Below are 144,179 nucleotides of genomic sequence, written 5' to 3'. Positions count from 1 at the left end.
CACACTCAAATACTGTGCCATGATTAAAACATATTACTTCAAAATTCAATGAGGACATCTAACGAGACAATAACACAATATAAAGGTTTGAACTTGTCAAACAGACATAATGCAACATAACAGAAATTGCGTTTCAATATTTATTTTTTTCATTAAAAAAACAATGAACATCCAAACTGTTAGGTGTAGGCTGAAGCAGATTAGAAGTTGAGGCAACTGGAACTTTGAGGGGAGGAGAGGACTCAGCAGTGCTCTGCAAGGTCAAGTCGTCAGTGCAACATCAAATATATTAAATCCAAACATAAATGGTAAGAGTCTCAACATGTCCGTGGGTGTGAGGGTGGTGTGTGTGTGTGTGTGTGCGCGTTGCTGTCTCACTAGTTAGGAAGCCACAGTTACAGAGCCAGTGTGAGAGCGCAGGTGACAACAGAAGTACAACACAAAGCTGCTTTCAGAGACGCATGTTATTGATCAACCAAATGTTTAGTTTATCACCAGAATATATCACCAGAAAAAAACCGTTTGGGTAAAACAAGCAATCAAATACACAAGTTGTGACTGTGGTGTGGATCAAAGTGTTGAGTCGATTGGGTGGTTTAAATCACTGACGTTGACATTAATAATAGTGGTAGTATAGAGTTACACATGTAGGCTTTTTACAACAGCAGAAGCTGATATGCACAATGGTACTGAACTACATGTCTTACTTAACAACATACACGTTGAATCTTTTGAGCCAAAACAACGTCTCTAAATGTGTAACTTCTGAAATGTAACCAGCGTTACTGTCTAAATGCTTGTTGTGGACAGAGTGGGTTTGGTTTCGTTTGGGGAAAAGAAAAGGTTGAGAAATTGACCGCACATACAGAGTATAATCTCACCCTACGTCTTACTCTAAGAGATGAAAGGAGACATCAGAAAGCAGAATCATTGTTATCCTTCATCCATGCCGCCACAGGGAACACCAATCTCTTCAGATGGCGTTTCCCAGTTTCTTCTTTTCAGAGTGACAGTTCAACTAGAGACCTGGAAGCTGTCTTTGAGTGGTGCTTAAATGTGTCTGTGTGTGTGTGTTTGTGTGTGTGTGTGTGTGTGTGTGCCTGGTGGGTCAGGAAGTAAGCACAGTACTTTTCCACCAACAGAGGGAGGTAGAGCGGTAACCGATCATCTCGACAGCCTCTCTCTCTCTCTCTTCCTCTCTGCTCATAGGCCCCGTCGCATCATCTTTAAGGACAACCCATCAAATTAAAGTGTTAACAAAAGTAATCATATTAAAAATTGTAAAAAGAATCAAATGCGAGATCCGTCCAATGTGGCGCCTGGCGATAGGCTGTCCCTCCCAAGATGGTTTGGCCAGAGGTCTAACACTTGTGCTTCATGGCCAGCTGAGGAAAGAGAGAACAGAGAGACAGAGGGAGACAGAAAGAGGGTCAACCCCAAAAAGGGGAAAGACAAAGAGGGAGAGAGCAGAAGAGGAAGGAAAGAAAAATTGAGTTATCGCACTATGGATGCTTTTACAAAACGGTGCAAGGTCCATTTTTAGGTAAATGCCCTTTGTCGGTATTTTGAAAACCATCAACAAGCAAAAAAAGTGTGTGTGTGTGTGAGAAAGATGGAGAGTGAGAGAGAGCAAGAGACAGACAAGACAGCTAAACAATCCTTCTGCCCTGAGCCCACCAGATGAGGGGCCACACATCTCACAGGCAGAGTAATGCAGAGCCTCTCTGGGTACAGTCCTCTCTGTCCGAGAGGAAGAGAAGCTATTAGGGTCTCCTCAGTCCTCTGGCAATGGTAAGACGCCTGGCCCTTGTTTTTTATTCAGGCGGTGACTTGGGCACCCGGTGACTTCATTAATCTAATTAACAAGGGTTTTAACGGGCCTGACAGTTAGCTCATTAGGGAAAAGGCCAGGGCCACCAATCTAATTCACTAGAGCGGGACTATTAACTAGAGCGGACACACACACACACACACACACACAAACCCCACATACACACAAAGCAATTACAAATGTGCATGTGCTGTACACTCAAGTGCATATAAGCTCACACATGCTAAATTATATACTATATACAGGGCTTTATATGTTCATTTTAAAGAGAAACAATCTGCAGAAATTCCAGGTGGGGGCAGCAGAGTAGCACAGGAGGTTGTACATTTGGAATCAGCAAGGCTCCAAATGTGCAGATGTCAGCCAGACAGGCTGATGTATTTAGGTTTGTTTACGTACGTTTAAAAATGGCAGAGCACGCAACCAGAAGACCACAAGAGGAAGCACGGCTATGACATGTTCATATGTCATATGAGACAGTGCATGTTTGTCCTGGTGGGGCATCCTGTCAAATCTGTCAGACTGAACAATAGCACTGTAAGTGCAGTACTGTCACCTGGTCTATATGACAGGCTGTGCTCCTGTACAAAGGCTAAAAGAACGAAACGCTTGTGTGAATCTTGACACAAAAAGCAACCAAACCAATTAGTTAAACAGGCCACAAAATGAGGCACTTAACGTCTAGGATTTTACGGGGAAGGGAGTAAAAAACGACTGAGTTCCACAGACGTTCTCTCGCTGGGTGAGAGACATAGGCGAGCACTGTCATTTCCTAAATTGTTCCCGCACTGCTGCATTCTTCCAATTTGGCACCGCTGGAGTTTTATCTGAGAGAAGTCATAGGGCGAGACAGAACTTTTCGAAAGGCTTTCGATTAGACAACCGTTATCGTTATGGCCATGCATTATTCATATTTCATCACTCGAGCCATTCTCTTCATGACGACGGCTTCATTTCGAATTACTTTGCCTCCGCGGCCGGACACCAGTGGAAGTGACACTGAGTACGCCATTAAAAAGTTAGGAATAATCAGGATGGCGGGCATGCATACTAGAAGCATGAATGGCTTCCATTTTTACACTGGATTCCATTTTTCAGCTAAATGAAATAATGTCAATGTCGTCGTTAAGCATCGTGCAATTTGACATCCCGACATGGAAGGGGCAGGGATGAACGGATCAGAAGGGAGAAGGAGAGAGAACCACATGCAGTGAAGAGTGGATGAAGAGAAAATAGGCAGAGGAAGAAATCCTGACATACATAAATGAGCTTGCCAGTAAAGGCCCTAGGCAGTACAACATTACCTCAGGACTAAACAACATTGTTGGATCTTTTTGCTGAGTGTATCATTTTAGTACCGAGAGCTTACATTTCCAAGAAAGTAAATTAAAAAGTTGTATTACTGACTAAGGAGAATGTATGTCCTGGTACATGGGGCTCTGGAGTTGTATGTTAGTATTTTGGACGGCGTGCGCCCTCACCTTGTGAGCCGTGACTGAGAACTGCTCGGCGCTGTTCTTCATCTCACCGGTCTTCTCCTCTGCCCGGCCCAACCTCTCGCCGCGCTCGTTGAGAGCCTGGCTGGCCTTCTGCACAGCGCTGGTCACGCTGCCCGCCGCAGTGTGGAGTATACTGTTACCTGGAGGAGGGAGTGGAGGGGAGGGTAAGGAGAGAGAAGGGAGTGTTGGAAAAGATGGAGGGATGAAGGGTGAGGAAAGGGATAGTGAGGGAGGGAGATTGGGAGAGGAAGGGAGATTGAGAAAGAGGGAGGGAGGGTGAAGACAGAAGGAATGAGAAGGACAGAGAATAAAAAGGTTAAAAAAAGAAAACAAACGCTCTATACACCTTACAAAGGTGTAAAGTTGAAGCCTCATTATTGATACTCATCACTGTTAATGAATAACTTTTAGAAGCCACCTGTTCCCTTACCTTGCAGTTATCCCTTCAGGCCCCCTCTGTCAGAGAGGAGTGAAAGTGCTATAGAGAAAAGAGGTGTACACACCACACTGCGTGTTGAGACCAGGGGAGTCATGGGAAGCCGGCTAATGAATTTCTCTCAAAGACTGATATCCTGAGAGGTGCGAGCCAACGTAATTAACCTCTGTCAGAAACCCAGTGGGCACCAACCCCCCCTCATCAGTCTACGACAGCACTCGGTTTTCTGCCATTTGAATCTCTTTTTTGAACGTCCTTCCATTGCTGGCCCCACAGTGAGCTGAGAGGACACCACTCCTAGTTTACACCACTCTTAACCATCCCCAGGTGCTCAATAAGGGCCTCTCATCCTCCTCCCCAAATCCAATATGCCAGTTTCCCAGTTGCCCCCCTCGGCTCAGATCAGATTGATGAAGGTGGAGTGTGTGCTGGGGGCTGGCTGTGTGTATAAAGAAGCCATAACCCACCCCGGCGCTGAGGAGGAACTTTCTGACCAGCCATTTGTCTTTGGCAGCACGGCTGGTGCCCTGACGCTTTCCCTCCTAGCATCACGCTAGGCTAACCCGGTTGAGGCACTCCAAACTAACTCCAACGCTTTTCCCATTCAAAGCTTTCTCTCTGGCACGGTGCCCTGCATCTCGCTGGATCCTGACCAGCGTGTCATTTCCTGAGGACACCTTCCGCATTGTGCGTTTGAAGCCGCTTCCATCGCCGGCGAGGCTCGTCCGCTTCGGTTGTCCCGGGAGACAAAGAGGATGTTCTGATCAATGTACCAAGGTTCAGAACAGAACCATTCTTCAATGGAACAAAAGGACTGGTACCCAAATTTATTTTCTTTGTTTCGTTTGGTTTTGTGGTAAGAACAAAGGACCAAGAGATAAACACGCCCGAAACAGACTGGTCCGACAATGTGCGTCTCTCAGCAGCCTGGCAATGGAGGGACAATGGAGCCCAATGTAACTGACGCCATCAGCGCCATGCGACAGGAACATCAGCGTGGCTTGCTTTCAGAGGTTTTTAAAAACGACCACAAACACAGTGTGTTCACTAAGACTCGCTTCCCAGTCTCCACTTTGACTGATGAGGTGACTCATTGTCATCGGATGGGCCAGGTCTATGCAGGGTCGGTAACAGTCCAACAGCAGATGGAGAGGCCAGCTGGCATTCTTTCAAAAGAAGTTAACTTTGTTTAAAGTCCAAATTGTTCACACCATCTCTCTTTCTTCCTACACACACACAAACAAACCCTTTCCTTCAAGCAAGTTTCCCAGACCGAATAAATCGATTAGAGATAACAGTATGCCCTTCCCTCAAGGCTCTGTGTTTGATTACCTTTTGGGCAAAGTGAAGGTTTCCTCCGTTGATCTACTATACAGCGACAGGAGTAAACATCCCCCAGCAAATAAATGTACTTGTAATGCCAATCAGCACTTTCTCCTTATTGACAATAGAGTAGTTCCTACTAATTAGAATCTGCATCCTATCTTAGAAACTGTTCATCACAACCTGTTAGAAAGTGATTAGAAACTCATACTATTGTATGACAGCTGTTTCTGAAACACATGCACACTCCCACACATGTCCAGCAGGCTGTCTACTGTGCTGTACAAACACACACGCACACTCACACACCTCCAAGCAGCAGAGGGAGAGAGAGAGTAAGACCTCTTCACCTTCACACAGATCCCTCCTAATCCCCTCCTCCTCCCCGGGAGCCCAGAGACTGACACTCCTCTCAACCTGACACTCCTCTCAACCTGACACTCCTCTCAACCTGACACTCCTCTCAACCTGACACTCCTCTCAACCTGACACTCCTCTCAACCTCCATCCTACACACACACACACACGCACGCGATCACTCTTTTCAACCCTAGCTGTGGTGCGGGCTGCCCCTAAAGTGAATGTCATTTAAAAACTGGAAGGGTTAGAGTGCTGCTCGACTATCATGTGTGCCTTTCCTCTGCAGAGCTGATTAGGGGGCTGAGAGACATGAAGATACTAGAAACAGAGGATGGAGGAGGAGGAGGTGTTTGGCCTCCTCATGTCTAAGACGGTCCACAGAGGAGGTGGGAGAGCCAGGGATTTTGCTTTTCAAACAACAGCTACTGTGTCCTTTTTCAAACAAACTGAACAAAAGTCTATTCCGAACAGCAGTCACTAGTGAGGAAAACGAAGGTTGTAGACAATGATTTTTGGCAACAACACCATTAGCCCACGTTCTATCTGGTTAATCTCAGATAACAGACATAACAGTATGTCCTGTTAAAGAAATCTGACCGTCTTCATTGTTGGCTACATCCTACTGTAGCGTACGTCCAGGACGCTCCTTCTAGCCACGCAGGAAGAATGTGTTCTCTCTACGCCCACGTGATACCAAGGGTGGGACTGTCAAAAACAGCAGACAGAACAAAAGACAAGACCTTGTATTGTGACACGTCCTGAGACGTGAAATAATAATAAATAAATAAAAAGTTGAACAAAACCCATAGGGAGGAGGGGCTGTACAGTACATAACATGGCCCCTGTCCAGCCTCTCAGCCTCTAATCACGAGATGAGGCCACAAGGCTGCAGTGACGAGAGAAGGGCCTGATGGTAATCAACGTGGGCCTGTCAGGACCACTGAAGGCGAAGGGGGGTGGCTGTCAGTCTACATTTTCCTCACGCATCCGGTTGGGAGTGCTTCCAAAACAAACACAGTTAGACAGCCTTGTATACAAGAGACACACACGCGCACACACATCAGATCCCATTATCTGAAGGCGTGAATTATCATATTGATCCCATGCCAGGATGGTGCTCAGGGGCGTGCTTTACGGGGGTGTATAAAGAGAGGGAGATTATCTGCTCTATGGGCAGTTGCAGCACTGCCTGCTAATCTAACTTTAAACACATCTCATCAGACAGTTTTCATATCAGCTGGCGAGTCAACTGCCATTTTTGTTTCGGACCTGGAAGTGGAGTGTGTCATGCAAGAACAGAGGGAGAGCGAGGCGTGAGGGAAAGAGAGAGGAAGATTTTTGTGTGATGCATTTGTAACTGTATCAGGGCTCCACCGACAAATGTTTGTCATTCATACACAGGAGCAATTACCGAGATATTGAACAACTCTGTCAGCCAGACGTCCTCAACACCACACATCAATGTATCCACTACAGTCAAATCACACACAAGTGACCACTTGGGCAGATCAATAAATCAAGAGCAATAAATATAACAATAGGAGACAAGCTGTTGCTTGTGGTGGCCAACTCAAGATTGGTATTCCAAGTAATAGATAGTTCATTGTAAACTCTCCAACACGCTACCCTTCTCCAACAGAGGGGCATCATGCTGACACACATTGCTGTGAGAACTTCTCCCCAGCTGGCATGGAGGACAGCACTTTTTCTCTTCTTTACAGATTAACCGTCAAATCCAATCCAGAAGTAGTAGATGTTCCCTAAAACAACCTCCCCCCTCCCAGCCCTTCTTCTACTTCATTAACCCAAAGCTTGACATTACTGTATTGACATTAACCCGGCCTGGCCCTCACAGGATATGTGCGTACTGTTACTTTATATATTTGAGCTCCCAGATATGTTCTATTCCAAAATGAAAGGGCTTGTTTGAACTAACAGCATCCTCCAACACTGGAGGTCATTAGGGGGAAGAAAGGGAAAGGTTTCCTCTGAAACACTGTTTCCACACCCAGATTCTGTGGCTACCGAGCTGCCCTTTAGTGAAGTCACTGTTATGCTAGCTCAGAGGACGCAGTGAGAGACCAAAGATGCTAATGTGAACAAACACAGAACACTCTGTCCTCAATGTAAGACAGTGAGATACGCGCCCCTGACAGCTAAATTGCTAAGAGTTATTCACGTCCACTGCTTTTTTTTATTTTAAAGTGCTTATCCTTAAATACATGTCCAGAAAAATACATATTTAACATTGCACATCATACTTTAACACTTGGAATCTTATGCATCACATCATTGTAAACAATCAAACTGACATGACATAATGTATATGGAACATAATATGGAGAAAGTTCTTCTGTTTATTGTGTCATTGTACCATCCCAGTGTTTGAACAAGCCGTGAACCCATCACAGTGGGATCCCTGTTTGAGCTGGAAAGTTGTAAATAAGATGATGTGAATCAACGTAACTCAACAGAACTATACTTGTCAAGACCTCTTTACCGAAGCAATGACAGCACGGCTTATGAATATCATAAGTATGATATTGTTTGTATCATAAGCATGATAAAAATATGAACAGAAACCGGATAAAATAAATCATAAACACTGATATACTGACATTTGAAGGAAGTAAACTTAATGAAAGGATAACTGCTGTTTAGGTTTGAGTGACATAACAGACTCAATTTTCCACAAACTTACCTCGTCTCAGTAGATGACCTTGGCTTGCAACCATCTCTTTCCTCATTCTGTTTAAAAAGACCTTGCATCTGAAAATAACTGAATTTGAGGGCTGCTCTTCGGCTACAAGAAAACATCAGAAAGGGATGTTTAAAATATGTAATTTGTGCCCATTTTATATATTTTTATGTATTAGTTTTGAGTTATTACTGCATCAAAAACAGTATAATTGGACCTCTGTGTTAATGAGGTCAAAGAGTTAACTAGTTTCACGAGGGGGAGTGGGAGTTTATTAGAAAACATAGCAGTCAGTTACAAGTTTAAAATGAACTGTGGAGAGCTGGCCTACACTACCACAGGAAAAAAATGTCAACATTGTAGACATACTTTGTTCTTAGTTAAACAAAAAAGCAGAGGGGAGTCAGTGGAAGTGGGGCTATGCTGTGTACCAAGGACTGAACCGATAACGAAGCAATTACAAAGTTCAGCTAGGCGGCTTTTACTTCAGGTCCAATTACACAGACCATCAGGCATTGAAACACGTGCTGTTATGCCTCCTCCGCAGGGTCCTGAAAGGCCTATACCTCCTCCACGAGAGAAGCTTTCTAAAGTCCAATATCACTCTTGTAGGATTTGTTACACAAAACAAGACTGTTAATGACTGGTGAGAAAAAAATACCCAAAGTTTAAGTTCTGTCATGTAAAAAAACAGATGAGACTTTGTCAACCTGCTGAGGGTAGCCCATTATCGTTCAGAACACATCTTCCAGAGAAGCTGCCCCATGTGGAGACCTAATGTGCTTTTCGAGGTGAATGATGAAGAACAAGATTCTGTGTGTGCTCATCTCACACAAGGAGACTTCAACCATTCTCCTCCTGTCCACTTATGAAGTATACACATTGTGCAAGGACACCAGTCCTCAAGACTGTCCAATTAAAACCATTCTCCCTCATTCTTCTCCCAGAGAGACAAGTCATTACTTTGCTTGCTCACGACCAACAAAGAGACAAAAGAAGGAACAGGATCTACTGTAGAATAGATAATTGCCTGTCCAGATGATCAGGTAGCTCTGTCCATGTTTGTCTCTGTTAAAGCCAATCAAATAAAACTAGAGGAGCTGCAGTCCAGAACGACAATGTGTCAGCACAGCTTGTCCTCTTGCTAGCCTCTTAGTGTGAAGCGTGTGACGGAAGGTTCCTCCGTCGCGCTCACATGACCTGCCCAGCCATCACCGAACCATAGCACTGATCTTGTCAACCCCCGAGAGAGTAGCAAGGCAAGGTTACAGTACGTCTTACCCTATTGTCTCGTTTTAGACTGTTCTTTCTCCAACAGCCATTCCTAAGTGCTATTTCGAAGGATTCACTGAAGTGATATTCATTACCAACCTTTACGGAACATCTACAGGAACATTAAGCTACATAATTATACAACGTTGTGAAGATTTAAGAACTACTTCTTCTGGGTCTTCTTCTGTGGTCTCGGTGGAGGAGAAGTTGTCCCGTACGGTTATGGTCCCACACCTGAGCAGCGTCATGTGATTTGTTTTGCACTGGTGTGAGACTTAAACCGGAGGGGACATTGTTCGGCAGCCCGCTGGCATCGCCCTCCTCTGCTCCAGTCACTGGAAACCCGGCCTTGGGCAGGCGGGTCTGTCAGCTCTGCTTGGCGCCAACCATGCAGCAGGCTGAGGGAGATCAAGCTCCTCGTCAGATCGCTGGCTACGCTGTGGATGGTCGGGTTGGCCTTGCTTATTTGATCTTAGGGTTTTTAGCACTGATAGCATTTGAGAAACCGTCATTCTTCCCGAAACTATTTAATGCTGACGATTAATCTGGCAGCCACTATAATATTCCTGAAGGATATCTTACAGTGTTGAAACGTGGTTCATTATCCAGGTATCGCCTGCGCAACATTTGAGGCAGGCTATTGCAAAGACATCCCTTGCAGCCATACTGTACGAGGACCTCAGAAGCGTACATCCTCCTCCTGTTAAAATACAGGGGCCCACGTAGTTGTGTGAAGATGGCTAACTGCCTTGAGGCGTGTGACTGAACGGTAACATCTGTGCCCCATCATCCTCCTCCCCTCTTCAACCACAGAGTCCTGGGTCCACTGGCCTGCCTGACTCTTCTACCCACTCCTACCATCAGCCCAGCCGACTACACCACCGCACGAAGCAGGGTCACTGAGGGAGTGATCGGGAAGTCAATGGTAGTTGAGGGTGTGGGAGGGAGTCAGGGCAAAGGCAGAATAGTCTTGAGGGCCAGGGGAGAGCTTCTGGATACGCTTCGAAGGGCAAATGTTTTTGTTTTACTTAGACACAGAGGAAATGGAAACTATGAATATGTAGGTTCTCAGTGAAATGTGATTCATTTGGCAAAACCAAGCTCACAAATTGTATTATATCATGCAGACTCTGAATTCTTTTGCGCCTGCTTAAACCTGTCCTCCCCATCTGAGGTCTCAGGTCCGCCTGTACAGAATCAGGAGGCGGGTCAGGGGGATATGGCGGCTCCATAAATAACAGTATGAATAATACAAACTGGCTATGTGGTGTTCACAGATGGGGAGGCTGGATTGTAAACAGATCGATAGCTGATTAAGTCGCTCAGAAGGAGGGTGAGGACCCTCACCCCGGTCCCACCCGGCCCCCTGGGGCTGAGCGCTTGGAAACGTCTCTACATACAGTAGACCTGGCTGGATGAACTCTACTGAGGTTATCCTAGTACTGGCAGTGTTGTTATTTTTCTTTTTTAATTAGTCTTTAACATCCTGTTCGTATTTACTGGACAGTTAAATTTCCTTTGAGGAAGAAGGGTTTGAATAGCTCCCAATAGACCGATTCTTATATCCTCTGAGTTCCAAAAATAGCATCTAACGACAATTACTAGGGCATACAGGGATAGTTTAAGATCAATAAAAGGTTCTCAATGCAGCCAAGAATGGCAATTTCAAAGGCCAAGAGGATAATAAATGATAGTAATAAACCATGGTGTTGTTAAGCATGGCAAGCATAATCTACATTCATAAAACACTGTGTCTTTTGAGCATACAAATTATTGTACAAGTAAAAAAAAAAATCCCATTAACCTTTCAGTGGGGGTACTGAGAGCTTTCAGAGTGTTGGCCTTTCTCGGGCAAAGCCGTTTAACAAAAAAGGCGCTTTCACCAGGTGTTGGGTGGCATTATTAATTATGAATACACCATCAAACAGTCGGTCAGCTGGGAGGTTTAATTTAGCATCATTTAGCCAGGTTTTTAGTTGTTAAAAACAGGGGGACAGTTAAGGTTTAGGACTAGCGTTGTGTAACTGTTAGCATTATCGGGGCTCTGCTTACCCCCCAGTAGTTTGGACTGGCAGTTGATAAACTCGGGCTTCCTCTGGGAGCTATAGCGCTGACAGGTATGGTGGAGGATCTGGACGAAGATGCACTTCTCTCCAGCAGAGCCGGCTACCCACTGGTCGAAGGCATTGTCGAACATGAGGTCAAACTCTGGACAGTCCTGAAGAAAAACACGAAAAGGAGAAAGAGAGAGACAGATGATGCAGGAATTAAAAGAGAGCTCCATAGAGGGAGATATGAGAGAGAGCCAGACTGGGAAAAGGGGATAATTACATACATGCACACAAGCAAATACACACACACACACACACACAGGCATGCATGCATGTGCGTGGCGCCCACTCACTTTGTTGGGGTCGATGCCGTTGATCTGTTGCAGCTGATCGATGGTCCACTGTGATCTCTTCACAAACGCTGACGAGCCTTGGAACTGCTTCACCTTAGTGATGGACACATGCGTTGGCTTCTTATTCGTTACTGTGGAAACACAATCCCCCCCAAAAAAGAATGATTTTCATCAAATTGCCTTCAAACCACTTGCACGAAGGACTGCCATAAATGTTGTGTTATGTGGATTTCTCAATTGATGGGACATTTTGGAACACAGGACGCGCATCACCCATATCAAGTCTATTACAGTCTACACAGGCCGTGAGATTGACAAGCTTCCTCGATAGCAGCTGTGTTGGAGCAGAAAATAAAGGTTGTTCTTGAACAATAGAATTCTCACTGCCGAGGCCAAAAACAACACAAGTTCTTTGGTACAGGAAGACTAGCCCAGTGACTCAAAGTCAACATTATTATATTCAGTCCCATTGTTTTCACTAATCTGGTTTTTACAACGCTCACTGTGAAGAGTCTTCTCCAGGAACTATAGAAGAACTATCTTGCTGACTGATGGGGTTGGGCATAACCAGAGGAAAATAAAAGCTTGTCTTCATTGGTCTTGTCAGAGCTCAGGGTTATAGATGGCTGGGTCTTTTTACACATCACTAGATGCAACCCACACAAGAAAAGCGACACAATTTTTCTTGATAAAAGTAATGCACTAACTGTATTGCTTCCAGTCGAGCAAAACTAAATGGATATCAGAAACAACTCAAGCTTTGTGTTCCATTACTCTTTGAACGGTTTACAGGGGAAAAGCGGAAAGTATCATGGAGCACGTGTCGCAAGGTCAACAGGAACTCGCACTTTAGCCAGTGCTCTGGCTCTACGCCAAGCTATCCAGCATCCACTTCCTGGCCCATGACATCATCAACATGTCCTGGTCCGGCCTCCACACCCTCACCTCCCAGCATTCCAGAGCCGACTCAGAGCGAGCATGGGTCGGTCACTTGAGCTGAAAAGGACAGCACGTGCCCCCATGTTGTTTTTACAGGACCCGATTTCCTCTCCCTCTTTCTCTTCTCCATCTGCCGTTGTGTCATCTTGGAGGGATAGAAGCACTGATGTCACTGCCGTTCTCGTCTGTTCTGGTGCCGGTTTCTAGTGCTAACAAAAGAAAAACACAATCCCATCTGGATGGCTGTTATCACCCTCTCTCCTTGTTGTTTTGGAGGTCTGTTTGTGGAACAGGGCAAACCCAACCCTCCTCCTGCCATGCGTTCAGACATCGTAGGCAGGGCTGGGCCTCTGACTGTACAGTGAGTAGCATCATCCTGTCTGTTGTGATAGCTGGCTCCCTGGAGAGAGGGGATGTTTAGATATGTTATGTACATCTATGTAGACAGCTGGATCCGATTGCTATGGTACAGTTTGGGCTTTTGATCTCTGGGTGTAACAGACAGGAGATGAGACTAGTGCCGGACATCACCGCTGTTTTGTCCCCTCGGCTAGGCCTAGGTCAGATACGCTTCTACGGTTCTTTGTTCTATGTACAAAGAGAATTGGTGAGCCAGACTGCAGCAAGCTATAAGAAAAAGTAGGAGCGAATCTGATCATATAATGAGGGTTGCACAGACCGACGGAAGATTCCAATCTGAAGATTTCAAAAAGGCTCAGGAGAGAGAGAGGGGACCGAAGGCAGCAATAGACCACTTTATTAAAGGTTCAAGTTTCATGACCAAGGTCAGCAAATACAAGTGATAATCCCACTCCGGCAACACTCAAGCGCTCCACATTCAGTCCAGACCGCAGGCACAATCCCTCCCTAACTGATTAAACAGCAGAGTGGTTTTACTGCACCACTTGATAAGTGGAGGGGGGCAGTGATGGGGGGAGGGGGAGTTTTGAACAAAAGATTCAATCATAGCATGTGAGCAAGTAGTGAGAGCAGACTAGTCTCTGCTGAGGTGATAACATTGCTACTGCCATCAACCTCCCTCCACGTACCCCTTGGATGCTTGGCCCCAGGCCAGATAGAAAGTGTGACCTGCCTGCCGATATGGAGACAAAAGCTAACTGTACGCTGAAACGAGGAAGAAATATTCGAATCTGAAAGTACCCAGCTCTATGGTGAAGAGTGCTGAGAGAATGACTTTTGCAAGTTCCTGTTGTCTGCTGTGTCTGGTAAAATAGAGGGAATTTTGGGGGTTTTAACTACTGAAGTATTGTTAGAACTGTGCACACCTGTTGTGATGACTTATTTTTTTATATATTTAGTTTGCATTACGGGACATATGGAAGTTTGGTGAAATAGTATGCCGTTAGGTCATCACAAAAATGTTATATACTGTAACAAAAATACATGTTTTTGCCTTACTGTATGATTCTTCCCTTAGGGACTGCAGAGCCTTAACTGACAGTTCCCTCATTAGCATAAACCTTGCTTCACCCGGCAAGTCACAGGCTTTGTAGCAAACAGGCTTTCAACACTATCGGAGCAACAGCAGGATGAGAATAGTGCTTCCGTAACTCGAGAAACATCACGTTATGGGAGAGACGCATCTTGAAGGATCCGTTGCGAAGGACATGGATGAAACAACAGTCTAGGGTACATTCGTTGAGTACCCTAACTCATGTTCTGTTCATCCGTATCTTTCAGTTTGAAGTAACATGATTTTCTCTTGACACCTTGCCATTAGTATACACCAGTGAAGGAGCTCTGAGATCTCAAGGCGGTCTCCTCTTCTTTTTCATGAGGTCTGAATTAAACAGTCAGGCGCCTCTGAGCCTCTCCATTCACTTTCTTACAGCTCTCTGTTGTTGACTCACACCTTGACTGAGAGAGTCTCTTTGCTGATCAGGCAATTACAGCACGTCAGCAGAGACCTTGGCTCTCTTGTAAGAGCAAACAAAGAGAACGAAGCTTATGAAAAACTTGGCGGCCCTGCCTCCCACATGGAGGGTCAGGTTGCTTTCATAACGATCTTGTTAAGGATTTGAGATTAGAATTTAATGCTGGGTTTATTAATGACATTTTAGGACACACTCTCAGAGAGTTCCCCAAGATCATAAGCTCTTAAAAGAATGTTTAATGTTGTTGTGGTTTTTATAGTTGTAAAATGTGCAAGTTGTAATAGAGGTTGTTCCCAAAGAATGTCAATAAAACAAATAGCCTACAAAATATCAAACAGTCAGACAATGTCCATATTTTCTGATCAGATCTGAAAACACAGGATTGGTTCGAGTCACATTACAAACTCCTGACCCATCACACTACAGCAGTTTGTGAAAGTAGACAAGGGAACAAAGACCAGACTATAAAGATCCCTCTTTATTTTTCTTTCCTTGTGGTTTGGATGTGGGATGAAAGGCCATGTAGCTGTCCATGTCCTGTCACATGCTCTGCTGGTGACATTCATGTTCTCATGAGGACCAGGCTCATGTTATGATTGGCTGAATTAACGGCGTGTGGCTGGAAATAACCCAATCGAGAGGATCCCGAAGGGATCCGTTCCCAGAACAAGCTAACGGAAATATTGTCATAGTTGTGGTTGTTAACGTAGCAGTGCCAGCGACGTAGAGGATGCCAGCAAAAACTATTGTTGTCAGGAGGTGCAAATAATCATGTGAGAAGTGTGCAGGTTGCATGCTGTGAAAATGGAATGCAGACATTCTGAATATGATAACAGCAGGGCTAAAAGGAATTTCTTACAATCAAAACAAACACGATACACAAAGCATAAGCCAAGCTGCTAGCAATTAAATGCTTGCAGACTTATCTGAGCTACACGATTGGCAAAATAGAGACTTAATGAATTTGAAGAGAGACCACCCACATGGGTATTACATTTTAGCTGAGAAAAGAAAAACTTAGAAGTTGATGTCAAATCAACTTCTTTGATGTCAAAGCCAAGAATTTCTATCTATAGACTCCTATCGATCCCCTATCGATCTACACTGTACACAAAGAAATGTCGGGAGTCAGTCAGCCGTGGGCTAGAATATTGAGTCAAAGACTGGTCACTGTGGCAGACATGCACAGTAACACAATGTGCAAAGAGGTCAGGCACAGTTCATCCCTCTCCAGCACGCTAAAAAAGCTACAGCCTAGTTGAAATTGGACCCCAAGTTGACATATCAACCCCCCGCCACATACACACACACTTTCTCCCTTCTGAAGTAGATCCAGAAATCAGCCAACCTGCAATTAATAGCGTTGAACACACCTTGGAGCACTCGACTAGTTCACCGTTCTCTCCGGGGACCTTGTTCACAGTAAGTGAAATTGTTAGTCAGGCCTGGGGAAGATGAAAGAGCTTTTGGATTTGCATGCTATGGCTTTCTTTTCCTCTCCCCTCTTCTCACCCTCACAGGGCCTTTCACAGCCCCTCTCTAACCCAGGTGGGCTGAAGATCTCTTGAGAAATCAGACTCTCCAGTCCCCCGGTCAACCCCTCACCCTAAACCAGACAGTTCCCATGGCAATCTCATCTGCATAGGCACAAAGAGCACCTGCTTAGAATTGTCAGGCCAGGACTGCAACTTCTGGGGACAGACGACTCAAGAAGTTTGGAATAAAAAAGCTTTGGGTTAAATAACCGTCAGCCATTTGTCTTTCTTGTGTAGAGTCCTGGACAGTGTCCACTCTGTGAAACAGTGACTGCATCTAATGGACTGTCCTCATCCTAGACTGGAGGACTCTGTTTCTCTGTCTGCACTGTGAAGAAGTGACAGGGAAGCAATATCCAAAAGAAAAGCAGGTTCATATGTATGCACATTCTAAGTGGGCCGAGACCCACTTCAGCGGGATAAGGTTAGCCTTGGAATACAACCACTGATAACCCCAGGGACCCACACAGAGCAGAGTTCACCGAGATACCAATGTTAAATTACCGCCCCCATGGTCTCAATCCACAGCTCTGGAATCAAACTGTCACTTTATGTTCAGACATCCGAGCTGTTGAAATCCCTATGTAGTTTGTGTTCATTTACAGTGAATGGAAAATATGGTTACATTACAGGAACATTTTTAAGGAAATACTTGATGGAAAATAATACTTCAGTGGTCCTTCAAGAAAAGGGAATCTTGTAACAATAGGCCAGGGTTTGTTGCTTGTCCCTCCTCTTTGGGCTACCAAAGACAAAATCTATCTAAAAAATGTTTTGTTGAGAAGCACTTTTTTGCAATATTTGCCAAAATAAACCTCATATCTTGATAGCAACCAATACATTTAAAGGTAATATGAAATAAAACTGACATCTGTGGGCATCGCAGGACTGTAATAAACAAAACAAATCATTAAGACCTTTCCGAGACTAATGATTGGATGGGCTGTCTGTCTGTCTGTCTGTCTACCTACCTCCAAACTCTCTCGTGGACGAACTAGACTAGTCTTCCGGTAGTTCTGTAGTCAGGCAGCGCGTTCATGTGTTTTGTGGGAGTGGCTTTGAAGTGAGGGAGTGGGATATAATGGTTTGGAATAGAAGCTAAAATAGCTAGCTTCGCAAAACTTGCCTACCCCACCTTTAAGGGCCACAAGTGAACAATGAAGAAGACGTGTTATTACGGTGTTCTCAGCCTGGCCCTATCATTATGCCTCCATTTGAAACCCTCCCTGCTCTGTCTGTGATGGAACACACTGTTACCCCCAGCAAAAAGCCTGTCACTGTAGCACACTCTCCAAACACTGGCCAGCCCATCACCCACCCAGAGCCATGACAATCCCCTCTACAGTCTATTCATGGGCTCCAAGACAAGGCTCACTGTGTCCAAAGCAGGATGGCTGCAATGCAGTAGTAGGGCACCAGTGGTGGAGAGGAGGGGGTACCCTATGGTACATAATAGCTTTGAGATAGACTGGCCTCGTTCAATGCTATGCAGTAGTAGACCATATAAATCACTCATTGAACAGATACAGACACCATTGGCACGTGATGGAGACCCAATGACATTAACCATATGCACTTTTGAATGAAGACTCCAAGAATGGAGTCTTTGTCCGAAAAAATAAGAAGTGGTTGGTAGACATAGTTTTTGTAAAGCTTGTGGCCCCCCAGGTTGGAATACATGCTTGGGTCTAAAGGCTAATTCACAAATTTACTTCATGTATTTGAATGACCTTGAGACAAAGTTATCCATGGTATCCACTATATCTCCTCCTATTCATATTTTCAGGGGCTATTTTTACTATATGAAAGGGTGTTTGCACAAGAAAGGGAACAATCAGATGTGTTAAAACTGGATCTGACTGAAGCTGACCAAAATTCTCTTTTCATCTCCAGACAGTGACATTCCCTTTGTTATTAAAATGAGGGGCATATCCTGCCCGGATTCAAGCAGTTCGGGAGCTCTGAAAAGAGAGGAAATAATTCTGTCTCAACATTTGATCATCCCAACTGTCAAACTGGACAGGTACAGAACCCTTTGAAACCTGACTACAGAAATAAAAGTTCTTCATATCAATTCCATAGAGAAACCATGTCTTTGTACAGTTGATAGTCAAGTGTTTTATAGATTTTTCCACGTCAGTATTTTAAATTAAACGGCTCATTACCCACAGCTCAACATCAAAATAGGAAGCAGAGCAAATGACTGTGAGAGTTGGCATCCAGCATACGCATGGGGGAACACTAACAATCATTATGATGACAACAACAGCACACGATTAGAATGGATTGACACGACATGATTACAAAGTAGTAGCTAAACTTATGTGGTTAGTATCGGTTGCAAAATAAGCACTTCACACATTGGGGGAGGGGGGGGAAGGAACTGATCTGGCAATTCTGTGTGAAGTTTATTAAACACTGGCAACTTATGGGTAAAGGAACAAGTCAGATTGTCTACTAAAGATCTTAAACCAGAGAACTCTCCTGTGGACTTGCTCATGGTTATTGTGACTTTTAGACATACACCCTAAATTAGTTTGTTTCCCACCAATCCTCCCCCATCTCCTCAAGTCCGTTTTGCAATACATGCAACAGAACATCAAAGCAATTTTAAAAAGCTGGAGAAATCATGTGTCAGCCATTTCAAAACGAAGGGGAAGTTTCTGAGTGGAAGCAGAGGGGATGTTGTAATAAAACAAGATTGTTTGGCTCCACAGGAGTACAGACGCTGACACGAGTTGGGGGTCTGATGTGATTCCTGTCGACAGGTTGTGCTGCCGTAAGGGAGACGATCCTGATGAGTGGCTAATGAGATATGAAGTGATAGGGAGTCAGTTCTCCCCACACACACACACTCACACTCACACACTCACACACTCACACACTCACACACTCACACACTCACACACGAGGAGTTGAGTGGAGTGACTCTGATCTGGGAACAGCCTGGAGAGGTTCTAACAAGGGATGTTTTCGCTAAGCTATCAGAATCGTGAACAAAGTTGGGAGATTAAAGAGCACAACCTAATTCATGAGGGAGGAAAAAAGACGAATAGAAGATGAGATGGAGGAGAATTGCTACCATTAAATTGTCTTTGAGAATCATTTCCACAGAATAACAAGGAAAGCAATTTCCTCGACAAGACAGATTCCAAAGCTCACAGGCTTAATGTGGCTTGCCTGACAAGGATCTGGGGGAATGTTTTTCTAAATCTAGTTTAGTCAGATAAACCTATAATATGGAAGGTATTTAATGTACATAAGGCCAACATCATTATCGTAAATTAGAAGCATTTTAGAGATGGCAAAATATTGTATTGTGACCTGAAAATGTCTGATTTGGAGATTTGAGATTAGGACAATGTCCTTGATGTTGAACAGTGAGAGATCAACTCGACTTGCCAGTCATCTTCCTTTCAACTGAAGCTCCCGGGAGTAGAGGAATAAATGGCGTAGAAAGTTGTATCTGTTCAGTTGAATGCGGGCAGTGTACAAAGGAATCACAAGAATCAGGGTTGCAATTTCAAAGCTGTAGAGTAGGGACAAGGACACATATTTTAAAAGATTCAACTTCAAAAACACCCAAAGCAATGACAAAGACACAAGCTACTGTACTATGACTACAAAAAAAGAGTTCAGGACCAGATTGCATTCTGTATCAGGGGAGGGTTCTCTATGCTGTAGGGATGTTAACCTAAGGAAACGGGCCAGCTCCATCACTAAACACGAGAATAAAGAAAACAGTCCTTGCTTCCCCAGTGGAAAGGTCATCCATCTCTTCAACCACACACTTTCTCCTGCCATCCTCATCTCTTCTCCTCCTCCTCCTCATCATTCCTCCTGCTCCTCTTCACCTCCTCTCATCCTCCCCTCACCCTCCTTCCTCGCCATCTCATTCCCTCAGTTCGTCCAGGGAGAGCGGAGGCTGCCTTGCGAGGCCGGGCTTCCGCACTGTGGCCCCTTCGCTCGTTCATCACACGGGACTCCATGGAGCACTTAATAACCCAGCCATTCAGCTAAGACCCCTGTTCACATTCCCAGCATTCCTCTAGAGCCGGGGCCTGGAGAATGGGGAGGGGAGGCAGAGAAGCATTTAATTACACTGGGACACAGCCCCTGGGCTTCTGTTCCACCCCCCCACCCTCCTGTGTAAGAGACCTGCTTGTTACTCACTCCCCCCCGTTGTTGTTGAATCAATAACATCATGGACTAGTTCTAGCACTGTAAGCAAACGAAATATAAACACTGTAGAACCACTGGGTCATCTAGGGGGATTAAAATAGGTAGAGATAAAATATGACATGGATATACACGTAAATATGACACGTAGGGTTAACATGAGTTGATTCCTCTCTGTGGAAGACGATAAAACATGAAACATGAGCAACTTAACTTAGCAAATAAACTGAATGAATGGCTCAGGTTACAGTATGCATATGTATCCGCTCTGGACAACATCAGGCACTGCTTTCCTCAGAGATCTCAAACAGTTAAAGGAAGCATTCCTGACCACCTACCTCTCCTAGATGACTTAACCTCACGGAAATGGCTGCAGTACAGCTTTTTACACATCCGAAACCAGAATGCAAACCTTTAGCAACCTTTGAATTGAAAAAATTAGAGGTCTCTATGGAGGATTTGTCTACAGGTCAGTCATTCTTGGTCAAGTTCAGAACTGAAGCCTTCATGGATCAAGAAAAATCAACCGAATGTCAAAACAGAGGTATTCAATTACAGACCTTCGTGGTTTCGTTCAACTGATATAATTCCATGTCCATCTGTTCTGATTTAGATTGTGTTAAACATATTTAAAGCATTAAAGGACACTGACCATGTCCAATTTTGGAGGAGAACTGAGATAAGATAATACAAGTCTGTTTAAACTTCCAGGAATAAAGATTGTTCATACGCTGTTATCCATTCAGACACCATCTGTCTCTTAGAGAATAACAGCATGATCCAACTGCCAGAAAATGCTTTGTGATGTATAACTTCAGAGAAAGAGGTCTCCAAAACAGACGAAAACATGAAGACTCTTGACAACAAAAGTAAACAATATTTTCCCATTAGTATGCTGTGAAAGACCATCATGTCTAGGGTGGAAAGTGTGTCTTCAAAAGATAAAAAAGACTTGACAAGATTATATAATTGGCAATTATGTACAATTTGTGCTGTTTTCTCTGAGGTGGGTGGTTTGCAGTTCTATCACAACCCTCAAATCATCAATTACACTTTGTAAGTAAGCATGCCACCACTCCGAGGCACACAAGCTAAGAGCCTCATCTGAAATATCTTTCCAAGATTAAACACAGGAGAGGGGGAAGCCTTTCAGGCTAGGAGGAACAAGGAGAAAAAACTCGACAGGGTTCTTGGCAAGTGGAACATTGTGTCAAACCAACAGGTTGGTTTGACACCTCAAGACCTCAAAAGGACTCTGTTCAAGTTGGCGGCATCGCAGAACTTAGAAGTTCAAGTCGTAGGTCAGTCGGTCAAAACTATGGGATGTGATAGGGATGAGTCTGATGGCCCTGTCAGCCACAAGCCGGCAGTATCTCAGTCTTGATAGCATCACAGTTATTAGTCATTCTTCCATTCTTGTCATATCGACATTGGAATGTCTCTCCCCATGGGTGATAGCTCTGCATCTTAAATGTCAACCTCTGACCACATTTCACCACCTCCAGAGTAAGTGATTGATGCAGCCTCTTCCAAGATGCACAGGTCCATCAGTCTATCTTCCTCTCAGCAGTCACACCCAGTTCTAGTCAAGACACCTCCACCGGAACCTCTTTCTGCAGTCTTGACACCACAACCGGCCACAGAAAAACCCAAATATCCTTCTAAATGTGCCATTGTGACAAACACAAGGCTTCAAATGTACTTAAATACTTAAATGGTCTTTATGTTTTTAAGGGACAAAGATTTCACCCAGGTGTTGTAGAAAAAGCATTTTGAATAACAATGCAATGGATTTGTCTTGCGCAGTAGCAATACGGCTGACTGTGGTAGCAGCTGCAGAGCTATCATGTCATCATAGCTGCTAAATTAAATCCTTTATCATCTCCATCATCAAAGCAGCTCTTTCAGTAACATCTAGTTCTTGCAACTTAGTGGGTCTCTAGATATTACATAATGCTTCAAATGATGTAGCCTGTGCTGTAGCATAATGCAAATCTATTGATTGTGCAATTCACTCAACTAAAGGGATGTCAAGAACAAAACTCATGTACTACAACTCAAATGTTACAATCATTGGAAATGAATTAAGAAACTAATGGCATGTTGTCACACTCTTAATGCAGAGGCGGTTCTCTAGCTCTTAAACATGACATCTCACAGACCCAGCAGGATATGCATCTCCTCATTCATTAATGCTGCCGCTGTCTCTCCATCCATCCATCCCTCCCTCCTGTCCTCCTCTGGAACATCTGGCCGAGGCCACGCTTTCCTCCAAGGATGGGAGGATCGTAGGATGAATAATTCAGGTTTCTCATTACCGAGGGAGTCTGGGATGCATGTTGACAGGGGTGGAGAGGGCCATGTGGTCTCGTAAACAAAGCAGAATTTGTTCTCCTTGTGTTTCTGAAGTGATACATTAAATTGGTGGAGCAGTTGTGGCATGTGACACCCTGTCAGGATCCCATACCTGACACACAAACTTTATGACCACAGTCCAAGCAGGCCCAGCTGATAAATGAAGGCAAACGTGACCACAAAGAGTTACAGCTATACCATCAAAGTAGAACCAAGTACATTACAAAGAAAAGATTTTCCTCAGTCGACTACATTACGGTTGCACTTAATGTTATTTGACGTTGCTATTTAACATAAATGCACAAAAGGAACTAAAGAAGATTAACTTGAAAAGAAAGTAGTTTGGTTGGATGGAGGGAGAGAGCTGTGTTGGGTGAAGAGTGTCAGGAAGTGCCGCCAACGGAGTACTGAAACATCAGCAAAGTTCAGTCATGCAAACACTGACAAACCCAAAACCAAATCAATACTCCTTTCAAGTATCCAATTAGACCTGCCAGATCCCTCACAGGGTCTTTACCTTGCCTTTTAAGTCCCTCCTAAGGCGACATGAGCCATCCAACCCTCACAAACGTGAGGGTGTGTGCGTGTGTGCGTGTGTGGAAGGTGCTGGGTTGACAAGAGCTTTAAAAGTTAAGTCTCACATCAATACCAAGGTCAGAGCTTACAAGGGAGAGTGGTCACTCAAAAAATACGAGCACTCTCCCCACACACACACACAGCTTGGCAATCCCACCTGCAGGAACCACACGAGCAGAAAAGAGCACATACAGCGTAATTTTACTTTCCTCTACCCGTCGGTTTAATCAGACCTCCAGAGTCCTCTAGTCCGGCCCAGCCCGGCTCACCCTGGCTCCAGTGGGTCAGATGGAGTTACAGGCTAACGATTAGGGAGCGAGAGCCAGAGGGGTAACCCGGAGGTACCGACCAGGCACAGATAGCTAATATGTCCCTGGTGGAACTCCATGAATTTACACGCACACACACACTCTCTGCCCTTGACTAGAGGTTGGAGGTCTGTTCTGACAGGAAAGATGGTAACGGAGAAGAAAAAGTTTCCTTTCCCCTCTAGACGAGGTTCCATCTGGCTTTCATTGAAAGGATGCTCCATCTAGGAGGAGAGAAGCAGGGGGTTATGAGAATGATATGAAGCAATCCCTTCTTCCTGCCTTGGATTAAAGGGGAGCGTCACAGAGGAGAACATCCATTTGTCTTCATTTCTCCTCCTCAGTTTATTCTGAATGGCTGGTAATACCATTCAGGAGACAAATAGATGGGGACACCGTGTAGAAATTCCTCCCCAAAATGATCTTAAAGACGCAGAACATATTTTCTGGTCGATCCGTTTGGCACGCCGTGACCTACGTGGGAAGAATGTGCTTGTGCGGCCGTGTGTGCGTGCCACTGTGCGTCTGTGTTTTTCCGGGGGGGGGGGGGTTAGGGGGCATACAATCCTGCCCTTAGTGAAATACCAGCAAGGAACCCACCCGGGGCCAGGAGAGGAGCGCCTGCAGGGAGACAGAAGACGCCCTGTGGCCTGCTGTCACCTAGCTGGCTCAGACAACAGGCTGCCCAGGGAGAGGGAGATGCCAATATGCCAGTCCTCATCCTGTCTGACCTTTCCAGATCATCTACCACCCACCAGCCACTATGCCAGTGTACCAGCAACCCCTCCCATCCCCCTGCTCCCAGCAGCCTTCTCCTACCCACCACAACTGGTCAGAGTCTGCGCCTTGAACCTTGGTATATTGCAAAAGCCATAGGCATCATGTCAATATGTTAGGGGAGGTTGGTTGAGGTTGCAGCTTTTGATGGAGATGAGCACACACACATCCTGTGGAATACTTCCACGCCAAAGTCAGTGTGGCCTGCTGTTTCACAATAGACCCAAATACAGTACACACCTCTGCATGGATGAGAGAAGGACAGAGAGAGAGAAAGGTCTTTGTTCTCATAGCGGTGAGCGATAAAAGACTCCTTGTTAGAATATTGATGATGCAGGGAGTGAAGAAACAAGGCGATCCATTTAGAGGTGAATAAATAATATGTTTTCCTCATGGCAAGAAAATGCCAGAAATACTTATTTTGTCCTACATCAATGACAACCAACTCTCCCTGAACCTCCAAGGTCTATCAGGGGAGCTATCCAGAGGCAGCTCCATGAGAGGTGTTAGTTGGTGGGTGGAGAGCATATGGCGTTTTCAGGCTCCTGGTGAGTCTCTTGCCAGGCCCCAGTTATCCCACTGGGACTGTTGTAGGGACAGAAAGCATCTCCAGCTGCTCACCAGAATGACCTTCATTAACACAATTAACATGAACGTCAGTCAGAGAACTGCTAAGCTGGGCATGGGCCTGATGCTGGAGTGTCAGAGCTAAAGAGGGGCAGAGCTGAGCAGGAAGGGTATGGCACTCTGGGACAGACTGTGCCAAACTAATTACACTTGGGCAGGGGACTTGAATCCTCAATCATTTACTGAGGGATGACCCTTCATCAGAGCTCATGGGGCGATTGTGTCATGTGGAAGTAAGACATACTGTCGGCTAATCATTGCTCTACTGATTATTTTCTGGCATAGAAAGTGTCAGAAGTGATAAATGTAGACATGAGTGTCACCTACACAGTTACAGACCATAGTGAACCAATTCTCTCAAGTTCAAAAACTAACTTTTAGAGGGTACTTCTTCAGTGTGGGCTATCGTGAAGGTTCAATACATCCTCAACTAACTGTGCCGCCCAAAGAAATGTCCCCGCCTTTTTATGGAGTTTTGAGATCAATGTATGTCATTAGAGTGTTATGTAAAGTGTGCAGTGGTGGAAGGACAGCAGGGAGCACCCATCATGTTAGAACAGCATTAGTCAACTTTCACATCAATCCGAGAGATGAATGGACATTCAGTAGAGCTGACCAATAGGATTAAAGATTCATGTTGCATTGATTGCACAGGAATCTAGAAAGTATGTGAGCAGGATAAATGATGGGAAAATAAACTTAAATTAGCCTCGATATTTTACCAAAAGTTTCATAGATTATTTTGAATTATAAAGGGGCAAAACATTATGATTTACTGATTAATGAATAGTTGGTATGTGAACCAAATTGGACAACGCTTCCCCGACCTATAGCTAACCCAGTACTTCAGTGAGAATATTGTCCTAGCTATGGTAATAGGTCAGCAACTAACTAGGCTTACTTGTGAACATGAACCACCAACTGAAATCTGTCACCATCGTTCATTTCCAAACAGAACTTGGAGCTGAACATCTCACAGCATTCACTCTACTCTTGCAACAGCAAACAGTCAGAAAGCAATCACGCACACATTACATTACCACTAATGAGCTTTTAAAAAGTGGCCCTTGTGTTAGAGATTAGCACAGAGCTAATCGACCTGAGGACACCACAACCAGGCTAAGTGAACAAGGCTGGAGACCATTAACTCATTTTCCTCACAGTGAGAGTGTCATTTGTGTCTAAACAGGATCCTCGGTGAGTGAGAGAAATTAAGAATTGCATGGCTGCCCAAATGGGAGGTGAATCATAATCATAATCATAATGGGATTTATTCGCCATGAAAGTTTGCACAGACAAGGAATTTGCTTTGGCAGGAAGGTGCATACAATAAACATATACCTAAAATTTAAATATGTGGACTATCTATACTAAGGGTACATAAACTAGCAGTACTAAGTGGGATTAGAATAGAATTAAATATACAATAAAATAAAATATAAGTTGCCGTAAATTACAATATAAAAATACAAAAATACAAATATTACAAAAAATACAAATGTACAAGATACCATTTTGTAATGCAGTGCAAAGCATTGTGTTTTAAGCAAGAAGTCATTAGAGTCAGTGTGGTCCCTTGGCCTTGTTGAAGAGGCCAACAGCGGAAGGGAAGAAACTGTTTTTGTGGCGTGAGGTATTGGTCCTGATGGACCGCAGCCTTCTGCCGGAGGGGAGTGACTGAACAGGAGTGAACAGGCCTGATTAACGAGGAAAAACACTGGAAAGGTACTGAGCTGAGCAGGGCAGATCTGGATTTGTTGTCGGACCAGGAACAGATAAAATCACCCCACGCTGCTCATTGATCTGCCAGTCATGAACAGAGATTACCAAGAAGAGGCTAATGAGACAGCGAGATGTCTACTGCTGTGGTCAAAAGGTATGAGGAAAGAGTCGGTCGACTTAGCCTCAAGGTCTGAGAGTGGGATAGAAAGGAAAGATAATCAGTTCCTGGTAAAAACCTGGACTATTATGTTGGCTAATGAATAATTGATTCTGTAAAATCCCATTTATTGGTCAAGTAATTTCAAAGCTGAATATTACAGTCCAATTTCCATATCCATTTTCCTGTCACATAAATATTATCCTGTAGTTTGCATGTAGTAAACTCTAGACTAATGTAATTCAAATCATTTGCATACAAAATGTAACTATTTTATTTAGCTATTGGAAATAACAATACACATCAGGTTTCTGCTCAACAATTTGTGCCAAGCTTAGAAAGCGAGACATAATAGTTTGCAAAAGCTTATGTAAATGTCCATGGATTCTTCTCTGAAGTACATTATTCAAATGATGTGTGACCCAAGGTGAGGTGAAACACTGTCCCTCGCAAAGTGTTTGTTCATCTTTCCTTGGCCAATGTCTTCGCAAAGGTTTTATCGACATGCCATTGGCTGTGAAGCCCATAAAGGGAAGTTCAGGACTTCTGCTGCGATGGAGAACCTAGACTCCCGCCAAGTAGAGCACTTCAAAGCCTTAAGTGGAGGCTTGAATCTGCCTTGGTTTCTGAGGTAAAGGCTAGATAAACATGAATCACTGCATCAGAAAGAACGGCTAATTGTATTAACGGCAAGGTGAGTAATAAGAGAGCTAGTGTGATTAAATCAAGCGTGTCACGTTGAAACAACCACGTCAGTTTTGATCGTACAGTACTGCTACAGTGACTCGGAGACGTTTTAAAGCACTCCTGCCATGTCTCGTCCCAGACAGCACTTCTTGTAATGGATCAAGCATCCATCTTCCACCTCTTCCAGTCTTCAAGTCGTTCATCACAACAAACCAGGTTGTCCTTGGGAGGGAGGAGAGAGATTTGGAAGAACAAGAGGAAGAGGACGAGGATTTTTGTCTGGATCCACATGCGGCCCAGATGATGTAGGAAAGGGGAGGCTGTTCTCACTACAGACATCCATCCAGAAGTCCCTCTTAACATTCATCACTGGTGTCAGGGGTCACTAACCAGGACAACTGAGGTCAGGACACTCCAGAGGACAGCGCCTGGGTCTTAGGCAAGGCTCAGAGACAGCTACCCCTCCAATCAGAGAACCCCAAACGATTGTCTGATTCTTTATCAAAGAATGTCTATGAAGTTATTTATTTTTTCATAAACTAAATTCAAAGTTTTGGTTATAACTGCACGAACTTGCCTTCTTACAAGTTCCTAAAGTATCAGGACTAGGCCAATGAATACGATGAGGGCTTGACTGACAGGGTGTGATCACCAGTGGAAATGACTAAGCCTTTGGATGTCTTCCTTGTTTAAAATCACCTGGGACCAACCCTTCAGAGAAATCATGAGAAAAGAACCAACGACATCTCCTGTTGCTCCTGACATCATCCATCTTCCTGTTCTTGTCCTGGTACATCCTGTACAATTTGAGACCGGCGCAAGAACATTTTCCGAGGGAATGCGATTGCAATTTTTTTGTTGATGTTGTGTTTCATGTGACTTCGCCCACCTATCACTGCAGACATTTTGTCTTTACAACTGTTGAAATACAGCTCCTGGAAGATCTGTATAGTTACTGAGGAGAAATCATATTAGAGGAAGTCCACAGTAGGAGATAACTGGGTTCCTGCAAAGTGCTGGTAAACAGAACTAAAGTAGTGTCACCCAGGCCCCTATGGCAGAAGTGATGGATGATGGGAGGTGTATAGTCTGGGAGTAATCTTTCACATATCTGTTGTCAGCTACTAGCCACATTCTCTACATAGTGCAGGTGAATGATGAGGTCAGAAGAGGTCACTGCCCTCATGTAAACATAGCATGATAGTACACAGACGGCTGTTAAGGAAGTCTTCATGAAGATTGGTTATCAATGACTGCTTTCTTTAGTTCTCCCCCATCCCTTTCACTTTCAGTTCACACACACAACAATAACAGGAGTTTCCTGACTTAGAAATGGCATAAGGGAATTCTTAGTAGCATTGTTTCAAAGTAAAAATGTGGTCTGTTTAGACACATTATCAACAAGCTTGTTTTGATGTTTAAAACGTTTCCACCCGTGGCAGCCATTTGACCTGTTACTGACTCTCCTCCTTGCTCAGTCTGGAAGGCGAGACCAGGTTCTCAAGTTTCTGTCCCGTTTGGGATGCTCATTTAGGACAACAATGTAATAAACTAAAGACATGTGGCATGCATGTGACATGTGAACAAGCAGCCAAAAGAAACTTGATGACAAAACTGTAGAAAAGCTATCAGCAATAAGTGTTCCTAATTAAAACTTGCATCCATCCAAATTCTAATGTAGATCCTTCTGAGGGCTGAGCTCTGCTTTTTATTAGCTGTTTTCTTATTAAAGAGTTACTCCCAGCCGAAACAGAGAAACGGCTGCAGGGGTAAAGATCAATGGTTCAGAGGCCAATTATCAGAAAGTGTGATCAGGCTCCTTTCAGGGAAAACTATAAGAAACTAACTAAAGTGTGAGACTAACTCTATAGACACAAAAAAAGCTGGGTCAGCTGAAAGTAAAGTACCTAACAGGGTGCCGTTAAATGTTTTGCTGGGGTGAGAAAATTCCCGTTGAGACTAGTGGCCAGGCAAGGCTTCAAACATACATTATCGCTCAGTTTGGCTGGGGCTTATCGCTGCCATCTCTCTGTCTCTGATTACAGAGCTCCATCTTTAAATGGCTTTACCTTGTAGATGACCACAATAATTTACAGAAGATCTCCTCGATAATCTAAGGACAACATCGAGAGAGGGAAAATATTTGCAGAGAGGTCCATTCTCTGCAGCTTTTTTTAATATGACGACCATAACAATGAGTAATGTGATGCAATGCTGCTGCTTTCCTGCACGAGCTTGAGATTCCCCACAAGGTCCAATTATTCAGACCCTGGACATCCAGGGCTGTCGCTTTCCATCAGGACTGATCAACCGCTCCGGGGCTGATATAAGGCCACCCCCCCCCCCCCACCCCCACTTCACATGCATAGCTGTGCAACTGGGTGTTCACACATGCGACCAGCGCAAGCTAGCTTGGTCCCTTGGCACTTTGAATGCATCTCCCGGCTGACAAGAGAATCTGACCAGCTGCCAGACTTGACAACAGGACACTGACCAGGCAAGTCCAGGACAGCCGTCCATAGGTCCCCAGTCCCTCTTCAACCACACCACTGGGGCTTCTCTGCGATACATTCCCTGCATACATTGGTTCAGTGTAAACAAACAAAGCCGGCATAATCTAAGTTATGGTAGTATTGCAGGATCTCTGTTTTAAAAGGCTTCTGACTCACTCTGACTTCCACACCCCTTCTCCCTCTCTCCGGGAGGAGATTAGAAAGTTACGGTCCAAGTCAGGGATCTGGAGACTAGGACTGGATCCTTGCCCAGCTTCTAAAGCTAGCACTCTGCAGGTTTAACAGCTAAATAAAATAGGTTGGGGGAAAAAAGATGGTTGGCTGCTGTAGTTTTAGCCTAGACTGCAGGTTTCAATGGGAACACTAATCCTTCACGGCCCCACAGCCCATTCCGAACATTTGTGGCAAACTAAAGACAGGGACTGTGAGTCCTGTATGGGTTTGTTCAATTACGCTGGCCCTAACTTCAAAAGGGCATTCCTTGAAATATAGGCTAATTGCTACTGTAGTAACACATTCTGGGAATGTGATGTGTAAGCATGGAGGATCACTGTATTGTGCTGTGCTGTACTTAACCCAAGGTTATGAGAGCAATGCTCTAATCTTAGTGAAACATGTACTGTGCTGCACAGTAGCGCTCCAAAACAGCCTGCAGTAAAGACATGCTCCAATTCCACTCTTACCAAGCAGAGCTGGACTGAAAATGTGCTCTAAAACACAGAACTCCCGAGACATTAGATTCCCAGCTGCAGATAAATTCACTCTCTTTAGGCTGATAGAGTTAACTCCAGAAGCATCGTCTCAGCAAATCCGTGCACTCGGAAATCAATAGGACTTTAAAATGATATAAGAATCATCTGCGTGACCTGGCATATAAGATACGGCTGTGAATCAATTACATCTGAAGACATCAATCGTGCTCGATCCCTCCCCGTAAAGCGGCTCTCCAGTTCGACTCCTCCTTGGGGCTCGTCCCTGAGACAGACTGGCAGCTCCAAGATCTCTACAGAAAGATGGAACCTTGAACGCTAGCCTATTCGATGGATTATGGGCGTATCAGCAATGGAAAGTGTTGGCCATTTAGTTAGCATAATGGAATGCACAAATACTTTATTACAGTTTATAAGGGATGACTGGGATTGTTGTCCTCGCATATTCAGTGGCCGGCTTCACACAGTAAACCACATTGGTATTCCAAGAGATACTGTGGATAAGAGGACACTCAAGAAAGGGCTTATAAGTGTGTAAATGGCGACCTTTAAAATGAAATGTTTGTGTTCCTCCTTTAGTCATGGGGCTTTGTTATGATGCAAATCATATTCTACTGGGACTGTTGTCACAGGACACCTCCCACCACCTCTGCAGGGCAACGACTATCTGAGTGTGTTATGTTTGTGTGTGTGTGTGTATGTGTGTGTGTGTGTGTGTGTGTGTGTGTGTGTGTGTGTGTGCGTGTGTGTGTGCGTGCGTGTGTAAATATGCACATGCGTTCTCTTTACATCAGACTTTCCATCAGTCGGTTGAGAATTCTGTGAGAATTATTCATGGTTTCCCGCATTCACTATAGATAACAAATGGATGCAATAAAAGGTGCTGCGTTCGGTTCAACCTCTCCGCCTTTCAGATATAATCCTCCATAAATACGCTGGGAGGGAGGGAGGGAGGCTGCTTGCCATACTATAAGATGAATGTCCGCGGGAAGACTGAACATGGAGTGAGATGTGGACGTCCTGCTGAAGACAAACCCTCCTCTAGACAGGTTTACTGGTTAGACTTGGAACATAACCCAGGAGCAGGCTGTAAATCAGCGTATGCGAGTATGTATGTGTGAACATGCACCGTGTAAAGGCCCCCCCTCCCCAAAGAAAGGGTAATTTGTTTGGAATTGCCCCCACTGCTGGTCTTGTGGTTTGAACAGAGGTCTCTGATAACCTGAGACGGGCGAGCAGAAGGGCGGACTGGGCGTGTGCTGGCGCTGTGGATGAGCGATGGGAGGGCGGCTTCCGCCAGGAACGTCTCAGAAAGTGCATCGGTGTCAGTTTGGGAATCTGATTCATGACGTGGGAGAAAAGCAAATCAAATGCACAGCTCCGGTACACCTGGCCCGTGAGCTGACGAGAGCCATGAATCGCCGAGCGGGGGAATGAATGGATCAGCATATCCCACCGGTCTTCGGTATTTATTAGTGAGGCAGCAGGGAAACTCGGCATGCTAAATGTTTGCTGGAGCAACATAGAAGTGGGCATTTGTTACCCTTCCACCTCAAGGCTGATGGGAGAACAGACAAATATTTGCCTTGGAGAGAGTAGTCAGCTTGCACGGACAGATCTGCAAAAAAGGAGCTGATCAATATTCCTCAGACTCTGCCACAGTAACTTGGGCCAACGAGCCCATTCGTCGTCCTAAGTGATAGGTCTGGCCTGACAACGTCCCTGTAAGCAACCTTGTGTTGACAAGAGATATTGCAGGTTGTTTTCTACTGGTTCATTTCATAAGGAAGATTCTCATAGAGAAAAACATTCTCGAGTTCTTGACTCCAATGTTGAAGGCCGCAGGAGATCGAGGATAACCACACAACAAAAAATTCAATTTATGATCAAATCTCTAGATACTAGAACGCCATCCGTTCAGCCTTCACTGTTGTAGTTTCAGTCAGGAATAAAACAATATTGAATCTGGAGTGACACACAAAATAATGTAAGCGACTTCCATTACCTGCTTCAGAGAACGCCCTACCAGTCTGGCCAGACCCAGTGAGCCATCCACACCGCAATCAGATCACGGAAGATTCCAGGGGTGGAAGGGAATTGAAAAGACTGTGTGTATTTCTCCTAGGTTTTGGAGCCTGTCGGGTAAAGCCTGAGGTTTAGAGACGGAAAGCCAGACGTCTTTGCATAGAGATACCACAGCATAACCTGATCAACTCTTTACTGTGGCATGTCTGGCTGTCTGGGGAGTTCCAGCAGAGCAGAAACAGCCTGGCTGAGAGCTGCACTAGGCCAAACAGACCTCTCCACGGATGACAGGAAACGCAGAGGAACATCAGCACCAAAGGAGGCGAGATGGGAAAGGAGGTGGAACAGAAAGTGACAAGAGAAGGAAGAGAGAGAGAGGGAGGAAGACAAAACGATTGACTAATGCATGACGGCATCTCTCAGCTCTTCACCTTTCTTCCACTAGTTTGCCCTCTTTCCATTTCAATGCACCACAAGAGCAGAAGCGAATGATTCATGGAGAGAAAGGGAGAGAGCGAGAGAGAGACAGAGAGAGAAAGAGAGAGTGAGACAGAGAGAAAGGACGAGAGAGAGAGAGCAAAGACAGAGCTTGCCGGTTGAATTATCCAGACCAGCTCAATCAGAAGAGATGTTTTATGTATGCAGCACCAGGGGCAGAGCCAGGTCTCACTCCCCTCCCCAGGCTCTCTTGAAGGCTATACAGCAGGATTGTTGCATATCACACCCCCAATGTCATCACTGCTCTGGGGGATAGACGGACATGCGTATGCGTGTGTGTGTGTGTGTGTGTGTGTGTGTGTGAGGGTCTCTGTGTTTGTGTGATAAGACGTGAACATGTGTCAATGGAAAGGAATTAAGAAGTGAGTGTTAAGACCGACATGCATGTCGAGAGAAATAATGTTTTCATTAAGGAAGACTTTGAGGATGGGATTTACTCCCAGACTTGGTACAGCCTTTGTTTTGCAGTGTTTCTTAGGCTTTACTATGAAAATGCCTGCATAGCTTGTCTTAAAAGATATTGCCACATGGTTAATGTACTGTGCATATACAGTAGGGATGGCAAAATGACATTTCTATTCAGCTTCAGATAAGAAATAGCTGTTCAGGAAATCCAGTTTCACTTATTTTGTTTTAGAGAAATGGTCCCTGCTTCCAAAGGACGCCGTGTCTGCACACAACATGTCGAAATCTGGATTAACATCTCCTACTGCCACCAATGGTGTTACGGTCAGATGGTAAGGTTCTCCTTCCTTATATCTAAGGTATTCAATTCTGCCAAATTGTTATTTTGTTTTTACCCCAGTACCCAATAAACCTGGAGACTCTGGATATCCCCCTCCCTTCCCCTCCATCTCTCCCTCTCTAGTCTTCCCCTCATCCTGATCCAGCCAGCATGTCTGCAGTTACCGCATGGCACGACTCCATATCGACACGTCTCAGAGGCTGCAGGGTTATTGAACAGGGATTCTGAAGAGACTTGGATTCTGCTGGAGGTGACAGGAGGACTGTCAGTACCACTCACCCCTACAATGTGTCATTCCAAATTTCCAGTATCAAGAGGCAGATATGACCTCACAGTTTCGGGATAACAGCATGGGAGACAGGCTTTCACTGACCAAGCTGAGGGTTTTTGTGAATTAAACACTGTTGATAAGGTTCAGACTGCTTCCCTCTACCATTACAATCTTCTGAACAATACTGTGAAAGAAACACCGTAAATCTCCACACTGTTCTTCTTCCAGATATTTTCATTTGAGCCATTTAAACAGAGCTTAATAAAACTAGAGGTTGGAAGTCCATTGGAATGAGTAAATAAAGCGGGTTATTAAGTGTTAAGTCGTGAAGCACTTCAGTTTGACAAGGACCGAGCGCCAGCCAATTATATGCATGGCTGCCTTTTACAAGAGAGGAGCGCTGGAGTCCTTTTGTACTATATGTTTTTTCACCTTCATTTCTCTCTGTTTTGTCTGTTTTCATCCCCCCTTCATGTGCTCGGCCCACTGCTACCAAACAATGAGCGAAAACAACAAAATCACGCCACCATTAGCCTAAAGCGAGGGCTACCGGGGATTCTACCATTAGTCTCCTCGTTGCCAGGTTTGTTAATGCAAGACATTGGCTCTATCCACAGATGTGGTGACTGGCTCGGTCTCTTTTCCAAATGTCCATGTAATTATCTTGCTCCCATCATAACAACCCCCATCCCCACCAACCCCCCCACCACCCCCCCACCCACCCCGCGCACCCTTGGTCGCCCGCGCCCAGCATCTCCACAAGTGTGCCTCTGTGAACGTTAACACCAGGCAGATGGTGGCGGCTGGAAAGACTGTTTACTGGGCCCCATGGATACGGTTCAGCACGCACTCTCTTTTGGCCTTTGCCCAAAATGTTTAAAAGCCGGCCAATTCATATTTGTGGTTCTGTAAGCTTCTTTGCAAATTCTCTAAACACCTAAGATGAAGTAAACAAGCATGATTCTCTAAACACCTAAGATGAAGTAAACAAGCATGAGCAACAACATGAAAACAACAGGCTGTGTGAAAACATGCACTCTGGGCAGGTCATCTCTCATCTCCAGACTATCATTTCTGTGTGTGTGTGCGTGTGTGTGTGTGCGTGTGCGTGTGGTTGAGGGGTGGGCGGGTATGATAAACAGCAGAGCAAACAGGGCTCCCTTCTACATTTTCTCTCTCTTTCCAGTTCTACTAGGTTTATCTCTCCCTCGGTCAGAGGAGACCCTCGCAGCCCGAAAGCAGGAAACACAGAACGTTCCAGAGAAAATCGCAACTGCCACGAGGCAGCAGAGGATCCTTCACAGTTTCCAATGTCCACCCTTGTTTTCAAAACAGAGCGGAGGACAACAGCATCACCAATTACATTAAATGAAACCCCAGTGTGTGTGAGGCCAGCCTTCAGGGGTCAGCTCTGTGGCCGAGGCCTCCCGGGGTAGGCTGGGAGAGTGACTTAGACACTGAAAGGAGGAAGAGGGCTCCATGTTCAAGACGGACAGAGTTTAGACTTTGTGAGAACGTGGTGAACAGAGCTGTCAGGACCAATGAATCTGTGTTCAACATGGTGCGTCACCCACTGTGCACAGTATACAGACACACACACACACACACAGGTGCCCTGTGGGTTTCTGGGAGGATGAAAATGGCATGGCATGCACGCCATCACACACTTCTGTCCATCTGCAGCACATTACTGCTCACCTGGGCCTTTCTCCGATTGCGTGCCTGTGTGTACTTCTGTTAACGAGCGTATAGAGGCCAGATGACAGCCAACACCTGCTCAGAAATAGTTGACGTGTGTGTGTGTGTGTGTGTGTGTTTGAGAGGGGGTGGTGTTGGGATGAGGGTGAGAGCAGGTAGCAAGAAGCCTCCTCCTTCCCCAGCCCCACAGAGGAGGTAGAGTCTACCGTCAGCTAGAGCACCAGGCTGATTAGGCAGCCAGCCAGGCAGGCAGGCCAGCATCCAGTGAACACTCATCCTCAGCCACTTCCAACACGTCCATCTCTCTCTCTCTCTCTCACGCTAGAGTGAACTTTGGGAATCTACCCAGTAACATGGCTAAGGGAAGGAAGGGCTTGTACTTTCTTCTGTTCGTCCTGTACAGAAGGAGAGTTTGCGTCAGTCAGTCAGTATCTGCTGCAGCAAGGACCTGGAGTGAAGCAGCACAAAGACAGACTCCAGCACAACATTTCTCTCCACACAGAGTACACACATACTTGACCTTCACTGGTAAACACACGTTAGTCCTGGCTTAGTTAGGACAGCCAGACTCTCAGAAGCCCCTGTGCCTTACCCCCCCACCCCATCTGTCAGCTGCGAGGGTCGCACTGACCTCCGGCCAGCACTGACCTCCGGCTAGCACGGAGCTTGGGACCATGGGAGGATTTAGGTTGGTGACTGAAAGTCAGAGAAGCTCATTAGATATCTCTGACGGCTCCAACCAACTGAAATTAAGCCCAGGCCTCTTAGAACACGGGCACGCCCATCGCTCACTCAGAAAAATGTATAATCTATAAGACGGCTGACACATAGCTGTGAATTTGTCATGGGAATGCAAAAACGATATATTCAGTTTTAACGCGATTACCAGAGAATGGATATATAACTACTCAATAATCAGCGCAAAGATGGATGGAATTTATATTTGGTTCTGTTTGGAGAGCAAAGGGGGGGGGGGGGGGGGGGGGGGATGTGGAGATCTGTCTTGACTGCTCATTGGTCAGAATAGGGGAGGGTGAGAGTGTGTGTTTGTGTGTGTGTGTGTGTTGGCAGTCATAAGTCTCTAAGCTAATTGACTCAAATTAAAGTTATTCAGATCAATGCATCAGCGCTTGAGGGCTTCAGTCCTGGGCATGATGATCAGTCTGTATCTCAGGGTCATACTCATTAGTCTGCGGGTGGAACAGTGAAACACACACATCACACACGCGCTCAAAACACACATGCGCATACACACTGTCTTTCTTATACGCAAACAAGGTCAGACGCACATACTGTGCACACACACACATATACACACGCAAGTACTCATGCATGTATGCACACACGAGCCACCGCAGCCCCTACATGCTGATATGAATTCTGGCCTCATCAGGCACATGTGTGCATTCAAACCCATCCAGCATGCTCTCCCCCACGCGCACACACGCTTCCATAGAGCCACACATTGCTTACTCCCACACACAAACACACAACCTCTTCTTCAACACACACGCTCTCACACAGTGTGTGTGTGTGTGTGTGTGTGTGTCAGCAGGGGACTGGGCAGTGCAGGGGTTGTTATTCTGCAGTCAGGACAAGCCTGATGCTACCACACCGTCCACTACTCATTTCCTGCACTAACCCCTCCTAACCCTGGAGGGATCTTCATCAACCTTTGGGCTTCAAAGTGCTGTTACACACACACACACACACGCGCACAGTTGTTGTGTAAGCTAAAACTAAAACAGTAATAACATTACTTATTACTTGGAATTATATTTTAATCATGGATTGTGTTTTACAAATCACAAATCAGGGATTGTTTTTTCTCACCTCTGTTCTAGAACAGTTGTTATACTTTACTGACCCTGTGCACACACCCCTGAAGTCCAGCTGGGGAGACCCTGTATGATACCCAGAGATCAAAGACGAAAAACACAGACTGAAACAGATCAAGGCTGGGCTCCTGGCAAAGCTAAATGTGAGTTGTGTGTCTGTGTGTCTGTGTGTGTGTGTGTCTGTGTGCGTGAAAGAGAGAGCTAGCGAAAGATCAAAGGCATTCAGAAGTTCCATACAGATGTAATGACCACACTCTGAGAGCAGAGAACATGAACACTAAACATGAAAACATCAGGTTCATCTCAGCCCGGGCCAGCCCACAATCTCCTCAGGTCTTCGGGGCATTTTGAACGAGACTCTGAATGAAGAATGTGAATAATAATCAAAAAGCTGAAGATCTTCTTCACATGCAAACTAAAAACATGACATGTAGTCCACACATCTTCCATGTTATGCACTGTACTGAACACATATTCAGACGACAACAAATCCTCCAATGATTTCTCCTTCCTGGTAATCAGTCTAGAGAGCAAGCACTGGCATTGCCCAGACAAAGCCTGTATGTGTCTGTGTGTGTGTGTGTGTGTCTGTGTGTGTCTGTGTGTGTGTGTCTGTGTAGTTTTCTGACTGAACCCTAAAGGATCGTAAACCAACAGAGGTACAGTAGCAGTGGGAGTCTTGTCCAGGACTGTGTGTTTCGCTGATGAATACTCCCCACACACCCCGCCACCCCTACCCCCACACCCCCAACCTCCCAGCACAACACAACGGCCAATTTACACACTCCTGTTCCCACTCTCTCAGAAAAATAGGCTACTGTGTAGTTGGACAGACTAGCTGGTATTCAATGTGCCTGTGTCCTATTGACTGTGTCTAGAGGGGGCAAAACAAGACACTGCCTGTGCTCCAAGAATCTCAACTGGCTGATGTGATGACATACCGTACTGCAAGCACCTAGGCACACTGTATGAGAAACAAGGACAAAGAATAATTGAAGAAAATGTGGTGGTGAGAAAGTGAAGACAAGCCGTCTCATTTAAAATGACTTGTTGAGACATCAACTGGGCAGGCACACCTAGCCTGGTTACTGTCACAGATCTGGTATAGTGTGTGTGTGCGTGTGTGTGTGTGTGTGTGCGCCAGTGTTAGGGCCACTGAAGCAGAAAGTAGTGAAGAGGTTTCCATCTAGCCTTGGATAGACAGACATGTTGTGTTAAGTGACCAGACTAGAGTCCTGTATGTCCATACAGAGCAGTCCATGGCATACTGTACTTTACTGTACAATACTGCTGTACGGCTGTGTAGTTTGATACGGGCCCAGCTAGTGTTGCCCAGGCTAAATCATTGCATAATCCTGCCTCTGGGCAGGCAGCAGTCATGGGATTGTCAACATTCCTCCCACACAAACATGAGCTTGATTCCACACACACACACACACACATTCAGTAGGGCATAAGACTGGGGACCTTTGGTTTTACCCACTCATACACATTTCTATGCTCACATACAGTGTGCATGCTCACACAAACACACAGCTTCTGGTCTGGTAGTTAAAAACAACTCCTTGTCATTAGCCGTGAAAACTAGAGAGTCAGTGGAATCACCAGGGTCCAAACAGCACAATGACCAGCACAGCTGATATGTAGACATACAGACAGACCGATGTTCAGACATCCACGTTACATAAAACCCATTCACTTGTTCTTTGGTAAATAAGGACAAGGCCTAGTCCTTTGGCCTGCTTGAATGGAGCCGAGGAAGTGAAAGGAGTATAGATCATGTTGAATGGGTCTCAGTACAAGTTATATCAGGAGAATATATACTAGAGTGAATGATGTAGCCTTGACACGCACTTTCGCATTTCAGTAGACCCATGAGAAGAGCAGACGACTTCACTGGATGGAAAATGTAAAAGGAATCAAGAAGGAAGAAAGAGTAACCGATTCCTTTAGTGGAAGGGTGCAGCTGAGGCTGTGGCACTTCTGACGAGCTGGGCTACAGGCTGGGTCTATTGTGGCTGGCTTATCAGGCTCCACCACGACCTGGCCAAGAACGTACACAAGCTGTGTAAACCTTTACAGCTTTGAAGCAACTTTAGTTTGACACCCTCTGGCTAATCAGCTGGAATTTATGGAGTCACAGTAACCCAGACAGTCACACACAAGCATGCATAAGGTCCCCCCCCCCCCCCCCCCCACACACACACACACACACACACACACACACACACACACACACACACACACACACACACACACACACACACACACACACACACACACACACACACACACACACACACACACACACACACACACACACACACACACACACACACACACACACACACACACACACACACACACACACACACACACACACACACACACACACACACACACACACACACACACACAGCAGGTCAATATTCTCAGGGCCACTCGAGTAAATCAATGTACCTACGTATGACACAGGAGTCGTGAACACCATTAGACAGACAGACACCCACCCTCGTCCGGGAGTCTAACGAACACAGGAACATTCCAGAACATTCCAAGCGTGACCAAACGTCATTTAGTCCGGTTGTCATGAACAATCCCCAAGCTGATTAGCATCTCTAACGGAAGCAGCAGGACCCAGTTTATGGGTTTCAATTACTAGTGCAGAGCCTGTTAGAATGAACCACAGACAGACAGACAGACAGGCAGGCTCTACACAGCTCTAAAGAGAAATTACAAAGTTAAAGGTTGCTGAAAACCTGGAAGTCATTATCCCTTCAGGAGACTAAGGAAGGAAGGCCTGTCTATTGGGTGGTAATTGGAAGGCTGCCTTCAACCTGACACCAGCCAGGTACTGGTCACCTTCCTCTAGCTGTGATGTAGGGCCGACACCTAAATACCCAACCTGTCCCCGTAAAATGAGTTTGGGACTTTGTGTGTGTGTGTGTGTGTGTGTGTGGGGGGGGGGGGGTTAGGTTTAGGTGATTTGCTGCTGCCTAAGGAGTGGCTGACAGGAGGAAATGGGCTGCTTCATGAACAGTTCTGGAGCTGCATTAGAGTCCAACCTACAGTAGAGTCTGCTCGCGACAGTATACAGATTTGTTTTCCTCCAGTGTCTCGTAAATTAATAAGCATGACTGATTATATTACCTAGCAATATCACGATACCATTAGGAGAAAAATCATTTGTAAGACAAAAACTATTTTAAATCCCCCCCTTCCATTAAAATCCACACATACACACACAAGCAAATCCAAATCTAATCATTTGACACTAAACTAAAGCAAGCAGCAAATTGGCTTAGTGAGAGCCTCTGTAAGCGTCAACATGCTGATCAGTGTAACTGATGTTGGAGTGTGTGTAAATGTGTGTGTGTGTGTGTGTGTGTGTTTATGCCCAGGATAGTAACACAGACAAGGAGAAAAATCAACTTTGCCATCTGTAGGGCTGGAGCAGGAGTCTCCATCCAGGTTAACAAAGCTCACACTAACACTAACACTAACACACACAAAGTTCACAAAAACCGAAACAAATACATTTAGTCATTTAGCAGACGCTCTTATCCAGAGCGACTTACAGTAAGTAAGTCTACACACACAAATACAAATGTATGCACTGTCACAAATGCAGCAAAAAGGTTCCCTCTAACCTGAGAGGCAGATGAAGGTCATGTAGTCCCCCTGACCCCCCGTGGCCAGGAATGGGATCTTCTTCTTGGTCCTCCTCCTCACCTGGACGGCCACGAGCATCTTCTCGTCGTGAGGCGTGAACACCTCCTTGTTGATGGCTAACTTGGCACTCATGTCGGTGAGTGGTGGACAAGAAGGGCAGGTTAGGCTCTCTGTTCTGCTCTGTGGAAGAGATAAGGGACAAGGACCAGATGCTGTTGTTAAAGGAGAAATGAAACATAGCATAGGTAACCCGGGATGATTTATGTGCTAGGAGATGTGGGCAGAAGTCACACTGCGGGTGCAGGAGGGGCGGAAAATGATGGTGCCACGAGGCATCGTCAGACAGCTTCAAGTCTCTGCAGTCCCTTGACTCTGGTAACCCCCCCCCTCCCTCCAGTCCCTCTCCTATCTCATCTCTGCTCTGTTCCCAGAAACGGCACCGTAAAAGACCGTAATGACAAAGTAGGAGGGAGCGAGCCAGTGACCTGCTCTGAAGTGATAGAAAGTCGCTCAACTCCTGGCGGGACGACGCAAATATTGACACCGAATCTCCCTCGGCAACAAGGCAATATTCCTCTCGGCGACATGATCCGTATGTCACCAAATTGAAACGATTTTGTTTTGGAACCAAAGACAAAATCTCATCTATAATCTCATTGGGAGACAACAGAGGATCAGGTCATTACATTTCCATTACTTCTTTTAAAACTTGTCTCCCCATTCCAGCCGATAGTGTGGTACTCCTCCAGTGAACAGTGTTGATGTAATGCCCACGTCCCAGACACATGTTGGCGGAGTATTAGTGGCAGAGCATTATGGTGTCAACTAAAACGGTGTTTAAGCAAGGCCAATTGTGGTTAAATGCAGGACGTGGTCGTAAAGAATGCTGTTTAATTGGGTCAAAGCGTCTCTGGAGGACGACTATGAAGTTTAATCATTCTCTCACAGACTTTCACATACGCACACAAACACAGTTGCCACCAACTAATTGTCAGTCTCAAACATTAGATTCCTACTCCCATTACTCAGCTCTGAGGCATAGCGTCTCAGTCCGAGACACAACGACCTCATCAATCTGGATTGCTAATAAACAGTCTCAACTCTGTTTCTTTCTTCTAAAGAGTTCAGCAAGCTTCAAACGACTGTTTGGCAGCGAAACTGAAGGAAATAAAGAAGACTACATTAACCCTTGTGTTATCTTCGGGTCATTCTGACCCATCAGTCATTGTGACCCACCGTCGTATTGCGACAGATTTACCGCATACAAAGACAAAGTGAAGCATTTTCTTTTAACCGTTGGGCTGTCTCAGACCCCCCACATTGCAAAGGTTAAAAGAAAATTATTTTAATTTGTTTTTGTATTGGGTAAAATTGGGTAAACACAACGATGGTTCGTTATGAACCTTTGGGTCATGTGACCCGAAGGCAGCACGAGGGTTAAGGGAGTGAAAAGCTGAAAATGTTTCTAAAATTCACAACAACTGGTAAAAAAACACAAGTTTTACACAAGTAAAAAAAAAAAAATTCAAAGAAAAAAAGAACCTTCAAATTAAATCAAATGAAGCTACTTTATGTCCCTGTATGAATAACAGACACTTGATCTGGCTCAGGCCAACTTAGGATAGAATATTACACAATCGTTCCTCAAGATTATCACTTGTTTAATGAACGACGGGTCTATCTAGAATCATCAAAAACACACGCCAACTTCTCTTGAAGAGTAATTAGACCAACAACAAAAAAATACCCGCTTGGAATATTGACCACATCCATCATTAGTTTAAATCTAGGGCCTAGACTCCGACACCCTGCAGACGTGGCGTGGACGGATGATCACTAAGCCTCGTCACTCCTTGAAACAGGCTACATTCAACAAGCCCCCTCACTTCCAAACTGGTGTCCACTTTGCAACGGCTCTTAGGGCACAAAGACGTTTAGTGAGGATTTTATCATCCCTATATGAGTATTAAGAGTGATGGATATGGTTGGTGGTGCCTTCAAAGTGCTTTTGAAACCATTAGCACAGTATTGCATTTCTTGGAAAGAAAAAGGGAAAAAAAGAAAAAGAAAAGGCTACTTTTTCTCTATATGGTTATCTTAGCCAAGTTGCTGTAGTGGTTTCCGTATCTGCGTGGTACAGTATGTGAGGATAATAGGACTGCATCAGTGATAGGTCACTGGTTCTGTCGTCTCTCCGGGAGGTGGCAGAGGTAGGGGGGAGCTGAGCATCAGGTCTTCCCAGCAGAAGCCCTCTCTGGTGGGACATAATCTGTCAAGCCTCCCGCTCACTTCCACCATGCTCCAGTTGGGATGGAAGGATCCCCCCCTGGCTCCATCCAAGCTGTCACCAGGCAGAGGGGAGTCCCTAGCCTCCATCAGGTGGGTCACTGAAACATGAGGGTTTAGGACAGAGCCTTCAGGGAACAGGATTGGAACATAATCATTGTGGCTGGTGGTGTGAGTCCTGCACAGCTGGCCTCTTCAGCGGTGAACATTCACTTCTCAGAGCTTTTTTTCCAACCCATTTTTCAACCACCCCCGTCGTGCTTCAGAAAAACTGCACCTTGCTTAGCAGCGAAATGAGAGTCCCTCTCCCTCTCCTCCACTGTGTTAATGTGTTCAGCTGAAGCTTTCAAATCTCCTGGGGGTTCGGCTAAAAGGGGGCTTCATGTTGAGAGGCAACACCGCTACTTTCCACATCATCTCCGTGCTCACTCATGTCTCCTCCCCTACCTCACCTGCCTCTCTTCTTGCTTTTCTCCAGTGGCTTCTACCCTGCCTTGCCTCTCTTCCTTTAATGATCTTATCCTGCATCTCCTCCTGTATCTTCTTATTCCTCTCCTCCCCTGCCTCTCCTCCCCTGCCTCTCCTCCCCTGCCTCTCCTCCCCTGCCTCTCCTCCCCTGCCTCTCCTCCCCTGCCTCTCCTCCCCTGCCTCTCCTCCCCTGCCTCTCCTAAAAGACTCAGAGGAATCTGCTACAATCAGTTATAGCGCATCGAAGGTCTCTTGCATCCCAGGCAGGTGGTCAATGAGCACCATCTGCTGAAGTCAGTTCTCCTTTACCATCCACAGATCCAGCCTGTTCAATTGCTTGCAGCAGGTCCCATCATGGCAAACCTTTGTTTAAATTCTGTTTTTTGTTACAGCGCTTTTGGTGCATGGATCTGATGTGCAGGCTGGTTGCTGTGCTGTCAGAAAGTGCGAGCGCTAGAATCCTCCAGAGGCTGCCGGTCTCAAACTGTGGATGTGAAGCTGGGAGCTAAGAGCTAACCCACAGAGAGGCTGCCTGGCAGGACACTGACGTGTTGGCTTTATCTCTCATCCACTGTCGCCTTGTCCAATGTTGTCGTGTAACAGTTCTTGTGTGTGTGAGGGTGTGTGTTTGAATGGATTCAGCGAGGCGGCGATAAGCAAGGGAAATCAAAGTCCAGCAGCTTATCTTTCCTTCACATTCCTTAGAGAACACCCTACACTCAGTAGGGAATTTGAGCTACTCCTCAGCCTGTGTGTGGTGTGTGTGTGGTCTGTGTGTACAACAATGTAAGTGTGCACACAGTTTTTTTGTCTGTGAAGTGAGCATGTCTCAGAGCAGAGTGAATCAGCTCAGGAACAGGCTGCTTTTATTTTAAAATCACCAATTAATGAAAACAGAAGGTCCTTTCTTGGCTCGGACAGCCTGGTTTTTAAGACAGGGTCTTGCTGTGCTTGACAAAACATGCACAGTGTTCACTAGCACAGGCATATTATGTGTTAAATCTCTACAGTACTTGAGTAGTGAGTGGAGTGCACAAGGAGACAGAGACATTATTACAACGGTCTAAAATTATGTGGGAAAACATGTGAAAAACTGTCCCAAAGGAAAACTCCCATGTTTATGATGACGTTGTTTGAAACTGTTTTTCACAATCGAGACCCCGATACTGTATCTTGAAATTACTAGGCAGTGACCTGTGGATGGCTCGGGTGAGGGAAACTATTTTACGATACCATTAGCATGAAGATAGAGTACCTGGCTTCGGTAGCATTTCATCAACCCTCTTGGCAGGAACACTTCTTCCATATCTTTTCTCTGCCCACATTTGACTAACTTTGGCCTCCCTTACTCCCCATATACTCCCTGTTTCCCCTCCCTCCATCACTTTGGGAGGCATTGCCGGAGCAATTAAATGGGCTCTGTTTCCTTTCCTCGGTACACTGTTTGTCCAGTGATGAAGAGGAAATAAAGAACGGATCGTTTCACATCCTCTCGGGCCTCCCAAGAGTCTTTCATGTGAGGACGGGATCATCTCGAATCCACGCAGAGTAACCTTCTAAGATCCCCCCCCCCCCCCCCCCCCGCCTCACGTGTACAGAGGGACGAGATCTAGCTGGAACAACTTGGGTTTCAGAGGTGATTCCACACCAAGATAAACACAAATGGGGCTTGTTAGTTGTTGTTGCCCTTTAGTGAAGGATGAAGTGACCGCATTGTCCGTCAGCCTGCTGGCTCTTCTGCCATCTGTGCCAGCTCGCTGTGACAGAATCCCCTTCGCCGCTGCTGCCGCAAGCCACAAACGCCAAGATCGAGGTCATTTGAGTTCTTTTAACTAAAGACCAGCATGCCAGGTTTTTGTCTGGTTGCAGGTGGGCTCTCTTCAGGGACGTTCCACTATCTGCTTTCAGGACAGCCACGAAACACTGTGTATGAGGTTTGGCTGGACGCCAAATTAAGTTCCGTTGTTGAATGGGAAAACCCGTTCATCAGAAACCACAGTGGCCCTTTCAGGCAAAGACTTTCTTCTCCATCCTTCCAGAGAGAACTGGTGGGCGCCATGTTCCTGTGAGGCTCAGGTGAACAGGGCTGTGGTGCCAGCAAAGCTCAGGCTAGGCATGAATCAACCACCAGGAACAGCACATTTCCTTCACCCACCCCTCTTTTATCGCCTCCACCCCCCAAATGACCTAATTTGTTACAGCCTGGCGCCTTATGACAATAAAACATTTGGGAGGGATCGTCAGTGGGCAAAGTCTGAACGGAGAAACAACAACAGCTCCTCAACAGAAATCCAGAGAATTCTGTTACAGTCCTGTTTTTGTGACATTTAATTTACATGTAGGCCGAGGCTAAACTGCCAGGATAAACCATATGGACTTAATGCAGCTAAACTAATAGCTAGCATGACTGAATGGACAAGTTAATGTACAACTGACCTACTGTAGACTAACAAGTTCTGGCAGGGAAAACCTGTTATTCAAACTGCGAAAGCTGAACTGCTTGTTCTCGTCGATGACTTTTATTCGTGTGAAGAGCAGCCACATAGCCTAATAATCACTTCTCCTCAGCAAACCCCACAGACGGAGGGACGAGACTCCCCAAATTTGAACGTTTCATCAGAATCCTTCACTTGTTTTGTTCCCCTTTCCCATTACATGAGCCACTGAAGACAGAAAACTGTCCCCGTGAGGTCTAAGATCCTATTGCTGCAGATTAAGGAGCGTCTCTCTCCGTCTAGTGGCAAGTTAACATGAGGGGGGGAAAAGAGGGGATTGTTAATTATCAAACTATACCCATGGGCGCCACGGTCTTTCCTCAAGTACTGAATTGCATAGGGTTCTGAACCTCTTTATGTTAAGAGTTGTTTCCTGGATTAGCCAAGTTGTGCATGGACATGGAGGCTAACTGAGTTGACTTAAAGATCCTGTAAAGTGGAATTGAAAACTAGTTTTAAGTTCACCACACTACAGAATAATGTGTTATTAACTACCCATCCAAATTCAAATGGAAAAAAAAACACAGACAAGTATGTTAAATTAGGCTTTGAAATCGCGACGCTTGAGACTGGGGGGGCGTGTCGCCTGCAGGAGCTGAAGCTCCGCCCCTCACTGCCTACCTACGATCCAGATAATGGACGCTACGTCAAGCCGAACAAAACCGTATAGAATTAGAATTTATTTGTTCAATGACTGAAACATACAGATGCATATAAATGAAATGTTCCCCTGAGCTGTAACAGTAAAAATTGACACCAGAGACTGCAGACAGTGAGCTCTCCAACTAGGCTACTTCTAGCACATTAGCTACCATTTCACCAAAATACCATAATTCTACACCGAGTAGCCTAATATCAAGTTAGCGGTTTTAACTAACTCATAGCAGAGATACCTCTGGAAAAGTTATCTAGTATAATTATAACAAGCACACAGAACTGATTGATGAACTGCTGGCGGCGGTGGATGGTCCAGGTGCAACCGGAGGAGGAACGGCCGGGAGGGCGATGCTCGGTACGGCTCCGCGCTGCAAGAGAAGCCGTGTGTCCACGAACCCCGTCTGTCTTTGGTCCATGTTAAAACTATCCGCCGTGAAATGGTCACTGCAGAGGCGGCTGTTGGAGTTTATCCGAAGCTTTCCATCAGCGTGGCTCTTCACAAAATCAATCCACCTATTTTTCCTTTCCTCATTAACCCTCGTGCTGCCTTCGGGTCACATGACCCAAAGGTTCATAACGAACCATCGTTGTGTTTACCCAATTTTACCCAATACAAAAACAAATTAAAATAATTTTCTTTTAACCTTTGCAATGTGGGGGGTCTGAGACAGCCCAACGGTTAAAAGAAAATGCTTCACTTTGTCTTTGTATGCGGTAAATCTGTCGCAATACGACGGTGGGTCACAATGACTGATGGGTCAGAATGACCCGAAGATAACACAAGGGTTAATAGGGAAATTAAATAGCGTTGCAGCGCAGCTGATGTTTTTGCATCCAGGGAAGATGCAGTTGCAGGTGGAGGGAGACATCCTGAAGCTGGCTAGCTAGCTGATGTAGGCTACAATAACAGTACAGCAGGAGGAGCCATTTAGTGATCTGATGTAGATGGGTCAAAATGACGTAGATGGGTAAGCCAGGACCCAACCTGACAAAGCTATGCGGTAATAGCCCATCAGAGATATTCCAATGCACTGCCTGACAATCTGAATAGCTTTGCCCCACCTTGACTTCAATACAAACACATGCCTAGATAAACCAATCAGACAGAGAGGCGTACCAAACAAAAAATTCAGCTATAGTCTACAGTGTGTGAGTGGTTGTTCAAATCCCTCGGCTCATAAGTCATGGAGGTAGTTTTTGATACAACTCTACACACACACACACAGCAACTCAATCCACACACAGCCACTCAAAACCTTTAAATGGTTAAGCTCTAATGACTGAGCTAAATCTTACCACCAATTTGCTTCCAACTGGGGAAATGAATTCCTCATCACAGATAAGTGTAGCCTATGCTATGGGTGTTTGCTGTGGTGGCTCTTAGCACCTGGGTTCGCTGTCTGAAGAAAAAATTACAGCCTTTCTACACGTTGAGCCTGGTTGAATTCAGACTGCCTGTGGGTGGAGGCAGACAAGGTTTGAGAAGGGGAGGGCATCTGAGGCAGTCCCCACACAGACAACACTACAGGCGCATTTCAGTTTCACGAACGGTAACAAAATATTTGACAAGTTCTTTCCCGATCTCATAGCCTAATCCAAGGTGAGGGCAGCTTGCTGCAGCTGCACAGCTTTTCTCTCATAGGACTGTCTCTTCATCTCATAGCTAATTTAATGCAGCTCACAGCTTTTAACCCTCGTGCTGCCTTCGGGTCACATGACCCAAAGGTTCATAATGAACCATCGTTGTGTTTACCCAATTTTACCCAATACAAAAACAAATAAAAATAATTTTCTTTTAACATTTGCAATGTGGGGGGTCTGAGACAGCCCAACGGTTAAAAGAAAATGCTTCACTTTGTTTTTGTATGCGGTAAAGATGTCGCAATACGACGGTGGGTCACAATGACTGATGGGTCAGAATGACCCGAAGATAACACAAGGGTTAAGCAAGGCAGACCGAATTCTGTCCCACAATGCAATAGCCCAGGCTTAAAAAGCAGACCAAACAGACTGCCTGTATTTCAGCTCAGCCTTGTAGGCTATTGTTTCAACCCTACAATAGCAGCATTAGCTTTGTAAATATTGTGCTTTTGGTCAAGGAAAATCACTCAAGTCTATGCGGTGCTTCCAGCAAATGAGTTCCAATAGGATATCCTGATTATACTGTGGCAACAAAGCCAAATACAAATTCATTCAATGAGACTAAAATGACTCTGTAGTACAGTAGGGTGTGGTACAGTTACCTAGTCCCACACACATGCATTTTGTAATAGCCCCTCTTTGCATATAATATAAATGAATAAGACTTCAAACTCTAAATTCAGAATTATAAATATATAAATAGGCATAACTAATTATGATAAATGCTTAGCTTTGATACAGGTGAAAAAACTATAGGCTGAAATTATTTGAATAAGCCTACATTAGCAATGACAACGCCTGTCTGATATTAACATTAAGAACCAAACAGAAACTCTTCGAAGTTTGGAAAATGATGCTTAAGATAGACTTCTATTCTAATCATAGACTACTAGAATCTGAAAACATGGAAACAGGAGAAGAAGAAAAAAAAAGAATAATGTGCCTTACAATGTAGGAGGCGTGGTGATGAAAATTGTGGAATGTCATGAACGTCTTGAACAGATGTTGATAAGGATGACGACATCCCTAACACATAAACCATTGACCGTTAGTATAGCCTATGATCACAAAATCACTCTAAAGTTAAAAAAAAAAACTAAGCTGTCCATGTTAGCTTATATCAAATTGTGAATGACTCCCTTGGTATCTGGGCAGCAGCCAAGGGGCGTCATTAAACAATATTTTAAGCCATATAACCAGTGCCATTCAGTTCTGAATACTTTACATTTCCTTACTTGTTTGTCAATTTGTGCTTCTGAGGCACACAGGGAGAGAAGAACACGAATCACCTTGGGCAGGTGGCTGCGTGTTTGCGTACCATAGCCACTGAACCCATTTGTAGCAAATGTTCTTTCAATAACGCGAAACTAAAAGTGGAACCGAGTTATCAAAAGCATACTACAGTAACAACTAATATGCAAGTTAGAACTTGCAAGTTAGTAATTGCATATGAAACACCATAAAAAGTCGAGGACTCGCACGCTTTAGTTATCTGTCTACTCACCACAATTCCTTAGCGACTGCTCCACGTGTGGCTTCAAGCCTTAGTAAATGTTGTCAGTGTCACTCCCTCAACTTTCAACAGTCCCGTTTTGTTACTGTTATCTACTCAAATTAAAAGGTATCATTTCGCTTTTGACATCACGGTGGTTTGCTAATTTTACTCGCTGCGGAGTTGCGTGTGGAACACAACACTGTCTCTGGTGGTGGTGCTGCTAACGCGCCACAACTGCTGTCTCGGTGGAAAAGCAGTAGCGGTTCTGCAGTTCAAGCAGCCTACTACTGGGTTCCAAACCACCGATCACGTGGGGAGTTAGCGCAACGGTATTTTTTGTTTTTTTCAATGGGACTGTCAACAAACTTCATCAAAACAATGTGTAAACAACATCTTGTGCTTCTAACTGTAAACGTGGGACGTTTCTCTTGGGAAGGATTAAACTGTTCTGTTTCTACCAGGGGCGTCGTTAGACCCTTTTTACTGGGGCACGTGCCACAGTATAAATCTGCTGTGCCCCAGTAAAATCAAAAGTTTGAGTTTTAACAATTTATTAGTCAGTTCATTAATTTAGATTGATAATCCTGGAAAATTAACACAGTATCCCAATCAACGCTTGTAAAACTGTTTAACCGAAAACCCAAACCTATATGCATGCAGAATTCCATGTCAGCGTGCTCTTCTGAGTTTGCCAAATAGCCACTGCAGCATGGACACAGAAGTCCAGGGGGGTATTCCAGAAAGCAAGTTATGCAACATAATCAGTTAAATTAACCCACCAGCTGATTCACAATGTTGCAGCAACCTACTGGCAATGTTGCTACAACTGGGTGTCAGCTGGGGAGTTAACTAACCCGGGTATGTCACATAACCTGCTTTCTGGAATACCCCGGACTGTCGGACTCGGCACACAAGTCAGAATTGAGGTAGGCTAAGAAACATTACAAAACTAAAGACAGTTTCTAAATAGGCCTACCGATCATCTTATTTTGACTAAAACATAAAAACAATATTACATGAAGCTCAAAAAACAGTATTTGCGCTCAAATGAATGCGAAAAAAATGTGCGCACTACTGTTAACTATTGATGTCCCTGCCAAAGCTGATATCAAACTTGCGTCCCTGAACTGTTGTATAGTGGGTTAAGCAGAGGGAGTTTCTATAGTCTAGTAGTGCAGTAGTCCTCAGGCAAGCTTGAAAGAAAAAAAAGGATATGAATTAGGGGCCTGTGCCCCAGTAGAGTGTTATGTCTAACAACGCCTCTGGTTTCCACATTACAATACCTTACTTGTTATGAGACAATTTAGCTTAATATAAGCTATCATTCTAAACACAAGTTGTTAGAAACTTGTTTATAACTTGTTTAGACAAGTTTAGAATGAGATCATGGGTGTCAAAGTGCACACTGTACCTGTCAGACCTGAGCAAACTGTCAGACCCGAGCTGTCAATCAAGTAGCAGACAGAATTATGGCACATTTAGTCCTCCATATCTTAGTAGCCAGGTGTTGCCAGCCTGTTTGCATTTGTTCCTTCAGCCATACCAACAGCCTACCACTCATTGGATGGGTCTCTCTCTCTGTCTCTCTCTGTCTCTCTCTGTCTCTCTCTGTCTCTCTCTGTCTCTCTCTGTCTCTGTCTCTGTCTCTGTCTCTGTCTCTGTCTCTGTCTCTGTCTCTGTCTCTGTCTCTGTCTCTGTCTCTGTCTCTGTCTCTGTCTCTCTCTCTCTCTCTCTCTCTCTCTCTCTCTCTCTCTCTCTCTCTCTCTCTCTCTCTCTCTCTCTCTCCATGATAAGCCTCATCTCCTACAATGTTAAAATAAAAAGACCGCTTTGAACCCAAGAAAACTGACTAGGGACAGTAACTTGGCACAAAAACATCCAGAAATCAAATAGGAATGCTCAGTACTTAAATGGTTTTCAAAGCTTCCTTGAGATCATTTTACAAACGCCTGGGCAATTTTGGGGGTTTTCACACAATTACAAACCATGCAAACCATCTGGCTGACCATGCGGAAAGCATTCATTCAAAGCAATTCATATTTGACAAGAGTTACTGTAGCTTTGGGAGACTTTGGGAGACTTTCTTTTTTATCTCCACCTCCTGACTGTGTAGTCTGATTTACGATGGCCCTTCCACAGCTTGTACATTTGGACCTGTACGAAGGCACGTTCCTGCTCCATCCCTGAGTTTTTTGGGACAGCAGTAGAAGGTATGGCCGGCGTACAGACTGAAGGGGGAAGTTAATACTGTACTGGGAGTCAGGTGGCTGAGCGGTTAGAGAATCGGGCTAGTAATCTCAAGGTTGCCAGTTCGATTCCCGGCCGTGTCAATTGACGTTGTGTCCTTGGGCAAGGCACTTCACCCTACTTGCCTCGGGGGGAATGTCCCTGTACTTACTGTAAGTCGCTCTGGATAAGAGCGTCTGCTAAATGACTAAATGTAAATGTACTGAATGTCTCTGTTGTCCCCCACGTGGACCAAGCACACTCACTCAGTGGGTGACTCAGTTTCTCCAGCAGCTCTGTGTGGTTAGTGCACGTGGTGGTTGTGTGTGTGTGTAGGTGCGTGTGTGGTGTGTACTGCATGTGTGTGTTTCTGTGTTTATGTCTGTGTGTGTCAGAAGGAGAAAAACAGAGAAAAAAACAGCTGGGATCGAGGGGGGGGGGGGTGCAATGGAACGGGGTTGAAGAGCAGAAGTTGTTTCCTGCCCGCGAGTCTGGGAATTTGGGCAGCTGCAACCCTGTGGGGAGAGGCAGAGATGTGTGGAGTGCACGATGAAAGAAGCAAAACACTGCATGAAAGCAAGCCTTCTACGGCATTAGCCGTTCAAAATAACAAGGAGGTTGCTCAACAAGGTACGAAAGCAAGCTCCTTTTCTCAACGCTACGCAGAATCTTGGACGCTTCACCCCCTCAAACTGCCCCCAGGTTGTGCTCTCACTTTATAGACGGAGGTTTTCCACATGTGCTAAGGGGCTCAGCCAGCTCATCTTCTCCCGGGGTTCACCACGAGTGCTCACCCCCCCACTTGTACGGTAATGGAAAACATAAACATCCTTCCTGCCAGTGACATCATCCGCATGGAGCGGAGGGAGGCCGGAGGAGGGAGAGCAAGGCGCCCCGTTGTCCACGGAGAGCAGGGTAAACACCGGGGCTGGGCCGGCATGGAGAGGTCCCTCTGCTCCTACCGCCGGCCTCCTCTCATCTCCCCATGCAGCCAGATGGCTGCCTGTACACCACTCCATTACACACGCACAGACACACACACACACGCACACACACTCCATCCATCTACTGATCAAACGCAACACTCCAACGGTGTATTCATGTTTCTGGTTGTTTGTTCTGCAACATGTGATGTATAAATCAGGAGTTTACTTTTGGGTCATTAATACTTTACAGTGACAGAGGATTGTGATGTTACAATAGAATGTATAGGCTATCTCTAGGTGTCACATTCCCACTCTGGCCTTGACAGCGATTGAATGCGAGCATGTGTGTTTGACTGTGACTGTTTGGGTCGGTTTATCTTTGAACCAAACAGTCGTGGAGCATCAAACAGCAGTGTGCATGTTTTATTTTCTTTCATCAGAGTGCTTTTCTGGCTCTTGTTAGATTTAGACTTGGACAAGTCCCTCTTAATTTATATCAGTGTTGAGCCATGGAAAAAGGGTGTATGTGTCACGCTGAGAGGAGGGGTAGGACCCAAATGCAGGAGAGTATGCAGCCATGTTGGAAAAAAAGGTTTTATTCTCAAAACGGGAAACAGCTAGGGTACTCACACGGACAGGTATTGTAGGACAAGACAAAGACTGGACACAAAACAGAAACCTAAATACACAGAACCAAACGACACACAGGTGGACACAATGACGCTAACGAGAACGAGACACAGGTGAAGACAATGACAGGGAAACACTAGGGCAGGGCAAAACCAAAAACAAGGGGGGCACGGCTGTGGCCGTGACAGTATGTGTGTGTGTGTGTGTGTGTGTGTGTGTGTGTGTGTGTGTGTGTGTGTGTGTGTGTGTGTGTGTGTGTGTGTATGTTTGTGTGTGTGTGTGTGTGCGTGTGTGCATGTGTGCATCTGCGCATCTGCCCCTCTCATCGCATTTTCCTTTTGCAGGATTGATTCAGTGAATCACGTTGTTGGATTTGACTGCTAATGACACCTGGCTTTAAGTCTTCACATACAACTAATCCAACAATCATTGCTGTCACACAGTGACCCAGCATGCAGAGTAAAACAGCAGTAAAATGACTACCTTAATCATGTGGTGTTTTCTGCAGCTGGTCAGAGAGGCCCGTTCCTGCAGTTTGCTTGATGTCTGCACATTTCCCTCATTTCATTTCGCTTTCTTGCTGGAATGCATCTTAGGTAGACCACAAACTTGACTTGACGACAAGGCTCTTTGATACCTGAGGTCATTAGGCTCGGACTCGCTGTAGTGTGATAAGAGGAAATGCTTTGGTAAAGAACGCTCTGCTGAATGGACCCCACCGTTGTCTTCATATTACATCTATGCAAAGGTAATGGAGGTTAGGAGAGAATACTCAGTGACCTTCCAGAGCCACAACGAGTGCTGTGCTCTCTGTGACCAGCGCCAAGACAAGCACACGGGTGGACATTGGGTGCATTTTGGGCACTGATAAATGATGGCACACGTGAATGCTGGAGACCTTGCCAAACGTGTGCATGTAACCTGGCCTTCACCTTCAGTCAGTAACCCGGATACAGGGACAAGATACATTTTCCTGTTTTGTCATGATGTTCTTGCCTAATCATGTCACGGCTGAATGACTTTGCAGAAGAAATGCTCACCCAAAATGTGTTTGCTATCATAAGGGCGTGGATGTTTAGGAAAAAGCACTTTAATTCGTCTTTGGTCAATTTAAGTAAGTAAGACTTTATTTATATAGCACTTTTCATACAAGAATTGCAGCTCAAAGTGCTTATGCAGGCCCTAACTGGAGTGTAGGGCATACAGTAATGGATTTTAGTATGTTTCAATCAATCAGTTTAGGATTATGGGATGACATTTGCTTTGAATCCCTGATTGACATGATCCATCTATGAGGGAAAGTTGATTAAACACTTGTTTGTTCAAGTGAATCATTCATCCCGCACTTGAAAAACCAATAGTTCATTAAAGAGTGACTTAGAAGGGGGACAGTTTGTGTTTCCCCTGAACACAAACTGATGAACCAGATTGTGCACATTTTTACCCATTCCTTATACTTGAAGAGTGAGAGTAGTATGACTCTGAAGTGCCGGTCCTAGCAACATATGAAGTTGATGGCCTTCTGCAGGGTCTGTCACAGCTGCAGATGCTTCATTTCCAATCAGACCCATGACCCTTGATTTAGTGTGTGTGTGTGTGTGTATTCTATCTTGTCCCCTGTAGGCAGTAACCTACTCAGTCTTGGCCCTTTATTGTTTTGCTGTCAGATAACCGCCAGAGAGAGCTAATTTAGCCAATCAATAGACAGAAGACCGCGGATATTGCAAGGACCCTAGGATCCAATTCTATTTTCCGAAGTCCAATTTGGTCTTTATTGCAGTTAGGGTAGGAGGAGGCACATGGCGACTGTGTCCTATCCTAACTGCAGGGGATAGTGAGGAGACAGACAAATTGGGGGGCACTATGACCCTGGGATGGATGGCACAGGTCAGACCCAATGCCCATTTTACCTCTGAAGTCGGAATTTCAGAGAGGTGCAGGGTTGGACTGGCCGTCGGGAGAGTCGGGAGATTTCCCGAACGGCCGGTCAAACGGCTGCGGCATAATGCAATATATATATATATATATATATATATATATATATATATATATATATATTTATTCATTTAGCAGACGCTTTTATCCAAAGCGACTTCCAAGAGAGAGCTTTACAAAGTGCATAGGTCACTGATCATAACAACGAGATAGCCACAAAACATTGCGAGTAGCCAAAACATGGAGCACACATTGTGAACAACCAAAATAAGTGCCAAAGGGAAGAACCATAAGAGCATGTAGTTAAACAAGTTACAATTAAACAACATGAACTGCTATAAGTGCAAGTGTACCTGTGGAAAAAAGCAAGCAACAATAATAAAAACAATATATCACAGCGAGTACAAAAATGACCCATACCCCAGTACAAAAATATATAATAATACACGGTCGTGGGCCGGTCTGCGTTTCAAATTTCCGGGACGTTTTTCAGTCCCAGTCCAGGCCTGGAGAGGTGTCACATAAGTGACATGGGCAGGCAGGCCATGAACAGATGATTAGGATGCATGGTGTCTAAGAGAGAGCCGGGTGGGTTGTGGTGGTGATAGGGTTCTTGTCTGTTGCAATGATTAAGTGGAAGTATCTCCCATTGATTTCCATTCAATTCTAAATACCCTTTAAAGCTTATGAGGCCTGTGTTGAAGGAATTCTTTCCTGCATGTTACTGTCCTGTACCACTGGCCCTCCACACAATCCCACAGTCATGCCCTCCTCCACATAAACAACCCAAAACAACTTAATTTGCCTAGATTAGACCGGTTCCTTGGCTTTTCTTGTCCAAGGATCCGATTACTGCTGACACTTTCTTGTTTGTGTTTGTCTATAGCGTGGGCCTGAGCCTTACATACCAACTGAATGAACAGGGAGATGTTCCCATAATGCCCCTGGGCTAGGTCCCAGCAGGCACACACATGCTCAAGCATTCACACACAGTTTATTATTTTATTATACAGTTTTGTGCCCTTTACACCTGCCCTTTAGACAGCATTACCTGAGGTGATAAAACAAGATTTACCCGAATGAAACCTTTACCGGTTGCGATAAAGTAAATGAGACCATTTTGTATAACAATGCCTTAAGCTCCTCTGAGAGGACTCTGTAAAAAGAACAGGAGGGAAATTCAATATTTTCCCACATTATGACTGGGAAAACATTTTAAACTGTTTCACTTAGTGTTAGACAGAATTGTTTACTATTTGAAATAGTATACTGTGTCAGTGAGTACTGTTTACTTTTCCACTACTGCAGGTTGCCAGTAAAATGTACTGTACAGTTACAACAAGAAATTAGAGAGAGTGAGCGAGACAGAAAAAGATAGAGAGAGAAAGGAAGATGACAGACAGAGAGCGTGAGTGAGAGAGTAAGACAGAGAGAGAGAAGTGTGTGTGTGTTTCAGTGAACACAGGGCATGCTCGCATGTGACATGATGTAAGAATGTTGGCTGGTGTGACAGGCCTATCTCATCACCATAAACGCCATGTGATGTAACCGTATTATGGAGAGCCCCTTGGCCCCCGCTGTCGGTCCCCCAGGGGCCAGATCATCCATTGAGTAGGCCGGCCCATCCCACAGAGAGAGGGCCTGATTCTGGGGACATGAAAGGAACTGTGATGTGGTTGAGTGGTTGAACTGAGGAGGTGTGATGTTTTCATTATTAATTGTGCAGGTAATTGATCATGTTTCTGTGTCTGCATGGTATGATGTAGAATGTGATCACCCCACCGGGGGAGACTTCTCTGTGAAACTTCCAAGAGTCCTTTATCAAGAGAAAGTTTAGAAAGATGTGTCGTCAATCAGCTCTCATGCTCACAATTCCATGCTTGTGAATGAAAACCAATTCTAAGTTGTACAGAAGACTTGTATTGTGTTGAAAAATCCAGGAGGTTAGGTACAGCCCTCATGCTCATAATTCCATGATTGTGAGGTTAAGTAATAAACAATCAACAACTTCCAAAAGTATATGACTGTTTGAGTGCACATTTTGTATTGGCTGGTTCTGTTCTGGAAGGGATGAAAATACCTCTAAGTGATGCATTCGATTTTCCAACAGACTGGAAAGAAGTCATCTTTATCAAGCCGACTGCCAACAACTCCTGGCTTGAAGACCGTCGACATGAGGGAATGCACGCCGCACTCACAGACTGGAAACAGACATAAGGCTGTACTTGTGTGTGTGTGGGTGTGACCACACAGAGGCTATTTTTCAGAAGATATGATGTTTCATCGGCCTCTGCGGTCCACTCAGCTAATTCTGTCTGAATCTGTCTACGCTCTGACGATCACTGTGCAGATCACCCATCGTGCTGAGGTGGGATACAAGGTCTACTAGCTGACAACAGGATTTCACGAGTTCAGTAATCACACCGTAGATTGAATAGATAGCTTTTATTGAAGCAGAGCTGGTAGCAGAGCTGGTAGCAGAGCCAAGCCCGATGGTGGAGGAGGCCGGTAGCAGAGCCGGGCCTGGTGTCCGGGCATGGACTCGGGATGTGGCGGAGAGTCCTAATGGGTCACGGCCGAGCAGCAGCTCAAGCAGATCCCCTGGGAAGCCTGGATAGATGACAGGGAGAAGCAGAGAAGAAAGGGAAGGGTGGGAGGGTGACAACAACATGCTAGCACAGGGACCAGAGGAATGGAAGATACTTTATACAGAACTCTTAATTGACCAAAGGGAGTTTGGTCGCATTCTTCCGTGCTTTACTGGGCTGATGCGTATTAGTTTGATTGGAGAAGGAGGAGTCTTGGTGTGCCACCTTCCTCCCGAATTTTAGTTAACCCTTTCAGGCCTAACTCCATATGTGGAACATAAAAAAGAGAACTGGCTGATTGCTTCACTTCACTCCAGGAACTCCACAGTGTGAATGACAAACTTGAACTCAGTCAACAAGCGCAGGGATGAAGAAGAGAGAGCAGGTGGTAGGCTGTCATAATTCCATGGAACAGTCCAGGATGTAAACATTGCATCTATTTGCCTTTTACTTTGGTCTTCAAACAGGGCATTTTTATTACCATTCATGTTTTATTCAGAGAACAACTTCCGGGTCCACCTGAAGTTATTTTGATTTAGAAACAGGTCCCAGGCCGTTTTTCAGTCCCAGTCCAGACCTGCTGCACGGTACAGCCGAGTCATTGAAACTGCTGGTCTGAAATAGACCTAAACATTTTGATGGAAACTATGTAGTTTCCTTACACCCATCCTACATGGGTGTAAGGAAACTACATCAGGCTCCAACATCTGGCTCCACTCTTCCTCCCTGTAAGGTCCCAAGGAGAGCGGGCACTCGGTGGCCAGGACTCTTCCTCCATCACCACGACCACCTCCGCCTCCTCCCACAACTGGGCAGGTGGTGACAGAAGAACAGATGGATGGACGTACAGGTGGTTGCCACGACGGCGCAGCCGGTAGCGGGAACAAATCTTGGAATGTGGACCAAAGGAGGTGGGGCTCCTAACCTCATCAATCTGCCACTCAATTTCCATGGCGATGCTAGGTAAACAAGACAGCTTTAAAAACAGAGAGCCTAGGAGACGTTTGGACTCCAGCCTGGAGGAAGCCTTCTGTGGTGTGGAATAAGGATGTGTTTGTACTGCCCTCTAGTGGACATTCATAAATACTGCAAAAAGGATTAATTATCTGTCCTCAGACATGTTGGACACATTCAATGATGAACAATCCAACTTAAATAAAAATTATTTTTATTTTTTAAAATAAATGCATTTTTACAGTCTGTCAACAGCAGGCCATGCTCTGCTGTTCTGGACATCGGAGGCAAACGAGAAACTAAAAGCATGTTACAGGAGGAGAAAGAAAACAGACCAAGCCTGTTTGTTTTTCTCGACTTCAGTACATTTTTGTCTCAAACTCCAGGGTCTAAACTAAAAGGGTCTCCTTCATACCAAAAAGCAAAAAAAAAAATATTCACAAATAAAAGCTACAATTGTGATAAAACCTGTGTAAGTGATATATCTTTAAAAAGGCACTGAACAGAGTATGATTTTTGCAGCAACAGTGGTAGTTCAAGGAGAGTGGGGAGAGAAGCAACTCAGTGCTGAAACTTCTAGAACATAAATGAAGAAATGTACTTTAGCTTATAGGAGAGAGGCAACATGTCAATGTTTAAGAGTAATAATTAAAACAATATTGTGTAATAACAAATCAAAATCCTACCAACCTGGAGTTTGAGACTAGTGTTATCGTCATATATATTTATAATATCTTCATCTTAAAAACTCAATAAGACTGTAACATTGGCAGGCACAAAATCTTCAGACTACACAATGTTGACAGATGGCTTTTCCCCCTCTTTTCTGGAAACACAAATACACTTCCAAAAGAACAGAAAAAGCAGCAACAAAAAAACAACAACTGTACAATTCTATAAAACCTGTGTTTTTACATTAGTTACAAAAAACTAATACTTCATTTACTGTTCCTTCATACAGAAGACAAAAAAGAAAGAAAAAACAACAGACTTTGCATATTCATTCTTCAAACTGGGTGCCCTATTGCTGGTGCATCATGAGAAAACGGTATGTATTCATAATAACAACGATAATAATACTTGATGGTGTAAGATAAAGAATGGCAGTAAGGTAAAACGGAGAGCTGCAGAAGGCTACAGTCATGTCTGGCAGCCCTATGACTGTGTTGTACATGCAGTGCTGACCTGACTACCAGGCTGGGCCCCACCTACACATGCTATTGACACTTACTTGGCAGCTCTAGACGGGTGGTTAAACAGCTAGAGATAGATAGACAGAGACAGTTTGGCAAACTACCTTCAATGATACCGCCAAAAGTTCCAAAACAGCAACGACAGATGGACATCAGAAGCCTGGGTGCTAGTTTCTAGAACACAGCCCCCCCAGTGAGGCCCAATCACACAGTTTACTAGAGTTACTCAATACAGAACAGACCACATCATCGCTTCTAGCATACTCTGACAAGAAAAGACGACAACTCATAGAACAGGACATGTACCTACAGCTTATTCTTCATCAAAGAGACCGTCGATATACTGTAGAAGTGCTTACAGGAGACTTTATATGGACTAGGGGGATGGGAGAGAATCCTTCATTGAGAGGAAAGTGTGGACACGCATTGGCCAGAAGCCAATCTCTCACAACACATCTTTGCTTGGAAAGAGGTGATATCCTATAATCTTGGCTACCACTACTTCCTATATAGTGTTTGTGTGTGTATGTGAGCGTGTTTGTGTTTTGTGTGTGTGTTAGGAGTAAATAATAAAATAAGAAAGAATATCATTAGCGGGACCACATGTTAAGTAACATGACCATTAGAACGCAGTCACTTTATCACACAGTCCACGCCTCGCTAGAATGAAGTCAGAACACAACCATAAACAGGGACAGATAGATAAGATAGATGGATAAATAAATAACTGGATTGTTCATAAGCACTGATGCATTGGTTTATAGTCTGGTCGGATTCTTGTAGCTGACAAGGCCCCTGGTGTCAGCTTCTTTATACAGTCACAGTGAACACACTCAGAGTCTTTGGGATGGAGAGCACTCCTTGGTTCTGATAGGTTGTCAGTAATGGACGTAGTGTTGGGGCCGGCCCCCTGAGTCTAGGAGTAGGTCGGGAGAGGTGGACAGAGGGGTTGTGGGAACTTCCTGTGTAAGGCTTATGATGTCATGGGGGAGGCCAGAAAAGGTCAGAGGTCAACAGAGTTCATCTGGACCGCGTTGAGCTGTGTTAGTATTTTACAAAAAACAGTCAGCGTTAAGGCGAGGGGGGAGAATAAAGATTAAAACGGTCAGATTCTTAATCATGGCAAAGTGGCCCAGCATCGGGCTCTGAACACGATTCCAAAAATGTTAAAGACCAAAAAAATATAATAAAATAAACCAAATAGATCTATAGCCCTTCCACCCCACCCAGACCCCTGGGGGTTGCCGGGGGCAACTCAGACCCAGCCGCTGGTCAGCTTGTAGAACATCTCCTCGTCCAGAGACTCGTTCTGGTCCTTGGCGCGCGTGGACAGGAAGATGTAGCCCCCGATGAACTCATGCACCACCTTGCAGTCCACCTCCGCACAGATGAATGCCAGGCTGGGCTCGTCTGCAAACTCCACCGTCACCTGGGGAACGGGCACAGAGGGATTTGGGTTACAGTGAACACGCAGACACTGTCTTGCTAGATAGTTTTACCAGGACACCACGGAGATTTACTCATTAAAGACAAAGACTAAGGCTGTCAAAGTGATAACGTGGATGTCATGTTATGCAAAATGGACAATATCTGTTTTGTGTTGTTAATTGATTTCCAGTAATATACTGTACATATATTTGCACAAAGACAGCATCTTTATTTCCCACTCCCAGGTTGATGGTCTTAAAAATGTGAATGTCCCTTTAAGGTGAATTTTGTGATTAATCACGGTGACACCTTTTCAATTTCTTGACGGCCAAAAAGAAGACACTTTCTGAAGATGTGTTACAGCCAACATACAATGGCACCATCCCTACTGACAGGGCTGACTGTGAAACGTGTCAATCTGAGGTGTGTACGTGTCTGAAGTCCTGTTCGTGTGAGGGTATAGGTGTGTGTGTGTGTGTGTGCGCACACAGTCCTACTGTTCACCCTCGAAGCCTCCTACCATTTTGATCTCCCAGTTGACGTTCCACTGCTTCATGTTGCTGAAGCGCCAGGTCTTGATGGCGTCCCCAGTGCTGGCGTCCATCCGGATCAGACGGTTGTAGGTGATGCCAATCAGCTCCTCCCTCTTTCCTCCCTGGAACCTGGGAACCATGACAGACATCATTTGTCATGTGAGGTTGGAATTGTGTGTATGTATTTTTTACTTTGGACGCATATGCTGAGTGAATCCATGTCAAATGGATAAACGTTTTAGAGTGGGAGGGAAGGGTGTGTGAGGTGGGATATGATTGGTGCATGGGGAGGGGACTGACTTGGCCAGGAAGTGGGTGATGCCAAACTCGGGAAGGGACTGCCACGCCTGGATGAAGCGCATCTTGGCCTCAATCAGGCTCATCTGGGCCACGTTCTGGTGTGCCTCCAGGATCCGGGCTGAGATCTGTCCAAACACACACACACACTCACAGGTTATTGATATCAACGTCGAAACACACCCCTGCTTTGAAATGAAACTACTGATGCACACACTGCTCTTCCAACACCGCACTAAAACCCCGCCGTTCAACCCAAACTAAAACCACCACTACCCCACGTCCCACCAACACCCTACACCTCCCCGTGACCCCAGGAGGGCACCAGGGGTCGGCCCAGAGCCGGAGTGCTGCTGTAGTAAAAGAAAATTGTACAGCTGCTCATTTCACACAGCAGAGCAACAGAGAAACACTCAAAAGAGACTGACTGAGGTTAATGAGCCATGGAGAGGACCCCACCTCTGTGTGTATGTGTGTATTGTGTGTGTATTCCTTTATAGCCCTAAAGCTGTCCTGTGAGGAGGACAGCCCAAACCTTTAACATGAGTCATTGATGAGCAGAGCACAGATGTGAAGACCTGGCTCTGCAGGACCCACATCGCTCTCCGCTAACTCCTGAGAAACGGTGTATTTTAGTGCGACATGGACTAGACTAAGGTTAGACTAGTTGTCTACCGGAACGGACGAATGTGACAGTTAAACGTGTGTTAGTAGTGGAAGAACAAATGGGAAACTAGCATGAAAAAGGTGATATAAAAGTTGCAAAATTAACTGGGTGCAACTAAGGGTCGATACTGGTAAATTAAATTATACCACTGTTGTGGTTTAGTAAGACAACCAAAGCTCTGGAAAGTGTCCTTCATTGGCATTGACACACAGCATTCCTGTAGACAACAATTCTGTATTTTTCTCAATAGAATGTCATTGTATTGGAAGCGGTCTACCAAGACGTCTACTAAATGTTAGTTTCCAGAACTCCACACACATCTTGACTTACCAAGTCCCTGATATAGCCAGGCTGAAGGGAGGGAGGGGGAGATGGAAGGAGGGTGCAGAAGAGAAAAGGGAGGAGGAATAAAGAAGAAAAAAACAAAAAACAAAAAGCAAGTAAGAACACAGCCATGGACAGAAAAACAAAAAAGGTATGAATACAGTTTGAATTCCAGGTAGCAGAGCTGCAATCGTAACAGGGTAAATGAAAGGCAGGTGAAGGGGGGGGCTCGGTGGGGGGTGGTGCATGCAGCAAGGCAGAGGCACAGGCAGAGGCACAGGCAGAGGCAGCAGCAGCAGCCACAGTGTTTGCAGGTCAGGTCTGTCAGGGCAGGCAGAGAAGGTTAGCACACATCATACTTTCTGGCACGCCAGTAGGAATGCACTCCAATGATAATCGAAGCCAACTGAAAACCATAGCTACTGTCATGAAAAATACTTAAAATCCAGGGCAGCATCAACCTGCATTTAAGTCAATTGTGTGAGTTGGTCAGTCAGCACGATGACTTTCAACATGCAGTGTCCTGCTGGTCCACTAGGTGGCAGTGCAGTCCCAGGGCATCTTCCACAGGAAGTATCAGGAGCTGGAAGTGAGGGCTCCACGTCCCTGTTTGTTATTGTGCATGTCCCCATCTGCTTTCCCCCTTATAGAAAACTAGATGTTTGGTCAGAAACCAATCCAAGTCCACTCCCAGAGATCAAAATATTCTCGTGTGCATCCGCTGGGAACTGTAGCACGGAAGTCCCACTGGGGGTGGGGGTGGGGGGGGTCACGGGGCAGGAGAGGAGAGGAAGTCCAAGTCCAGTTGGGGGAAGGAGGGAGAAGAGAGCCAGCGCCCAGCTGACTGCGAGACAGGAGAGGGTTTTCCCTGATTCTCTTCCCCCTCAGCATTCCCAAGCTGGGCTGACTTCCTGATGCTCCGCGCCCGCTGCTGATTGCTCCACTGACATACGCACACACACACGTAAAAGCATAAGCGCACACACACAAACAAACACAAGCAAACATTTTGAACACTCTGTTCCAGCTCCAGACCACCCATCCTCACCACTGCACTGGTCTAGGCCAAGAAGAATACCACTGACACGTTATGTCTTGGGGGGGCTTTTCTGACCAGGATACCGGGCTGGACTGGATCAGAACTGGACCAGGACCAGAACCCCCAGGAATGAGAAGCAGGCAAGGACCGGTTCTACTTCAGGGCCGTGATCTGCCTCTCACTTCACACACACTGACGGCGCTCTTTTTCTACTCCTCTGTTTTCCTGTTTTGAAGTGATCGCTGGGGGCCATCGAAGGACCCAGCCCCCGCTCCGCCCCCGCTCCGCCCTCTGACCCCCCTTTTAGTCTCTCTGTTCTAGAACACAGACGTTCCACAGCGAGACTGCCAAGCACAGCAGACATCCCCATGGCTGTTGGTTCATCCCATCTTAGACATTTCCTGTTTGACGAGTCCCCCCCTGCCCTCCCATCACTCCCCTCTCTCTCTCTTTCCCTCCCTCTCCCATATCCCTCCGCCATTTCCCCCTCTCCCTGTCCACCCCCTTTTCTTTCTCTCCCTCTCTCCCCATCCCCTCTCTTTATAGAGGTCTAGCGGATGTGAATATTCGGTTCCAGACTCAGACTAGCCCTTAGTCATCACTAACCGACAGCCCCACCCCCTTAGCAACGGTCCACGTTTCCTACACAGCATAATGACTACCAGACACAGTGAGCGAGAGGCTATGACACTGACAGGCATGCAGTCAGACCTTCCAGTGCAAGCACGTGCAAACACACACACACACAGGCCTATTACTTGTAGGAGAATCTACTAATTATAGTGCTACTTTCTTGTCAGCTTAATGTAAGCGAAACTCTGCTGTGAGTGCTAAGTGGCTCAAGATTCGTTTTGGCCTGTCAGCCACCGTCAGCCACGACTGCAGATGTGACAGCATGAGCATCAATGCTGTCCCTTATTTCTCAATGATCAGGAATTATGGGAGGAATAAAAGGGATTGCATTGGAGCCGAGACACAGACTTGGAGCTTGTATCTTTTCTCCAAGCCAATCAGGGTGGGTGTGAGAGCACAAGCCGCTGTCCTGGGTTCCCCCCCGGGGAGAGCCAGAGGGAACAAGGGGAGGTGTGAGCGAGGGAGGGAGGCTGCATTCCAGTGCAGGACAGCCCAGATTCCAGGAGGCGCCCAGCTGGTAAGCATCATCAGACACCGCCTCCGCCTGACCTCAGCCTCCGCTGCCCCACCCCCTTCCATCACACCAATGCACAACCTCCCCTGGGAAAAACACACACCCTTCCACATGCGTCTCCACCATCTACCAGAGCTTCCTCTCCTGTTCCCTAACCCCTCAAAGACATCAACTTTGTTTTCCTGCAAACAGTCTATGCTATGCGAATCAACAACATCCTGCGATCCACATAGGTTACAAGCAGCATCTTTCAAGTTAGCTAGCATTTCACTAGCTGTGGTTACCTTTAGCCAGGGGGATTTATCTGAGGTTAAATAGTTAGGGCGTAGGCTAGGCTAATCTGTCAGTCTACCTGCTTGTTCTTGTACTTCTTCAGGTAGCGTGGGGACACCAGGCACTCGGGGTTGATGTCCGTGGTGATCGGCTCGGCGATGAGCTGGGAGTCTGGATTCATGTGCTGCATCTTGAGGAAGGAGAGAATGTTCTGGACCTCCAGGTTGTACGAGCTATCCGCCATTGTCTTCCCCTTGGAGGCCAGGCGACAGGCCGCCATCCAGTGGGCGTACTGCTTCTCCTGGTGGGGGGAGGGAGAAGGGGGGGAGTCTGAATGTGACGCTTCAATTGGACATGTGTTCATTATATGCTAATAAGGTGTTGGTCACAGTTTAGGATTTATACAACACTTATTTCAAAGTGTTGCGTGCATGACACTGCAGCGCGCCTGTCCTCCAGTCAGCTAGAGGGAGCCGGAAAGCACGACTCACGTTGTCACACCGCAGCCAGATCTCATTCATCCCGTCGGCCACAGGAATCAGCAGCTTGATGTTGAATTTCTGACCAGAGATGTTGACATCTGGGGTCACCTCGCATCCTGAGAGGAGACACGAGAGGTCAGTACCGAGGTCACACCACACCATTCATCACCAACGATGTCCTTAGAATAGAAATGGTTGCCGTGTTGAGTGTGCGTGTGTGTAATTCTGCACCTCTAAGATTCATCTGGTTCGCAGGCGTCCCGTGGGCCTCCTCTTTGCTTTTGTAGCAGGAGATTGTGATGTCCTTGAACGTGCACCAGTACAGCTTGTAGCCCTTCAGTGTCAGCTTCTTTGGCCTGAGAGAGAGAGACCAAGAATGTGTTAAGATTCCCCCCCCGCACGACAGTCAAAACCATCAGTGACAACAGAACCATTTTTCTTTTCACCCAAGTAACAGCGAAGGAGGGAGAAAGGGGAGGCGATAGGGAGGGAAGACTGCATGCTCAGCCTTCTCCGGGACAGACCTTAGTCAGCACTCGGGGTGGGAGTACTGCCAACAGCGGGCATGAACATTAATGGGAAGAAACTCACAGTGAAACCTCTTGATCAACCCTGCATCTTTTATGAGACCATCAAACCACAAGAGCTACCTGCGAGTCAGCGAGGGCCTGTGTCCAACAAGTAGACCGCCTCATGTGGTTTGGCTTCTTAGGTGTCCCACAGCTACAAGCTGTAAAATCCCAGACTTTTCAGTCAGTGTTCCTAGGTAGGACTGACTCTGGACCATCTCAGTGTGACACAACACAGACAGCCGCTCTCCTATTAAACAAGACCAGCCTCGGTCACCTGATCATAGATTCCCTTGGCCCCTGCATTCTTCAAATGCACACGTAAGTGCCTAAGCACACACGCATGATCCTACACACGCTTACACACACAAGCTCAGACACACACGGTTGCTCGTGATCAAGGGGGAAAGTGGATCCCAGAGGATGCTCGAGTCAGGGTCGGCTGGAATATTTGATGTTCAAGAACTTACTTGAAAACCTTCACGTAGTCGGCCAGCTCAGGGATGGATGTGATGTCCCCCTGGCAGGAAGGGAAGGACACAGTTATCGAGAGTTTGTTGAACACTGATAATAGAACAGGGTTCTGCATAACCACAAAACCTCAAACTTTTAAGCACGACATTGCCAGCATGGTCAGAAAGTCTTTGTAGGATTGCGATAGCGGTGGTTGTGTAACATCTGAAAACCACCACTTCCTCTGATAAGCTATATAAACTATGCAAGTTGACAGGGCAGGACCACAACAATGGGCGTCAGTGCAGCAGTGATATATAGCTGGCCAAACAGAACCTAGCCCTGTGAATGCTGCCGCATCGAAAGAGCGCCAGGGCTGAGCAGATTGAATGTGTGCGAGGAGGTCATCATTCACTCCTTCAGGGCGAGTATTGAAGGTGGAGGTGTGGGTCTGTTTTGTAGTCTAAGGTGTGTGCTTGTGTGTGTGCGTGCGTAGCTACCAGTGTGTTGGAGGTCTTGCCCCCCTCCAGAGTGATCTCCAGGTCAGAGAGGGCAGCGTCCACCTCGTCCACCTCCTTCTCACTGTTGTTCATGTGATTGTCTGAAGACATGATGGACAGCTTGTTGATGTGGTACTGTCCGGCAGAAAGGAGGGCGAGAGAGAGAGAGGGCGAGAAAGAGGGCGAGAGAGACAGCGAGAGATATAACGGATTATAAATCGATGAAACAGGTCAATAATAAACACACAAATCAACTACCTAATGCATATTCTTCTCTGTACATATGGAATGGATACTGGCTCTCTGGAGGCCAATGACTGTGGGAGTAGACGAGTTGATTTATTAAAAGGAAGTGAGTGGGAGGGATTCTGCAGCCTCAGCAGATCTCTGTGGGGGTCGCTGAGACGGTCTCTCTGTAGCAGGACCACATGTGAGCGGGGTGTGGGGGCGTCAGCCACGGGGGGACCTTACATCATGGAGGTACCATGTAGCTCAGCTCAGAATCCTGGTAGGAGACGCAAGTGTAGAAACTAGGACCGCCCCATCACAGGGAGAACCTCACCATGGTGTTCCCCGGTGGACCGAAGCCTATGACTCACTGACATTAAACACTACTTGTTGACAAACGGTATTTATACTGTCCACCCCCCCCCCCTCTCTACACCCCCTCAATATATGAATGAACAGCTGCCTGGGGGGAGAGGGAGGCATGGGCGGGATAGGATTGAGAGAGGGAGAGAAAGAGCAGGAAAGAGCGGAGAAAGTGAGAGGGAGAAAGAGAGGGGGTTCAGAGAGACAGGCTGAGAGAGGGTGAGAAAGAGCAGGAAAGAATTGAGCGAAAGCGAGAGAAGAAGAGGGTTGAGAAAGAGTAAGCTTGTGAGAGAGCGTGTGAGAAAGAGAGCGAGAGTGAGAGAATGGGGGAGCTGTGTATTTCAGGCCCTAGCCAGCTAGGGTTACAGTATGTAGGACAAAGGCTTCTCCATGTCACCATGATGTCTCCACCTCAGACCCTTGCTGTACATTGACACTGCCTTTTAAGCCTGCCAACTGTGTGTGCGTGTGCGGTGCTATATGGTGATTGGCAGAACTTGCTCTGGGCCTAATATCCTCCTCTGGGCAGCCTTCCAGATACAGGCTTGACTGTCAATATCTAGGTGCTAAATTTATCCCTACTATCATATCAAGGTGACAACATGCTAATATTGCTAGCCAGCTATGAATGCTGGACAATCATCTGGCTTAATTTAGACATGATCAACTATCCACTCTCCACCGCTAGCTCTTTCGACACAGAAACTCAACTCTCAAAACTCAACAGGTCCTCTCTCCCCAATGTCCCTCATCAGTGAAACCCTAAACTTAGCCTCAGCTGAAACCTAGCTCGGTCTGTGCTAACAGACGGTTAGGACAGGCTAGCCGCTAATCCAAACACACAGCTAGGATTAGCATCTCTAGCATCCCCTGTGGCGGGCGGGAAGCAGAGTAACACTAAACCAGTGACGTGTATTAATAAACAGCCCCACAGAGAAAAACACCTGGGGGGTGAGTGGTGGAATGAGGCCAGGTCTGGGGTGGGTGGTCGGGGCAGGGGACCCACTCCACCAGCCAGGGCGGCGCTATAATTACTAAGGGGTCTGGGGGTAAGGACAGGGTGGCGTCCCCAGGTCCCGTCACTCTAGCTTTACGATGTTCGGAAATAGCCCCCCCCCCCCCAGGAAGTAGGGGGCAACCTGAAGGGGTGAAAGGGGAGCTCTGACCCTCTTCCTGGACCCCTGGAAATCCATTCCTACCCACACGCACACTTGCCCAATCTCTCCTCCCCTTTATAAACTCGATGGACTATCTTTATGACATGATAAAGCAGCAGCATGTGTGATCTGTCCACCACAAGGCTTGTTTACTAGCAGGCTGTAGGACTCAGAGCTAGGGTGTCATGGGGTAGGGGGGGCGCTGTCTGGAGCCCTGGCATGTTAACGTGAGGAGTCTTGGCTGGCGAGGTGGTGGCACCGCCCCTGCGCCACTCAGATAGGAACAGTCCACTCCACTGTGGAAGCTCTCTCTCTCCATAAGCCAAAATGCGTCACAGCTGGACCGATGAAAATAACGGTCTTAAAAGGTGCTGAATATCAAGATGATCGCGAAGAGTGAAAGAACAGGATGTACTGAAGCCCCCCGCCCCTGGATTCTTGCTTAAACAATTAGCCGTGGCAACACTTTGGTGTACTGCAGCAGTCTCCAAGCCCAGCTCTGGGAGAGAAGCCCATCCAATTCATTAACCGCTTACAAGGCAACGTGCCGTGAATAAAAAATAAATAAAAAGTATTTGCACTGCAGTAAGCAATATTAGAACCGGCCAATGAAGAAGACCTGCACATAGACACGCGCTCCAGATCTCACCTGCAGGGCAGCAAACATCATCATCTCCTCCTCGGTGCACTCGATTTCCTCCAGCAGGATGGCCCACTTGGACTGCTCATACAGCTGGTTCACCCGGATGGCATCGTACTGCAGCGGGGGGGGGGGGGGGGGGGGGGGGAGATGCCATTAACCCATACCCTCATGCACACACATGCACACACACGGCTGAGCAAACAGGACAGCCCAGAGGGGCATTTCCTGCCCTTTACCCCCAAAAGCTGCAAGCTGGAGATACCTAGAAGCAGGGCTATCTGCCCACGTCCTGAATCAAATCCCTTTACACAACACAGACCAGTCTCACCTGCACTATGAAAGACATACCTACACAGAAGCTCACTTTAGTTGAGCCTAAAGTCTTGAAAATGTTTGGTCAATGGCCATGTTGATCTTTGTGTGGGAATGAAAGGACAGCAGCCAGTGTTATCTTGGTGTACTCCAGGGTTAGAGGACTCGTGTTGCTGTACCTTGGGGTTGAGGTCGAAGAAGCTGTGGTACTTAAACCGCAGAAGGAGGACCTCGTTCTCCTTCACATCCTGCTCCATCAGAGACCTGGACGAGTCCAGCCATCTGCACACACAAGGACAGGAAGGTGACACAGTTATGCAAGGTACATGTTGTGATTTCGCGCTCGCGCACACACACACACACACACACACACACACACTAGGCTATTGAAACTCATGCGCGAGTTCCCTCATAACCCACACAAACTAAGAGAGGTAACGTCTAACTGGGTTACTTGGCCAAGAGAACAACCACAAACAATAAGCAATTATCTTCTCATCCCATGACTAAGCAGGCAGCTATTAACCTCTACAGCAGGCTGACTTCCACCTCCACCACCACCTCTGGCCTCTACCCCCTCCCACTCACCCCTGGTTGATCTTGGCCTTGTCCAGGAGAGACTGGGGCTTGTACAGCTTGACCAGGATGTCGGGGGAAGAGATGGGCTGGCTGACAGCCAGGATGCTGGGGTTGCCCTCGGACAGGGGGCTGTCTCCGAACCAGGCGGTGGTGGGGGACAGAGGGCTGCCGTCCCGGGAGTCGTAGGTGGGGGTCATGGTCTTACTGTAGAGGCCGGGGCTGGAGTAGATGCTGCCTGCAAACACAGAGTTCTGGTTAGAGACTGAGTGCACCGGGGGGAGGGGGGGCACACAAACACACATGAATACAAAATAACCTGAAGCTGAATTGATGCAAAATGTGTGATCGTGAAAACTCCTGCAAGGAGAAAGCCAACACACACACATTGGAAACGAGTACAACACCAAACACAAGTCAAGTGGTTGCATACTACGTTGTGAACACTGGCACCACACCACCACACACTAGCAGCCAGGCAGGCAGGCCACGGAACCAGGCCAGGGGACCAGGGCTAGCTCTGTGAGTGTACCAGCGAGTGGTCTGGTCTAGGAGGGCGGGGTGGTGGGGAGGAAAATTCTGATAGACTCCTGTAGAGTGACAATTCCAAAAGCCATCATCTCTGCTTGTTTGTGTTCCCTTTAGGCCAAAAAAAAGGAAAATACGAAAATTCCGGAAGATGGAGTCGGCTAGATTATTGTGTTTGTCTTCCTTGCAGCCAAAACCTCCCAACGACAGTAAAAACTAATCTGCACTGAAGTTTGATTAAGTAAGGATTTGGGAGCTTGATAGCAAAACAAATAAAAACTAATACGACAGCCGTTACATTTCCCTTTGGCTGGCCATGCACAGCACCTCTGGCCCTGGTGGCAGTGAAGCAGGCCACACACGCACACACACTGACCAGCTTACTTCCATTCCTCTATCCCTCCCTCCCTCCCCCATTCCCCTGGGTGAGGTCCACCACTGGCCCGGGAGTATAGAAGGGCCAAACTGCCTAATCTCTTCTACAACAGGAAGTGGCTTCTGTGTGTATGTGTGTGTGTGTGTGTGGTGGGGGGGGGGGCAGGGGGGGGGGTCATGAGAACGAAGTCCAGGCCAGTACGGCCCATCTGTCAGGGGTTTCTTGATGGTTGTCTAAACGTTCCTCCCTAGTGCTGGGCCAGGGCAGGTCAGACAGAGGACTCCTGTCCCATGCAGGCTCCGTAAGAATCCCAGGCATCCAGAGAGTGCTGCAGGAGGGGCCACTGGAGGGTCTGGTAGAGGGGCCACTGGAGGGTCTGGTAGAGGGGCCACTGGAGGGTCTGGTAGAGGGGCCACTGGAGGGTCTGGTAGAGGGGCCACTGGATGGTCTGGTAGAGGGGCCACTGGATGGTCTGGTAGAGGGGCCACTGGAGGGTGTGGTAGAGGGGCCACTGGAGGGTCTGGTAGAGGGGCCACTGGAAGATCTTCTGGAAGGGCCACTGACAGTTCTAGTGGAGGATCTGCTAGAGGGGCTGTTGGAGTGTAGCCGTGTGTGTGTGTGTGTTTACTCTTCTTCAATAGTTTTCATGGAATGTTAACATGCATCTAATCTCTAATCCCCCCACTCTGGAGAAAAGGTAGAGTAGGGAGCTAAGGATTTACTCGTTAGGAACTGGACCACCCTGCACTAGGGAAATGTAGACTTAATGACCTTTACAGTGTTGAGTGTCTGTCGTACGACTTCAGCATCATTACTCTTTTCTATCTCCATGGAAATCCAGTGAGTAAACAAGAGGTGTAAGCTTTTCCAGCACAACACACACACACAAATGGTGAGCATAGCTTTTCAATGGGGAAGGAAGGGGGGGGTGAGAGATTGGTTCTGTATTGGAAGCGAAGCCCATCATGTGACCGAAGTCAGCTGACTTGCGCAGCGACCCAGGCAGCTGGTTGACCACGTTTACAGCCTATCAGGTGACCGGAACACTCCAGCGGTGGGGGTGAGAGGGGAGGAGGAAGGAGGACGCGAGAAAAGGGGGGGGGGGAAGCAATGCAGAGAGAAGAGGGGGGAGAGACAGAGGAACAGGACACCTTACCTTTTACCGGTCCAATGTAAATGATCTCAGAGGCTAGAGGGAGGACGGAGAACAAGAGGGAAGAGGGGGGGAAAAGGAATTGGGGAGAGTGGAGGAAAAGAAAAACAAGAGGACAGATTAAGGTGACATAACAGGATAGGAGGAAAACGGAGAGGGCGAGAGGTGGAGGACCAAAGTGAAGAGCAGGAGAACCAGACCAGGAGAACCAGAGACGGGCGTTTCCGCCCAAAACTGCCAACCCCAGATCTGATGACTCAGTTTGTCCAAGTCAGCAGAGGAAAAAAACCTGGCATGACCAGTGATGGTCCATCTACCCCCTCCATGATGATCCACGAAGGCCTGATGGGGAAAGAAGGCCGTGCAGGGCGTTGGTCTGGATGATCCAGACCTGCGCAGTCATCACAATACTACAGGACTAGACCAAGTCATCACCACAATACTGCAGGACTGGACCAGGTCATCACCACAATACTGCAGGACTGGACCAGGTCATCACCACAATACTGCAGGACTAGACCAGGTCATCACCACAATACTGCAGGACTGGACCAGGTCATCACCACAATACTGCAGGACTGGACCAAGTCATCACCACAATACTGCAGGACTGGACCAGGTCATCACCACAATACTGCAGGACTGGACCAGGTCATCACCACCACGTTCCTCCAGTCCACCAAGCCCTAACATGGAGCGAGTGAGGCAGGACCCAGAGTGCAGGCCATGGTCATGGTTCCTGGTGAGTCATAGGTACAGCTTTTCTAAACTTACGACACGTTTGTCTACATCCCATCTATGTGTGTGTGCAAAAAAGAGCGAATTTCAGTGGAAGAGGGGGATGAGAGAAGGCTGATTCTACCTCAAACATGTATTCATCATCATACACTCACGTCCTCTGTGACCCCCCTCCCCCCCCCCTCCATCTCCTGTTTATTCTCTGTGTGTGTACGCTGTGTGTGTACAGTATAAAATCGAAGAGTAGACCGGGGTCAGCCTTGAGGGTGGAGTAGACGAGAGGAACCCAGCGAGCACACAGGCCGGAGAGGCTGTGGTTGAGCTGTGTGCCGCTTGTTTGATTGCATCCCTGCCTCCATCCCCTGCCCTACCCTGCCTTGGCCTTGGGCCTCGTGACTCCCATCACCCAGCCACTGAGGGTAACCCCCCCCCCCCCTCTGTAGGAGAAGCAGCCTGGGTTTAAAACACTGAGTAAACAGGGGCAGAAAGGGCTGTGTGTTTGTGAAAGAAAACATTTGAGAACAGTAGGGTAAACAGGCTCTGCATGTTGCTCAATTTGAATTTGGATCTGTGCTCTACAACAAGCAGACAGCACAGGAGGAAGACAGGATTGTGACAGTGAGGGCGGGCTAGCTAAAACAGAGCTGGGGTTACTGTCTCCTCATTCCCCTCCCACAATTGAACTTGTGCATCCAGTCGGCGTGTTTGTGTGTGTTGGTGTTACAGAGCAGGTCAAGGCGGGGCCAAGAACAACGAGCCCCATTCAGGTCAACCACAACGTTAGCCGCCACGGCTAATGCTAGCCGTGAAAGCCGTAGCTTCTTTCTGTTCTGTTCTCTCCTCTCCCCACATGGCCAGATATCCCTCGCCCGCTGACAGGGAGCGAGGGAGGAGGGGAGGCTACGGAGGAGGGATGTGTGCTGTAGCCGCGTAGCCTGGTTTGGGTTTAAAATGGCAGCGTGACCAAATATGTGTGGAATCCCAATCATTCTGGCTCCCCTCTGCCAAGGAGCAGTCAAAGCCAGCTCTGCAGATCTCACGCTGGCCTTAACCTCACACATTCTTATTTGGTCAGCTTCAGAAAGTTATAGCTCTTGCAATTATCAAGATGGGGTTCCGATACAACAAAGGCTGCTTACAGTGGAGCCCTGGTGGCGTCAGAGGAACCTGCTATTCAACCTGCTACTTTGCAGGTTCTTTTTGATTGTTCCTTGTGGGTTCATGACCCAGGGTTAGTAGAGCGATGCACTCTCTGGATACAGGGTTCAGATGTAACTGCGTGTGTGGTGAGGGGAGGGGGGGTATTACCTAGTTTACCTGACCCGGGGGTGAGGAGGGGCCCCTCCAGCTCCAGAGCCTCCTCCTCGGCCTCCTCCAGCTTTTTCTTCTTCTTCTTGGGGTCGCGGGGCTTACGCAGGAGAGACAGCTCCTCTGGGTGGCGGATGTCTGGTGGGGGAGGGGGGGAAAACAGGGAGGGAGGGAGGGAGGAGAAAGAGGGAGAAAGAGAGAAAGGAAAAGAGGAGGGAGGGAGAGGTCATTTTGTGTCACTAAATCCTAGCCTAGCAACAGCGCTCGCCCCGCCCAGACTCCATATGAAGGCAGATGTGTCACTGTCCCACTTAACGGCCTACATTTAGGCTCCTCTCAACTACAGGCCTGAAATAAACCACACTGCGAGAGACACGCACGCACACGTAAACACACAGTGCATGTAGATGGGGTATAGACAAACTCGAGGTGGGGTGAGAAGGAGAGGGACGAGATGCTGAACCGGTGACTCATATGGAAGCGAGGAGAGGAGCAGAGAGACAGACACGTAGCTGACAATGACAAACAGCTGTGCGCACACTGGGTGGAAAATTGCGAATCGTATTTCTCAGGACCCCAAACAGACGCACAGCAGTGCGCGCACAATAACCCACAAAAGCACACTCAACGCACAAACAAATGAGCCTCGCACACAGGACAAACGGTGTTATCGCACAGATCACGAGTGGTGGCTGATCGTTAATGATGGGCTTGTAGTTCTAACAAAAACATTTGCTCTGTCCAAACACCTCCGCATGTCATCGCACTCCCTGCAGGAATGTTTGAAGATGCTACACATCAAGTAAACAAGCTCATTCTCTGGTTAAGTATCTTTCTCTCCGTGAGTGTGTGCCTGTTTTCATGCTGACAGAATTCAACAATGCACAGGGCTCTGTGCTAGGTTCCCTCTGACAGAGGGAACCACACAGCAGACAGGCTGTAATGACTACAACAGAACTACCCCTATCCCTCCCGCTATCCCTAGATCCCTCCCTCCATTCCCCACTCCTCCATCTCCATCTCCAGCCCTCTCTCTCTCTCTCTCTCCATATATCCCCCCCCCTCCCTCTCTCATTCTCAGAGACCAGGGAACCATCAGTCAACATTGGCCGTGACGTTTCAGAATGGATTTGGGTTGGTTCCGAGGTACTGGTGGAAGGCCTGCCAGTAGTCTGTCAGACAGGAAGATAGATGTGCAGCGTCTCGAACCCCAGCTGGGCTCCCTGCTCTCTCCTACCCTTCAGTATCACCTCTCATCAAAGAGGTTGGACTGGCTACTTCGTTTGGGTCTGGAACAGTAGGATGTCACAACCAGAAATGGTACATTTTGTTCAATCTTTTTGCTGAGATCTGTAGAAAAACTCTTTAAAAGAATGTCTATAGATAGAGACATTCAGGAGTAGTGTGTGTGTGTGTGTGTGTGTGTGTGAGTGAGAGAGGGAGGGAGAGAGAGAAACTCTGAACGTGAAGCCCGAGCGACAGAACTTCTTGGCTTGGCGAGAATTGCTTGTTTAGTTTGTGTTACTAAAGCAAAAGCATTCCAGGGGTTTTAAGGACTACCAGATGGAGGCCTGCTCTCCCTCCCTCCTTCTGTCTCTCCCTCCCTCATCCCTTGCTCACTCCCTTCTCCATGCTTTTGCTTTGCTGCACGATCCCTGTGCCCTTATACAGCCATGTGAGTACAGGCATGCTGCCTAGCCTTAGCACTGCTAGCCCACACACACCGTGTGTATGTGTGTGTATACTATGAGTCATCATGGTCACTCGTAGTTTTCTTGGCATTTTACTACAAAGCCAAACAATCCAACTTTGAAACGAAGGAGAGAGGCGAAGGAGATGAAGGAATAGAGAGGGGGAAGGGCGGAAGAGGAGCACATAACAGACAGGTATTCTTTTCATCGGTCACATAAAAGGAGGAGAGGAAAGCGAGGGAAAACGAGTGGAATGCAGGCTCCGACGCAGCTTGCCAGAGGAGAACAGAGGGAAAGCTAGACGGGTGTCTGTCAGTTTACCGTCCAGAATGGGAAGACGCTCCACTGGTTGGGATTCCGAGAGAGACGCTAGGCTGATCTCAGAGCTGATCTCAGAGCTGGGTCATCATAGCAGGGTTGTGAGACACTGCTGATGTTTATTAACACGCCACCCACACAAGCGAGGAGTGGTCCATCCAGGCTGGTTTTGACACTATCCAGACCCAGGCAGGGTGCCTGGGGGCAGACTGCCAGCAAGCCACCTCTCCCTTACTCCCTGATTCCCTGGAGCTCATGATTCATCTCTATGTGAGGTGAGGAACCTCCCAACATCTCGACCGCAGGAGTAGTCATTCGATATATTTCTCTAAAAATACCAGGGAGAAAGTCACATCCGACATCCAGTCTCAACATCAGAGCGTCATTCTTTGACATTACTGAATTAATCCACATCATCATAATAGTTTAAACACCAACATATCATGTACTTTTTGATTGAGCATATTACACTCGGGCATTCAGTTGTGACCACAGTGTCCAACAAATAAACAGGACCACAGACATGGGCCTGACCTTTGTTCGACCACACTGACGAGAGCAAACTGGACCCCAAATCGACCCTACCCCCTCCCCCTTCTCCCTGTCTCTCTCCATCCCCCGCAGTCCTCCTGTCGCTCTCTTTCCACACATGAATCCATCTTCCACCGTCTCCACCCACTCCTTCCTGGCTCACCGTTCGTCCTTCCTTCCCTCCATCAATCCCTTCCTATCAGTCTAACTCCATCTCTCCAATCAGTCAGTGCCCTCCATCCCTTCATCCATCCATCCATCTTTCCAGAGGCAGGGACTGCTGCTGTGTGTCTACAGTGATAACCTGACTACTAGAGAAAGACGGCCGTAAGTGAAGCAGCATGAGCTGCATTAGCCCTGTGTGTGTGTGTGTGCATGTGTGTGCGTGTGTGTGTACACGCAGGAAGTGAAGGTCTTATTTGTACCTCAGGAAGGTCCCACCAGTCATGTGCTCGTGGTGACGGTCCACATTCAGGTGTGTGTGTGCGTGCGTGCGTTTGTGAGAACTTGCTGTGAGCCACTCAAGACGACGGGATTGTTTTTCTGTACCGTAGCAGTAAACGGCTAGGTGTCCTGGTCCAGTGTGCCTGAACGATTCAGTAGTCCTTTGCATGGAGCTGAGCTACACTCCTCGTGCTCCAAAATGAATCTTTCATGGAGCCAGGTCTGATGGCAGCGAGGGGCATTCCTCCAGTTTAACAGCCACATACCTCGCCTTTTATGCTGCTTTGTAATGCCACAGGCTTGGTTTATTTCACGCCATTTCAGCCATGATGGCAGTTGCACTCTTCCTCTGAGGACCCAACAACCGCTCCTAACACATTGGAATAGACTCTGAAGCTAAAAGAAGGGAAATGGTTTATTACCCTCCCTCCCTGGCCTAAATGTGAGACAGGCCAGACAATCAACCCAGAGCAGGATCTGGGGGCTGCCTGTGGATGCCAGAGCTCAAAGCCAAAGGGAACGGCAGCAAATTCAGTCATTTCATGAGAGTCCTCATTCTGCTGAATTTCATTCAATGCACAGATGGGCCGTGTCTGTCTGTGTGTCCGTCCGTGTGTGCGTGCCTGTCAGTCTGTATGTGTAGGCTTCAGACAGCTGCTGTGCGGTGGACATGGGAGAACTCCAGCAGTGGTAATTGGTTTGATCCATTTAACTAGCCCTGTTACAGTAGCTACAGTCCACAGCTCATAACGTGGAGTGTGTGCGTGTTATTCGGTCTCACTAGGCTCAGAAAGACGCCTACAGAGATCCTCCAGCTGGTGAAATGGAGGGGACAGAGGACGACTTGTATTTGAATGTTTGGTGATGCCTAAACCATGTGTTTGTGATTTTGAGAAGGGTAGAAAGATGTGTGAGGAAGAAGGGAGGGAGGAAAAGGGGGAGGGGTGAAGAGATAGACTGGTCCTTTAGGAAAGGATTGAACTTGGATTTGGCTCCGTCCAAGAAAACAGCTAGCAGCATCATAGGCCAAAAAAACCCTCCAAATCAATCTTTATGAGGAAACGGGGGGGGGGGGGAGAGAGAGAGACAGAGAGAGAGAGACAGAGAGAGAGAGAGAGAGAGAGAGAGAGAGAGAGAGAGAGAGAGAGAGAGAGAGAGGGGGGGGGGGAGGGGAGGATATGAATGGTTATTGTCTCAGTCACAGCTGCAGCTGCAGGGAGATCCCCCCCACCCCCCCCTCCTTCTGTCTGTCTGTCTGGAGCTCAGGCCAGTTGGACGTCCTGGGCTGGTCCCTTCCTGCTTCTCATCATTCTGTATGCTGCGCACTTCTATGGCAGACAGCAACACACACAGGAAAATGTCCAACCGAAAGTTGCCCAGATAATGAAAAAATTAACGTTTCCAAAAAAAAAAAAACAATGTCAGTTGAAGTCTGTTCCATTCCAAATGTGCCGTGTGACAGGTCGAAACTTTTGATCCTCCCCAAACACCTCCTAATCATAGTTATTTCTCCGGACAGCCCTGAGGAGAGGTGAGGGGAGGATAACAAAAAAGATTTAAGCAATACATGGCTCACCCAGGCCACCATAGGCCATGGTTCAACACTCTGGCACGCACCGAGTCAGCCAAGAGCAATTCGTCCTTAAAAATCTGCTTAGCTAAAATAGATTGATGACAGCAGAGGTGGACCTATTCCTAACTAGGAATGGCCAGCAACAAAACAAGAGTAGAGACTGCCTGCTTCTCTCTTGGTCTCACTCACTTGATCCCTCCTTCTCTCACTCACCTCTTTCCCTCTCCCTCCCCTTTCTTTCACCCTCACTCGCTCGGTCACCAATCTCTCAAAAACAAACACAGCTCTATTTATACTCCCTCCAAAATATGTTTTTTGTTCTCTTCCTTCGGCAGAACTTCATTGCGGGACCCTTTTATAAATGTAGGAGGACTTTTAAAAGACAAATACAAAACAAGTCTGACTGAGCTTCCAGCAGAGCCAACACCAACAGAGGAGCTGCCGTGACGCTTGATCCTGCTCTCAGAACGCCAGCCAGAGATGAAGACCCAACAGGTGTCCCGCACACTGCCTGACTGGCCGCCTACCTGGCAAAGCAATCTAGCTGACTGGCCGGCCGGCCGGCTGGCTCCCTGTCTGTCTGATGGCTCATAGAGAATTTCAACACCTGCGGACTAGAGGGTTTCAGAGGTGACGTGGAGCGGTGGATCCTTAACGGGGTGAGGGTTCAGGTGTCACCAGGCCCGGTTGTGTGACTTTTGAACCCTGAGGGGCCGGGGGGGGGAGTAGAGAGGGCAGTTATCGATTGAGGGAGAGAGCTCAAACTCAGGGGGCTGCACAGGGCCAGAGGTTAGGCTAAATCTGGACACATTCATAAAACATAAGGAGCGCTTGTGTGCGTGTCTGTACCAAATAGACACACACCAAGACAGGTTTAGTTTGGGTATGGTTTGAAGCGTGGGTCTCAGAAATGTGTTTTCTCTGTGTGCTTATATATCAGAACGTGTACATTTGTCCCATAAGGTCACGTCATTGGGATTGGCATCAGGCCTGTTTAGTAAACAGGACTGGTCCAAGGACACAGTCGTCAGGGGGGCATGGGGATTGTGACCACGGCTCAGGGCGTGTTTGATAAACACGGCTCAGATCTGGAGGAGGGAGGAAGACAACACGGGAGGAGGAGAAAATACGAAACAATCCACTTCCAGCTTCTGGGACCAAAAAACATCTATCTGTGTCAAAGCAAGACCAATGTTATCCAGTTCGGCGATTTTGGCCCCGACCGTCCTGTTTTTAGTTAGCGTGTGTGCGTGCGTGTAAGCGTGACCCGAGAGGCAGGGCGAGCGCACGCGTGCCTCAGCGTGAGCGAGCGCCGCGCTTGGGACTCACTGAAGGTCTTGCTGATGTCGGACACGGCCTTGAAGACGCGGTCGGAGAAGTTGACCTTGACCTTCATGTGCTTCATGTTGGGCAGCTGCAGCCGCAGCAGCTTGTGCTGCGGCGTGAAGAGCAGCCGCGCGTCCGCCTGGATGCCGTACTTGTCCAGCGTCCAGTGGGTCTTCAGCAGCCACGTCTTCTTCTTCTCCCACCACAGGGCGTGGTCGGACCAGTCCTTCTTCACGTCTGCGGAGGGGAGAGCGGGGGAGGCAGGGAGAGAGGGAAGGAGAGTTGGTTAGACTATTGTTTTATTTACACACACACGCGCAGAAGGGCTTAAAGTTCGAGGGGTTGGGGATGGCAGGGGATTCTTGGGGCGTTTGAGGGGACGGGAGAAGGGGAACTGAGAGAATGGAGGAAGGGAGGGTGTGAACGAGGCTGCCGTTTGCGTGACACCGCAAGGATTTCAGGTTCAGATCAGGTTCCCTTTGTTCCAGAGTCACGCTGTGATCCCTTCTAACTCTCAGACATGAGTTAACCCACCCCCCCGCCTCCCCCCCCCCCACACACACACACACACACTACCTAAGCACCTCAACACTAGAGAAGGACCTGGGGTCACTGTGTGTGTAAGTGTGTGTGTACATGAGTTTAACAGTAAACGTGGAAGTGGAAGTGTTTGAGTATGAGTGCCACTGTCGAAGTGTGTTTGTGTGTTTCTGAGGGGACTTCAGAGAGAAGGTGAAAGCCCCAGGGATCTGAGGGAAGTGGAAGCAGCTGCCTGGAGGATTACCTGGGCCTCAGCACCACGAGGGCTACAGAGGTGACAGAGGCCTTGTGCCTGAGACAGAGCTGGGCTTCATCTCCAGGCTGAGCCGGCAGAGACAGGTTCTGATCCCATCGACTCGGCAGAGAGACAGGTTCTGATCCCTTCGACTCAGCAGAGACAGGCTCTGATCCCAAAGACTCAGCAGAGAGACAGGTTCTGATCCCAAAGACTAAGCAGAGAGACAGGCTCTGATCCCGTTGACTCAGCAGAGACACAGGTTCTGATCCCATCCACTCAGCAGAGAGACAGGTTCTGATCCTGTTGACTCAGCAGAGAGACAGGCTCTGATCCCGTTGACTCAGCAGAGAGACAGGTTCTGATCCCGTCGACTCAGCAGAGACACAGGTTCTGATCCCTTAGACTCAGCAGAGAGACAGGTTCAGATCCCGTCGACTCAGCAGAGAGACAGGCTCTGATCCCAAAGACTCAGCAGAGAGAAAGGTTCAGATCCCATACACTCAGCAGAGAGACATGTTCTGATCCCGTCGACTCAGCAGAGACACAGGTTCTGATCCCGTCGACTCAGTAGAGAGACAGGTTCAGATCCCGTCGACTCAGCAGAGAGACAGGCTCTGATCCCAAAGACTCAGCAGAGAGAGAGGTTCTGATCCCATACACTCAGCAGAGAGACAGGTTCTGATCCCAAAGACTTGGCAGAGAGACAGGTTCTGATCCCAAAGACTCAGCAGAGATTTCAACGTCATCGCACAGAGAAGAGTTGCAAACTTGGAGACTGACCTGTCACAATAGACATCCACCCTGTCCTATCTGCAGGTCACACTCACCACAGAGCACAGCGCGACCTTCTGATAAAGAACGAATTGGCGGGTCAACTACTTCAAGGTCAAGTGTTTATAGAATTTGTCACAGAGCGCTCTGACATCAAACAGCTGAAAGGGCGTGCGCGCGCGTGCTTTTCTGACAATGACATAATCAGTGTGCGGTAAATACAATTCGGAGAAGCCTGACTGGAGGGTGTATTATTTGAGCTGTGCATCACTGGATGTTCCCCCTCAGCGATGATGTCACTGTTCCGGCATGCGTCCAGGAAGGCACTTCCCTGAGCGGTGTCCTGTTTCCTTCCCTCCTTCTTTCTCCCTCTCTCTCCCCCTCTCCTATCCCCCTCTTCTCCTCCTCCGTCATTGATTCAGCCTATCAAACGTTTGTGGGGGCGTCATTCGCGCCCCCACCCCCTTCGACCGTCTACGCTGGTAACATTTCTAGAACGCTGCGTCATGGACCCATATTTCCTGGGACTGCGATGGAGAAACTCCTCATTAACCCTTGTGTTCTCTTCGGGTCATTCTGACCCATCAGTCATTGTTACCCACCGTCGTATTGTGACAACTTTACCGCATACAAAAACAAAGTGAAGCATTTTCTTTTAACCGTCGGGCTGTCTCAGACCCTCCACATTGCGAAGGTTAAAAGAAAATGATTTTTATTTGTTTTTGTATTGGGTAAAATTGGGTAAACACAACGATGGTTCGTTATGAACCTTTGGGTCATGTGACCCGAAGGCAGCACAAGGGTTAAGCTTTTTAGCTGAATCCCTCCTCGCTGTCTGATACAGACAGACAAAGCCTACAATGTTCCAAGGCCATAGCCTGTCAATGGAAATGTTTAATATTCCTATTAGCTCCCTGGCTAAATGGTCCATCAGTGGATCCATCATCTGGTCAGTGAACCACAGAGCTGGAAAGCCTCTCAGACACAATGGACGGCCATTACTCTCCTACGCAAGCTAAGTGGCTAGCAGCGTTTAGCAGTACTGCACCCAGACTAAAGCCAGTTCGGTCCTATCTGGATATTACAGTTTTTCTCAATTGCTAAGACACATTTCTTGAATGTGTACTGTGTTTTCTCCAAACTCTAAACACACATCTTCATACTTACACTGTTTTGGCCAAACCCTTGACTTTTGACCCAAAATCAAACACTGTAGTCAAAACCATATTATCTGTCGTATAAACCTAACTTTGCATTCAAAATACACACAAAGTCCTGACAAAGTCAAATAAATTCAACCTTCTGAATACCCTTTAGACACTGCTGGGAGGAATTGAAAACACTATTATAAAAAGGTTTTCAAGAACCATTGACTATAACGTGTCCCTGAATTTTAGATATGTTCCACCTCATGAGTTTGACATGATGTAAATCATAAAACTCACAATTACTGCAATTGTCCTTCTTACAGGCTGTTTATTTTCTATTATACAGCAATTGCATTTTGAGCTCTTGTTACTGTAGTAGTCACAGTATACAAATAGTAGTACTGTTAGTCAACAAAACAAATGTATTGCTGTAAATTGTAATTTGGGGAACAAAGGCTAAGAAAACAAGGAAATAAACAAATCATCATAGGGATTTCTGTCATAGTGTGGCATGGATCTCATTTGAGATTGTTGTTCTTCTTCCTCTTCCTCTGCCTCTTCCTCTCCCTTGTCCACCTCCTCTCATTTGGACAATTCTTCCTTTTCTTCTGATATTTTCATCCATGATTTCAAAGTACAGATGAGCTTACCTTTGTATTCATTCCAAACCCCTGATTGCTTGTTGAGTATATTTGCTTGTTAGTGGTTACACATGGATAATTGGTTGGTAAGGGTGTTTGAATTGCGCTGTTTTGGGTTTACTTATCAAATGGCAGTGTTTTCTGAATGACATAATGGTGATAATTGTGTCTTAAAGTAAGAGGTGTGTTTAGACTTTTGCAAAGAAGTGTGAATGAACCTGAGAAATGTGTCAAAAAGGGTAAATTGTGTTTAAAGATTGGGGTACATGGTCTTTCTGCTGGGATTTGGCAAAATGGTTTTGTGGGGATGGCTTACACATACCATTTTTGTGTCTTAGCAATCGAGAAAAACTGTAAACATTCCCTTGCCCCCCCCCCCCCCCCTCCCCCCTCTCACTTCATAATACTTGAAGGTTTTTATTTTAAGGGCGTCAGATGACGGTTTCGACCATCCTCGCTGTGGTCTTGGAACGCTCATCTGGATTTTCCCCCATCCTACCCTTCCTGTCTATCAGCAGCAGGGCATCATGGCAACTTGAGCTCAGGTGGCCTTCACACACACACACACACACACACACACAGGCATTCAGATGTGTTGTTGACACTCACCCCCTGAGCTCCAACATGTGTGGAAGGAGAGGTGATGACAATGAATAAATGTATGAATGGGTGAATGAATGAGTGACTCCCTGGGATTAGTCAACAACACCACTGTGATTGGCAAGCCAGCCTGGCAGGGGAGAGGGAGAGGCAGAAAGATCACACTGGTTATTAAAGACTGGGGAAAGGTGGATGAGTGAGTGAGTGAGAGATAGACAGAGATGAGAGAGAGAGATAGACAGAGATGAGACAGAAATCACGCAGCAATACATGCAGCTGCCATTGTGAGGACCTGGCCTGGCTGAGTGGAGGCTTGGGGTGGAAGGGGAGTTGTTGTCGTCGGCAGGGGCTGTTTGTCAAGCTGTTACTTTAGAGTGTTTACCTATGGGGGAAAACCTTTGGCACCTAACTGTAAACATTCCAAGCTTTCTCTTTGGGATTGTGCTTGTGTGTGTGTGTGTGTGTGTGTGTGTGTGTGTGAAGACCACTTGGGTACAGTCTACCAGCAGGGGGGCTAGCTGTCAACAGGACATTCTGATGTCTCAGCTGTTGCAAATCATAAAAAAATGCTTCCTTTGGTGAACCGCATGAACCGAGGAGAGAGAGAGAGGAAAGGGTGGGGAAAAAGAGAGGATGGAGAGACTGGAAAGACAGGAGAAAAAGAGATGGAGAAAGGCTAAATCGTAAATAGACTTGTGTGTATCCTCGTCACTTTCTCCTCACAGTGTTCCCCTCCAACCCAGTCATTTGGGCTGTGTGTGCGCCTTGCCAACGACACATTTGGCTGTGCAGATCTTGACCACAGTCAAGATCCAGTGGCTGCTCCTGTGAACTCAAGACTACACACGCACACACACAGGCGTGAACACACACACAGACACATGGACGGAAGCCTCAATCATGGGACAGCGTCCATTTTCCCTCTCGCCGCAACTCCATGGGGCCGTCCTCGAGCTCTGCCCGTCTCCAAACCCCATTGGTCGGAATTCTCCCTGCTGTATTGTGACGTCACGGCGCCGCGCCGCCCTGCTCCAGTAGCTGTCCGTCAAGAGTGCCTCAATAAAAGGCTGGTAATTCAATCTGCAGAGAGGAATGGGGGAGGGGCCCAGGGGGTGGGGTGGGGGGGTGGGGGCTGGTGCAGGGGGCCAATGGCATCTCCCCGCTAAAAATACAGCCTGCCAGGCCTGACGTAATGCAGCCCCCCCCAGATGAAGCTGGAGACTCATCTAAGTAATTGGGTGCATTAAATGCAGTCCCACAGTCCTTGGGAAGAGAGAAAGAGTGTGTGTGAGGGGGGGGGGGGGGGGGAGGGGATGGAAAAGAAGCGAGGGAAACCATGCTTTATGACCTCTGCATGCACGTGTGAGAGAAGATGGGGAGTGTGCGTGCGCGTGTGTGTGTGAGGTGTAGAAGCAGGGCCGTGCATATCCATCCCTCAACTTCCCCTGCTGCATGCGTACTAATGAGCTCTATTCAAATGTGTAAGTGCTGTCAAACGGAGTGCTTCTCATCCACAGTCACGACCAGGGAGCAACAGGACCCTCCTCCCTGTTCGTCAACAGTAAGTACAGCCGCACAACGCACCGGGCTAAACACTCCAAACAGCGACATCAACCACGGCTAAACACCACCACCACATGGGTATGGGGAGAGAGGGATAGCCACGAGAACACTTTAAAAATGAGCCGAGTGGATTCTGCATCGTGCGGTGTTGCGTCTACACTACAGGAGAGAGAAGCTAGCATGGAGGCGGTTGGGGTCATTGGTGTAACTGTCGTTCGACCCCTCTCTCCTCCCTTGCACCCCCGGTCCCCTCGATCCCACTCTCCCCCTCCCCTGCGTCCCTCCCCCCGTCCATGTAGACAGAGGATCTGCAGTGTTTACATTAGGGGACAGTGTTTATGAAGGGCTGTCAGTGGGGGATGGGAGGGTGTGACAGAAGTGAAGGGGGTAGGGTGTGTGTGTGTGTGTGTGTTGGGGGGGGGAGGGGCGGCTCAAAAGGGAGAGGATGACGGGCTTTACGAGCAGAGGACAGCCGAGAAAGAGAGAGAGGACAAAGACAGGGGGGGGGGGGGGGGAGAAGAGAGAGAGACGGAAGGAAGGAAAAAGAAAGAAGGAGAGAGAGGGTGAGGGAGAGAGGGAGAGATGAGCTGTCTGAATGTCACACTGTGTGGATGGCGGTTTACACCTGGCTATAACATCCATAAAGACAATATACAATCTATTTCTACCTGGATTGCTCTTCCTAAACCAATAGCAATAAAGTGAGAAAATACTGCCCAAAGTTAAGCTCAACCGTTTCCATCCATTTACTTAAAAACAATGCGTGCTAAATATGCCTCCCCAATGTGTGTACCTCTATATCTACAGAGGATCTTTCGACAAGCAGTGGTTACTGGTCTGCTGTCAGGCGCTGTATGAGTTTGATATGAGGGGCTATCCAGTATTATTACTGCCAAAAGGACACTGTGAACCTCTTGGGCTGTCCTCGCTGGTGGTCCAGTATCTCCCTGTCTGAGTGGTTCTGTCCTGGATGACAACCAGTGGAACCAGCAACCATGTGTTCCGGGTGCTGGTTATCAACACAACACCTGCATGGCCACATGAACACAAGCACAACGAGATGAGGTTAGGCTGATAAAAATAAATCATTCCACCCTGGGTGCTGCTTGGAGGGCGGGCGTCCGTGTCCGTAGCAACAGCCGTTTGACGCCGCGGGGGGTGGGGGGGGGGGGGCGGGTGGGGGCAGAGAAAGTGTTTTCACTCACAACAAAGACGTGGCTCTTCATATGATTAACCTCCAGCTCTCTGTCTTCCTCCTTCTCTCTCGCTCTCTCTATCACACACTCTCTGCCTTCCCCTCTCTCTGCCTTCCCCTTCATCCTTCCCTCTAGTCATGGCTCTGCTCTTATTTCACACTTCAGTTCTCCCTCTCTCCATTTCCCTCTCAATGACAACATTCCATATCGTCACTCTCCGTGTCCTGACCCCCAGTGCTGGTGTTTAAACAGCCCTCGTGCCTTTGACATGACGGGGGGGGGGGAATGGTCAACATTGACTAGCTGGAGAACGACCGTATCCTCCGACAAGATCTCTGTGTAAACGGGTGCATACTCAAACATCCCACAGACATAGTCCAGTCCAGTCCTGTTAGTATACCCGTGTTCCACATCAGCCAACCTGTACACCCATCAAGCGTTGGCCTAGCTCGTGTGGCCTAGCTCGTGTGGCCTAGCTCGTGTGGCCTAGCTCGTGTGGCCTAGCTCGTGTGGCCTAGCTCGTGTATTCCCCGTCACAACACGCACAGTCGACCGTGCTGATGCCGAGATACCGGGTGTTTAAACACCACTGGGCACGTGCAGGAGAAGAGAACGCATACAGCAGCAGCCGGTAATGATGTTGTGTAAATATCTGCGTGCGTCAAGGGCCGGCTTTTGTTCAAAAGGGACAGGCGTCCGACAGGCTGCCTGACTCGTTTCTCCAGCGAGACACACAAAAGATAATCTGATCAAAACCAAACACATTTCTGTTAGCAGAAAAGGGCCCAAGTCGTGATGGTGCTGCTTAGGACTGAGCCAGTAACACAAACAACATCAGGTGACTGTCAGCTGATCTGCTGCGAGTCTCTCTGTCTCTCTCTCTCTCTCTCTCTCTCTCTCTCTCGCTCTCGCTCTCGCTCTCGCTCTCGCTCTCGCTCTCGCTCTCGCTCTCGCTCTCACTCTCTCTCTCTCTCTCTCTCGGATATCTCCTCCCCCGGTGAGATCTGTGGGTGCAGATCTCTCCCTGATCTCCGATCGTTCTGTTGTGACAGGACACGAGCTGAACAAGGCCAGCTCACATTATTCCCATCTCTGATTCCAGCCAATAGCCAATAAAAGAGAGCTACTGCTTGTGTGTGTGTGTGTGTGTGTGGCATTCAATATGCAGGCCTGTAGGGCCATTACCTGACTCACACAAATAACCTAAACCTTTTAAGGGCTCGGACTCTGGCTGGCCCCATTTGTACTGTTGGGGCCATTAGGGGCTATAGACATGACAGGCACACCGATGGGAGGTCTCACTTACTGCACACGCACACACACACGCACACACACACACGCACACACATGTACACACACACACACACACGTACACACACACACACACACACACACAGGGGACATATCCGGCAGAGGTCAAGGCTGTCGGAGGTCAGAGGCGAGGGACAGACGGGCCGGTATTGATCCTACTGATCTTATTGTCACAAACACACTCAAGCCTTCCGCTGGGACCCATGTAACGAGAGCCTTTACTGGGATAAGACACACATTTGTACATGAAGCTTTTCTACTCCCTCAGAAGCGCTGGTCTTTTCTAGAAGGACTGTGGTGGCCAGCAGCAGTAGGCCCGCTCAGATCGCTTTAGCTCCAGAATTAGGCCCAGCTCTCCCTCTATCCTTTGGGATCCGACCTGGATCGACCTGGTCTGGACCAGGCCCAGACCCAGACCGGTCTGAGACCGCCTGGCTTGTGTGGAACTCCCAAGAGCTCACCTGGGAGCTCTGGTGGATCAGCCTAGAGCTGAGGGAGGGCGGGAGGAGAGTACAGCCTTGTCCAGTCAGGTACACACACACACACACACGTGCACGCGCGCAGTGAACCAAAGCCAAACGGTCAAGCCTGTGTAGTAGTGTCATAGATGTGTCAGAGTGGGCCTGGTATGCTGCCATCTCTTCAACCGTGAGCCTTTACATCAGTAGTCAGGCGGGAGAAGACCAGTGTGTGTGTGAGTGTGTGTGTCTATCATTAGCCGCTGCGCATGAGGCTCAGGCCCCCTGAGGCGTGGCGCGTTTGTATCCATTTGTGTCATGATCCAAACACAGCATAACAACAGGGCCGCCTCAGACCCAGCAGCAGCTCAGATCCACCCTGACGCAGACACAATTACTGGACCTGTAATCACATCACAAGCTCTCTCTCTCTCTCCAGCCTCTCCTCTACTCCACTCTCCTGCTGGCCCAGACCCAGCAGACCACTGGAGCAGAGAGAGAGGGAGAGAAAGAGAGAGAGAGGGGGGGGGGGGGATCGTCCCTTGCTTCCATCCCTCCTTTTATCCACCCGTTCAGGGTTTGGAGATAGGATCCTATCTATATAATCATCTAAGATACAGCCTGGGCTATCTGTCAGTGTGAAAACCAACCCCCCCCCCGACCCCATCAGAACCACCATGGTCCACGCTCCTCATCTCAACACAGACTGGCTGAGAGAGAGGGTCTCTCTGGTGAGGTATTCTGGGGACCATAAGGAGTTCTTACAGCAGCTTCAGTAAGGCCAGACCGCTAGGAACCGTGCCAGGGTCAATATTAGGACAGACTAGTCCTCCTCGCACTGGAGAAACTGACGTTGGTGGCCCACCGCAAGGCTCCGCAACAGGAAGTACGTCAGTAGGCAGACGAGCCACACTGGATGCCGAACAGAAAGGCTTTCCAGTAGTGTTACAGGGAATAGGAAACAACAGCCTTGTTATTCAAGCAGCAGAGGTGCTTTGTGCTAAATGCCACCGTAACACCTTTCCAAACCCAGGGGAGCATTTGAGACGACTGTGGAACACCTACTCAGTCATCTGCCAGATAATGTAAAGGGGCTGCGGTTGGGATTAGCGTTGGAGTCGGACGAGCACAAGGCCACAGAGGGGGAAGCTTCTGGAAATGAATGGAAGGAACCCAAACAATACCGCCCTATCAGCTTACTGCGCCGACCTGCAGGTGTGTGTTGTCGAGAGGGAGGACAATGTGGAGCTGCGACGAAGACGCCCCTTCAGCTCTGCAGGTGACACGCTAGTTTGTAGAGTGAAACCAGGCACAGGATGAGGCAGTGTTAGGGGGTAGGGGAGAGGGGAGAGGAAGAGAGGAGGGGGGGAGAACAAAAACCAGCAGGCTCGTATTCCCAGAGGAGCTGTGAACGTCTTCCCCCCGCTACATAGTTCAGATGACAAACATAACTCATTAAAACACTTGGTTTTGCTGTAAGAGAAAAAACTGTGGAAACCATCGCAAATGTTTAGGGTGATGATTAACGCAAAAGAGAGGTTAAAATGATAACTGGGTCAAGTAAGGAATTTAAATCTGGAAAAATGTCTGATTTTCATTTCGGAAGTGACTGCACTCTCACCACTACTGGAAAACGCCACGTTTTGAGTGACGATAAAAGTCGACCCTGTTGAATGTCAATGTCCATGCATCTGTGTGATTGTGTGATTGCGTGAGCATGGGTGTGCATATGGCCAGCTAAATCACAGCAGGATCTTGCTCCTGTAACAGGAAAGCTCTGGGCTGGGCAGGGCTGCTACTTAGTCTAACTACTTCCTGTAGAGTAGATTACAGCGGCTTGGCCATCGCACTCTCACACTGCCAAGGCAGACCATCGCTCTCCACCAAAGCTAGCTGGTCACCGAGCAGCACCAAGACGGCTGCTCTGCGTTTCCTGGCAACATGATGGTTGAGATGAGATGAATATGCCCAAGCAACAATGAGAGTAATATATATGAGAGGATGTCATATCAAGCCCTATCTCCGGATGGAAGCTACAGGGATATATTGACGTACAAGCTATTCAGCACATAGCCTGCAAAGGAAAGCTTAATCTCATCTCCTCATCTCGCGCCATGCAGGATCTAAAGAGCCTCGCTTGGACCCCGCACAAAGTCCTTCTGAAAATCCCCCGAAGGGTCAGAGAGGGAGGGAGCCGCAGAGAAGAGAAAGAAAAAAACACAGGAAGTCTGACATCCTGTGCTAAATGGCGTCTGTTTCCTTGCGAATCCCCCCCCCCCCTCCATTGTCAGAACCGGGTCATCTTCCTCTGGTCACCGCTACCTTCCACAACCTCCTCGTAAACACAGGCTACCAAGATATAACACCTCTAACACAGCCATTGATGAAACGGCAGCTCACATTCAAACATCTCACTCGGGCTAGGAGAGTCCCGCCCCTTGTGAGGTAAGATACCATTATATTTTGCAATGGAGAATGCTGACAGATCATAATCGTCAAGTAATCCAATATTCAGAAAAAGGTTCATTTCAGAGCATCCCTGTTATCAGACACTAGTGTCCATTGGGACTTTGTCATTAAAAGTAACAGGGCTACTACAACTGACTCATTTAACATGTGGCCTGTAAAACCAACCCCTCCAAATCATAGATGAAAATGTCCTAAAACAACCACCATGGAAAACATTACTCAAACAGAAGTTCTTAATACACACATTTTCCGAAAAAGGGGTCAACATGGGCAGAATAAAAATAGAGAGAGAGAGGCAGGCAGCAGAATATTCAGGGATGACGGAGGGGTCCAGAGAACATGCCAAACCCTGGAAGTCATTTCCTGCTCTGTGAAAGACTTTTATGGAATTCTAGTGCCCTGACCTACGTCACAGGGACCAGGAGCCTGAACCCTCCCCCTCTCCCCCCTACCCCATCACCCTCTCTCCACCCTCCCCTCCCCAGGCTCCACCACTCCTGTTCCCTCCGCTCCGGACCAACGCCACACCTCCCTCCTCTCACTCTGCCTCAGCTGAAGCTAAGCAGACCCATCTCTCCACCCAGGGCAGATACTGGAGCATAAACCCAGCCACATGTATGGCACGGCTCCCTCCCTCATAGACCGTCCCGACCCTCCACTGAGACTGCACCCGAAACGGTCAACTTGATTTAAAACGTACAGATTGACGACAACAGAAGACTCCCCTCTCTCTGCTGGCCTCTCTCATTCACCGCCAACGCTCATTTCCTCTCCGCTCTAATCGCGGATGTTTGGTTTTTCTAACAAACCCTATTCCTGGAGGCCGCACGGTCTGTCCAAGGGTTTATACAGACAAGCAGTCAGTTTTAGGGAACACAAACAGAATCTGTGGTTCTGGAACCCTATTGGTGCTCCTGAATCTCATAAACCCGCAAGGCTAATGTTGTCAGCACCGATGTTGGCTTGCCGGACGTCAGTCCCGGCGGAGAGAGCTATATGGGAGTGCGCTTTTAGCAGAGAACAACAAAGTGATATCCCGAAGCAGACCCAAACATAAGTAATGGGGGATGAATAGATCATAGGTGAGGGGATGGAGAAGGGAGACACTGGGGCAGGGAGGGGTTTTCAATCAGCAGCCCCTAAATAGAGCTCTCCTGGGGAGCCGCGGGAGGCGGAGATGGGCACTGTGTCGGCCGGGATCGATAGCTAAGTGCTTTCCTGGCATTTACCTATTTCATCCAGAAAAGCTCTCTCTGAACCTGACATGCGGAGGGGAGACCCAGAGCTCACTGTTGGAGGGAACGACCAGGGATGATGTTCAAAACACACACATACACGAACGCACACAGTTGTACCCTCCCTGCAAGACATTCAGGTTTTTCCATGGTTGGGTAAGCATTACATCTAATGGTGACAATCTCATCATATCAATGCAAACCTGCTGATACTGTATACTGACTATCCCCAAATGGCACAAAATACTCACACACACACACGAGAAGGCAACAAGACTTCTTTGTAAGACTGTACAAGATCTAGAGCGGAGGCTGTGATTAGCTGTGAAGCCACAATGAGAGGCCCCAGACTCCTGGTCTTAATTTGGAGATTGTGACACTACGCAGTGAGAGGAATGTAACAGGCTGTCCCCTTGACAGAGACAGAGAATGTGTGTGTGTGTCTGTCATTGCAACAGGGTGTCCTTTAGTTGGGCACAGAGGACAAGCGTGCCAGAAGTACATGTCCCCCGGCCCCTGTAACGAATAGCTAGTGTGCCTGTGTGTGTGTGTGTGTGTGACAGCGGCAATTAAAATCCCTTAAAAAACTGAAAAAAGGAGGCCACTCTATACAAAACAACCATCAGACCCCTCATGCAACCAATCAGCGCTTCACCCTGTGCACACGTGACCACAGCACTTGACAGCGGTTCTACAAGGCCAGTTCCACCCCTGGCCAACACCATCGCCAAGCGGAGCGGGAGGCCATGGAAGAGGGCCACTTAACAGCTGAGAGAAAAGGAGGAAAGAAAGGACCTGCTTACACAATGAACCACGGAGGCTTGTCCCACACTGCAACAGTGAGAGGGTGTCACATGAGAAGGGCTTGCCCGCCACTGGCCAATATTTATAATAATGCATGCCCATAAATAGAGCAATAAAAGTCCTGGCAGAAGTCCTGGAATCCTTTCACATGCCACTTCTAATGATTGCAGATGGAGATGGATCTCTCTCTCTCTCTCTCTCTCTCTCTCTCTCTCTCTCTCTCTCTCTCTCTCTCTCTCTCTCTCTCTCTCTCTCTCTCTCTCTCTCTCTCTCTCTCTCTCTCTCTCTCTCTCTCTCTCTCTCTCTCTCTCTCTCTCTCTCTCTCTCTCTCTCTCTCTCTCTCTCTCTCTCTCTCTATCTCTCTCTCTCTCTCACTCTCTCTCTCTCTCTCTCTCTCTCTCTCTCTCTCTCTCTCTCTCTCTCTCTCTCTTCTCTCTCTCTTCTCTCTCTCTCTCTCTCTCTCTCTCTCTCTCTCTCTCTCTCTCTCTCTCTCTCTCCTCTCTCTCTCTCTCTCTCTCTCTCTCTCTCTCTCTCTCTCTCCATGTGAGAAGTCTAAGGGGAGAGTGGGTTAATCATACTACTGAATGGAAAACGGCTTAACCAGACCTTAGCATATACTGTAACTATTATGCGTTCTGATAGCAAACAGCACAGCCAACCAGCCACAATCAGGACCGTCACGCCTGGTGAAGCTACCAGACTGAGAACTGAGAGATAAGCAGATGATATATCTCACTAAAATGTAGGCAACGAGGAGACGGCCCAGAGATTGGAGGCCGGGGTTGTGCTCCAGATGATGCTTGAGATGGCCAGTGGTGATCCACCTTCACTTGAACCGTGTCCTGACAGCAACCGCCTGAGGACATCCGCATCTCAGTCCTCTGGAACCTTCCAAGCATCTTAGTGGGACTGTTAGCATCCCAATGGTTTGATACTAACATGCCAATTTCAAAACTGCGCCCCGAACATTTCTGTTTTGAACAGTCGATAACTGAACAGTTGTTCCACAGACACACACACACACCAACAATGCATAAGGCTGTGCCTTCATGCGCTGGTGGGCGGAGGTGCTCCGTCCACATTCACGTCCTCCCACAAGCGCTGTTACAGCCGTGAGGAGCCTGCTCCAGACACACAACAGTCAGCCACACAGAACAAAGGCCTCAATTATGTGGAGCTTTAACAGGAGGGCTAAAAACAGGCCCATGGGCCCACGAATCAAACCGAGGAGCGACGCAGGAAGGAATGCCGGGTATTCAGGCGCCATCGGAACAACCAATGTCCCTCCTAAAATGCCCCGTCGCCCGGTGAACCCTCTCCGCCGTGAAACGGGCCAGTGTTCCACATGCCGAGAGCAGACAGAAGGCTCTATGTCCTCTCGCTCGCACTCAGGACGACGTGAAGTGCACAATGCAGTTGAAAGGGGGTTGCATGTATGGAGTTGAATAGAGAGGGGCTGTCTGCAAGGCTTGGCGTCCATATCATGAAGCGTGAGTGTATTCTCCAACAAGTATGGAGGCTACTTTTCCTCAAGCCAGCTGTGCACTTGTTAACGGACAGCCACAATCAGTGACAGTTAGTAGTGTTTACATAGGTGGAATGCCAGTTGGCAGTGGAGTTACAATGTAGCAAAGAAAGGAATTTACTGCCTCACAAATATGACCAGATAACAGCCACAGTCACTCACAGAATGAAGCTTCCACATACAGAGCAGGGACAGGGTCAAGGAAAGTCCACCAGACTTTAATTTCGCTTCATAGAACATCTTTAGATGTCCCTACCAAGTTTTTCCACCAGTTTGAGCATGACTCCGCCGATATGGATCTCCCCGGTGACCCTCAGAGACACGTCCCGGTGGAGGTCCGTCACGTGCATCTTCAGTTCCCACGTTCCGTCGGCATAGCAGCCATCGGGCATCCGAATACCGTCCAGCGCCATCCTGAAACAAACAGCTACAATCAGGCCATACTGCCCTACTTCTATTACACTTTACACCGGTGGGGTACTCAACCCTGATAACGTGCTTCCTAAAGCGAGGGTTACTGACTGCTGTGTCATTCATAATCTTATGTCAATTTCATTGGCCTTTTTTGGAACGTATAAAAACGAGACAACCCAGCTATCAAAATAGTGTTCATGATCCTGATCATGGTAGGCTATTCCTTAAATAGTTAATCTTACAATATCACTCAAAAGCAGGTCATTCCACCCACTTTGGATGAATAAATGTGGTGAGTCAATCAATAATGACTTCTGAACAAAGGATTAAGCTTATTTGTATTTCCACATGTTAAATGAGCCTACTTTTCGTTTGCACATTCACCTGCTTTAACTAACGGTAAATACATTCTGGCAAATAGGCAGTAAAGTTGATTACGTAAGCAGACTCGCTCACAAACGGTGAGTACACAGTCGGTCATTCAGGGCAAACTTACTTGAAATAGTGCGCTGCTACTACCAAAAGTATAATGCGTGGAATGGTGGGTATTCAATATGTATATTTTGATGTATGATCATGTGCGCGCGCCAGCCACAGACAAAACGCAATGTTTTCATTTCCCAAGCGCATATGCGCAAAGAACAGACTATGGTTATTGAGCTTCGAGGACGAAAATTTGAGCTATATTTGTCCACTCACCTTTACAAACGCACCAACCCAAGTCCAAAAAGCCACTAAAACTTCCGACGTTTCTGTATTAAATAAGTTTTCTCGCTTTGTCTCATGTATTTTGGGTAGGTCAAAGACTAAATCCAAATGAACTCGTTCAAGTGAAGTATCCCAAACTGTTTCCTCAGGGTTCCGCTAATGGAGTCCAGCCGTCTCTTTCTCTCCCTCCCTCTTTCCAACAGATAACGTCACACTGCTCCAATCCGACTTTTCCTTTCCTATCGAGCGGGGCTGTCTCCCCGCTGTTGGACAGTCATACTATAATCCTTACATGTGCACTTTAACGTGAGTCAGGCAGATTTCAAGCAATGCAATTTGTGTTCTAATATCCCCGTGTTCCTTTGTTTGTGGCCGGGTTCTTATTGACACTCGGCTAGAGTTTGAACTCTATCCCTGTCGCGCTCTACGACAATCAGGTCACATTTGGCACATGTTTTGTATTTAAAATAGGACTTATCCGTTTCATAGAAAACTTTCACTTTAACTAATCCTTTTGAGGAAAATTCAACAGTTTGTTGAGTTAGGGAGCAAGGGCATAAAGACCGCTGCTGATGCCTTTTATGGAAATGTACGGAGCTTGCAGAGGCACATCCGGGGACCGTTATGGGGGTCTTCGCCTCGGGAATTACTCACATTCGCTCATTTTAGAAACCCAACTTTTTCACATTTTAGTTGGGGTGTCTCAAATCAAGTCACCCAGTGTAATAGTCACATTATGTCCGCCTGTTGCCAGTGTGTTTTTGCTTGGTTGTTTCCCCCCCACTTTACCCACCCATCCCTTTCTCTCTGCTTTAGAATATTTTAAGAAACTGTTAGGATGGCAAAATAAATCCATGCAAGAAATTCATCAAATGAGAAGCCTTTTTACTCTTATAACTAAATGTATTCACCGTGGGTCTGAGTCAGCAACTGTGTAAGTGCTTCAACAAGCAAGAGATGCAGATGCATGGCCATTATGTCTGTAAAGAGAGTACACATATTTATCATCACTCACTGTAAACAAATGAATGCCATGTCATCAATGTGTGGAATGTCACAGCTTTATTCACACTGAGCAACAGCAGTTAGCCCAGAGAGCTTTCTCCATCCTCTCCCATCTCCCCCACTGCAGATCGATGATATAGTGTGTTTATGTGTATTTCAAACCATACAAATGGCTAGTTTGGCACAGATGCTGCTGTCTTTTCTTTCCATTGCATCTGCTCTTCTGCACAGCAGCACGCACAAATTCCCCGTCCAAGTGGTCGGCGGTGAGGCATGAATCATCAGGGTTCTTGGCTCACCCCCTGCTGCTGCACTCACTAGCCCTAGCCTCAGCCCCAGCTTCAGACAAATGGTACTCCAAACCCTGCTTCAGCCCTAACCCTGCCTCAAACCAGCCTCAGCCCTAACCCTGCCTCAAACCAGCCTCAGCCCTAACCCTGCCTCAAACCAGCCTCAGCCCGAACCCTGCCTCAAACCAGCCTCAGCCCTAATCCTGCCTCAAACCAGCCTCAGCCCTAACCCTGCTTCAAACCAGCCTCAGCCCGAACCCTGGCTCAAACCAGCCTCAGCCCTAACCCTGGCTCAAACCAGCCTCAGCCCTAACCCTGCCCCAGATCCAACCTCAGCCCTAACCCTGCCCCAGATCCAACCTCAGCCCTAACCCTGCCACAGACCCAGCCTCAGTGGTTTTTAAGTCCAACCCCTGATCTAACTTCAGATCAAACCCTTCTTCAACTCAAGCCCAAATCCTAAACCCAGTCTCAAACGCTGTCTTTACCTCCAACTCCATCCTTGACCCGGCCCAAGCCCTTGCTCAGACAACACCGCTAAACTCAAACCCTCAGCCCTTGCTTTAAACTCAGTCTTCAACTCCAGCCCTAGCCCAAGCTCTGGAATTTGGGCTTTTGACTATGGTCTGCATCAAAGCGATTTATAACCTACTCCCTGCTGCTCCGACCCCCGTGTCAGTGTCTGGCAGCCAACACATTGCCTTTTATAGGCTCTGTTTTAATTGCAGAGTAAACAGTGCAGTCAGATGCAGTGCAGGAGTGCAGTTGGACTGAGAGGCTGCTAGTGACCCTATAAGAGGATCCAGATCCAGACTTCTGCTCAGGCCATGGTGTATTAGAGAGAGACAGAGAGAAAAAAGGGAGAGTAGAGATAGAAAAAGGAGAGATTGAGGAGAGTGAGGAGAAGAGAGAGAGGCGGCACTGGTGACAGTGCCGCCAATGACAGTTTCAATGAACTCCAGACAATTGATTACTCTCTAATTGAGTGAGTTCTGAAGAAGGGGAGTGGCAGTATTTCACATGACTTCAATGTCACTTATACAGTTCCAGCTTTAATAGGAATGCAGTGGTAGCCTAGTTACTGACTGTCAGATGATAATTCTGGACAGTGGAGGGACGTGGATGTGGAAATGGGGTCTCCCAGGAACAGATGGTCAACGGGGGCCATTGTTTGGCTTTTTATTGTCAACAGGTCATTGCCACCTAGTGGAGAAAAACTAAACTGCAGTCTGTCAATACAATTCAGTCCCCATTTAACAGAGCACATCTGAGTATGTGTTGAGAATTGCAGCACTGGTTGAACTACATTCAAGTCCAGCTACTAACCTACAACAGGGCCACGGATCAGCATTCAATACAGGGAGTCCACACAAAGCACTATTCATAAGCAATCCATCAGCTGTGGCTGTCTGGATAAATCAAATAAAAAGCCAGTGTGTGACCCTTTGGAAAGAATTCCTTCTAAGGTTCAGACCAACACACACCACTATTGTGCTCTGTACATTTCCAGGAGTGTGATAGGGGAGATCTCTTGTGTCTTAATAAGCAGAGGATGTCTTTCTTCCAAACATCCACCCACACGTTTCAGCACCCCTTGTCCAGACAGACTGCCCAGACACCAGACTTGTGTTGACATCATCCTTGGGACCTTGACAGACTAAGTTAGGAATAGCAGATGTAAGAAAGAAAAGAAGAATACAGTCATTGTATGCAAAAAAAGAATATTTTTATTAAAAGGAAATAAATACATTTGTTCCGGATGGCAGTTTAAATCCGTTACAGGCATGGGTTATTGCACAGCTTTGGGGACAGCCAATCACTTTCCAGCATACATCATTTCAGAGTTGAAGTAACAGTCATGTTGGTAATAAAAAGGTTCTTTCAACTTAGAGACACAGACACTCCTTGATGAAATAAACTAGTTCACATCACCTGAAGGACAGGAGGCCGCTTCCAAGAGTGACCCATCACGCTTTGAAAACAACTTTGACAGCTCGGTGAAAACAAACCATATACAGATCTGGAACAGCCCTTCTGCTTGGCCTTCCCTGTGGCTTACGGCCCACCATCAGCCCCAATGATACAACCACAAGTGTGACGACACACCCTCCCCCTGGTGTTTGAGAACGCCTCCCTAGATACACCACATGGCCTCACCACTGAGAACACAGGCTGATAAGAAACAACACAAAAACGTCACAAAAAAAGTGACTATCAAGCTGTGCATGAACACAGTTGTCATTCTATTCTCAGCGTTGTGGAGATGATCTGGTTTTCTAATTGCGTCCTGAGAAACTCCACCCACACATTTCCAACCCCACCACCACACTGACATGCCGACGCAACAGTGGAGCTTATTTTCAAATTCTTCAAAATACAACAGCAACAGAAGCGTTGCTAACCTCCCTCGGTGACACACCGGGGCTGTGTTCCAATCCTGTAGGAATGGGACGCCTTCCATTAGGTAAGCCCTGATCTAACATGATCTCATAGGTGAAAGCATGCGCTTCCCATTGCAGCTGTTACCAATTGAACCATAGCCAGATCAGTGTAATCTCCAGGAAAGGATGGAGGGTGTGCAAGGAATTCTACACAGGTCCCAAGCCTACACACTCAGCAAGGGTTTGTTTTTTTAGGTCCATGTGTGTTAGAATAGAGGCACTGTCTATTGCCTCTCTTTGACTGTCGTCCAGTTGTAGCACCCCCTCGGAGAAACTAAGAAAGGACACAAAGCATTAATGTCTAAAAGCAGATCTGTGCAATTCATAGCATTAGAGAAATATATGCAAGGTCCACCTGCATTCATGTCCTTACATACACGTAGCCTATTCACTCAATCATGGGTTCAGAACAACTCTAATCTTAGTTCTCTGGTCCTCTTAACATCCTAGTCTTCGTTCTTTTAGATAGTTAGACCTTCTTCCCTCACACACCTACATGCATCTGCCATGATCCCCAACCAGTTTAATCCATGATCAATCCCTGGAGTATCTGTAGTAAGGGGACCTTGGTAAAGCCCTTAGCTTAGTTTGCAGCTGTTAGCAGGTGTTTGTGTCACAGCAAATGAAACAACCATCTTTTACAACCACAAACGACAAAGCAGAAATTAGACACACATCTGTCTGGAGGAAACTCAACTTTGCCAAGACATATTCTGAAAAATCAGTAATTCGAGGTTAGTTCCATTTTTCATTCTACAAAACTATACATTTATAGTTGTCAGGTGACAAGTGTTGGCACTCTTTCTACCATGCCTCATATACATTTATTTTCCATGAAAAGAAACCAACGATCCCCATGCAAAACCATACAGGCATTGTGTTTCTCTTTCGTCAGCCATAAACAAATTCACATATTTTGCATATCTTGCCTGGATGTTACCCAGCGGATTGTCCTTTTGGACTAGAGTTTAAAGCTGACTTCAGAACAGCTCAAAGATCTTCTACAAGATTAAAAATGCCCTAGTAACTTCTAATGCTCAGTCAGTCTAACTTAGCCACTATGTAGCAACGCAGCAGGCTAAAGACTAAGATGTTTGGCCACCTGTTGGAATCCTGTCGCTCACACAAAAAGAGATTTACAAAAATAATGATACATCTTCTCTACGCATTAGTAATCAGGGTATCCATGTAAACGTGTTAGTGCCTGCAGGTTCGCTGAGGTCCCACGAGCTTCGAGAAGCTTCTCTCCGAGAAGCAGGAAAAGTCAGAGAGTTCAGCTGAGAGTCGAAGCTCTTGAGTGACAGCTCCCCCGTCCAATGACTTAAATGTCAATAATGTCCATCTGTTTCGATTGGACGCTTAAATTGCATAAACTACAAACTTGACGTACAGGAAAGGGCTTTATCTGCTTTGGGTTACTACACGGCTGTATATGTTGAACATGACATTGTTGGAGAATCCCAACAGTTGTGTCACATACTGAGGTGGGCAGCAAGCGAAATGAATCCTTTCACCAAGCTTGAGCACCACATAGATGTCTGTACAGGGTCTAAAACCCAAGGTGAAACATCAGGTGAGCTTTAGATTGATGCCACTGTTTTACCTGGGGCCAGAGAGACCATCCAATTTAGCTGACATTGACCACAATCCGGCTGGGAGAGAGAAGACATGGTGGAAGGATATACTGCTGTCGAATCGTCGATACTAATAATTATGGTTATTTTTTCCTTTTCTTTTAGTACACCGTGTTAAAATGGTGGAGTGCTAAAAAGAGAGGTATTGTCCTCACAGAATAAAAAAATGAAATATTTTGAATCATAGCTAAATAAAAAAAAAATATTCAAAATTCTTTTGAAAGGGAAATATATTAACATTCAACTACATAAATAATATTTTGACCCCTTTAGGAAATTGCATTGAGTTTTGCTTGGTAATGTTGAGATGCAAAGGTCGTTAAAGAGAGAGGCAGAGAGTTCTAGACAGGGAAATAGAGAGAAAGAAGAAAAAGAGAGATAGCAAGAGAGGAAGAGAAGTTACACTGGAAGGTGCAAGCTTGTGCATCACACAAGCTCCGTTACGCAGAGCCTATGGGAGAGACAGAGATGGGAGTTTGGGTCTGGGCTGAACTTCTTTCTCCTGCCTCTAGGAGGAGCCCTAGACCCCCAGGTTTGCAGCTGGGTCCCATGCTCCAGAGAGCTTGCTGTGTGGGACCGGTCTCACAGGCACAGGCTGGCCCTCCTTCACCTCCTCGGGGGCCACCAAGTCACCCTCAGGGTGAGCAGACCCCCTCCTACCGAGATACAAGGTCCACGTGTGTTAGCGTAAGTGCAGGTCGAAGTAAGTATAAAAAAGAGTGAGGGAGTTAGAGTCAGAAGCCAGAAAGGTAGCGTTCTGACTGTGTGTGCGCGCGTGTGTGTGCGCGTGCGTTTCAGTAGGTGGTGTGTGTTTATTCGAGCTCGGGGCTGTCCTCCGCGGGCGGGGGCGGGTCCCTCTGCTTGTATATGAAGGTCAGCAGGAAGAGCGCCACGTCGTGCGAGGACCAATAGGCTGTGTGCGAAGTCACGGCTGACCAATAGCGGCTCTCCACAAGGCCCTCCCGGAGCTCAAAGTCGATGCGCCTGTCCAGCTCCACTGTGGGGGCGGAGACAAAAAGAGACTGAGACAGAGCACACAGAACACAGTCCACTTGTGTTGACAGAGGTTTTCTATTCTCACTGCTATAGTACTGTGTGGAGAATAGCCAATGCTCTACGGATGAGCACTATTGTGATGTGGGTGAAACATTTTCTGTCCTAACACAAGGAATTGACATCTCTTTATATTTCATGTATCATGTACAGTCAATGTGACTGGTGGATATACTGTTCCCCAGCTCTAACCTCAGAAGTATAAAATACTTTCAGGGACAATTTTCCTCAAATTAAAGGCTGCAGCAATGCACCTTCAAAGTTCAAGTTGTTCCGTTTACAAACAAAAAACCAAACATCTAATTTTAGAAAGATTATCTTTGAAGTAAAATTTATTTAAAATAACATGGAGGATCCCCAAGGCCCTTGAGCAACCTGTGTATAACTTTATGGTGATGAGACTTACGTGACGTGTCGGCGATCGTGGAGGTGGACTGGGACATGGAGGAGAGCCCGTTTGCTGATTGGCTGTCCACAGTTCTCTTGGGCTCCTCCCCCTCGGAGGTGGAGCCTCCCTCCACTCCTCCGCACACTGAGGGCTGGCTGCTGGAGCGAGAGAAACGAGAGAACAGGATCTCTCCGATGCCCTTTCCTATACTGGCCGCGCCTGGAGACACGGGAGGAAGAGGAGGAGGAGAGAGGGAGAGGAGGAGAGAGGGAGAGGAGAGGGGGAGAGAGGGAGAGGAAAGGGGGAGAGGAGGAGAGAGGGAGAGGAGAGAGGTAGAGGAGAGAGGGAGAGGAGAGGGGGAGGAGAGAGGTAGAGGAGGAGAGAGGGAGAGGAGAGAGGGAGAGGAGGAGAGAGGGAGGGAGAAGCCGAGGAGACGGGGATGGGAAACAGAGAAAGGGAGAAGAGAGACAGTGATTAACAGACCTGTAGGTGTCCATAAACATTTACATTTAGCAGGCGCTGTTATTCAGAGTGACTTACAGTACGTACAGGGACATTACCCCCGAGGCAAGTAGGGTGAAGTGCCTTGCCCAAGGACACAACATCATTTTGCACGGCCGGGAATCGGACCGGCAAGCTTATGATTAATAGCCCGATTCCTTAACCGCTCAGCCATCTTACCCCCTTGAAACACCATAAACACACTACCACTGCAGCGGGATGGGTTCTTCCCACCACAAGAGGGCAATATTGCCCGCATGAGCTTCTGCCGTCCAGAGCCGAGCAGAATAAGAATGAGGCAGGTACAGAAGGTTCTAGAATTGTAGCTCAGGGTACAGCTGGGCTAATTATAGGCCATGCAAACGTCACCAGACGCCTGCTGTGACGTGCCTTGTTCACCTGCTGTGGCTGTGCTAGCTCACACTGTGCTAGCTCACACTGCGCTGGCTAACGAGGGGACAGGGTCTCGACATGTCTGCGTCATGGGGGGGTGTATGGAGAGGAGGGGGGAGGAGGGGCATGGATTTCACCTGCTGGGCAAGCTAAGCTCAGAGGGAAATGAAATGTGCCCAGTTATGGGCTCCAGAACCCAGTCAGGATCAGAGAGTCAACACAATAAGCAAGCTTTTACTGGGGCTTTGTGTGGAAGCCAAACACTCCTTTCTTTTGCTTTAAAAGATATTTTAGACCCCTTCGATTGTGCCTTAACAGTATGTGTTCTTACAGGAAAATATTTGACTCGCTTTTGTATTCAGAATGTTTGTATTTTATGGCATCGACAGCAGGGATGAAAAGCCCAATCTCTTTGTTTCACAATGTTCCTCTTCGTGGGACGATCAAGTTCCTCTTAATTTCCGAACGAGGCACAGCGAATTACATCAACGTGTCATGAAAACTAAACACCTCGCTCCGGGGGGGGGGGGGGGGGAGGGTGGCTGCTGCCACCTTACCCATGATGCTGGCCTTGCCCAGGTAGGTGATGGACCTTACCCATGATGCTGGCCTTGCCCAGGTAGGTGATGGACCTTACCCATGATGCTGGCCTTGCCCAGGTAGGTGATGGACCTTACCCATGATGCTGGCCTTGCCCAGGTAGGTGATGGACCTTACCCATGATGCTGGCCTTGCCCAGGTAGGTGATGGACCTTACCCATGATGCTGGCCTTGCCCAGGTAGGTGATGGACCTTACCCATGATGCTGGCCTTGCCCAGGTAGGTGATGGACCTTACCCATGATGCTGGCCTTGCCCAGGTAGGTGATGGACCTTACCCATGATGCTGGCCTTGCCCAGGTAGGTGATGGACCTTACCCATGATGCTGGCCTTGCCCAGGTAGGTTATGGAGTCCCCATAGTGCCTGCGGGGCAGGACGGGCGACGTGCTGGGGCTGGGGATGCTCTCCGTGTCCGACGTGGGCTCCTTGGAGGGGTTGAGGAAGGTGGGGCGGATCTGGTCGTAGGGGGTGGGGCTGGTGGCGCTGCACCAGTGGATCTGGACCGGGGAGGTGTTGCTGTAATGCTTCAGGATCAGAGGCTCCAGTCGGTAGGCCTGCAGAGAGGGAGACACACACACACACACGCATAAAGAGGGTCATTTGTGTGTTTGTGCGTGTTAAGAGAGTCTGGCTTCATGATCTTTGTACAGTGTGTGCGTGTGTGTGTCTGTGTGCGCTGGTTGCGGGTGCCCTACCACAGGGTCGGTGGGGTGGAACACATTGAAGAGCTTCTGGCAGATGGCGCGAGGCAGGATGTGGTCCTGGGATCCGCTGGTCCCTGGACGGATCCCTCTAAGGGCCAGGAACACAGCCAGGGGGGAACCCATGCAGAAGAAGTTCTCCACCTGGGGAAGAGAAGGGGGGGGGGGTAACATAAAGAGAGGAAAAGGAGAGATAGCTTGTATCAATACCAGTGGTCTATCTTGTTCATCAGCAACAACAAGTGACTGTCTCCACAGGAGTGTGTCTGGAATGTTCAGACCCCTCTTCAGCTCTGCAGATAAGAGTACCCATGGGCAGAATCGTACCTTGAACCCGAGAGCCGGGGGGGCGGAGGGCTTGGAGGCCTCCAGGCCTTGGAGCTTATCTTCTAGCTCTCGTAGCCTGGGAGGAGAGGAGGCCGACAGACAAATGGACGAGATGACCAGACAGACAGACAGACAGACAGGGGCAGACAGACAGACAGGTCAGGTCACGTGTGACACATTAATAGCTATTAACAGTTGTCTCAATCTTTTCTTTTCACACCATCCATCCACCCACACACACAAACAAAACAAAAGTTAGCTGTTCTATCCTAACGGGGCCCGACGATGCACTCACATTCAAAATCTCTAAACCCTAACCATACACCCCCCCCCCCCCCCTCTCTCCCCCTGTCCCACCTGTTCCTGGTGAGCCTGAGCTGCTCCAGCAGGTGTCTCTCCTCGTAGCTGATCCAGCGCAGGTCCAGCTCCTGCTCCAGGTCCTGGTGCTCCTGCAGACAGAAGCGCACGGGGTCCCAGCCCGTCATGATGTCGAAGGCGATCACGCAGCCCAGCGAGTGGGACACCATGGACACCTTGCCCCCGTTCTTCTCGAACTCGGGGTTCCGCGAGCAGAACAGGGAGTAGAGGCGGTTCAGCTCCTGAGTCAGGCCCTTGGTGATCTGGGGGGGGGGGGGCAAGACATTCAGAGAGGGGGTCATTTTTTTACTGAATGTCGGTTTCAAGGTTTTGCCGTTCCTGGCTAACTTTAAGTGCGTGCATCACCTCGTCGCGGTACAGGGGGCTGGTGTAGTACATGATGTCCATGGCACTGCTGTTCAGAAGGTCCCTCAGTCCTCTCACCTTGTCCGGGGTGATGGAGTCCACCGTGTCTGAGAACACACCCACAACACAACAAGCTCAGTACGATACGACCATAACTCTCTCCCTCACACGCTCCGTCTCTACCACATGCGCTCCGTCTCTACCACACACACGCGCTCCGTCTCTACCACACGCGCTCCGTCTCTACCACACACGCGCTCCGTCTCTACCTCACGCGCTCCGTCTCTACCACACGCGCGCTCCGTCTCTACCACACGCGCTCCGTCTCTACCACACGCGCTCCGTCTCTACCACACGCGCTCCGTCTCTACCACACGCGCTCCGTCTCAACCTCACGCGCTCCGTCTAAACCTCACGCGCTCCGTCTAAACCACACGCGCGCTCCGTCTCTACCACACGCGCTTTGTCTCTACCACATGCGCGCTCCGTCTCTACCACACGCGCTCCGTCTCTACCACACGCGCTCCGTCTACCTCACGCGCTCCGTCTACCTCACGCGCTCCGTCTTTCCCTCACGCGCTCCGTCTCTACCACACGCGCTCCGTCTCTACCTCACGCGCTCCGTCTCTACCTCACGCGCTCCGTCTCTACCACACGCGCTCCGTCTCTACCACACATGCGCTCCGTCTCTACCTCACGCGCTCCGTCTCTACCACACGCGCTCCGTCTCTACCACACGCGCTCCGTCTCTACCACACGCGCTCCGTCTCTACCTCACGCGCTCCGTCTCTACCACACGCGCTCCGTCTCTACCACACGCGCTCCGTCTCTACCTCACGCGCTCCGTCTCTACCACACGCGCGCTCCGTCTCTACCACACGCGCTTTGTCTCTACCACATGCGCGCTCCGTCTCTACCACACACGCTCCGTCTCTACCACACGCGCGCTCCGTCTCTACCACACGCGCTCCGTCTCTACCACACGCGCTTCGTCTCTACCACACACGCACTCCGTCTCTACCACACACGCGCTCCGTCTCTACCACACGCGCTCCGTCTCTACCACACACGCTCTGTGTCTACCACACACGCACAAGCTCACCTCCGTCTAGAGCCAGTTTGGAGCGCCACTCAACGGGCAGAAACTCCACATGCTCCTCCGTGTTCTCGGAAAAGTGCTGCTCCTCCATCTTCCTCACGCCAGCCCTTAGCCTGAACACACACACAATTTATGTATACAGAACCACATTTCACATTTTAATGCACAGCGCATTTTCATGCCAGCACTTAAGTACACAGTCAGAATGAAAAGGTTAAACAGGCCTCGTATGGGTCAGCTAATCATCCTCTACTGCAACCGACATTGTTTGTGCTTCTGTTTTTGTCCCTGTGTGATTACATTAGAATGGAGATGGAAGTAGGTGGAGGAATCAAATGAGGGAGGTGAAGAGAGGAGGAGGGAGATGGGGGAGGTTGTTTTTGAGGGGGTGGCAGTAACCTTTAGGTGAACTGGCCTGTGGCGGCGATGCTAATGAGCCTTCACTCGTTTGCTACGTAGCCACTATAGCCTAGCCTAGCCTAGCGTGGGCTAGGTGCGCTTAGCTTCGGCCCATAGGAATGCCACACTAACGGGCTACATTGCAGCCTAGCGCTGGCTAAATCAACACTGCTACTGCAGGTGAGCTCGTTAACAGTGCCGCCTTTGTGTCTTAACCTAAAGCCCTTCACTTAAGACATTTCAAGAGGATCATACTAAGAAGCGATCCGCTGGATCTGGTTAGATGCATTTAGGTTTCCTGTATTTCAAACATGGGTGTGGAGGAGGAGTGGGGGGAAACAGTCGGCTACAGGGCATACATTTACAGTATGACGGACAGGAGAGTTGGCGCCCTTTTACACGAGAGGCGACAAAAGAATGTGCACGGAGCACTCCCGATGTTTGAAGGGTGGTATGTATCCACTTTCATTGTTTCCACCCCGCTGGCTCTTGGCTTTCGCTTATCTGGTCTGACTTGAGAATGCCTTCCATATGCACCACTGGAATGACATACCAATTGTACATGTGAAAACGCTCACACGTGTACAGATATGCATCGTGAGCAATCACTTCTAGTAGTAAGAGCTCAGAAGTCATGCACGGCCCCTCATAGAAAACAAGGCTTTTGATGTGATGTCTCCTCCCCCGAGTGGTTATAAAGATAAAGCGAGAAAGAGGTCAAGAGAATAAGAAAAGACAGCTGGTTAGGTTAACCAGAGCTGTGATATTTACTCTTTGACGGACTTGCTGTTCCTCGGCCCTGTAATCCAGCGGGCTGCGTGCGGGACTTAGAGGCCTGGCCGCCCTGACCTTGTCTACTTTACCTGCTTAGCTGGCCTAAGCCCCTGGCAGAGAGTTCACACTCGAACCCTCACACACACACACACACACACAGCAACACACTCACACGCTGGATGGGCCAGGGCCAGATAGTACCGCTTTACTTGTACACCAGCCAGGACAAGCCTATATATAGGCCCATAGCAGCGAGAAAACAGTCATTCACAAGCTGTTTAAAGGGGCAGACTAACTATATACAGGTAAAATAACAGTGTGTTTGAAACAAATGTAATTTACCATAATGCTTCCGCTGTCAAATCAATTATCATGAGTCCAAAGACAATTATGACCGAGTGAATATCTTAAGACTCATACAACATGTACTGTCTTGTTTCCGGAGTGTGTGTGTGTGTCTGCACACATCTCGCCCTGTTATTAAGTACGCCCTCGCCAGAACCCAGTGAAGTCCCCAGGCTAAACCAGTCAATTATCCACCACTGAAAGGGTCCGCTCCAAAAGGTCAACCTTTCGAGAAAACAGAGAGAGCGAGAGATGCAGCTGGGCAGAAAGAAGGCATGGATGGATAGATGGATGGATGGATAGATAGATAGATAGATAGATAGATAGATAGATAGAGAGAGAGAGAGAGAGAGAGAGAGAGAGAGAGAGAGAGAGAGAGAGAGAGAGAGAGAGAGAGGGGGGGGGTCAGAGGACAAAGAGCACCCTCACAGGTGGAGCGATGGGAGTCTAAAAACAGACTGCAGACGTCAGAGTGGCTAGCGTCACGAGGGTGTTTGTGTTTGGGGGCAGAGACTAACAGTGGTGTCTGGTCCAACGCCTCTAAATCGCAGACTCAGACGGCATTAACGGGAGCACAATCTCTCTCTATCACAGATGCTTCTCATGCCGTACACTTCCAGTACACTTCCTTTAGCAAGGAGTGAGGAGGGCGGGGCGGAGGTTCTGTTCTGGAGTGTTGTGATGGCCTGTTATTTACAGCCGTGACTTTGCATTCCTTGAACAGTCGAGTGTGCGGCCAACCAGGTAGTCATAAGCAGGGAGACAACAGGTGAGACCGGTGTCTGGTAATAATACCTGACCGATATGGTCACATGGTCACTAGGAACAATAACACACAGGCACGCACACGCACTTCATTCCATGACTATTAATGTTTCCATGGCAGAGAACATCAGAGGGCAGTAAACAGAGTGAGTGGATGTGCGCACTTGCTGTCAGCAGTAATACCTTGTCACGACCAACACATGACCACAGCTTAATTGGGAGTCATGTGTTCTTCACATGCCTATACAAAGTTAAAGAAAAAAGAAAAAGAAACACGCACCTACATCCTCGAAACACATAACCAAAACTCCCATGACCCCCACACACACACACACTTACATGCCAGTGTTCTTGATGATGCGCCCCTGGTCCATCTTCTGTCCGATGCCGTGGACCACGAAGACGATGTGTGTGGTCTGGGGGGGCTTGTCCTCCAAGGAGGCCTCCTCCACGTAGCCGCGGTGGAGCCGGGTCCCACTGCTGGACACTGGGGGGAGACACACACATGTCACAGAGCACAGACACAGCACGACAAGAGCCAGAGCACGGCTGCTGTCTGGACAGGGATTTCCCAGCGTAAAGAGATTTGCTCTGGCTACGGGGGTTGTGTGTCGGGGGAGATTGAGATAACTACAGATTCAGATTTTCCTCCTAATCCCCACACACAGGAAATGAAGTGGAGAGCTGGGAAGTTGTAGATCCAGTCAAACGTGATAAACAGACTTCACAATAAAAAAAATTAACGTTACAATTGACTATAACACGGATCCCTAGCCATAGAGGAGTATATCTATGATTATTACCATAGCATGGTTAGGGTTAGAGTTCAGGCTGGAAGGTGTCTGGTTGTGATCTGATTCCAAAATCTGAGTGAGTGTGAGTGAATACGTAAATATGAGTTTGAATGAGTGAGAGAATGAGCGACCGAGAGACGGCTGAGTTGGCGAGAGAGCGAGCGACCCGACCTTTGGAGAAGCCCAGTTTCTGTGTGACGGTGCGCGCGATCTTGGAGGTGGTGGCGTCGCTGTAGAGGTAGACCTCGTCCACGCTGTGCCAGTCCACATGGGTCCTGCTCAGCTTCAGGCTGTGGACGGCTGCAGGACGCAGGGAGGGAGAGAGGGATCAGTGGAGGACAAAGAGGGTTGGGTGGAGAAATGAGGAAACAAAAAGCAGGAACAGAGGGATAGAGGGATGGATGGAGTGAGGGATGAGCCGGTAAAGGAGGAAGTGAAGACAGGGACAACACAGAACGGTGAACCAACACCACATTTCTCGCCTCTATCAGAACAACCAAGACAGCTAGCAATTGTTCTAATCTAGTGCTCGATCAAATGCAAGCGAGAGCATTGATCTCCACTGTCAACAGTGAACACACACACACACACAAACACGACACACACAAACCTGGAATACAAGACACACACACACACACACTCAACACGGCATATTTCCAGTCTTTCTCATCCATCTGCCGTAGGCCTGCGTGCTGGTGGTGACATGCAGCACAACCGGCCCATTGAGGACCGGTGTCTCCGTCTCTGACCGGGCACAGGCATCAGGAGGAGGAAGAGAGCAAACATGGCTGACAGAAAGAGAGGGAGCCAATGAGGACACTCATCACTGAAAACATGAACGATAAATGAAACCGGTTGACTTGGGGGGGGGGGAAGTGTATTTCACTTCCTCAAGTGAAATACAGAGACCCTGGCATCGGTCCAGTGCACTGTCAACCGTCCCCTGCATTGTTGGGAGCCAATCAGGGTGGATTAGGAGGCCAAACAGGGCAAGAAAATTGCTTCAGAGGCCAGCAGGTTCCAGAACTTTCTGTGATTTTCTGGAACGGTAATGGCGTTGACTGGGAAACATGAATAAAAAGTATGCGATGGGACACAACGAACAGGTTTTTCAAGAGCGGACGAGAGCAGACAGCAAAGTGACAGCTATGCTGCCGTGTGTTTTCTCCGATCCTTTCCTGTTTGCGCTGAGCAAGCAGACAGTGATTCAACACCCATCTGTTCGCTTATCTGGTAAACTTGTTTGTCCCTGAGGGCGAGTGACCCAGAGAGAGAGAGAGAGAGAGAGAGATAGAGAGGTGACAGAGAGAGAGAGATGAAAGAGAGAGAGAGATGACAGAGAGAGAGAAAGATGGCAGAGAGAGGGAAAGAGAGGAGGGAGAGAGGGGGAAGGAGAGAAAGAGAGAGAGGGAGAGAGAGAGGAGACGAGGGGCCACTTGACATGAGCTGCACGTCCGACCTCCCTCTCCGCGGCGTCACTCTCTCTCTCTCTCTGAGGGTGTCCTGGTGACTGCTGACACCGCAGCCCGGCCACCTCAACCACACGGGAGCGGCTCCTGCTAGCTTGCTAGCCCTAGCGTCTATCCCACCCCCACTCCTGCCCCATGTTCACCCTCTCATACCTGCCCTCTCTTTCCTTAGTGGTCGGCAGCAAGCGTGCGGGGGGTGAGTCTCAATGGGAGACACATGGTGGTTAGGGCAAAGGGCCTAACAGTCCCTGGCTTAATCTAATCAAGTCGAGGGTGACTGGCTGACTGGCTGAGTAGTGTGGTGGGGGTAGGTAGTGAAGGCCAATCATGGGAGCTCAGGTTCGTGAAACTCCATTAATCTCCCCTCAGCAGCCTAACAAGGGGAAAGTGAATCAGGCCCCAAACAGTGAGAAGGGGATGATGAGCAGGGGTGGGCCGGCTGACTGGAGAAATGAACCCTTCACGTAGGGTCAGTGTTGTGGCTTAAGTGTGAACAAGCGATCCTGGTAACAGTCTAGGATGTAGCTCCCAGTGAAGGAAAAGAGGCAGTTGAAAGTACTGTCCGAAAAGATAGCTGTCAGCTCTGGACAAAATGACTGCCCGTTGAAATCCTTTTACACGAACCTAAAGGGAAAAATCATTTGACCATGCAGTGGGTCCTTCGCTCGATGGTCGAGGTTAGTTAGGCAGTCAGGAGTTCATTTATCATTGCAGTGCTTCAAAGGAACGCCACTCGTGAGAGAAAAACATGCTTCACAACCACTAAAACACTACAGACGACGACAGGGCTCGTCCACAGCAAGGAGGCCGTCTGCTCTACTCATCGGGGGGGAAGGAAGAACGGTCTGAAGCAGCTCCCTCCTCTCTCTCCTCCGCTCCTTCGTATAAGCAACAGGCCTGGCGGGGCTGATTAAATCGTGGTGCATGCCATCACTTGCGCAAGTCCCCCGTGTGAATGTGTCGAAAGGAGAAGGAGTACAAAAGGAGGAGCCCTTTCAGAGTCGTTTCGATGCGCCGGTACGTTCCGAGAGTCCACTGTAAAACAGGATGTCCTGTAACGGCTAAACCGACGTGCCAAAACATTTGAACAGAGGACGCCAGCTTGGCAGGCGTACCAGAGGGCATGTCGTCAATGAGGAAGTGACACTGGCGGCCGTGGTCAGACCCTTCCTGGTTTACAGTGCAAGGCAGCGCTTATCTGCGCCTGGTGGCGAGCAGGGGGGGGGGGGGGGATCAAAGCACGCACAGGATCTAGTCAGTCACAAGAGGTTAAGAGGTTTTACTGGGGGAGATTTCCAACTCTGGCCGAACGGGGGCGGAGGGATGGAGAGAGTGAGATACAGAGAAAGAGACACAGAGAGGGAGAGAAAAATGATCAGGAAGGGAAAGGAAGTAGTAGATGAGGATATCTTGTGTATTTTCCTGGAAGATGGAATGGTGCCACTAAACAGCAAAAGCTCCTTTGCTCAAATTAATTACAGCAGTGTGTCAAAATGGCTCAGTGTTCGACACTCTTAGGTGACAACACGGCTGGCCTGACACACATTACAGCCTTATATCCAGTGAAATACCAAGTCTACTAAAAGCTGCACTGCTTCAGGAGGATCATACGACCTCCAAGAATGGTCCCCCGGAAAAATCCGGAAGACCGCTCTGCTCGGTCTTACAGAGAGAAAGGGGTCTCATCCTCCACAGCCTGGTGGGTTTGGACTGTACAGAGACCAGGGCAGTGGCAGGACAGAGAGCAGGGCAGGGGCAGGACAGGCCAGGACAGGCTGGGACTGCTGCTCTCTGGCTCCTCAGTGGAGCCTCTGTTCTGCCTCTCAACGAGGGCCTTGTTCTGGGGCCTCGAGGGGCAGTGTCAGCTGGGCTAGTAGTGGAGGTTCATTAAGATGTGATCCCACTGCCGGAGTGGGGAGAGAGGCGAGGAGGACGGGAGGAGAGAGGGAGGGATGGGAGAGGGAAGAGAGGGAGATGAAGGAGGAGAGGGTCTCTGACCCTTTGAAATATCAGTAGAAGACAGAGGGCCTTGAAGGGGAAGGAGAAAGAGGAGAAAAAAAAAGGGAGGGAGAAAGAGAGAGCGAAGAAGAAGAGGAGGGAGAAGTGGCTAACCCTAGCAGGATTGCGAGGGTTAGCCACAGGATTGGTCCTCCTAACAGACAGACTGGAGGGAGTCCTCAAATAGAGCAGCAGCGACAAACTGGGGCCCACAGAAGGGAGGTCTGAACCAGTAGGCCCAGTGTCTACAGGAAGTATAAGGGAAGTACTAGAACTCTCTGTTGTACTGGAACCAAGTCCAACCGAGTCTGGGTCTCGGGAACAGCTGGGCGAGCCAGAGAGAGAGAGAGAGAGAGAGAGAGAGAGAGAGAGAGAGAGAGAGAGAGAGAGAGAGAGAGAGAGAGAGAGAGTGAGAAAAAGAGGGAGAGAGGGATCAAGTTCAATTCAAAGCAAGGTTCTACGCTGGGGGGGGGGGGGGTTGGGGGAAGGCGGGGGGAGCTGCAGCATCTATGACAGAGGTAGAAAGGTGTAGAAAGTTGCTGGCGTTTAGCTTTTCTTTTTTTACAGTACCTTGGCAACGCTTGCGCTTGTGACATGTAGTTTTAGCACTCGTCTGATATCCGCTCCATTTGAACAGAAAGGGGAGGTAGAAAGGAGGCAGGTGGGAGAGAACTAACAACCAAGAGAAAGTGAGTCATGGTGAGCCTGCCACACACACACACACACACACACACACACACACAAAGATACCACCACCTCTTCATGTAGGGCATTCATCAACTAGTGTTGTGGTCTGGTCCACCGGTCTGTTACAGATCTGTTAGCCAATCGCAACACTGCTTGATAAATGCCCCCCAAGACAGCTAGAGTAACATCTTAATTATATTATTAAGGCCAATCTTTATTAGTTACTGTACTTCAATATGGTCTATACTTTTGGGAAAGAAATGTGCAATTGGTCGCTGTAATTACTTTAATGTCTGTTTAACATAACAGCGACCAATTGTAACACAGTTAACATACTTGGCTTTTGACCAGCCCATCAAAGGAGAGACTGCTAATGATTGAGACAGACACACATTTTGATCAGTTAAAGATATACATCATGTCAAACACAAAACTTACAGGAATCAAGACACAATGGGCACAAAATGACATTAATAATGACATTCATGTATGCAAAAGTGTGTAGTAACAGTACATAATAGTACCTCAGAACAAAATAGTATGACATAGGCCTAGCTTTTTCTCTCTGTCGGGTCCGAAATGGTTTCTCCTCCAAGCAGTATAATTAAGTCATTGTGGTTTGACCAAGTCATTTTAGAGGAAGCCAGCAGTAATAAATTCCTGTTCCAACCCGTCACAAAAGCCTCCTATTCTACTCTCAGTCTCTCCCTCAGCTTCCATTTTCAGATATATAAATAGAAGTTATAAATATCGCTGATTGCTAGCTATCGAGGGCTAATCCCCGGCTACGACTGATACGACCACTCATGTCTGGGCTAAAAAGTGCAGGCTAAACTGAAAAAGCGACAGGCTGTTTTAAAAAACAACACCGAGCTAAGTAGGATACACAGAGAGAGAGAGAAAGAGAGAGATAGATAGAAGGCCTCACTCAGCAGAGACCTGCTGACTCCACCAGGGTTGTCAGGTTGGAGGAAGGGGGTCAGTGTGAGGCAGCATGCCCACCTGCAGGGCTCCAAGGTGGGGAGGAGGGCTACCTCGGCTCCTCTGGAAGGGCTGGAGGAGGCAGGATACCACGGATCATAAATGAAAAGAATCATCACTGTCTCTCCTCTGTGCCGTGATATTGCCATTTAGCACCATGCTAATGCAGATTGACAGCTGATAAACTCCCATCGGCTCTAATGATCTGTGGTTGAAGGCCTGAGCATAGGGTTCAATACTGTACATGCTGTTGGCTTAAGACAGCGAGTCAATATGGATACATGAAAAGTGAAACTGTGCTCATAGACCTAGATAGCATGCAGTGTGTTTGTGTGCGTGTGTGTGTGTGTGTGGGGGGGGGGGGGTCCATTAGTGTGGGTTCCCCTGCTGCAACAACAATGGTGTTCTGATTACACACCAGATTAGAGCTGGTCTGCTGGGAGCTCTGGATTATCGTTTTAGCAGGGCTGGAACACCATCAAATCCTCCATGGAGAGGTACGTGGTTCTGGCGTGTTGACTTATGATCGTACAAAAATGTCAACGCATACCAAACCCTTGCTTCCCCTGATAGGAGCATGAAAGACTGGGACATTCCCTTGTCACTAGGTGTCTACATGCAAATCTCTTTACAGTTATTTCACGTTTAAACACTTTTCTCACCTCACGCCTACATATACACACCTTCCACCCTCTCTATGACACCCCCATTCTCACATAAAATGCACATGCCCATCTTCTTTAATTCCTGCCCTATTCAGCATGTAATCACAGTTCAAAGGGGATGGAGCCTCATAGAGCTTGTGTGTGTGTGCGCGCGTACTAGACAGGGCTCTATGCGACCAAAATGTGTACGGGTGCGACTACATTTTTTCCTAGGTCGCACCGGTGCACCTAACCTCCTCGCATCCGCTGTCTCTCCACAAACGAAGCGTTTGTTATCCTAACAGTGCGTTCACACTGCAGCGGAGCGGGCGGCGCGTGGCGTCGGCTTCCAATTCATTTTCAATGAAACCAGGCGTTGACGCTCGCGTAGGGCATTGTGGGAAGGCGAGCGGAGCGGAGCGGAGCGTTGCAAGTTGGATTTTCTCAACTTTATGTAAATGAGGAGCGTGAAAACGCTAGCGTTGGCCAATCGGATTGGTTTCTTGTTTCTTGTAACGTAGCAACTGTTCGTCATGGTAAACATTTCTAGGTTTGACAATTTCAAGATGGAGGAGAAACTTTTCGTATGTGTCTGCACACCCAGTTCTGTTCAGAACAAAGTTACTAATGTGACGAGCCTGAATTTAAAGATTACATTAAACTAATAATGCATGGTGCATGGTTGCCGATGTCGTCATTGTTCCTAGTGTGTTTTTATAGCCTACTTTTAAATGTAGTCGTCACATTACGTGACTGTTCTGTGCCACTGCTAGCTCGCTAGCCCAGCCTACAAACGACTGGTTGAGTGACCGGTGGCGTAACATGTATTCTACTGTAATCTTGCACTAGTAAAATCTTGCACTTACATAAATGTTGTGTAAAAGTGGTATTTTGATCGATATTGTGAGTACATTAACCCAAATCTGCACGCTTGGCCATGACTACAACAGTGACCTTAGAGAACTACAACTCTGTATTAACTTGTCTAACACGCCCCCGAGCGTGGTGTACTGTGGGAAGGCAAGCGATGCAGAGCGTTAAAAAACGCTGCAGTGTGAACGCACTGTTAAGACGGAACTGACACTCATGGTTGGATCATATCGTGGTCTAAACCAATCAGAGACAGAGATGGGGCGGGTCTTTGCCTCTGATTGGCTGTGGTCCAGATATTCCTGTAGCTCCGTGCTGTGTGATTGAAATTACGACCTGAGCACCAGAGTCAGTTTAGCAGACCTGGGCATTGTATGGCCCGCGGGCCATACCCGGCCACAGGCTGTCTCAATCCGGCCCGCGTGAGGTAAATCAAAAAATTTAAAATAAATAAATGTGTTGAGCGGTAGTAAATATGTAGTCCTGAAAGACTACAGTGATCAGGCGATTTACATATGTGCGCTTGCGCAACCTCACCGTCAGGAGAGTTAGCTGTTGGTTACCCCTCGAAAATGAAAAACTTTGACACTGATTAACTTTTAACAAGACATTTTAAGTATCTGTTTACTGAGGTCAAAGTGAAAGCTGTGAAGAAAAAAAACTAACGCGGACATAATAAGAACTTGACTGATTCAGTGGGCGCGGGCTGATGGTTTGCTAGTTGAACTGCAGACCCTGATCATTACCTGTCAGCTGTCCTTCGCATATCCACCTCAGACATTCAGACAGATTTCGATGCACTTGTTCAAGCCCACTGGATTTCTCTCACAGAACAAAATGAACTGAAAAAACGTATTGCTTTTTGTATAAAGTTGATCAATTCCACATCTTTAACATACTGCAAAACAACTTTTCAGTGTTTGTGAAGATTAACTGGTTACAAATAAAATGAAACACTGTTGTTGTTGTTTATACTGTTTATTACTTCTATAATCTTTCCTATTTGACCTACACCAAAATCAAAAATATTTATATAAATATTTACAGAATATCCTTATTCTTCTGATAACCAGTAGCAGCTAATCAAAATATATACTTTACTGCTTTTTACAATGGGAGAAAATGAATAGTGAGCAAATTGATGAGGCCCTCCAACTCATTTCAGGTTTCTCATGTGGCCCCTTGTAAAAATGAATTGCGGACCCCTGAGTTACGAAGCTGGGCCATGGAGCTAACCCATGGAGCTAGGATTTTGATGCTAGGGAGAGTGTGGCAAGATGATTTAGCCAAGGCCATAGGGCAAGAAGGCCAAATTACAGGTGTTGGCCATCTGAAGGGCATGCGACAGCAAGGTGGGACCCGCTATAAGACTTTGAGCCATGAAATGTTAGGTCTCAGTTCAGGGAAGCACTTTTAAACAGTAGCACTTTCTATTTTGAAATGTTTTATTTTGCTTAAAATGTTTTAGTTTGGTAGCTCAGTGAAGCACTTAAAAGATTTTATATATATATATATATATACAGTATGATTGTGCTTCAAATAAAAAATATATTTACCTACACCTTATTCTTGTTTAAGATCATTTACATAATATATATGAATGTATATGGAGCGTGATAAAAAAGGTGACCTTGAAATTGTGGCGACGCAAGGAAAAATTTGGGTGCACCTAAATTTTGTGCTGGTGCACCTAAATAAAAAAGTTAGGCGCACCAGTGCAACCAAGGCAACAAGTTAGTCTGGAGCCCTGCTAGATCTTGCCCTCCTGTGACAATGTTTGCCAACAAACAATGGCTGGGAACAGACATTAGTACATTAACCGAACACACAACAAACCGACGTTGCAGTGGGAGCCGAACTGTCAACACGTCTCTGTCAAACCTGGCAACCGCCGCAATGCCAACAACGTGGCAAACAGTCAGACTCGCGCACGCAGGCCTTGTGGTATGTCTACGTAATGCCAAATGTGTGTGCGTGTTCGAGTCAATAGTGGTCACTTGGGCCGTAGGAAAGAAGTGTGTGTGTGTAGAAGGGGAGGGAGGGAGAGGACATACTGCTGTAACAGCGTACAGGTTGTCCTTCCTGCATTCTGATCTCATGCTTGGATAGCAGCCTGTATGGCTTCCCCTGGCATCAGCTTTCTGCCTCATTTGCTTCTCGGCAGAAGGGGGAGGGAGAGAGAGAGAGATGGAGAGGGGGAGAGAGAGAGGGGGAGAGGGGGAAGAGAGGGAGAAGAGAGAGAGAGAGAGGGAGAAGAGAGAGAGAGAGAGGGAGAAGAGAGAGAGAGAGAGAGAGTTGGGGCGGGTCGAGATGACAATGGTGGTGGAGGGGTGTGAGGATGATACTAGTGCTCTGCGGAGACGAGGACGAGGCCTGAAAAGGCAACACACACATCCTTAATAAACGCGGGATAATAAACATCTCGCCAACGACAGTGAGAAAAACATTCTGTATTAAAAAGGTATCTAGGGTGTCTTGTCCCGGTGCGCTATTATTAATCTGACAGACTAGGACGGGATCATTCTGGAACGCAGTGTTGTGTTGAGGTGTTATGAACGCATACAGTCCGACAGAGGACAATGCAGTGAAGTGAAAGAGCGGAGAGGAACTCGGAGAGTGCAGCGATGCATGGATTTTCCGAAGTGGACAAGACAAGGTCATGTGACGTGGCAGTTTATCTACACGTGAAATGTGTGTCTGGGTGTGTGTGTGTGTGTGTGAGAATGTCACAAAGCCCTTGTATCGTATTTCAAACACCAATGACTATTTGAATATGATTCATGTGCCCTTTGTGTGTGTGTATGCATGTGTGTATTTACGTGTGCATAATGGTGCATGTGTGTGTGACTGTGTGCTTAGTTAGGGGAAGGAGTGACCTTCCTGAGTTTCTGATCATCATGTGATTCTCCGTGAGGGCATCTGGCTGAGCCCAGGGCAGCTGAGAACACACAGGAGGTTTGGTGACAAGACCAACCAGCCTGCCAAACCACCCAGGCCTGCCTGCATAGCCCTACTCCACCCTGGGCCTTGCTAGCCTGTCTGTATATGCTTGTAGCCCAGATGATAAACTGGAGAGCTGACAACAAGCCCTTCTAGGGACATGTGTTGGAACCACGGCTCCTCTGGATATTATTTTGTGCCATGTGTCAACGTGTGTTGGTTCTACCCTATCAGACGCAGCCAGACACACGGGGGAGAGGAGAGCATTCCCAGCCTGTGGTTGGGGCTCATTTCCAGACTGTACCACCAGAGATTCATCTTAATTCAAATATGATCAATCACTGTGCTCAAACATGAAGTTGCTTTTATCACTCTGGTTTACATGTATGGTATCTGAGCAAGTGTGAGTGTGTGTGTGTGTGTGTCGGTGTGTTCCGGTCAGAAGGGAACTGGCAAGGTCTCAGCCACAGACAGAAAGACTATCTTGGGGCTCGTATTCGAGCAAGATCATTGCAGAATATTGCCACACACACACTTCTATCTCACCAAAATATACCCTCCAGGCATAGTGCTGAGAAGTCTCTCCTTCTATCTCCCTACGTGACACCTTGTGATTGAACCCGGCTCATATCTTTGCTGAACACATTTCCCAACGGAAGACATTTCTCACTCTGGAAATATCCTATCTGCCTTGAGACACCTTCCCTCGGCAACCCCTCCCATCTCCCCTTCCCGTTCTGTAGAACCACAAGCAGGCTATTACAGGGGCTGAATCACAACACGTCTCACTCACACAGCACAAACCGGATATAAAAGCATCCTCACTGGACTAGCGCAAAACGCAATCAACACAAGCATTACATCACCTGCGTTCACGCTGCCTGATCTGGAGGGAAATCTTCGCTAATCATTATGGGTGGATGACTCGGCGTATTTGTCACAGCACTGAAAAGGGGTGAAGACGGCCACAGAGTCCCTAACTAAGCCCGACAGGAGCTGCCTTCAGAGAACGTAGACTCACACCCAACCTATTCCACTGCATTATAGATGTCTTCTAGGAGGAAATTCTGGCTGGAATACTGATTAGGTTAATGGTTATAGTAGCAGCTGGAGCTTTCTTATAGACAGACTGAGAGAGAGAGGTCCTCTATTCAACACTGGTTATAGGGAACTACGGCAGGGTGCAGGTTTGGGTTCCAGTCCAGGACGAAAAAACAACTGAATCAAATCAATGGAGAGCTTAATGAGCTCAATGAGTCAGATGTGTAAACGCTGGGCTGGAATCCAAGTCTGCGAAACCACGCTGATGGAGCGGAGCTGCGTCGAGGTCTAATGCTGCCATTTAACCCTGTTAGCTCTCCAGGACCCAGGTGTTGAAGAGGGGTACCTTACAGTCTGGAGGTCCAGCTGCTCTGGTGAATGGGACTGGGATAGGCCACGCCTCCCCGGTATCTCACCGTCTTTGCTGTCCACGGTCTTGGCGACCACGTCCGACTCGAAGCTGTCCTGCATGTGTTGGCCGCGGAAAGAGGTCAGGTGCTCCAGCTCGATGAGGTCACTCTCGTCCTCCTCCAGCGGGAGCCAGGTGCCGTCGATGAACCACATGCCCCGCATGACGGGGATGCAGTCCTGCTCTGTGGAGGGAGGGAGAGACAAGTGAGAGAAGCCTCTGGAACGAGAGAGAGGGGGAGAAACGAGGAGAAGAAAAGAGAGGGGGGTAGATGCTACCAATCAGGGTGGGTGGGTTTCTTTTTCGAGAAGCTCCGTGGTCAACACGGTGAAGGGGGTGGACCCGCCAGGAAGGCTAATCCAACAGAGAGATCTCTCTGAGACTTGAGTGGAGAGAGGCCAAGTTTAATCACACCATGGCGATAAGATGAAATAATTCTCCAGTGACAAGCACTGGGCATTCGCAACCCTGAATTCTAATTGGTGTCAAGAATGCTTTGTAAGACCGACTAACCCTTTACTTTCCCTCATCAAACATGATAATTTGTTTTTCAATGTTATGCAAAAACCTAGGAGATCAGAGAAAACAACCAAAAGACAGTGTTCGACAACAGACTGACAGACCACTAGCAGCGTTTTCACTGACAGTATAAAACGGATGGGTGCAGTGAAAAACGGACTCTTGTCACTTGCAGCCTCAGATGAACTCTGCCTGTGTGCCTGACTGTGATGTGTCCACACAAAAGGGGAAATACTTGGCTTTGGTAATCAGTGGCTTTCTAGAAACTGGCAAGCTCCTTCACCTTTGTTTCTATCTATCTCGGGTGGATTTCTTGGAAACCTCCATGAAATAGGCCTACTTAGCACGCTCCAGCAGAGCTGAAGAGAGGCACCACCAGGCTGGAAAGACTAGCTGGGGCTGGCTGTTGTAAATGGGTCTATTTGAGAGGTGGAAGAGCAAGGACAGAGAGATACTCACTAGCTTGTTAAACAGCCTAGCAAACAGGGTCGCTATTAGCTACAGTACAGCATTGGTGGAAGCATCTGTAGTGGCCCATTTGAAGGCCTACTTAGTATTTTCCCTGACAGTGCCTCAAAACCATGTAGGCCTAGGTTGTTAGCCTAAGTGAAAGGGTTGGTAATCTGTGTAGTAACTAGTCCATGTTGGGTGGTCATCCCAGCTGGGCTGCAGGAATTAGGACTGGATTATGAAAAACACAACATCTGGCATTGCCTGGCTGCCTGGTGGTTTGGGAGGAAAATATGAATTGCTATTGTGACTTGACAGACTCACAGACAACAGTGTGAGTTTTGAGTTACGCACTAAACCTCTAAATTTATCAGGACATAGTTGTGACTACTGAAGGGGAGAGGGTGTGTTTTTATACTTACGATTCCAGTAAACAGGAAAACATTCTCTCTCTTTGACATCCACCTCATACAGCCCCCCCCTGACACAGACAGCCTCTACGTTGATGATGATGTTGTCAAGGTCTCTTTCGTCTGTAGAGGTGGATCTTTCCAAAGACCCAGTGTCTCCATGCAAACAGCTAGTTCTTGTCTCCACAGGAACCAGTCCACCTCTCTCAACTCCGTTGATACCCCCGTTTGTCACCTCTACCCCACTGCTAGGCGCGTCCTCACCCCTCACCTCCGTGCCTGCAGTGCCCTGGCGTTTTATTCCAGGGTTCAGTTCGCAGAATTTACGGTACGCGACCTCGATTTTCAACGAGTCGTGTCCAACGAACGACTTCCAAGTCTTTTTGTCCTCTTTGTAAAACCACCGCACTTCTTCGGGACCGAGTTCTGTGACAACCTCATACCGGTGTCTGGAACTGTTGGAGCGAGTCCGCTTTCTACTCTCAAACAGAGGAACGCCAATATCCCTGTCATTAACGGTGTAGTCCAGACCAGTGTCGAGGTAGGCTGCGGAAGAATTCTGGTTGTGACAACCGGGGAAGGCATTCTCCAAGCCCAGCATCATACCGTCCTGAGAGCCGCGGAGTAGCGGCAGGTGTCTGTCCAGGCCCGCCTGAACAGAGTGCATCCCGGCCTGCATTCTTTCGCCCATGGGTTGCTCGTAACAGCACACAAACACATCATTTCCCAAGTCCCACTCCTGATTGTTATTGCTGGCAGCTGATGAGCCTTTGTTATTACTATTAGGGCTCTGAGTAGAGCTTAGAAAAGATGCCTTGTTTCTATAACTGTTCATAACTATTAAGAAACCAACTACCTAGCAATCCACCAGTCGGTGTTTCAAACCAATACAACGTCACGCAGTACGCAGCAAAACAAGTTGTCATAGGTTTTACGAATAGTGGCTAATAGTTTAGCAAGCAAGCTAGCTAGCTACATTGACACGATAAGCTGCAAGACACAGTTTACTAGCAAGCTAGTTAGCGCTAGCTTAAAGCTAGCTAAGTAGTAGAAACGAAGCAACAAGGACACAAGCTCGTACAGTACAGTCCCTTCCCTCTACTGTCCACTTGCTTTAACTGTAGCACTAAGACACATTCTTGCTGAGACCAATCATAGACCGTCTTCGATGGTGGTGTTAATTTCACCATGAACAGTATTCTCTCCTTACTGTCACATTGGATTGAATTTCAAATAGTTTCGTCTCCCTGTGACCCACCGGCTTGCATGATGAATCAAGTGCGTGGCTGGCAAACTACCCTACTTCTTTCCGTGACAGCTGAAAGGTTGCCTGGTTTGGAAGTATTCCTCTATCGAGGTGTCATATTGTTTTTATATAATTCTTCTCGTGCCAACCCAATTTTTCTACCTGCAGACCATTGATCTTCACTGTCCTTTAATATATAACGCAAAGACGTAGTTGTTGTTGGTGTGCATCGAGTGACTGAATCTCCCGTTTTGTGTACCATTAACTTTCTGCCTGGCAACTCTAGACTGCTAAAGCAGAGATCACAAGATTTGTAACGTGAACGCGCACGTAAAAGTTGCGCGAATATTAAAGCTATGCAGTGATGTCACTAGTGATGAAGTACAAAACGTAACTTTGTCAATAAATGTATATTACTTTTTAAAGCTATAACGGTTTCTGTCCAAATCCGTCCCAACGACTCATGTGACAGGGATTTTTAGCTGCTAGCGTTTGTGTAGTAGTGTCAAACAATGTCCACTAGATGGAGGCAAATTCTTACTTTCAACCAGAGAAAAACAATACGACGATTGAGACTATTTTACATTACGTTTTTTGGCTATTATGGGGTCCCACTCGGTGACCACTAGAGGGAAGCATTTGTCAGAAAGCTAGAGAGAGAGCAACACATTTCTGACGAGAAAAACGTAAATACAAGGTTTGTAACGCAATCTACTCTGGGAACCAATATAATCCGCAGTAGACATACAGGTCACTGACTGCATAGCAACATTAGTGACCACATAATAATAAAATTTGTTTACTCAACTCTAAGTTCATCCCACAAGTTAGTAGTAGCCTACTATGAACATTCTATCTCTCCATGTAGAATGTTTTTTTATTTTTTTTATTTGAGCATCCAGACCTCAGTGTTGGTGCATCTGTGCGTGTGTGTGTGCAAGTTGGTGCAAGTGTGTGTATGTGTGCATCACTAGGGTGTGTGCATAATGTGTATTTTCTGCATTTCTACTTGTGTGTGTACTTAGGGTTCAGGTGATCAGGCGGTGGTGTGCTTTGCTCTCCCAGAGAGGTTAGGAGAGAGAGGGAGGCTGCTGAGAGGCAGCTGTATTTGGAATAAACACACATCACCCACTGTGTTTTCATTTACTGCAGTGGGAATCAAACTCTAAACACATCCCGCCCCTCTACACTCAAACACGCCAGTGTTTGGCCAGGCCACCAGCCGAACAGTTGCACAATGACGGCTAAAGAAGGATGACCCAAGGCATCCTCCGACACGCACACATACACACTCTCCTACCTACAATCATCACCTTGCGGTCAATAGTTTTCCAATGACATACTTATTTAGGATGGTGGTGTTTTCTTCATGGGGGTGGAGGACGGCTTAAGATGAAGCTGTCAGAATGCAAGACTCACAGGCCGTTTTTCCACACTGACAGCATGTGGAAGTTTGCTACACTACAATCGGCTTTCAAGAAAGTGATGGTGAGCTACAACAACAGCCAAGCCAACTCATGAACAGTTCTCATATCCTCTCTGGAGAATTCGAACTGTAGATCTGTGTGCACAGATAATCCACGTTGATGTAACCATAAACCGAGTCTTACACTGATGACAAAATTGCTGTAGAGATCTGCTCTAGATCTTTCTGTCTCACAGAGAGACTTCCATTTAGGGAGGACATGTGGCTTTTATATAAGAATTAGTCAAATTCCTCATTCCTGGAAGAGACAAACTGAAACAGGTTTCAGTTCATGTTCATTGCTCTCTCGCTCCACCTCTCTTTCTCCCTCTCTCTTTCTCCCTCTCTCTCTTCCACCCCTCTCTCCTCCTTCTCTCTGCGTTTTGCAACCACCAGGCTCACCACCTGGATGAGTGGATGACGAACAAACTGCACGTTTTCTTTCCAGTAACTGAACTAATAGATATTTATAACCAGCTGGTCAATCCTTACCCGACCCCCCCCCCCCCCCCCCCCCCAAACCCCCTCCACCCCACGCAGCGGCTGGAAGAGCTCTCTTTAAAGAACAGTTGTGACACTCCTGGCTTTGTTCTTAAACAAAGAGGACTGGCCCTCATCTGCCCCTAATTGGGCCGGCTCTTGGAATGCGCTTGATGTCTCCGCGTGGCCCACTGTCACTCACAACACACAGGCAAGGGCCGCTAGGACAGGAAGATGGATGAGCGGTGGAAATCCCTCTATCTACTACTCTACTCACTCTCTATCTGTTTTCTCCTTTTCCCTCCCTTTTTCTCTCTTTGTCGTCCATGCTTCTCAACGCGGTGGTCTAGTACCCCTCTGCGCTCGGTGGTAAATGGAACAGTCTGCCATCTTACTTTAGCATGGGTATTTGGCCTTGACGGGCTGTACCACCAATACTTTGGAAGTGGGGGTGGTCGTACGCATTGGTATAGCCTCACATGTCAGTGATCGTTACTGGGCTGACGTTGACCATGAGCAGACTACTCAGAGAAGACTGCGCAGAGGGTGTGTGCTGCATCATTATCGGAAAGGAAATAATTTAAAGAGTTTAAAAACTTCTTGCTAATGGTTTTGCTGAGTAGCAAAAGGAAAGCCTGAATTGAATAGAGGTTAGGAAATGCCAGCGCTCCTAATTGGTTTTATCATAAGTAAATAATCTCACCATTGCTGAGTGTGCAAACTCTGTGGGCTGAAGCCACTGCTTCTGAGATGTAGCACTGATGAAGGGTGGTGTGTGTGTGTATCCAGGCTTTTTACTAAGCACCCACATTCCAAACCCCTTCATTTGGTCATGACTCATTTACACTCGCGTCCTTCACCTTTCACCCCCAAACTCCACTCTGTGTCACATTGCCCGGCTCCAGCCAGCTTGCCTCGATAAGTAAATAGATGATGTAACGTGTCTTTCTTCTCCAGCCCCCCCCCCCCTCCCCTCCCCTCCCCCCATCCCACCCTCCACCACATTCAGAGACGGGTGTGGAGAGTAGAGGGGGGGGGGGGGTGAAGACAGTGAGAGCTATGGAGTGGGGGATGAGGGTTGATGAGCGTAGTTGTGTAAATGGTGTGGTTGGGCGGGAGGGGGGGTGTATAAACAAGGTATAGGCTGGGCAGATGTGATAGAGAGGAGGGGTTGGGAGGGGTGGGGCCCAGAGCACCTCTCATGCAGAAGACCTCTAGTTGGTCTGGACCAGCTCCTGTGTTCTCTGTAACAGCCCAGGCCAACTCAGGCCAACCCAGGCAACCGGCTCCACTCCCCCTTGGCCTCCCCTCTGGCCGTCTGAGCCCCAGGTGCCAGGTGGATGATTGGGGCTGTAGACTGTAGCAGGCAGCAGCCGCTGGCTGGCCCTGGCCCTAACGACCTCCTCCAGGGCTGCCAGCTCTATTGTGATGCAGCCCCCCCCCCCGACAATTCACAGGTCTGATATGCCTCCATACCGGAGCCTCGGCTGGGCCTGGCTGCTGCTGCTAGGGTGTGTGTGTGTGTGTGTGTATGGCCATCCGGGTGTTTTTTAGGCGTTTATGAGTGTGTAGACGCTCAAATGAGGTGCAGCGGACACTGCCTCTGTCTCAGTGAGTCACTGAAATGCGCGTGTCGCACGCAAAATAAAAACAGCCCGTCCGGCCAAAGCTGTGAACAGAGGCAGTACACAAACAGTAAGGTCATGTTTCTGTCGTAGAACTCCTTTACAAATACCCCCCCCCGTCCCTCCCTCCCCTCCCCCCCCCCCCCTCCCGTCCACCAGCACAAAAGGACCCACCACACCTTTATGTAAGCACGACGAGCCTGCCCCGCCACCTGGTTTGGGTCTCCGCTGGGCCCTTTGCTCTAGAATTAGAACAACACGGTGTGAGAGAGGATAAGCATGGCCAGGAGGACATCAGCAGAGCGTGAAACCCCGGGACGGAGCGTGGTCGCTCGCTAACTGTACATGTAAGTTTTGATGTGCGTTATACAGCATGTCAAAATAGACCGGGGCCAGCCCTTAAAACGTCAGGCAGGCGAAGAGCGAGTATGTGTGCCGGACGCCGCCAGAATTCCATTTTAAGAGACAAGAATGAGGTGAGGTGCACGGAAAAGGTCAGACTAAAATTGGACGGCACCGAAAATTACAAACTGTGTAAATGATTACCTGCGGGTGACGTTGAACATTTTGGGTTCTCGGGCCCGTCGGTTTTGGCATTAGTCACTTTCACCTCATGTAAAAGTAAACGTCCGCTGAAACAGACAGTGCTGGAGAGGAAAGTGCCAGGATGATTAATGAAGTGTGTCTTTCCTCTCTTTCACACCATCCCTTTCGTTTTTTCTGTTTGTGTGCATGTGTGTGTGTGTGTGTGTGAGTGTGTGTGTGTGTGACGGGAGGGGAATGTTAGCCTAACAAAGCTCCATCCACATCAAACACACACCCTGCTGGTGTTATCCTGTTTAGACCAACACCCTCACACACTCATTCTCTTCATGTACGCTCCTGCCCTGTGACAATCAAGACCCTCCATCAGGTCACACACTGTCCCCCACCACCTCCTCCCACTACTCAAAATGTCCCACCCTTTCAAAGGGAGTTGGTTGCATAACTTCAGTTGTGTAGTTTGACCTTTTTAGGCAAGGGTACATCTTGACCCCACTCCCTGTTCCAACCTGAGCTCCAGCCTCCACCCCAGCCCCGGCCTCAGCCTCAGCCCCCACCCCAGCCCCAGCCTCAGCCCCAGCCCTTGGCCCAGCTCCAGCCTCCACCCCGGCCCCGGCCTCAGCCTCAGCCTCAGCCCCCACCCCAGCCCCAGCCTCAGCTCCAGCCCTTGCCCCAGCCTCAGCCCCAGCCCTTGGCCCAGCTCCAGCCCTAGCGCCAGCCTCACTATCAACTCCAGGCCAAGCCTCAGCCTCAACCCCAACCCTCACTTCCCCATCCCCAGTAGGGGTTCATAGCAGAGTGTGAATGAGGTGTAATAGATTATCCATGAGTAGCTTCTTTCCTTCAGATCTGCCTGTCATTTACAAGGTGAAAATTCTGCCCTGCGGACCTCTGCGGCCTAGCGTGGAGACCTGCATGTGTCGGAGAGGCTCGTTGTGTTTTCAAAGCTGTTTCATACTGTCAGGGTTGACTTATCTGAGCAGTGGAGAGTTTCCCAGGGAGAGACCTATCCACAGTCAGCTTTGGAATGTTTTTCCAGAATGTCCAGGGGACTCTCAAACGGGGCCTCGACCAGACCTGCTGGGGAGCTTCAACCACGGCATCCTCAGGTCTGTTCTCACCAGACAGGGCTGGGCCTTGACTCGTTGCCGTACAGTCCTTTTGCAACCTTTTGTCCCTTCTGTTTGCACCAAGTTTTCGGCCATGTTGGCTCTGGCCCAGCCTGTTGTGTTTGCGGGAGGCAGCTGGTCTGTGCCTTGCCTGATTGAAACAGTAAGGAGTGAACGCTGGCAGGATCAAGTCGCCCCTGGCTGCCCCCCCCCCCCAATCCCTCCCCCCCCTGTGTCTGGACCCAGATCTGGTAGTCAGAACCATCTGCAAGCCCCCTTCTCTCTCCCTCTCTCCTTTCTTTCCCCCTTTCCCTTCGGAGAGGAGAGGAGAGATGGGACCACAAGTCCCCCCAGAGGCACAGTCCTCCCCGGCCGTAATGGATGACAGATGTGAAAGAGAGAGAGAGAGCGAGAGAGAGAGGAAGAGAGAGAGATGGAAAGAGAGAGAGAGGCTGTAGCGTGAGTGTGTTTCATGTTAGCTCTCAGCGTGATGAGCAAGTAAGCAGCTGGAGACGAACAGGAACCGCCCCTCCGGACCCCTCTCCTCACCGCCATCTTTTATCCTCTCATCCATCCTGGCCAGTAATGCACTCCTTTGCTTGGGTAATATATTGGTCTTAATAAAGCACAAACAAAAGGCAAACATGCTGCGATGGGAGAAGAAAGAAGGGGTGGAGGAGATGTATTCCAGTATCCTGTTGAATCAGTGGAAAGAGAGCCTCTTTAGGTTTTCTCACAGTAAATCTTATGGCGTTTGGATGGCTATGCTCTGTGGTACCATTTCCCTCAGTTGATTGCAAAGGAGTTGAAAGGGTACTGTTCTGGAAGTGCCAAGGTCCATGCGAGACGAGCTGAATCTGTAGCTACACTAGATGGAAACGCTTCAGTCACTCTGTCATAAAACATCAATTTGAACCTCCCAAGGAATTCACTTATTGTCTGAAGCAGGAACAGAGAGATGGATCTCTTTAGTAGCGTTTCTTTGCGAGCCCAACTCAGTTCCTTATTGCTTAATGGAAATTCAAGTTCCCCCAAGACTTGCCTGATGTGAACAACATATCTTTTAACCACAAGCCTTAAACACTGGACATCACATTTCTCCTACTTAGTCATGTTTTATATGCATCCCCAGGAGGATTTTCTCAGCAGTGCAGGGCCTGGGAGAGGAATGGGGACGAGGATAGTGTTGAGTTATTAAACATCATGAGTGATTAATATAGCATGACGTTGTGTGTTAACCACTTTTACGAGGTGACGGGAAGAAAGAAATCACTGCAGGTGTTTTTCGGCAGGTCTGAATCAGTCTACCAGATGATTCAAAATGGCCGCCCTGTACTCGGTGACACAGCACACCGTTCTTGGAGCTGGACTGCTGCTCAAGTGGAGCAGCAGTGCTGGCGAGGAGGAAGAGACAGAGAGACAGACAGCGTGCGAGATGTGTGTTACTGTGTGCGCGTGCATGTGTAAACGTGTGCACGGGTGTGGGCCCAAGTGTGTCGGGGGGGTTCTGTGAGGGTGGGGGGCAGGCTGGTCTGTGAGGGCGGGGGGCAGGCTGGTCTGTGAGGGTGGGGGGCAGGCTGGTCTGTGAGGGCGGGGGGCAGACTGGTCTGTGAGGGCGGGGGGCAGGCTGGTCTGTGAGGGCGGGGGGCAGACTGGTCTGTGAGGGTGGGGGGCAGACTGGTCTGTGAGGGTGGCGGGCAGGCTGGTCTGTGAGGGTGGGGGGCAGGCTGGTCTGTGAGGGCGGGGGGCAGGCTGGTCTGTGAGGGTGGGGGGTAGGTTGGTCTGTGAGGGTGGGGGGCAGGCTGGTCTGTGAGGGCGGGGGGCAGGCTGGTCTGTGAGGGTGGGGGGCAGGCTGGTCTGTGAGGGTGGGGGGCAGGCTGGTCTGTGAGGGCGGGGGGCAGGCTGGTCTGTGAGGGTGGGGGGCAGGTTGGTCTGTGAGGGCGGGGGGCAGGCTGGTCTGTGAGGGTGGGGGGCAGGCTGGTCTGTGAGGGCGGGGGGCAGGCTGGTCTGTGAGGGTGGGGGGCAGGCTGGTCTGTGAGGGTGGGGGGCAGGTTGGTCTGTGAGGGCGGGGGGCAGGCTGGTCTGTGAGGGCGGGGGGCAGGTTGGTCTGTGAGGGCGGGGGGCAGGCTGGTCTGTGAGGGCGGGGGGCAGGCTGGTCTGTGAGGGTGGGGGGCAGGCTGGTCTGCTAGGTTGTTGGCAGGCCCTCTAAACCGAGGCTTGATGAGGGGCGGAATGATAGTTAGGGAATTTTGAGCAGTCAGCCCGTTGGTAGGCCTCACTCTGCTGGGCAGAACAGGGGTGGGGGGCCTCATTATATCTCTCTCCATGTCGGGCCCTTAAGTCCATCTCCTCAGCTCCTGTTCTGTTTGTTTAGAGAGCGAGAGCCTTTTAAGCTACGTTTGGCCTAATGAGCCCATTATCTGCCAATGATCCACAAAGAGGCCCTCCTCTCCCTCTTTCACTCTCCCTCTCTCCTCCCACCTCCCTGTGTCTCTCGCCCTCTCTGTCCCCCATTATCTCTCTGTCTTTCCCCTCTCTCTGCCTCTCTCTCATTCTCTCACACTCTCTTACCCTCCCTCTCGCACCCCCCCCACTCTTTCGATCTCTTTCTCCCTCCCAGTTCATTTTCTCTTCTCTACCCTCTCTCATCCCTCTCCATCTCTATCTCTCTCTCTCATCTCTCTTTCTCTTTCCTCTCCATCTCCCTCCACACTTTGCTCAGTTCTCTCCCTCGGGGACAGCAGTGTAACCTCCCTCCTTTGAACACAGACACCCCCACCCCCCCCACCACCCCCACCCCCCCACCCCCCGCAGCCCCCTCCTGGCCCCCCTCCCTCCCAGCTCTCTTTTCCAAGGCTGTACAATTTTATGTTGTTGTTGGGAACCAGCGCTGGTCTGGTTTTAACTGTCTGACACCTGCAGATATTGTACCCCCCCTCCCCTCCCCATGCTCCCCTTTAACAGCTGACAATGTTACTGGTGAGTTACCAGTGGAGACGGGAGGGTGGGGAGGTGGAGGGGGGGGGGCATGTACAGTGCACACCTGAGGCAGCTGGTGCTCAGAAGCCCATTAGGGACCAGGACACCTGGGAGGGGGTGGGTGTGGGCATGCGTTGCATAGACACTGGGGGGGTGTAGGTTTCTTGAATGTACCTCGGTCTTTCTGTTCTAACAGATATTACTTCTAAGATGTGTGTGTGTGTGGCTATGTCAGTCCATATGTAAGCCAAAACACTTTGCACATCCCACCTATATACCCCAGCCCTTCCCCACCAGTAGCCACAGGAAGCATCTGTTGATCAACCTCGACCCCACCCCCCTTCACACACACACACACACACACACGCACACACACACGCACACACACACACACACACACACATTCCTCTCGCCCCCCTCCCGTCCTGGGCCTGGTCGACCCGTTAACGCTGAAGACTTAATTACGGTGATCTGGTAATAGCGGAGAAAATGGCAGGAATGCTGTCCACATGGCCGCGCTCACAGCGGGATTAGCCGCGCGAGCTCCTGCACTCTCCAACCTCCACAGCTCCTCCTCACAGCCCCTCCCAGCTGCACCGGCCTCACACGGGGAAGAGAGGGAGGAGGGAGGGAGGGAGGGAGGGAGGGAGGGAGAGAGAGAGAGAGAGAGAGAGAGAGAGAGAGAGAGAGAGAGAGAGAGAGAGAGAGAGAGAGAGAGAGAGGAGGGAAAAAACGAGGAGAAAGACAAAGAAAATGAATCTGTTGGGTGCTGGATCTTAATTCGATTTAACGAAGGGGGCTTGAGATTGGAGAGGCTTTACACACGCATCCAGACACACACGCCTGAGCACACACACACTCACACTGCTCCTGTAGGTCCCATTGATCTGTTGGAACAAACCATTATGGGCAATTATGTTATTCACCAGCAGTGCCAAATCCGTCTCTGCTCTTTCATTATGAGCTAATAAAAGGAGTTAGGAAAATCTGCTAAGCTTAATCACAATGTATCCGGGTTTTGCCCGAGTGTCAGATTGGAATCGGAAATCTTTGTTTCCGTCCAGTCAATGCTCACAATGCCCGCATATTAATTCCATTCCCTTAAAAAGCATAATTAAAAAACGTGTTTGAGCTACATGAAAGGATGTGTTGGAAGGGATCTGTCTTTTCTGTGTGTGGGCATGACTGGCTCATGCCTGGGCATGACTGAGGCTGGACAACCCCCCCCCCCGAGCCGGTTCCAGGCCGATGGGGAACCTGTTCCACGGCTCACACGGCAGACGGCGGGGGCTCCGGTCAGACCACGGGGTCACTCTGAACATGTGACCGGAGAGCCGGCAGAACCGCGGCGGCGGGGAGACAAGGCGAAGGACACGACAGAACCCTTCCCCGTGGACGAAGGCCCCCCTTCCCTCTGCCGTGTGCCCTCTCCACCCCGCACAACCCCGTCACCCTCCACCCCTCCTGCTGGTAAGAGAAGAAGGAAAAAAGTCCAAAACCTGTCTCTCCACTTCTCCACCCGTGCGGGAAAAAGCCCATTACTATGTTCATCTTTTCAACGTTTGACAGGTGGAAGTAGAACTTTGGAGTTTACGTTTTAATTATAAAGAATTCCAGATGTGGAGAGGGGCTCATAAATTAGAAGCAGAGCTACTCAAATGTCTTTTTTCAAAGGCACCAAACTAGTCAGCATCTGCTTCTCATTGTGGCCAATGTTATTAAGGGTCCTGACTACAGAAAGGCCCAAGTCCCAAGTCTGGCCCCACAATAATTGACACTATTAAATGTGCCTAAACAGATTTAGAGCATCCAGAAAAGTTACATTTGTCTTGGAGAATGACTCTAAAAAATCTATTTTGGAGCAAGGGAACCGAAGGAGGAGGACTGGGACTTGTCTGATGTGTAATGGAAGAAGAATGAGGGCGAAGAGAGGTGGGAATGTTGAAAGGGCACAAACACAAACAAGTTTGGCAGGTATGCGTGTGGGGTGGGATGCGGAAGTAAATGGAGAAAAAAAAGAGAGGAGAGGAGCAGAAAGGAAAGGAGAGGAGAGGTCTGAATTTTCCAAAGCAAGTCACGAGAGAGCGTCGTCCACCGTGCTTCAGAGTAGCTTTACTCTGCCTAGTGTTTGGGGTCAAAGACAATCTAACAAGGCATGAATGTGATACTGCTGTTGCCGTAGCTCAGGACGACCATGGCCGAGGCAGCCCCCCACCCCCGCACCCCCCTCACCCCCACCCCCCTCAGCCCCCTCTTGCCCCTCCTGTACAGAATCAGGGGCCGAGACAGAAGGGAGGTCCTGGACGCTGATTGGATGTTACGGTTCTGTTTGTAGTCTGCTGGTGCTGCCCAGTGGGTGCAAATGGGGGGGGGGCTTAGGGGTCAGAGGGGCACGTCAGAGCCGCAGTGAGGGTGCGATGTCTCTCCTCGGTGTGGGATGTTACAGAAGTAAGGATGGAAAAGAGAAAAAAAAAAAAGCATCAACACCCGCCTCCATCGCCCCCCTCCCATCTCACCCCCCCCATCACCCCCCTCCATCACCCCCCTCCCATTTCACCCCCGTCCATCACCCCCCTCCATCACCCATCTCACCCCCCTCCATCACCCCCCTCCCATCTCACCCCCCCATCACCCCCCTCCATCACCCCCCTCCCATTTCATCCCCGTCCATCACCCCCCTCCATCACCCCCCTCCCATCTCACCCCCCTCCCATCTCTCCCCCCTCCATCACCCCCCTCCATCACCCCCCTCCCATCTCACCCCCCTCCCATCTCACCCCCCTCCATCACCCCCCTCCATCACCCCCCTCCAATCTCACCCCCCTCCATCACCCCCGCCCCTATCCTCCTCTCCAAAAGCGGAGGCATATCGGCAGGAGTAAAGTGGGGCAGGAACTCTCCGGGGAGTGATTGAAAGGGTGAGAAGTTAATTTGGCAGCTTTTCCTCCTCGCTTTGCTAATGTTTCCTCTCAGGACTAAACACCCCCCGACACCCCCGGCACCTCCTCCCTCACACCACCTCACCTCACCTTTCCACCTCTAGACACCCAGCCCCCCCGCCCCCAGCCCCCCTACTCCCCCTCCATCCTTCCCTTTACTTTCCCTCCTCCTGTCCAACTGCAAATGTCCAAATGTCCAGTTTGCAACTCCCCCCCCCCCCCCCCCCGCCCCTCCAAAAAAACACCCTCTGTGGCAGCGGTGCACGTTGACCCGAAACGAAAACCTATTCTCCCCAGGAAACTTCCTGCTCTGAAACACTTTGGCTCAAGTGTGTTTCCTCGTGGGACGTGGAGGGGGGGAGGGCAGTGGAGGGGAAGGGGAAAGACAGGGGGCCAGAAGGTGATGGTGGTGTGGTACTTGAGCTAAATGGAGACCATGTTGTTGTATCCTCACAAGCTGTCAATCAGATGCCCCGGTGATCTGGAGGTGGGCTCTGCATCTGCTCAGGAGAGGACGAGGGGTCACATGGGGAAGGGGGGGCATGATTGAGGATATTTGCAATGTGTGCGTGTGTGTGTGTGCTGGGGTGAGTGAACCACCTTGTGGTGTCCTTGCACTTCTTCACTCATCGCATGCAGGATCGCTCCCATCAACAGCAACACTGTCCTGAATCAACACAGGCCAGGGAGAGAGAGAGAGAGAGAGGAGGGAGGGAGGGAGGGAGAGAGAGAGAGAGAGAGAGAGAGAGAGAGAGAGAGAGAGAGAGAGAGAGAGAGAGAGAGAGAGAGAGAGACTAACAGAAGAGAGAAACGTAATAAGCCTGGCATATCTCTCCATGGCTGGCTTTGCCCGCACACAGCTGCGTATGGACCTGATTAGCTTCACCACAGGCTAAACAACAACCAAACAACAATAACAACAACCAAGAACGGATTCTACCACACATTCCCGAGGAAGAATTTAGAACAAACAGGAGGGCAATTAAAGGAAGTAGTAGTCAATGGGCCACATTACATATAAATCTCATGGCTTCCAATTGTCTCAATGAGTGTTCTCAGCCTCTAAGAACACCGGAGAGAACAAACTCTACTCTTCTTTAATCTCCTCTCCTCTGGAATCATCCAGAACACTCTACTCAGGCGTATACCTGACTGGGGCGTTAACAACAGTCTTGTATTACTTTTCTCAATTGCTGAAATACTTTGATTAAACTGGATCCACTTGATCTTCATCATAACCTAACAATCACGACAGTGTTCTTTTTGTCATTCATTTTCTGATTGCTTACCCTGAGACAAAAATGTAACCCCCAAAAAAACTCTTGGAAAAACGGAGAAAAGTGTTGTTTGTTCTGTGTGACACGTACAGAGAAACCTTTAGTTTCTGGATATTCATGCTCTTGTGAGAAATGCTTTCTGCTTCTTTCAAATCATTTTAGGACAAAAAAAATAAAATTCTAACCAATGACTGATTAGATTGTATGGTATAAACTGTATGATATCAACAAATTCCATTGACATACAAAATAGGGTGAACTATGTCATTTATAAAGCTTGTCTATAGATGTCAAGATGTATGTTTTAGTGAAGGTAGTCCATGTGAGTATTTTCAGTTTTGAGCCTGTGGTCCAGTGTGGGGCCTGCATGTTAACTGTTCTAAAAAACAAAATTCAGTTTGGAAAAATGTGCTCAACCAATTGAGCTAAATGTCAACCAGCGCTAATATGAACTGGAGGCATACAGGACAACACGATGTGTGGTATGGGGACCGTCATGCGGGTGGAGGTTGACAGGGCCTGTAGTCGGAGCAGGGTGGAGTGCGCCTGGGCTGCTGGGTAGCAGCAGAGCTGATGTCACCCTCTCTGGAACTCAGAAACGAGCCTGGCTGCGTGGAGCTCTAATCAAACATAGTTGTTGGCTGAGACCACGCTCTAATGCGCACTTATGATCTCACACAAACACACACACACACATGCACGCACTTACAGTCCGCACCACATACACAGACACACACACACACACACATGACCTCACATACCATATGGTACATGCAGACACATGCATAACTTTTCAACACACACACACCGATACTATGCGCACACATGCTGCATGACCTCACACACACACACACACACACACGCTCGGGGCAGCTTCCCGTAAGCCGTGTCCCATCCATGCCCAGAAGTGCCACTGGGGTCCCCATCGCGTGAGCCGACCCCTCTCACGTACTCCTCGGCATTCCCAGACGATCTCCACCCCGAGACCTTCTCCGTCCCAGCCATCCCTCTCTGATGTCATGTGATGTGACAGGGAGCTGAGAGGAGAGGGTCCTCTTATCGTCCTCCGTCCCTTCCGGCTCTCGCAGGTTTTTTTTCTCTCGACCTCTGTCACATGCTCTTGTCACATATATGAGGGGCTTGATTTATCGGACCCGTAGCAATGAAAACAAAAGGGCCAGTCACGTGATATTTTTGGGCTTTGGACCAATCAAACACACCTTGATTGTCTTTTAAAACATTTCGGTAAGTGTTAAGAAATCCATGCTGTTGACCCAGGTCAGGAATTTTGTTTTTCCTTGGTGTCTGTACGTCTGGTTGGTCTCTAAATATGTCAGCATTACTGGTGTCTGACTGGTATCGCTGCCAATGCGGCTGATGTCTTCATGCTGGTGTGTCGACATTTATTTCTGTTTTGTATATTTATTTGTCGTCGTTTGGGGTCAGGAATGAGTGTTTGGTTTCTCGCACACGCGTGTGTCGAAGTATGTTTGCCTGTTCATGCATGTGCACGCGTCACCTGTGTTGGTGAGAGCGCACATATGTGCGTGTGTGCGCGTGTGCACTCGTGCATATACACATGCGTGTATGTGCGTGTGCGTGCTCGGGTGTGTGTAATCCCTCTCTCTCCCGGGGGGGGGGGGGGGGGGGGGCGGCGGTGGGTGCAGGACGGAGGCACACACACGCGGCTAACACACTGCAGACTGCGGCGCGAGACAGGACAGGTCGGCTGGTGACAGTGTGCAGCCCTTCTCTCCTGACTCATTTATCTGCTGTGGCAGTGGACAGAATGCAATTTCCTGCGAGGGGGAGGCCGGGGGCAGGGGGGGAGGATGAGGGCAGAGAGAGGGAGGGGGGGCAGAACACATCAAAGGCTCCTGAAAGCTATCAGGAACTTGAGTACTGCCAGCACTGCGTGCCAACCCTCTCTCTCTCTCTCTTTCTTTCCTTCTCTCTCTCTTTCTCTCTCTTTTTCTCTCACTCTCTCTGTTCTCTCTCTGCATGGCACACTCTGCTCCACGCCGCTCTCCTCTGGATGTTCCAGACAGCACTGGGCTGCACTGGGGTCGGTGGGCATGCTGGATGGCCCCCAGGATAAAAATACACCCCCTCCATTACCGCCCTCAGACACCTTGGTCCAGCAGGCCGGGCCACTCAGGACAGCCATTACGCCTGCCACTGCACCAGGAGAAGGTCACAGTTTATCACCCCTACACAAACACCCCCTCCACCTTCCCTCGCTCACTCCATCCCTCCACCTCTCCATCCCTCCATCTCGGTCGTATGGTCTGAGTGTCCATCAGCTCATATCAGCGGTGGTGAGTGGACAGAACAGGGAGGGTCTATTATGACCGGTTGGTGGTGTGTGTGTGTGTCTGTGATCTGTGTGTGTATCTCTTAATGGACAGTTTAAATGAGAAGCAGCTTGAGCAGCCATACTGAGTTTGTGTAGCACCCCTGGCCCTTCTTGCTCTCTCTATCTCTCTATCTCTCTCTCTCTCTCTCTCTCTCTCTCTCTCTCTCTCTCTCTCTCTCTCTCTCTCTCTCTCCTCTCTTGGTTCTATCTGTCTTTTTCTCTCAGTATTAGTAGAGAGTATTTTTGCTCTTTTGGGAACACTATTTTGGGTTTCTGGTATGTTATTATGTATGAGTGTAAATGTGTTTGCGTGTAGGATGGGGGTGGGTGCACATGTGAACATACCAATATAGGTATGTGTGTGTGTAATAGTGTGCTCTGTGTGTGTGTCTGTGTGCATGTGGGCTCTTATGTGTGTGTGACAGAGAGAGGAAGTAATAACCCCCCCCCCCTCCCCCCTCAGCCATCCCATCCCTCCAAGGCCCTAACTCCTTTTTTATGTGGCGTTAAAGAGGCCTTCTCTCCGGAGCAGAGATGGTTTCATCCACACAGTCACATGGAGACCGGAGAGGGGAGGGGGGTAAGCCCCCCCCCTCCCCCCCCCCGCCTACTTTCTGCTCTCTCTTACACTTTAGCGAGGACCACCTCTCTGTGTCTTTCACTACCTGCTCTTGGAGGCAAGGCTGACCTGACAACTTGAAAGGTGGGGGGGGCGTTTGTGGTCCAGGGTCGCAATCGTGGAGTGAGGAGGTCGGTGGGATCTCTTATCAAAGCCATCAGAAATGCCTTGTCGGCAACCATTCATTGGGCTGGGGGGGAAAATAAACCAAACTGCGACCACAATGACAGAGTGTTTGCTAGATAACGTTGGCCCACGGGGGTCCCTTCTCTGCTTTCTCTTTCCGTCCATCACCCGTTCCAATGACTCTCCATCTTTCTATGACCCCTCAGTTTGTTTATTTCTCTCTCTCTCTTTACTGTTCTTTCTCCCTTCTCTTGATCACCCATGACTTACTCTTCTTACCATCTCTCTCTCTCTCTCTTACCCACTTCCGCCTCCTCTCTCTCTCTCTCTCTCTCTCTCTCTCTCTCTCTCTCTCTCTCTCTCTCTCTCTCTCTCTCTCTCTCTCTTTCCCTTTCTCTCTCCCCCTGTCTCTCCCTCTCTCTGGCTGGTTTCATGAGGCAGGAAACAGAAAGGCTCAGTGTGGGAAGCCACTTGTTATCTGAGAGTCTTGGGAATCGAGGCCTCGGTGGAGGCTTCACTCAGCGCGCTAATGAAACTCGGACAATTTAGGTGCTTTCGTTCCCGACATACTTAGACCCCCCATCCCCACAGGTCCATCTTCTGCTCCTCAGCCTCCCTGGCCCCCCGGCCTCCTCCTGGCCTCCTCCTCATTCTTCCCCAGTCTCTCCTAGGGTCCCCAGCCTCATCTTCTCTCCCCAGCCTGTCCTCGTGTCCTCCACCCTCTCCTTACTCTCTTCCCCTGTCCCACTGTTTCCTATCCTCTCCCCAGCCTCTACTACCTAGCCTCCTCCTGTCCTCTCCCCAGCCTCTACTACCCAGCCTCCCCCTGTCCTCTCCCCAGCCTCTACTACCCAGCCTCCCCCTGTCCTCTCCCCAGCCTCTACTACCCAGCCTCCCCCTGTCCTCTCCCCAGCCTCTACTACCCAGCCTCCCCCTGTCCTCTCCCCAGCCTATCCTGTCTCTGTAGGGGGCATTGTTCAGTACCTGTTTGAAACAAGTTAGACCTTCAAACAGTATACAACACATGATGGACAGGTCTTTAAAAGTCACACATGGCCTCTTGAACCAGAGTAAATCCTTTCTATTCAATCTCTGGTTAAAGCTGGAAGATTTAAGTTTCCAAATGTTAACAATGCGCCAAAGATCCACTAAGATCACCTTTGTTTTGTCACATAGTTGAGGTTTACCATCCTCAGGTGAGTGTGTGTCTGAAAGACCTTCTTCTCCCATCCTCCTCCCCCACTCTTTTCCTTCTTATCAAACCTAATAGAGGTTCCCACAAGTAGCATAGGTGTGTGGATCAGGCAGGGAGGCAGGGAGGCAGGCATGAAGGAAGACAGATACGCAGGAAAGGCCTGTGAAGCCCCCACCCGCACCTGCCACCCCCACCCCCCACCCCCCCAGTGTGGGTAAGGTAAGACTTGGCCGCTGGGCATCCGACTGAGGGGCTCAGGTCCCTTTGTGCTGGATCCCTGACAGCTTGGGGAGAGAGGCGCAGCCAGGGAGCCCGCCCCTCCCATCCACTTTCACCTGCGATATTGTCTGCTCTTGGGTGGGTGGAGGTGGGGTGAAGGAGGAGGGCGGGGTGGAGGGGTGAAGGAAGAGGGAGTTGGAAGGGGGGGGGGAGTGGAAGGGGGGGGGGGTTGAAGAGCAGGACAGGGAGATGTCCCCACAGGGCATGGGGTGTTCCTGTATCTTGATATCCCAGCAGGCTTTGCAAGCCTCCAGAGAGAGGTTAAATGAAGCTAGGGCTGTCTGACGGACAAAGGGCGCAGGTCAGCGGCCAGGTCTTTGATCCAGCCCTGCCCTCCCCGGACCTCAGATCCACACCGCTTTGTTTCACCTTGCCTTTCTTTCCCCCCAGGCTAACTCCCCAACCCCAGCCCCCCCCCCCCCCCCCCACCCAACCACCCCTTCCACACCCCCACCCATTTTTTTCTCTCCTCTCAATCTGTCTCCGACAATGGAGTCACTTACAAAGCGCTGAGCGCTGTATGGTCTGCCAGTCACCAGAGGGGAGAGGGAGGTTTCAAAGGGAAGGCAGAGGGGTTCAGTGTCTCCCAGGTCCCTAGTGAGGAGATGGATACGCAGTCTTTCGGTCCCCCGGACTGGACCGCAACCCCACGACTGCAGAGGGCCCAGTGCTGACAACAAAGACCCTACCTTATGGGGATCTTGGGATGGGGGGGGGTTGAGGGGAGAATCATGGAGGAGGGGGAGAAGTGGGATGGACGGGCAGGGGCGGGGGTGTCCTGGGATGGGTTAAGAATAGAGAGACGGAGTGTACCATGTTGACCCAATCACCTGTTGAGGGAAGAAGTTGTTGCGAAGTTGTTTTCGCTCTTTTTTTCCCCCTCATATTTTTGCGTTCTTAAATGATTTCTGTTGGACGTTAAACAAGAAGCAGACCGACAGAGAACACTCCAAAGTATTTAGGAGTTGACATTTTACGGCCAAAAGTAAAAAACCACACACACAAAAAATACAACCCTGAAGTTAGGTTTCCTCCCCCCCTCCACTCCTCTTCCTCGAATGTTCTGAAGGGAGAACATAATTTCTCTTGGATTGCCAAACCTCCCTCTTCTGCAGGTGTGGTGAGACCAAAAAGAACAAACGTGGTTTGAGTTTGCCCTTCCCGCCTCCCGCCTCCCGCCTCCCCCCTTCGCCAAAACGCTCAACTGGAGCCTTCGCCTTTGCTCCTCTGCACCCCTCTTTTGCTCCCTCTCTTCAAGGTTTTTCTAACAACCGTAGCCAACTGACTCTTCTCTCCATCCTCTAGCCTCGCTCAGTCTTAAGGCACTAAGGGGCTGAGGCCGTCTCTGGCCCAATGGCACGTCAGATTTGTGCCCTTGCAGAGGCCACTCAAAGAGAAAAAGTCACTCATTTAACTGTGAGCTATTATTCATAGAGACTTATCCCAGATACTGACTTCAACTACAGGGGTTGCTGCGTATTGGTAAGTGGGTGTAACCATTGGTACACAGGGTGATGTTGGTGATTATTGCTTTGCTATGTAATGACTTGGTTTGCAGGTAGCGATCATCGCCAGCAGGCACTGTGCCTGCGTCAGCAGAACAGAACCTGTGGCATCCTATCTGGACCAGCATTCCACAAGACGTGAG

The 144,179-nt window shown here is 48.2% G+C and overlaps 3 protein-coding genes across 8 annotated transcripts in view; all 3 read right to left on the bottom strand.

The window, feature by feature from the left end:
• The window catches only part of stxbp6 (syntaxin binding protein 6 (amisyn)), a 51,482-nt gene extending 619 nt beyond the window's left edge, over nt 1-50,863 (bottom strand). Inside the window, exons 1-7 of one of the 3 annotated variants that reach the window (XM_062468854.1) lie at nt 50,602-50,863; nt 41,529-41,725; nt 11,824-11,954; nt 11,472-11,637; nt 8,151-8,252; nt 3,313-3,470; nt 1-1,385 (exon numbers count right to left, since the gene is read on the bottom strand). The exon at nt 1-1,385 is cut by the window's left edge and continues 619 nt beyond it. In XM_062468854.1, coding sequence (XP_062324838.1) covers nt 1,362-1,385; nt 3,313-3,470; nt 8,151-8,252; nt 11,472-11,637; nt 11,824-11,954; nt 41,529-41,682 — 735 coding nt within the window. In that variant the 5' untranslated portion in view covers nt 41,683-41,725; nt 50,602-50,863 and the 3' untranslated portion in view covers nt 1-1,361. Of the gene's footprint in view, nt 1,386-3,312; nt 3,471-8,150; nt 8,253-11,471; nt 11,638-11,823; nt 11,955-41,528; nt 41,726-48,752; nt 49,023-50,601 lie in introns of those variants that run through there. The other 2 variants (XM_062468855.1, XM_062468856.1) reach the window with 2 other exon arrangements.
• A 9,185-nt stretch (nt 50,864-60,048) lies between these two features.
• fermt2 (FERM domain containing kindlin 2) lies at nt 60,049-98,109 on the bottom strand. 3 transcript variants are annotated; one of them, XM_062468691.1, is made up of 17 exons: nt 97,634-98,109; nt 96,777-96,934; nt 82,025-82,258; nt 76,139-76,276; nt 74,096-74,128; nt 72,048-72,273; nt 71,639-71,741; nt 71,154-71,261; nt 68,757-68,891; nt 68,274-68,323; nt 67,466-67,590; nt 67,244-67,350; nt 66,832-67,053; nt 64,300-64,320; nt 63,306-63,430; nt 62,993-63,134; nt 60,049-62,473 (listed from the first exon to the last, which is right to left on the bottom strand). In XM_062468691.1, the coding sequence occupies exons 2-17, from the start codon at nt 96,931-96,933 to the stop codon at nt 62,300-62,302; spliced, it is 2,100 nt and encodes a 699-aa protein (XP_062324675.1). In that variant the 5' UTR covers nt 96,934; nt 97,634-98,109; the 3' UTR covers nt 60,049-62,299. The 3 variants fall into 3 exon arrangements, with proteins under 3 accessions (XP_062324675.1, XP_062324678.1, XP_062324677.1); XM_062468694.1 differs by lacking the exon at nt 74,096-74,128 and having other exon boundaries at nt 97,634-98,103; XM_062468693.1 differs by lacking the exon at nt 64,300-64,320 and having other exon boundaries at nt 97,634-98,101.
• Nucleotides 98,110-103,224: 5,115 nt separating this feature from the next.
• On the bottom strand, nt 103,225-125,656 carry ddhd1a (DDHD domain containing 1a). 2 transcript variants are annotated; one of them, XM_062469415.1, is made up of 13 exons: nt 124,306-125,656; nt 122,922-123,098; nt 115,913-116,014; nt 112,047-112,175; nt 111,421-111,568; nt 108,802-108,911; nt 107,700-107,806; nt 107,334-107,596; nt 106,977-107,052; nt 106,644-106,793; nt 106,265-106,502; nt 104,472-104,672; nt 103,225-104,009 (listed from the first exon to the last, which is right to left on the bottom strand). In XM_062469415.1, the coding sequence occupies exons 1-13, from the start codon at nt 125,126-125,128 to the stop codon at nt 103,825-103,827; spliced, it is 2,709 nt and encodes a 902-aa protein (XP_062325399.1). In that variant the 5' UTR covers nt 125,129-125,656; the 3' UTR covers nt 103,225-103,824. The 2 variants fall into 2 exon arrangements, with proteins under 2 accessions (XP_062325399.1, XP_062325400.1); XM_062469416.1 differs by lacking the exon at nt 115,913-116,014 and having other exon boundaries at nt 124,306-125,650.
• Nucleotides 125,657-144,179: the final 18,523 nt, after the last annotated feature.

This window comes from Osmerus eperlanus, chromosome 9 (genome assembly GCF_963692335.1).
Source record: "Osmerus eperlanus chromosome 9, fOsmEpe2.1, whole genome shotgun sequence".
Lineage (NCBI taxonomy): Eukaryota > Metazoa > Chordata > Actinopteri > Osmeriformes > Osmeridae > Osmerus > Osmerus eperlanus.
Note: the sequence above shows the minus strand (reverse complement) of the source record. Positions and strands in the feature narration are given on the sequence as shown.

What these genes read in the sequence shown, in the direction of transcription:
- ddhd1a (XM_062469415.1), bottom strand. Translation starts at nt 125,128, where the DNA reads ATGAACAGTTATAGAAACAAGGCATCTTTTCTAAGCTCTACTCAGAGC. An exon ending in TTTTCCTGTTTACTGGAATC is followed by an intron (nt 123,099 to 124,305) that starts GTAAGTATAAAA and finishes CTCCCTCCACAG; the next exon opens with AGCAGGACTGCATCCCCGTC. An exon ending in TCCACCCCACCGACCCTGTG is followed by an intron (nt 106,503 to 106,643) that starts GTAGGGCACCCG and finishes CCCTCTCTGCAG; the next exon opens with GCCTACCGACTGGAGCCTCT.
- fermt2 (XM_062468691.1), bottom strand. Translation starts at nt 96,933, where the DNA reads ATGGCGCTGGACGGTATTCGGATGCCCGATGGCTGCTATGCCGACGGA. An exon ending in CAAACTGGTGGAAAAACTTG is followed by an intron (nt 82,259 to 96,776) that starts GTAGGGACATCT and finishes TCCCCTCCGCAG; the next exon opens with ACGTGAAGAAGGACTGGTCC. An exon ending in AAGGCCAAGATCAACCAGGG is followed by an intron (nt 71,742 to 72,047) that starts GTGAGTGGGAGG and finishes TTGTGTGTGCAG; the next exon opens with ATGGCTGGACTCGTCCAGGT.